This window comes from Carcharhinus amblyrhynchos, chromosome 7, assembly GCF_965287045.1.
Source record: "Carcharhinus amblyrhynchos chromosome 7, sCarAmb.v2.hapA, whole genome shotgun sequence".
Taxonomy (NCBI): domain Eukaryota; kingdom Metazoa; phylum Chordata; class Chondrichthyes; order Carcharhiniformes; family Carcharhinidae; genus Carcharhinus; species Carcharhinus amblyrhynchos.
In genome coordinates, this window is record NC_137330.1 from 53,300,793 (window position 1) to 53,422,688 (window position 121,896).

The window sequence follows — 121,896 nt, forward strand, 5'->3', positions numbered from 1 at the left end:
CCCACTCAGCTCCCTCTGTCTCTGAACTAAGGCAGGAACAAGGATAATAGAGATTAAAAGGTGATAAGTGCTGAACATCCTAACAGAATATGCTTTGATATTTTTGATAAAGTTTTGTAATTAAAAAGGGCAAGACAGTTGAGCCTGGAGCTCCAGTCACGAAGGAGGATCAGGAACAGTTATCCTGATTCACGGCTTATAGCTCCTACCGGAAGGACAAACCACTCCTCGTCTCATGAGGAAACAAAAGGAACTTTCCAGGCTGATGTGAATCAATACCCATTCCTGAAACCAATTCAAAGGGATATATTCAAATTGAATGGGTCATTCACAAACAAAGATACTGATTGTCTCAAACCCTCAGGTGTTAAATCACAACACAGGATGTTGGAATCAACATACACACCACCTTTTTTGTGATAAAGGACTTTGTACTTTTAAAAGTTACATGACGTGTGAGCCATGTTGTCTGCTTTTAAAAAAATGTAGGAGCTTCATGAAAACAATTCCACCAAAGGCATCAAGCTAACTACAAGTAATTTACGTAGCCAAGGTCATTAACAGCAATATCTTGCAGTAGAGAGAGAAAAGGAATCTCTTGGACCCTATCTGAGATCAAGCCCCTGTAAATTTGACTAAGTTGCAAACTGAGGGTCAAGCATTCAAGAGAAGCTTCTTTAACCACAAAGTTGTTGAGATGACTAGGGGAAGCTAGAATGTACATGGAAGATTAAGACATGGAGGCTACGTAGTTGTTGTTATAAGCAGCATTGGAAGGAGGTTGTTGTAGAACTTGAGTACTGGCCATCACCCCTGCACCGACAACAATCCTTCTCGGCCTTTTGGCTAAGATCAAGTGTAGTATCGACATGCTGCACTTGGTTGAAGTCATTAGGTTACATTTCAGCTTCATTTGAAGCAATTTTTTAAAGCGGCATCTCGGCCATTTGGCTAAGATGCAAATAAGATCAAGCCCTGGAGGAGGAGCTACACCTACTCCAGTCAGCTTGGATCATGTAGATCAAGCCCAAGACAGGAGGTGAGAGCCCTGTCTTGTCAGCTTGGATCGGGAATGTCCCAACTTGTTGGGACTCTGAATTGGGTTTAATTTGACTTGATTGGATTGGAATAAAGTTTAAAAAAAATAAAAAACTGGTATAAATCTGTTGAACCAAATAACCTATTCCAATGTTGCAAACTCTATGTATCTTAGCGTGGGCAGAAAATGAGATACCTGCCTAACATGAGGAGAAAAGGAATCTTGCCAGAGTGTAAATGGTCCCAGAATCGCAGTTCAAAAGGGTTCGAGCCATAAAAATTGGCTGTTTTTGCTGGTTCTATAGAAAATTATTTGATCAACTGTTTTGGTAAATAGCAGGCTACGAGAGTTGGGGGCTGGTTTTGTGATCCAGTGCTCTCAGTATGAACCACACTCACTGAATATGTATCTTGGTAAACCGTGAGTTGTGTTCCCTGCATGTGCTGTTTCCCACTGGGAGCAACAGCTTGTGGAAATGCACCTATGATATCAATTACTATGTTTATTTTCACTAACAAATTTTTCTATCTGTGAAAAAGTAACATAATTAAAATCAGTTGGCTGTTTTAACCATTTATTCTGTGATAGTAGAGCACGCAAAGGCATGTGTGCAAAACCCTACTATTACAAACTTGTTACTTTTTTGATTCAATTTCCTGTAAGTATCAAATTTAAGCCAACATTGTTTCTTGGAATGCATCCTCAGTTGTGAGAGAAGAAAGTGTGGACATTTTAAGAGCCACGTCCATAATCTTTCAAGCTCCCTTATATATGGGAAAAGTACCCATATTTGCCCTGCCTTGCCAAAACAACTTTGGGACCCTCTCAACTCAAGCTCAAGCGGGTTGATGGGTTCTTGATAAGAGAGGGGATTAAGGGTTATGGGGAGAGGGCGGGAAAGTGGAACTGAGCCACAACAGATCAGCCATGATCTTATTGAATGGCGGGACAGGCTCGAAGGGCTAGATGGCCTACTCCTGCTCCTATTTCTTATGTTCTTATGTTCTTATATAGAAATCTTTGATTTCATGTATCTGTTCCTTCACAACCTGACTCCCCCTGAAACATCTTCAACTTTACATGTCACTACATTGTTTCCACCCTTCTAACTCTTGCATTCCCTTCTCTGTACTTCTCTTCCATGGTCGACCATTTAAGGCCCAGCCCTTCGTTCTGGAATCCCATTCCTAAAATCCTTTTTCCTTGCTATGACTGATCCCTTTCAAAATCCTCTTTAAAATCTCTTTGCCCTTACCTAGCCATCATCAATGCTTGGTGTCCAGCAGTTGTCTTTTGAGTTTCTTTACATTAAAGGTGCTATAAAAATCAAAGTTATTGTTGCATCATGAATAATTTAACAGGGATAATTTTACAAAAGGACAGGGTATTGGGTAAAGGATATTGAATGGGGGCGGGGTGGGGGGGATGCCCTAAATTTCTGACATATTCACCTTTCAGGTGGGGCTCCAATGTCAGAATCTAAATTTCATTCAGCAGTACTTAGATATCCATTTGAGGGTTCGCAAATGGTTGAACAGCATTACTGCTGTTTTTTTTCTGTCTGCCTGCTTGGTTCATGCTAATTAGGCAAGCTTACTGAATAAATTTGTTTCCTGTCAATGCGCTATAGCAAATGGGAGGGAAGCTAACTCTGATTTAACACACTGCACCAAGTAAATTAATTCCCTGAGGTATTAGCAAAATAATCTCCTTCCATGTAGGAGGAATTTCATTATGAAACATATTAACACAACCTTCTGGAGTCTCGGCAAAAAGCCTCTCAGCAAATACCACCTACGGGTTTTAACAGCATGTGGATCTCAGATTTCATGGGTAACTCTATCCTTTTGGCTCAGGAAGCTGATTGGCAGGCTTTGGGGGGAGGGTTGACAGTTCAATACTGTGCACTTTTCTGCATTGGGTATTCTTTTAAATATCGGGAAGATGGTTTTCAGCCCTAACACAATCTCCAAGCCCTTGTTGTCGATTCCATCTTCAGACAGCATTTCTATCTGAGGCAAATGAAGAATACTGTGTTAGGCTAAACTTCACTGGGGATGCCATTCAGGATTTGTGTTATCAGTCAACTGACTTATACCCAGTTGTCCATACATTATTTTACTATTAATTTATGGGATGTGGGCGTCGCTAGTTAGGCCAGCATTTATTGCCTATCCCTAATTGCACTTGAGAAAGTAATGATGAGCTGTTTTCTTGAATGGCTGCAGTCCTTGTGGTGTAGGTACACTCAAAATGCTGTTAAGGACGGAGGTCGAGGATTTTGATCTAGTGACAGCAAAGGAATGGCAATATATTTCTAATTAGAAGGGCGAACAACTTGGAGAGGGATTTCCAGGTGGTGGTGCTCCCATATGTCTGCTACCTTTGTTCTTCTAGATGGTAGTGATCATGGGTTTAGAAAGTGCTGAGTAAGGAGCCTTGGTGAGTTCCTACAGCTCATCTTGTAGATGATACACACTGCTACTACAGTTCATCTGTGATGGGAGAAGTGAATGTTTCTGGAAGGATTGCCAATCGAGCAGCTGCTTTGTTCTGGATGGTGTCAAGCTTCTTGAGTGTTGTTAGACAAACAGGCAGGATGTTGAGAGCTGAGGACTCAGTGATGGTAAAGCCAGTGAATGCCATAGGGTTACAGTTAGATTTTCTCTTGTTGGAGATGGTCATTGCCTGGCACATGTTGGCTTGAATGCGACTTGCCACATTGCGACTTGACAGCCAAAGCCAGGACATTGGCAAGTCATGTGCATTTGGACATGGGCTGCTTTAGTATCTGAGAAATTGTGAATGGTGCTGAACATTGTGTGGTCGTCAGCAAATCTCTGACCTTGTGATGGAAGGGAGGTCATTGATGAAGCAGCTGAAGATGGTTAGGCCTAGAACATACCATTGTGCTTCCAGTGTTAGTAAAAATAACAATGTCACATAACATTTACACTACAGGTCCTTCTAAACACTAGTAGGAGATTTTGATATTGATTATAGATTTCATATCCTTGGATGTACAAAAATTTACGAAAGGCCTTTGATAAGGAACTAGATGGCAGGCTCATGACAGAAGTTAAGGTACGTGGAGTCAAGAACCAATAGCTGATGGAAAACAAGCTGTTTAAAAATAGAAAGCAAAGAGTAGAGGTAATGAGTAGTTATTCTAATTGGAGGAAGATAAAAAGCAATTTTCCAGGAGAATTGATCTAGGACCTGTGTTATTAATAATACATAAATGTCCCACTATTCACAATTTGTTCTTTCGTAAATTTGCTTACACAACAAAACCAGATTATATGCCAGATTGCCCATTGAGGGCCCAAATGTTCACGTATCTGTGGTTTTAAAAGTAAAAAATGGAAGCCAACTTCAGAAGAAAGGAAAACCACTGAATGAAGATAAAAAAGGTGCTCATGACTTATTACCTGCAGTAGAAAGTGTGCACTGCCGTTGTTTATAGCTGTTCCTTGTTGCTGTGATTTAATTCTTGATCGCAGTGCAATATCTGGGCAATCTTTATAACTGAATAGTACAGTATTTAAAAATAAGTGAGTCAGAACCGAGCAGTAAACGTCCTTGAAAAGTGATGACACTTAACCCAGAAGTGATAATATTAGATAGACTGAAAGATGGTGCAAATGCTACCTTGCTGCCAGAAAGTACAGCATCAATGAATCTGCGACATTAGGCAGTTTGAAGATAAGATAAGCAACACTGTTAGCATTTATGGTAGCTGTGCTGCTAGGTTAACTTTTTTTTTAAGTTGAAGAACTTTATTTCAGGAATTGAACCAACACAGTGAATAAATAAATATATGGTCAAATCTCTCTGATATCAATATTTTCTTTGAAATGAATGAAAGGTAGTTTTAAGGCTTGCTCAGTGATGTGAAATCCCTGGTCTCAGTTTAAAAAAAACATTAACTGCTAGATTCTTTGAGTGCCAGATTCTTTGAGTGGATGAACCCCGGGATCAAGTAGTTTTCCTCAGTAGGAGAGATTCACACTTGGAAGAAATTGAGGCATTACTAAATGTGTAGATAGAGCACCAGCAACAAAGGAGGACCCCAGTTAATGGTCCACTCATGAAAAATAAGGTACTTGAATTGTACCAGCATGTAAAAAGTAGTAGAGGGTAGTGCTAATGATAATAATGACAATGAAGATGACAGGCTAAGGGCCTTGCCTTTGCCTTTCAAGAATTTTCAGCAAGCACAGAATTGCTTGATCGCTTTAAAAAGCATTTTGGTCTGCATAATGTGAAGTTGGTGGGGGAAGCTGCCTCAGCTGACAGGTTAACACTCTATCAACCAATGTGGCTGGTTTTAGGTGTAAACAAATGTTGAGTTATTGGTCAGAAATTAATTAATGTTTTAGACTTAGGAACAAGTAACTCAATTTCAAAATATTGCCTATCTAGAGATAGAGGTAACAGTGAGGAAAAGTGCAACATGAAGAAAGGAGATATAGGGGGAGGGTTTAAATTAAAATGGGAACCAAGACAAGAAATTAGAGGAAGGGGAAACAAAGATAAGAACAAAAGACAAAAAGGGAAACAAAAAAATAAGTGATAGGCAAAGAAATCAAGGGCCAGAATCAAACAGTGAAAAATAATGGAATTGGAGAAGGAATGTTTAAAAAAACAAGCCTTAAAGCTTTGTGCCTTAATGTGTGGAACATTCACAAATAGATGTAAATGGGTATGATGTAGTCAGGATTATGGAGACATGGCTGCAGGGTGTACCATTGAAATTGGCCGGTACGATGTTGTGGGCATCACAGAGACGTAGCTGCAAGGGGATTAAGGCTAGGATCTAAATGTCCAAGGATATGTGTCCTATCAAAAGGACAGGCAGATGGCAAAGAGTTGAATTGTTCGTAAGAAATGAAGTTAAATCAATAGCTTGAAACAATATATGATCAGAAGGCATAGAATCTCTGTGGGTAGAGTTGAGGAATCGCAAAGGTAAAAAGACCCTGATGGGATTTATGTACAGACCTCCTGGCACTGGTCAGGATGTGGGACAGAAAATAAATCAGGAGATAGAAAAGGCATGTAAAAAAGGCAATATTACAATAATCATGGGGGACTTCAATATGCAGATGGACTGAGGAAATCAAGTAGGTAGTGGATTTCAAGAAAAGGAATTTGTGGAATGTCTAAAAGATTTTTTTTAGAGAATCTTGTGACAGCCTACGAGGGAACAAGCAATTCTGGATTGGTGATGTGTAATGAGGCAGATTTGATTAGGAAACTTAAGGTGAAGGAACCCTTAGGAAACAGTGACTACAATATGATAGAATTTACCCTACAGTTTTAGAGGGAGAAGCTGGAATCAGATGTAACAGTATTACAATTAAATAAAGATAACTACAAAGACACGAGGGAGGAGTTGGCCAGAGTTGATTGGAAAGGGATCCTAGCAGAGAAGACAGTGGGACAGCAATGGCAGGAGTTTTTGGAGGTTATTTGGGAGGCACGACAGAAATTCATCCCAAAGAGGAGGAAATATGCTAAGGAGAGGTCAAGGCATCCATGGTTGATGAGGGAAGTCAAGGACAGCATAAAAGCAAAAGAAAAAGCATACAAAGTGGCAAGAATTGATGGGAAGCCAGAGGATTGGGAAGCCTTTAAAAGTGAGCAGAGGACAACTAAAAAATCTATAAGTGGGGAGAAGATGAAATATGAGAAGATGATATGAAAGAAGATAGGAAGAGTTTTTTTTCAATATATAAAAGGTAAGAGAGAGGCAAAAATAGACATTGGACCACTGGAAAATGAGGCTGGAAAAATAATAATAGGAAACAAAGAAATGGCAGAGGAACTGAAGAGTAACTTTGCATCAGAATTCATGGTGGAAGACACCGGTGGGATGCCAGAGCTCCAGGGGAATCAGGGGCACAGGTGCGTGCAGTGGCCATCACTAAGGAGAAGGTTCTGGGGAAACTGAAATGTCTGAAGATGGATAAATCACCTGGATTGGATGGGTTACACCCAGGGTTCAAAAAGAGATAGCTGAGGAAACTGTGGAAGCATTGGTGGTGATCTTTCAGGAATCAATGGAGGCAGGGAAAGTCTCAAAGGATGGAAAGTAGCTAATTTAACATTGCTGTTCAAGAAGGGAGCAACAGTGCCTTCAGTTCCTTCTTCCAAATTGTTAATGTCCCAGCATTGACCCCTGAGGTACACCACTAGTCACCAGTTGTCACCCTGAAAAAGACCCCTTTATTCCCACTCTCTCCCTTCTGCCAGTCAGCCAATCCCCTATCTGTGCCAGGATCTTACCCTTAACGCCATGGGCTTTAACTTATTTAACAGTCTCCTATGCAGCACCCTGTCAAAGGTGTTTTGGAAATCTAAATAAATCATGTCTTCTGGTTCTCTTTACCTAGCTTCCTTGTTACTTCCTCAAAGAACTCTAACAGATTTGTTCGACGCGACCTCCCCTTGACAAAGCTGTGGTGACTCAGTCCTACTTTATCAATCACTTCCAGAAGGCTGTGGAGGCCAGGTCATTGAGTGTCTTTGACAGAGATAGATAGGTTCTTGATGAAGTGGAGGATCAGGGGGTAAAAGCAAATTACAGCAGATGCTGGAATCTGAAACCAAAAGAGAAAACACTGGAAAATCTCAGCAGGTCTGACAGCATCTGTAAGGAGAGAAAAGAAATCAAAAGAAATCAAAGCTTGGACAAATGGTCATCTGGACTCAAAATGTCAGCTCTTTTCTCTTCTTGCAGATGCTGCCAGACCTGTTGAGATTTTCCAGCATTTTCTCTGTTGTTGTTCGTCCATCGTCATCAATGAGGACCTTGACACCATTAGTCATTTTGGGGCTGGTTGCGGTGTGTCTGAAGATGACTGATCAGGCCAATTCGGGCATGGAACGTCCTGGCACATATTGGACAGACTTGTGTAGACACTGTAGTTGTTGCGCTGGTGGCTCTGAACTTGCGCAGCTTGCACTTAAGTTGTGCTTCAGCCATACACCTTGCTTCATAAACTTGACAGCCCTTGTGGATGAGGCAGCGCTAGGTAGGACGGTTTTGTGCCAACATTTCCCAGGTGGTCGTGTCAATGTCAGGCGACTTCAGGGAGGCCTTGAGCGTGTCTTTGTAATGTTTCTTCTGCCCTCCATGCGGGTGTCTTCCAACAAAGAGTTCCCCAAAAAGGAACTGCTTGGGTATGCACTTGTCTGGCGTACGGATGACATGACCTGCCCACCGGGCCTGCGCTCTCATCAGCAGTGCATGGACTGATGGTAGACTTGCTCTAGAGAGAACTTCAGTGTCTGGTACTTTGTTTTGCCATCTGATGAGTAATATTCTGCGAAGACAAGTCATGTGGAAATGATTGAGCTGTCTTACATACCTTTGATACACAGTCCATGTTTCACAGGCATACAGGAGGGTAGTGAGTACCACGGCGCTGTAGACCTTCAGTTTTGTTGCCGGGCTGATTCCTCGACGTTCCCGTACAGTGGGGCGCAGTCTACCGAAAGCAGAACTTGCCTTTGCTACTCTGCAGTTAACTTCTGTATCAATAGTCACTGCTTGGGAGAGGGTGCTGCCAAGATAAGTGAATTGGTCCACTGCCTGTAGTTTCTGCCCTTTGATTGTGATTATGGGTTCTGTGTACAGTGCATGAGGAGCAGGCTGGTGCACGACTTGGGTCTTTTTAATGTTGATGGTGAGTCCAAAGTTATCACAAGCTGTGGAAAATTTATCCATACTGACTTGCATCTCTGGCTCTGTGAGCCAGCATACAGGGCGCAGTCATCGACAAAGAGGAAATCTCTCAGAACAGCCTCCATCACTTTGGTAATAGCTTGAAGTCTCCTCAGGTTGAAGAGCTTCCCATCCACTCTGTACTTGAGGCTGATTCCAGCAACACTGTCCTGGAAGGCATCATTCAGCATGGCAGTAAACATCATGCTGAACAGTGTGGGTGTGAGCACACAGCCATGTTTGACACCATTGGTGACTGGGAATGCCTCAGAGGATTCTCCGCCATCCAGTACTCTGGCCCTCATGCCATCATGGAACTGGCGTACCATCTGATGAATTTGGGGAGGGGCAGCCGAACTTTGACACAATCCTCCACAGGCCTTGTCGGCTTACAGCGTCAAAGGCTTTCGCAAGGTCAACAAAGGTTGTGTAGAGCTTGCGATTCTGCTCCTGACACTTCTCCTGAAATTGATGCACAGCAAAAATCATGTCAATAGTCCCACGACTTTTGCGGAAGCTATACTGTGACTCTGGAAGCAGGCCCAGCTCCAGATAAACGACCCAACGATTTAGCAGGGCTCTTGCGAGGGTTTTTCCTGTGATGGGGGGCAGCGAGATTCCTTGGTGTTGTCACATACTTGCCGATTACCCTTCCTCTTGTAGAGGTGTACGATGGAAGCATCTTTAAGTTCCTGAGGAATGGATCCTTGCTTCCAAAAGGACTGGAACAACTCGGTGAGCTTCTTGATAAGTGCAGGACCAGCAGCTTTATAGATCTCTGTGGGTATGGCATCTGCCCCTGGGGCTTTGCCACTGGATAGCTGGCTGACAGCTTTCGTGACTTCGGCTTCTACTGCTGGGTCACTCATGGCACTGTTGATATCAACCTGGGGAATCCTGTCTATTGCCTCATCATTAATAGATGATGGTCGGTTGAGGACAGCTTCAAAGTGTTCAGCCCATCTCTGCAGGATCTGAGCCTTCTCTGTAATGAGAGTTGTACCATCTGTACTCAGGAGGGGGGAGCTCCCAAGAGATTGAGGTCCATAGAGAGTGTTGAGGGCTTCATAGAAGTGTTTCAAGTCGTTTCTGTCAGCATCCCTGCATTTGATCTGCCTTGGTGCTCAGCCAGGCATCCTGCATTTTATGTAGTTTATTCTGGACTGTCCTGCGAGCACTGGTAAAAGCATTTTTCTTGGCAGCTGAAGATGGGTTGTTCTAACAAGCCCAATGAAGTCGGTGCTTTTCAACAAGTAGAGCCTATATCTCCCCAAGGAACTAATCATGCTGTTTGTGGGTAGAGGGCCTGAGCATCTTCAGCACAGATGTACGGATAGCATCCCTGAAGTGTTCCCAGTCGTCCTCAGCGCTGCCTGCAAGGTGTAGGTCAGCAAGCTTGATTTCTAAGTCTTCAGCCAGTGCTGAAGCTATGCTGGGGTTCTTTAGCTTGGCCGCATTGATTCTTTTCATAATCTTGCTTCCTTGTGGTCGCCTCTTGGGTCTGATGTGAAACCTCACTTTGGAGACAATGAGCCTGTGATCTGTCCAGCAGTCAGCACCTCACACGGCCTTAGTTACTCTGACATCCTGCCCGTCTTTTCTCCTGACAATGACATATTCGATAAGGTACCAATGCTTAGAGCGGGGGTGCATCCAGGAGGTCTTGTTACGGGTAGGCAGATGGAAGGTTGTGTTGGTGATGAGGAGGTCGTGTGTCACACAGGTCTTCATTAAGAGTAGGCCATTACTGTTACACTTGCCCACTCCATGCTTCGCAATGACTCCCTGCCGGATTGCAGAGTCACACCCTACTCTTGCATTGAAATTGCCAAGCAAGATCAGCTTGTCGGTAGTGCTCACTGCTGATAGTAAGGCTTCTAGTTCTTCATAGAACTTGTCTTTCATCTTGTCCGGGTTGTTCATAGTGGGGGCATAGGCACTGATCAGGGTGGCTTGACTTCTGTTCTGTAGCGGAAGCTGTAATGTCGTAAGCCAGTTGATCACACCCTTGGGTAGACTAGCAAGTTTCCAAAGAAGGTGACTCCTGACAGCGAATCCAACTCCAGCATCACGATGCTCATCGCTGTCGCAACCGCTCCAGAAAAAAGTGTATCCACCTCAGTTTCAGTCAACCGACCTACGTTGGCAAGACGAGTTTCACTCAGGGCTGCAATGTCCATGTTGTATCTTGCAAGTTCTCTGGCAGCTGAGGCTGTTCTTCTCTCTGGTCTGTCTGCTGTAGGGTTGTCTAAAAGCGAGCACACGTTCCAAGTGCCAATGGTGAGCAGTGTCACCTTGTGTTTTATTTTGTTTGTTCGACTGCAAGATGGGATCCCCGCCAGCTGCGATAAACCGACCAGGGTGTAGTGAAGCAGGCAATGTTTAGGGCACCTTTTCTACCCCCTTCCTCATTCTACGGAGGTGAGCAGTGTGTTCCTGAAGAGGACTGCTCAGTCGCCCAGGTAGACGCCGAGTTCCACTGGTGCTTTGGTCAGCGGAAAACAACCGTTAGACCTGAGCCGCCTGCGTGCACGTCCGTGACTACAGCTCCCAGTGTATCCACACCTGCTGCTTCATCGCTCACCCATCGCTACAGGACTTCAAGGGTTGAAAAGGACACTGATGATGATGATGATGGTGTCGAAACAAGCACTTGATTTGGGTTAAAGTGAGGGAGAGCTGTGCAGCGTCAGCCTCACTCTCTCTTCCCAATTCCCATCTCGGTCCAGTGGCAAGACAAGAGTCAAGACGGCTGGAGGTGGGACGAGGCGCAGTGGATAACCAGGACATCTTCTGTGTCTTGTCCTGCTCTTCGTGTTCCACGGCGCTTCTTGACCGTTGGACCTTCCATTGGTCTCGTCCACTCAATCCCCCAGACTCTGTCTTCATATGCTGGGATAGACAACTCCCTACCTCACTGAGGGTTGAGACCTGTCGGCTACCCTTACCTGGTTTAGCCAGCTTGTCGAGGCCGTTGCCCAGGGTGTGGCCGCTGTCGCATGCAAACAGCTGCGGGGAGCCACAGGTGAGAGCTGAGTGCCAGGTGGGGACAAAAGATGGACAAACTGCCCTGAAAGGACGTGACATGTTCCCCCACCAAAGGTACTACCCCTCCCTGACATCCCATACACAGCATTTTCTCTAGAGGTTATGGGGAACAGGCAGGAGAATGGGAATGAGAAAAATATCAGCCATGATAGAATAGCAGAGTGGACTCGATGGGCTGAGTGGCCTAATTCTGCTCCTATATCTTATGGTGTTATGTGTGACCAGGGGTGGGAACTGATCATCCAGGGGTATGCCGTATTTAGGAAGGGCAGATAAAAAGGGAAAGGTATTGGAGTTGCATTTCTGGTTAAAGAAGAAATTAAAACAATCGTCAGAAGGATATTAGCTCCGATGATGTGGAATCCATATGGATGATACTGAGAAACATCCACCAAAAAAATTATTGTGTGTTTTTATATAGGCACCTAAAGTGTAGTGATGGCATTAAACAGGAAATTAGAGACACATGCAATAAAGGAGCATCCGTAATTATGGGTGACTTAAATCTTCATATAGATTAGATCAAATTATTAACAATACCATAGAGGAGGAATTCCTGGAGTATGTGCAGGATGATTTTCCATTCAGTCAACACTTGCAGTCCCACCACAAACTCCACTCCCTGGCAAACAACTCCATCCCTCAGCCTGGTAACTTTCTGGGAATGGCCCAGCCTATTACCAACGTTTTGTACATATTTGATCCTGTACTTGGCTATACCATCAATAAAATTACTTAGTTCCACATCCATAACATCACCTTATGTGGCCCTGCCCTCAGACCTACTGCTAAGACTATTGTCCACGCCATTCAAATCTCCTGATTTAACTATTCCAATGCACTCGGGATCAGCAGGCCATATTCCAATGTCAAGGTCATATAAATCTCTGCTCTCTGTATCTTAATTCACACCAAATCCTGTTCACCCATGTGTTTGTTAATTTACATTGTCTTGCAGTTAAGCAACTCATCAATTTTAGAAATGTCATCGCTTGTTCCCTGGCCATATCCCTCCATACCTTTGAATTACCTCTATTCCTACAATCTCACATATCGACAGTCTTCAATTCTGGACTTGTGCTCAACCACAAGTTGAATTGCTCCACCACTGACAGCTGTACCTTCATTGCCAAGATTCTAACCTCTGGAATTTCCTCCCAGAACTTCTGCCTCCAGGTCTCTCTTCCCTCATTAAAGATGTTCCTGAAAATCGATCTCTTTGACCAAGCTTTTTGTCCTCTGCTCTATTATCTTCTTTTGTGATTCTGGGCCCGATTTTATTATTACGTTGCGCCCATTTTCAGGCACGAAAACTTGGTAAAGACAGGCTTGGGGTGAGTAGCACAATCCATGCCCACCTCCATGCCAGTTCTCCCTTTACTCAGGCCTGAAAATGGCTACAATCAGGACTGCATGCATTTAAATTGACTTAATGGGCTACACGCCCAACCTTATCAGCACTTCCCCCTTTACCACCGTGTTCGCCCATCCAGATTCAGTGTGAAACAGACATTGTCCACAAAGTCCAATTAGGGCGCTGTAGTGAGGAGGTAAGTGCTGAGCGTCCGATGGCTCTCTTGACATCAGTGGAGGAGAAGGGGGGCTCCACTGCCACTCTGCCTGAGGTCAGTGGGGAGGAAGCGGGGGGTCCACTGCCACACTGCCTGAGATCAGTGGGGAGGGGGGAGGAAGGGAGGAGGGGCCCATGATTGGTCTGGGTGGCGGAGGGAGTGGAGGGATGAGGGGGATCAGTAATGTTGTTGTGGTGGGGCAATATCTGTAGGGGCCAGGAGGAGGCATGATGTGATGGGGAGCCGCAGTTGAAGGTGCCGATCAGAACTGCAGGATTTTGGGTGCGTTAAGTCTTGCCCACAGGCTTCTGCAGAGCGACTTGGAATTGCTATTATTCTTTCAGGCAGAATGTGTTACGGGGGTGCCTGAGAACAGGCCTAAAAGTTGGATCTGAAACACTCCCAGTTTCAAGTCTGCCTGACACTTTGAATTAACATGGTAAAATAGGGCCCTCTGTGTTAACTGAGTTTGGTCGTGCTCCTGTGAAGCACCTTGGGAAATTTTACTTCACTGAAGGCTGTAAGAAAGTGCAACATTTTGTTGTTTTGTTATATATTATATATAATGTAATTAGCCAGCAATCAAAAAGACCGGCGCAAAAAGGAATATTTACAAGATTATACAACTTCTCTAAATAGGAATGTGCATCAGTAATAAGGATATGGAACTATAATCTTAATTCTACTACTTGCACCCACATCTAGCGAGGCTTTAATTCTAAACTGAAGTCTTGCTGAATTTGCCCAACTTTCCATCAAAAGTGTAGTATTTCTATCATGCAGAATTCCATGGACCAAAACTTACCGTCAGCACATGAAGTTCAACAATGATGAACTTCCAGATTGTGTGCACTCATCGACAGGCACTTACACATAGCACTACACATTGGTTGTACACACTAGTATACAACTGAGTTTTTCAGCATGCAGCTTATAGCCATTTGACAGGTTTCGGCTGCCCAGAAAACACATTTCAACTGCTTAAAGAATAGCTAAAGTTTTGGAATTCCCAAGGGCACTCTATATTAAGCCACCAAGAGTTTTGAAAGAGTATTAGTGGCATACCATAGGCTACAGTGGAACAATAACAACGATGAATATCAGGAAACAAGAGAAGTGTCACCCCAAGAAACAGCACAGGCACATTAGGCACTGATGGAGGATTTCATCATTTGAGGTCAAGGGAAATGCTGGAAGAATTGGCAACAATTTATGGAAGTCATAAATATTTATGCTTCACTTCAGTTGTTTTCTGTTACGTATTACTATCCAGGTATCATTCATTATTTTTCTTGTTAAAAATGAATAATTGACAGGCTGTATGAGTTCATTAGTCGATTGGCCTTGCAGCTTGAAAATAACAGTTTTCTAGGCCATCCACTGCCTACAACAAGCCGCAGGCCTTTCCGTAAATCAAGCTTCGTATGAGTTATGTTTCTGTTCCCTGAACACTGAGAATAGCATACGATAGCTGTGCGATCCTATCCTGTGATATTTATACTGACTAATTGGCTTTTTGGCTCAACATTGAGTGACTGTTGGATTATTGAAGAAAGCTTCATTTGATGATTCTGCAGTGCATTAGTGATAATGAATCCAGTCTTGTGGAAAGTGCTTTAAAAAGAAGAGCAAAATTAATTGTCATTCAGTGTATTCTAATTGTCAAGGGTAAATTTAGTCTATCTGTCAGTTCATTTGGGTGTAATACTGATTTGTTACAGCAATTAATGAAGAGGGATTGAACATATGATGTGTGGTTTCTGTGACACTTCTGCACTTTTGGTGTTGTCTCCCTGAATTTCATATAGATTGCCAATTATTCACTTCTGTGCAGGCCATCAGCTTTTTTGAGGTGATATCCACAAGTCAAAATTGGTTGCCAAAAATGAGAACATTTCAAAAGCATACCTAACACTTTAGTACAAATTGCTAGATCTACACTTCAATGAAACAGAAAAAACTGAATCTTAAGTGACGAATAAACTTTCAAAAACTTTGGAAAATCCAATTTCCAAAGACTTTGGAAAGTCCAATTTCCATTAGGAACTTTTGGGCCAACTCAGCCCAAAGAAGTTCAAAGTACAGATAAAGAAGAGAGATGAGTGACTTATGTTTAACCCATTTCTGCATGGCAGTGGCACATTGTGTCTACATTATGATTCTGTTTAGAATGATGTTACAAGTTTGATGTAAGACCCATATAACAGTACTATTTAGCAGTTGAGGACATATGTATACATTTAATCTTTATTACAAGGCGATTGGAGTACAAGAATAGAGAAGTTTTGTACAGAGTTCTGGTGAGACTGCATCTGGAGTACTGTGTGCAGTTTTGTCTCTCCATTTACGAGTAGACGTACTTGCATTGGAGACAGTATAGTGATGGTTCACCAAATTGGTACCTGGAAAGAGGAGTTTGTCTAATGATGAGAAGCTGAGCAAATTGCATTTATTTTACCTGGAGTTTAGAAGAATAAGAGACAATCTAATTTAAACCTACAAAATTCTGAAGGCGTCTGATAGGGTGGAAGCTAAAAACTTGTTTCTTGGGAGGGGAGTCAAAAACACAGGAACAGTTTCAAGATAACAGGCCAATCATTTAGGACTGAGAAATTATTTCATTCAAAGGGTTGCAAACTTTTGGAATTCTCTGTCCTAGAGGGTTGCGGACGCTCTGCTGTTGAATAAAGTTAAGGCTGGGATGGACAAATATTTGGTCTCTCAGGGAATGAAGGAATACAGGGAGTGAGCAAAAAAATGGAGTTAAAGCCCAAAATTAGCCATGAGCATATTGAAAGACAAAGCAGTCTTGATGGACCACATGATCTACTCCTGCTCCTATTTTTAATATTTTTATGTTCTTACATACGTTCAAGCATGAACACCAGCATGTACAGGTTGGGCCAAATGGCCTGTTTCTTATCAGACCTGTTTCTTATCTGGAATTTAAATCTGGAATTTCTTCATTTATGAAGCTCCTTGAAAACTACTTCCCTGATGATGATTTTGATCAAATACCCTGATATCTATTTCCAAAGGCACTATATAAATGCATATTATTGTAGTTGTTGGTTGCCTGAAATACCTACAGAGGTTTGCAAGTGTAAAGCTAACATGGTTAAGTATGCTTTAAAACCATACTGTACTTCATTACAACTTTCTAACTTGGATTTTAACTGGAGATTTGTTAAATATCCTGTAATGTCTTAAGTCAGGCCACTGATGTTGGATTTGGAGTATGAACTTCCTGGTTAAGGATCCAATTGATGGACCAATCAGGGAGTCTTTGCCTTGTATATAAGTGAGAGTGTCAGTTTGTCTGACACTCCCAGAGATAGACTAATAACTGCTAACACTGTGTGCTGCTGTTAGAGTTGTAAATAAAAGGATTTTAGTGAAGGGACTTCTGCCTCCGAAGACCTATTACACATCCAGAGCATCATGCTCATGTTAATGTTTTAATTGAATGAACATGTTTCTCTGGGCAATCATATCCTTGGTCATAACTTAACACAGAGAAGGGGTGGGCAAATTATTGTAGTTATTCTTATTTATAAATATAGATCTATGGAAATTGATTGTAGAAAGAATGTGACCTTTACACATGAACTTTAAAATTCTTTTTTGTCAAAGAGCAGAATCCTGTGAATGCTGGAAATCTGAAGTTACAAAGAATGCTAGAAACACTTAACAAGTCAGGCAGCATGTATGGAGAGAGATACAGAGTAAATATTTCAGGCTGGTGACCTTTCATCAGAACTGGGAAAAGTTAGAAATGTAACAGGTTTTCAGCAAGGGCTGGATACCTCAAGGACAAAAGGAAGGCCTGTGATAGAGTGGAAGACGGGAGAGGTTGACCGATAAGAGTCGTCCAGGGCCATAGGGAATGGTGATGGGGCAAGAAAAAAGCCAAAGAAACAAAATATGTGCCTAGAGCAGGTGTGTTACTGCCTGGAAGCAAAAATAAGAAAAAAAACCAAAACATATAAAGCAAAAGAACCAAAAGTTTATGGTCTGACATTGTTGAATTCAATGTTGAATCCAGAAGGCTGTAAAAGTGCAACATTGAGATGTGTTCCTCTAGTTTACATTATGATCACCGGAAACAATGCAGCAGCCCAAGGACAGAGATGTCACTGTGAGAACAAAGTGGAAAATTAAAATGACAGGCCACCAGGAGCTCAGGGGCATACTTGTGGACTGAACAGTGGTGTTCCACAAAACAATCATCCATTTGTGTTTGATCTCGCCAATGTTGAGGCAATCACATTGTGAACAGTAAATACTGGCTTAAAATGAAAGAAGCATGCATAAAGTCCTGCTTCACATGAAAAAAGTATTTGGATTTTGAGGAAATGATATAAAAGAGGAGGTGCTATGTTCCCTGCGTTTTTACAGAGAGAGACAAGAGGGACGTAAGCGGAGGCCGTTAAGCAAGCTCCCCAGTGGGCGCCGTCATCACTGCGCAGGTTGTGCAGGTCAGATTTGCAGCATTGTCAGTTCTGGAAATTGGCATGGAACTGATTTAAATATTATAATCCTCATTATAATGTTATTAGCAGGCTCGGGTCTGGAGTCTCCGGGCCCACTAGCCTTCCCACCCTCCGCCAGGAAGGGTTTACAACATTTCCCCTGTAACAGGGAGTTGGTGGCCCGACACCACTGGAGTGAAGGGAGGCCAAGGAGGCCCCCCGGAGGTCGATGGTAAGGGAGTATTGCCCTCTGAGCATTGCCAGCTTGGCAGTGACAGCCTAGCACCTGGCGATATAGAAGGGGCACCTTGGTACTGCCCATTGGACATCAGACAGTGCCAAACTGTGCAGGGCCAGAGGGGTGGGGCCTATTGGGGAAATCAGGGCTGGTGGGAGTGGGGGGGGAACATCAGGAGATATCAGGGAGGCCAGCGACCAGGGGGGTGGTCGGGGGATCAGAGGGGCAAGGTTGCAATGTCATGGGACTGAGCTCAGTCTCTGCTACAATAGATCAGCACATGTGCAGTGGCCCGCTTGGTGCTACAATGCTGACCTCTCCAGTGGGAATCGACTGATTTTCAATGTGAATCTGCCTGAGGCATTCTGCAGTGCTCCGAGTGTGGGAGACTCATTTTGAAAATCCCACTTAAAAAAACAGTTTTTATGCAGATTCGGCATTAGAATGTTTTCAGAGAATTCTGAACAGGGAGACCAAAACTGGACACAATGCTCATGTACAATTATAATAACACTTCTCTACTTTTTCTCCTCCAGTCGTTTTGCAATAATTGCCAACATCCCATTTGCCTTCTGTATTACATGCTGCACCTGCATATCGACTTTCTGCGATTCATGAACATAGATACCCAGATCCCCACTTGGACGCACTTTGAATCTATTTCCATTTAGATAATATTTTGCCTCTTCACTGCCTGCTTTCCCATCTATTTTAGTATCATCCACAAATTTTGCTATGTCCTTGCAAATCATTTATATGAATTGTAAACAGTTGCAGTCTGAGGACTGACCTCTGCAGCACCCCATTAGTTACATTTCGCCAGCCAGAGAAGGACCCATTTATCCTGACTCTCTGCTTTTTGTCGGTTAGTCAATCCTCAATCCAATCCAGTACTCTACCTGTAATTTCCCGCGACCTCACATCCTGGATCAGTCTTTTATGTGGCACCTTGTCAAATGTCTTCTGGAAGTCCAGATATATCACATCCACAGGTTCCCCACTATTCACTTATGTTGGTTATGTCATCAAAGAACTCCAGCAAATTTTTCAAACATGATTTACCTTTCATAAAACCATGCTGACAATGGTGGTTTGAGCTTTGCCTTTCCAAATGTTCATTCATCTCCTCTGTAATGATTGATTCCAGCAATTTCATCACCACAGCTGTCAAGCTAACCAGCTTACAGTTTCCTACTTTTTGCCTCTCTTCCATTTTGAATAAGGGCATCACATTAGCATGTTTCTAATCAACCAGGACCTTACCAGAATCAAAGGAATATTGAAATATTACAACCAATGCATCTTTCTCTGGTGCCATCTCCTTTAATACCGTGGAGTGCAGGCCATCAGGTCCTGAAGACATATCTGCCTTTAATTCCGTTAGTTTATTCAATATCTTCTCCCTGACGGCTATTGCATCACATTCTTCTGATTAACGACAGGTTTTGGAAAATCTTCATTATTCTCTGCCGTGAAGACAGAGGCAAAATATTGGTTTAGTGTCTCCGCCATCTCTGTGTTCCTCATTAATACCTCACCAGTATTGTCCTCTAAAGGGCCAATATTTACTCCAGCTATTCTCTTTTTCATACACTTAAAGAAGTTTTTGGTATCTGTGTTTATGGTTTCTGATTCACCTTAGCTCTTTTGATTCTCTTTTTAGAACCTTTTGCTGAACCTTAAAGTTCTCCCAATCCTCTAGTTTACCACTAGCTTTTGCAGTTTGACCTACCCTGGTTTGTCCCTTTATGTCCTTGTCTACTCATGGAACATTTTTATTCCTTTTACCATTCCTCTTCCTCTTAGGAATATACTTCAAAACTAAAAGGGGTAGATAGGAAGAAAATAGACAGGTGAAAAACCAGGGGTCATAGGCAAGAGATTTAGAGGGGATTTGAGGACTTTCACCCAGAAGATGGTGGGAACCTGGGATTCACTGCCTGAATTCTATGAATATTTCATGATTACACAATTACATTAGATTGGTTTGTGGTAGGGCCGCGAACCCTCACAATATTTAAGATGCATTTATATTAGCATTTGAAATGACAAAGCATATGAGGCTATGGACCAAGTATCTGAAAATGGGATTAGAATAGATAACTTAATGGCTGGCATAAACACAATGGGCTGAAGTGCCTTTTTCTGTGCTGTAAAGCTCTAAGACTCTATAATTCAAAGAATCAGTACATTATCATTTCAACAATAACCTAATTATTCATATTTATAATTCAGCCTCTGTTTATTTTGACAGACATCATTTTTTGAAGAATGGGAGACTGGACATTTCGTGGAAGATTCCTGGGTAAAGTTCAGTCACAGTCTACAGTGATTGGGAAAATCTGACTCACTACATTGTTTGTGTTCAGGATCTTACTGCCTGGGGCCAGAGCAGAGAAGGTTTGGATAGATGAACAGTTTGGCTTAGTTGCAATACGTGCCAACCTGGCTGTGAAAATGTCTACTACGATGAAGCTTTTCCAATCTCTCATATCCGCTTTTGGGTTCTTCAGTTTATTTTTGTCTCAACCCCTTGATATATCTTCGACATGCTTTACAAGTAATCTACACGAATGGCAAAAGAGAAACCAATGAAGCTGAAACCACATTCAGAAAGGTCAAGAAGACAAAATACACTATAACCTGTGGGATAGCAAAGATACGAGGAATCTTATTATTCACCTACTTACAACTAGTTTCGTGTAAGTTGTGTCTGAAGTTGCTTTCATTTTGGGTCAATGGTATCTGTGTGGATTTTCTTTGGGTTTCATTTATGTATGTGACCAATATCCCGGTCCACATAAGGTAGATTGCTTCATTTAATGCCCAACAGAAAAGGCCATCTTCGTTATTTTCATTATTTTGAGTGACAGCTCTAAAAGGTTATTAAGAGATTAGTTGGCTTTGATATGGGACAATGCATACAGGTGTTTGTTTTAATATGGGATTAAATATTTGAGAGGAATTAAATGTTTTAAACAAGGTTTTATAAATAAGAGAGTTTTTTATGTAGTGTTAGTTGTATTAGCTATTTTGAACTTTTTTATTTCATTTCAGAAAGGCTTCTGATATCTGCCTAAGGTGGATACAGGGTGAGTTTGCACGAAAGGTATAAAGCATGTTGGGTGGAGTGCATGGTGTTAGCATGAAGTGGCACTAAGCTATCGTATGAGCTATAAAGTGCCATGAGGTGGATGGGGTCATGCACTGAATAGAGAATATGAGGAGTCATTGGGAGTGGGTTGACATGGAAGGGGCCTGGAGAGTGGTTAGTAGTTCAGGTGGTTTAAGGTATGAGTGCCATGGGCTTAATATTCAACCACACAACTGGGACAAAGCTCCAGAGCACTGAGGTGAGACTTTTAAACAGACCACTTTATTACTGAGTAGCTCCTGTGGCCACCTCCAAACTGTTTCCAACAACAACAGCAGACCTGGCTCCAGCGTACAATTGCCCCCTTGAAAGAAGATTGTGCGATTCCTGCACTTTTTCCTGAGGAGGGTGCAGCCAGCTCATTGTAAACAAAGAGACACTGCTGCCATTGTCTCCAAGCAAAACTCCCTTTGCTCTCCAGCAAAGAGATTACTTAAGTTTGCTGTCAAGCAGAGTGCGGAACAGAATACATGGCCCCTTCATTTACCTTAAATTTAAAGATGCAGTTTCAAATTATAATAATCTTATAAACTTCATAATTATAACAAGTGACTCAAATACCCGGTAAATGTATTGAACTTGAATGCATCATTATAGATAAGCTTTACAGGGACTGAGCTCTGGCCTCACTGTTCCTTACTCCATCCAGAATACCCAGAGCATGCATCTCAAGATGAGCCAACAGCCACATTTCAGTAAAGCCAGCTCTATCTGCTATCACTGGCACCAGCTCACTGTAGAATTCTCTTGCAAACAGGCAGATTTTGGAATCGGGAATGGAGAAAGCGTGTGACTGAAATGCACAAACCAATCTAATGTAATTGTGTAATCATGAAATATCCATAGAATTCTACAGTGCGTAAGGAGGCCATTCAGCCTATTGAGTTTGCACCAACCACAATCCCACCAAAGGCTCTACCCCGCAACCCCATGCATTTACCCTAGTTAGTCCACCGGACACCAAGGAGCAATTTAACATGGCCAATCCACCTAACCCGCACATCTTTGGACGGGGGGAAGGAAACTGGAGCACCTGGAGGAAACCCACACAGACATGAGGAGGACGTGCAAATTCTACACAGACAGTGACCCAAGCCAGGAATCAAACCCGGGTGCTGTGAGGCAGCAGTGCTAACCACTGTACCACCATACCGCCCAATATGTAGCTACCTGGTGTGACAGTGCACTTGGTGTTTATTTCTTGTTACATTTCATAGCTATGGACCAAAGACATTTCAATTGTATAGATGCGTTGTGCTTTTGTAAGGAAGCTTGTGTATTCAGGAAGTACGTGAACTGAAGGCGGAGAGCTAGGCATTCCTCCTATGTGAGGTCACATCACCAGACATAGGCATCCAGTTTCAACTTTGCATTAACTTTGTGAATTTGTAAGTTTAAAATGTAAATTTTTGTTTTTGGAAATGACATAAGAATTTAATATTGGACTATGTTTCTTTGAAGCTGAATTAATGCTAAGTCATTGACTACTTGCCAAAGCAGAAACAGGAGCAATTCCCCAATAAAGATGAAGCATTTAAAGCAAATTTAACAAACTACAAGCCCACAAAAGTCAAGCTGAAAAGGCCAGCAGAATGAAAATTGGGGTACATGGTTTTGTGGGAAATAGTAGCAGAGTTGTGCTGGTCATTGGCAATGTTCCCTCAAGGTTGCGAGGTTACAATTGTAAAGGCACTTCGCAGCCACTCACAAGCTGTCCCCTTTAAGGTTCTGGACATGTGTGACTGCACAAAAAATGTATATGTTCCATGTATTAAAATAAACAGGCTGCACATATCAAGAACATTTAGGGAGCGATTGGTCATTGGTATCTGCAGAAGTAAGATTTTTAAATTTTCCTTGAATCTAGTTAGTTTCCACAATCCAATGAATTCTTGAAATGCAGCATTTAAAGATTTGTGGTTGTTCTATTAAATTATAATCCTGATTATCCTAACAATTTTTCAAATACTTAGTGAAATATAATTAGATATTGAAGAAATTCTAACTGTGACACCAACCAAAAATACCTCCTTTTAACACTTAGATATATAGATCACACCACTAAATAATAAATAATACTTTCAGAAAATAATCATTCTACACCTAATTTTATGCCATGGGTGAGTTGTTTAAATCAGAAGAATAATTTTATTAGGGAAGTATTTTCTTAACTTTGGGAAGTAATTATTGCCATTAAGATGAACCTATTATTTTATTTAAATCACTTGAACATATTAATCACATAATTTATTGTACTATAGAAACATGACATGAGGAAATATTTTATGTTATTTGTCTCACACACACTCATCTATTTTCCAACATGAATCTTATAAATGTATACTGTATATCCTGAAGCTGTGACTATACTACATGTATTTTTAATGTATGTCATGTCGGAGTCAAGCCTTATTTTTTATTTTACTTATGTTTATCAAGATGCTGGAGCTGCATAATTAATGCTACCAGTTATATATTGTACAATTAACACATTTTTAAAAATATTCCCAAACTTTCATATTAACAGCTTTGTTTCTTTTTCATATGTTATTAAGGCTCAAACATTTTAATTAAACTCTTGGCACTTCTCTAAATAGCTGAATAGATATTGGAAAATCAGACAGAGCCTGGGTCCCTCTGAACTCTCCCACTTAACACAGAGAGATATTTTACATTAGGCAAATGGAGAAAGCAAACTTAATCCTGAAGGTCCAGTCCCCCAAAGCAAGATTTACTCTGGGGTCAGAGGAATTCTGAGACTGGTCCATGAATTCTGCCCAGTGCACCCCTGGTGGGCCTCAGGTAGAATCCTTGCCAGTTGAGAAGTGGTGTGAGTCCCAAGAACTGAGGCTCTTGGAATGGGACTTGGACAGAGGAAGTCTCACTTTTATCGTAGACTTTAGTTTAAATGACATCAGTGTTACCTTCACCACAGTGGCCTCCCCAATCCACATGCTACTGCTCCAATTTTTCAGGTTTCTTTAGAAACGTATTCCCCAAATATGCTTTTTGAGGCATGGGTTTCACATTCAGTTATGGCTGATTAATGATTTGGGTATTCGCTGCAGTCTTGGTTAATATTCCCAATTAGTTTTCCACACACAGGGTGATGATATACATCATGAAGTTAATGTCACTACAGGAGGTTCAGTAGAGCAGACTGTAGGCATTCTGGATTCCTGTTTCTTGATGCTGAAAATCTGATACTCTCCTTTAGCTGGTTGCTACCTTTTAAAGGATGAATCAACTCCATAATTCTCTCCCTCACAGTGGCAGTAACACAGGCAGGAGAAGTATTACTCCTTTTAGCCTACTCTGCAAAACTAAAAAGGACCCTGGAAGGTATCGTCACTGTGGTACTGGCAGACTCACAGACGACCAACCCCACTGCCAACCCACCAACAGAAGAATAATTCATCTCAGTTTCCCAGAAGAAATAATTGAAAATGAGAGGGCAGTTTGGACTAAGGGCAGAATTTTCCCATGTCCTCACTGCCATGATTAATGGCAGATATGGTGGGGGGGTCAAATTTGGCAAAAATCAGATCTTCTACTGGTGCCCGCAATGGAAGATCGAAAAATTCACAAGAGCTTGGTGTGAAACTGACCTACATCCCACCAATGGAATGCAAATGAAGACTCAACCAAAATCTTTCCCTTACGTCCAATTACCTGTTACGCTGACAGGACAACACACCGGTCCACAACATGTGTGGACCAATGTGGCATTCAAAAGTTAGGTCATAGCTTTAGGGTGTTGCTCAGAGCACGGACATCCAAGGAGAAGATGATGCTGGAGGCCTGCAGCTATCACACTGTGGAGGAACATATCATGCATAAGGCATGAAGGTGGGAAGTCTCCGCACAGCAGCTTTGGCTTTGCTGGTGTCGGACCTGCTTTAGAACTTCAGGAACTCTGTCATGTGCTGGTAAGGATGCAGTAAAGTTGGGGGGGGGGGGGGGGGGGGGGAGAGGGGTGCGGTGGATGGGGGGTGGGGAGAGGGCAGGGGGAGCTTGGGTGTGGGTGGGAGAGGAAGATCTTGGTGGAGGAGAGGAGCTGGGAGGGAGGATTAAATACATTGTGGTGGTGAAGCTGAGGGGGGAGGGTTAAAGATGTCAAGTGGGGGTGAATCTTGGAGGGAGAATTAGGGTAATGTGAGAGAAGAATGCAAGTGCAAACGTAGGTGTAATGGGAGAGGAGAGAGTAGGCAAGGGAGTTTGGAAGGGGGAAGATATCAGTTGTAGGAAGGAGTAAGGCTGGAGGAAAGAGGAAGGGAAGGAGTTCAGAGATGGAAGGAGTAAGGGCAGGAGGTAGGTGGGAGGAAGGAGTAAGGGGGGACTAGAATGTCCAGGTAAAAAATGTAAGGAAGGGATTTGGACAGTCAGTGACTGCCTCCTGGGGATGAACTGAGGGTGTGGGTGAAAGGATGGAGTAATGAGTGTGAGAGAAAGCGGAGGGAGTTGATAGAGTACATCAGTAACAGTAGAAGGAGTGGTGAGTGTGGTTGGTGGGAACTCGGAGATGGACTCTGGGGGTGCGAAGGAGTAGGTTGGAGAGGCCATGTGGATGGGAGTGGGGAGTTCAGGCAGATAGGGCGTGTCCAATTTCACATGGACAATATTGAAGGAGAAGGATTCAGGCTGAAAAGTAATGAAGGGAGTTTGAAGGTCATGCTAGGGGCAGTAATGGTGATGGGAAAGGACATGGATGATGGGGGAGGGGCAAGGAAGAGGGTGCTGATTAGGAACTTAACTATCAACTGTCGCCCTCTTTCTGAAACAAAAATGACTGGAGCCTCATGTTGGCTGGACACAGGTGCTGCCTGGGAGTGGGTCTTCATAGATGCAAGTCAGCCCAGATGGACAACTGAAAGGGAATCCTACCAAACAGCATTGGAAAAGCTTGAGACCGTCTTTAATATATTTTCCAGCTACTCCCAAATCTGTTCTGCATATTCAGTCGCTGCTTACAATTCTAGCACTTTTTTCCATTCTTCAGGTTGCTATACTTCACTTCTCAATCACTGCACTGCTCTCTTGGGCAGTACTCAATCATCAGCTATCCTTCATATCATCTGGTCCATTCACTGATCAGTGCTTCACTTCATTCACTAAAACACCTCCTCTTCCGAGTTGCATAAGCCAAACCAGGCTCCAGTGCCTCAAGGCCCCAACTCCAATTCCCTCCAATCTTCAGTTTCTTTCTCTCTGCCGCATGTTATACCAACTCTCAGTTGGACTGTCATGGTCCAAACCTAGTATTCGCTTCTGAACCCAGTAATGTTAGATACCCTCTTCATGCATGCTCTGCATTTTAACAAGAATATGACGTAAAATTTAACAACACCAGTAAAAGATCACAGTAAGAAACACACAGAGACTCATGAAAAATACAGAAGAGGTAGGGAACTGAGGGCAGGAAAAAGAGTGGGAAATAGGCTATAATAAAGAAATACGTACAAACAGACACTACGGTTGCAAAAAGTGACAGCTATGCCACAAACAGAAAGAAAGAACTGAAGAAACAGAGAGGGAGAGGTAAAGTATAGGAAGGAAAAGTAAAAGTTATTGGAAGAAAGGGACAAATCTTGCTTTAAGCCCTGCTACAGGAACTCAACTAATGGATTTTTAAAGAATCATAATTTGGCAAAATCCAATGAGAAATAACCTCAAGAATTAGCTTACATAACACTGCAGTTACTCAAGTGAAGACTAAGCCTTTTCAAAAAATGTGAGTTATCAGTATCACCAAAATTACCCCTTCATGTTCTGGACAAATTATCTCTTTTTGAGTTTCTTTTTTTAGTTAAACCTTTTAAAATCTTACAGCAAGTTTTTCACATTGTGTTAATAACAGTTGTCATGGGCACTCATGTAGTTCTACTGAATCTGTAATGATGCATTGTTCAAAATGTAGTGAAGTTTTACAAATTATATACCTGTACTCTACAAGCAAAAATGTAGTCAGCAGCAACTATTATAAAGGAAGAAAAAAATATAGTGAAGCCAATGAATTTCTTTTATTGTCACTTCCCACTCTTTGCCATTTCTGACATTGTCACTTCCTACATATTGCCAATTACTTTTCTCTCACTACCCACACAGGTAGTTCTTTACCTCTTCCCCCTTACTGCACATGAAAGTATAGAATAAAATTAAGCCCTAAAAGCTTTCATATGTACATAAGCAATGATAAAGCTCTAAATGCCATGATTCTCTGGGGAAAGTGAATAAAAGGAATCAGCAATTCCAAGAAAAGAATATTAAGCATTTTCACAGTTTATCATCTCTATTCACTTAAAATTGATCTTCTTTCCAACTGTTTTAAAAAAAACTTACTTCTCTCTTAAAGCTGATTAATTGTGCAGAGGTATAATTTCATCATTTCTAATGTGTGACCCAATTTTTAACTGGATAATGAAGCCGGCTGGACATCAGTCAAGTCAGACCATTAACTTGTTCAACATCAACACATACAAGATCCCAATATAGGTTCTGAATAGTACCCAAAAACAGTATCTTGGCAGATTCAGCATTTACGTTGTTGCTCCTTTAGTTAAAATTAGGTAACACAACACAGATCAAAAATGATGACTGTTGACATGTTTCAATCGCACATACAGTGAACTTTTATGCATCATTTTTTGCCACATTATCCTCTATTCTTTTACAAGGATAATCTACTTTCCCCTGACAGTAAGAATATCTGAAAGGATTGCAGGCTAATTGCTAGATTCGGGATTTGATGGCCACTGCCAGAGATTCAGAGAGAATATACAAACAACTATGGCTGAACTTGGGTTTTGAACTCCATTTTCCTTCCTGTTCCTTGTAACCCTTGATTCCTTGGGAGACCATAAATCTGTCTATCCCAGCCTTAAATGTATTCATCAATGGGGAATCCACAACCCTCTGAGGCATAGAATTCCATTGGTTCACAACCCTTTGAGAGAAGTAATTTCCCTTCATCTCAGTCCTAAGTGATCAGCCTCTTATCTTAAGACTGTGCCACTGTATTTTAGACTCCTCAACCAGCAGAAACAAGCGCCTGCTGAATCAAGCCCCTTCAGAATCTTGTAGCTTTATTGCTTAAATGGTACTTTCTGATATAACGCCAATCATGAGGAATGTCTCCACCTACTTTCATAGAGTTACTTTTGTTTCAAATGTATTTATTTTCCAACTGATCACCCCCTCTTCCCTCGAAAACACTACCAGATACAGTTCTATAGCATCAGCTGCAATGCTTTGTCCAGATTACCATCCTCTATGTGTGGGCCTGGACAGTGAGTACTGGCAGACCATTGGAAGGCATCAAAGTCCAGTCCAGTTGTATCTTTACTCAGTGAGGTGGATTTTATATGCCCCTGTGGGTGTGTTCTCAGCACAAGAGCATATAAAATATGGAGGGTGCCCAGCCCAGCACCTTCCCACCCACCCTCAAGATCCCTCATTATATGGTAGCTGAGAAGGCACTGAAATCAGCAGCCTATTCACCACGTTTAAAAAAAAAATTCAGCATCGGTTAAGCTTGTTGACAAGCCAATTGATGCCAATTATATGCTGCTCAGGCCATAACCCAGTTAGCATGAGCAGGTCGTATTTTAAAAAGTGTTTTTAAAAGGGTGAGAAGGTAGGTACTATCTTCACCAGGGGCGGGGGGTGCCCTTTGCACACCACCCTTCCTTCCTATCTACCTGCTTTCCAAATCCCACCACACAACACCTCAGTTCCTTCCAAACTTGGCCAAACCCACCCTTAACCCAGTCTTACTTCATTTTGGGATCCTCTGCTTCTTCTTCTTAGGAGCATTCACTGTTGAGCTCTCAGCAATGCCTGGAGAGCTGGAGCTGCAGGTGAAGCCATTTGATGGCACAGTGCCTCACAGTCCCAGGGATCCAGGTTCCATTCCAGGCTTGAGTGACTGTCTGTGTGGAGCTTGCACACTCTTCCCATGTCTGCCTGGTTTTCCTCCAGGTGCTCCGGTTTCCTCCCACAACCCAAAAGGTGTGCACGTTAGGTGGATTAGCCATGCTAAATTGTGCCTTAGTGTCCCAAGATGTATAGGTTATGGGGGTTAGCGGAGTAAAAATGGCGGGCTACGGGGATAGGGCAGTGGAGTGAACCCATTTTAAATGTTCTGTCAGAGAGAGTCAGTGAAGAGTCAATGGGCCAATTGGCCTCCTACACTGTAGGGGATTTTATGATTCTATGACTGGCTGACAGCTCCCAAGAGCAAGAATTCTTCATCAATGAGGGCTGAAAGTCCCATTGTGAGCCAATTGAGCATCCCTCCTCCCACCTCCACTCATTAAAATGCAGCCTAATAACATGCATATTTTCACTTGCTGGCAGGGCTGACTAGATTATCAGGAATAATAACACTTAATGATTTCTTTTTCATCCAAGCTCAGTGGCATTGATGTCAATTGTAGAATCTCAAGTATTGTGGTTGTGATAGCGAACTCAGCAAAAATAGAATTTTCTGGCCTGTATGAGTAGGTATTGATATTTATAGTACTCGCAGAATCAATTGGACAACAGACAGAATCTGTTGGGAGAAAAAATACTATAGCAATTACATTCCAGGGTCTCCTCTAGAAAAGCAGCTATTACACTACCACAGTAATTTGAATGTTTATTGGACATAAGAGATATCAGGGAATGCCTTTAAGCAGTGAACCAAACTTCTGTTTTAGCAAAAACTTGATGGCAATTGAGTTTAAAAAAGATAGCTAGTGATCAACAAATAAGGTCACCTTACTGACATTGAAACTAGGAAGCGTTCACGTTTGAAAGATTGTTATCATTATAATGCATGTGTTTGTCCTTTTTACACAGCATTTGAATTATCTGAAAGTGCTTTCAGAAGAGCCAAGAAGGGGGGAAACAATGTAAATGTAATGCGAGTACATAATAAACCCTGACTGATAAAAGGTTATTCAGTCTGTCAGTGCTTTCCTACCAATTCATAAGCAATATTCATTTCTTTGGATTCTCCAAAACCTATTTAAATTTGTACAATCATGTTTCAGAAAAATAAAAATTGAAAGAAAAACTTGCTGTTACACAACTTATTCCATTACTTAAGGATGTCACAAATTGGTTTACAAAAAATGAATTATTTTTGAAGTGTATTCATGGTTGTCATGTGGAAAATGCAGCAGCCAATTTGCCAGAAGCATCCCTGTCATTATCTGTGAATGCTTTCCAATGTACTGCTATTCTTATCGAGGTACACATGATGGCAAGGATGTATTCAGCACTGGAGCTCCTGATGCATGTTAAAAGCACATGTCTGAAAAAATGAAAGTACTTAAGCCATGACTGTCCATCCATTACTTTTACTGATCAGACAGTCATGGTCATGGACTGTGGAATTTCCAAATAATATGCCATACGAACACTAAAGCTGAAAATCTCAAGTCAAATTCTGATTGTGGCCCCACCAACGATCTACGAGTGACTTATAGGAAGTAATTTTCTGAGTATATACTGGCAGTGGGAAACCTCTTCTGTGTCATGAGTGTATCATGCCTGCCACTTTCTTTTTGTGCTGGTAGCAGAGTGCAATTAGAAAATTGCTACCCAATGCAAATGTCCTCAAATGCATTTGTTAGATGATTAGCCTGGTTAAAAGTAACTTCTCATTCACTGGATGCTCTTTACTATGGTAGTTGAATCCCATGCCATCAAGTGTTAGGAGATTAAAGGAACATTGGAACCCAATTACTAATTACATGCAAGCACCATAAGTGATACAATTGAGTTTGAAAATCATATAGTGTCAGTAGAACAGTATTCATGCTGTATAATAGTTTTTAGAAGTCAGTGGTTCTCTGGTTCCTCATTCAAATGCCTAACCTTCTTTTGTAAGGCAGGCTAGCAAGTATTATAGTGACAGCTGTTGTAAAACAACTTGAGTGTCTTGATTTCCAAAACTACATTTTCATTACTAGTCACTGAATAGTGATTAGGCGTTGGAATGTTGCCTGATTCCTCACTACTTCACATACGCCGAGTCTAATTATATCGCTCTGTTATCCTTCGATTGATAAAATACTGAAGTTGACCAAGAGAATGGTGTGTGCCATTGCTGTTAGCTTGAAAATGTACCAACTGATTTCTGTATCCACCTGCCTTTGACACCTTCAACCTAAAATTCACTTTTTTCCACTATACCCTCTATGCCAGAGAAATGCTTATGCTGTGGTAATATAGGAAAATGTGTTAGTGCAGATACCACAATCTCTTCTGCTGCTTGCAACAGTGATTGTTATGCACCGTAGAACTGAATTGTGTGGCGTGTGTTTGAACTCCAGATGGTACAGGTTCACAGGTGGGAAAGTATTAAATTAGGATTGTATCACACTACAACACAACCATATGCACAGCAAAGATTATTTATGCTTACTGGCAGTAAGTTACTACATCAAATAATGGACAACAGATGCAGTCTATATGAATGTTAGCAACAGATTACAATGTTGATGTAAGTATTTTTCCTGTCATATGCTATTAAAATGCTGAAAATGTCTTCATTTGAGTGGGCTGAAACCACTGAATAAGTAAAAAGGCTGAACAACAGCATTTTTAAATGATCTAAAACAGCAGCTTCAAAGATGGCCACACATTTGTATAGTTGTGCCCACCAACGACAATGTGGCAAATGGAATTCAACCCTGACAATTATGAGGTGATTAAAGAATGGGAGGATACTGCGAGTAGAGAAAATGAGAGGCCTTGGAGTGAATCTCCGCAGACCCCAGATCATAGCAGTAGAAGTTGATAAGCTGGTGAAGATGGCACATGGAATCCTTTCATTTATTAGCCGAGGCCTAGCATATAAGAGTTGGAATTATATAAAATATGAGTTAGCCCATAACGTTGAGTACTGTGTGCAGTTCCAGTCACCTCATTACAGAAAGGATGTAACTGCATTACAGAGATTTATGAGGATATGTCAGGACTGGAAAATTGCAGCTTTCAGGAGAGATTGGATAAGCTGGGATTGTTCTCCTTGGAACAGGCTTGATTGAGATGTACAAAATTGTGAGGAGCCTGTAGAATGGATACTAAAGGCCTATTTACTTTAGCAGGAAGGTCAATGACTTGGAGGGAGGTCATAGATTTAATGTGATTGGTTGAAAGATTAGAGGGGAAATGAGAAAAACAGAGAGTTGTAGGGTCTGGAACTCACTCCTGAAAGGGTTATAGAAGCAGGAACCCTCAATTCATTTAAGAGGTGTCTGGATATGCACCAGAAGTCCTGTAAATTGCAGGGCTACAGACCAAATGCTGGAAAATGGAATTAGGCTGGGTGACTCACTTTTCAACTGCCACCGGCATGATGAGCTAAGTGGCTCCTTCCTGCGCCATAAATGTTCTGTAATTCTATGAATAATTCTTCTGAATTATTCACAAAACATCCAAACATCACCTGTGCATTCAGCTAGGTATGGAACAAGAAAGTAGAGCGAATCCCTTTGGGTAATAGACCCTGGCTAAGGAAGGAACTCCTCCAGCCAGAATATAACCATTTCTAAGCAATGCACTTGGAATCACATTATCATGACCATGTGTGGATAACTGGTCAGTTTGTAAGAGGAGATCATGTGATGAACAAGCTAACCAACTTTGTGTTTCATGAAACTGCTTCTTTTGAGAACAGTCGGAGTGAGGTCAGAAAGTGAGACAAGAAAGACCCTGAATAGGTACTTTCTCTTTCTCTCTCTCTCTCACTCTCTCTCCTCGCTCCCACTTTAGTGTTAAGAGCACAGCTGATGTTAAATGCTAGGGTGTTCCAAACCCCAGGAGGGCAACTTGGAAAGCCTGCTGTCAACTGTATTTTGTAATATGGCATAATGTGAGGAAAGATGTGAAGAACAGTGAAGGATGTCCCAGATATTTTTGTGATGGTTTTAAATAAAATAAATGTTTATTAAATAGTAAAACATACACAGGAAAGTTAACTAAAAATACGCTTAACTACATTAATGTCCATAAATTTACCCAGTTCCAAATATCTTCATTTTCCTAATCACAGAGCTAAATCTCCCCAAACAACATCCCATAGTTATTAAAACTATAAGCAAAATCCAACAATAGTTACCATACCAGGCATTAGTATCTTCTGGGGCTGCTTCTGACTTAGGATAGAGACAACTGGCTTCTCAAATGGGCTTTCTCCAGGCACAGCTTGTTGGAAGTTAACACGCTTTGCTGCTGTGGGCTGCAGTCTCAAAATAGCTTTCTTGAATAGGGTGAACTTGCCTCTGAATTACTGTTTTTCCTTTTGATTGTTCGTTATCTGAACTAATCTTCTCAGAAGTCACTCATAATTACTTCTATTATATGAGGTCACCTTTTAGGATGTAAATGTGAAATTCACCCCAATCTTCTCTTTTGAAATTTTACCATTTTTACTTCAACTTTTGACATTCTGGGTGGAAGTTTCCTGTCCCACCCACCATGGGAATTGTAGCAGGCAGGGGTGGATTATGTAAAGATCTGTTGAACTCGGCCGGGAATTTCCGGTCTTGGGGCAAGCGTGGCCGGAAAATCCCGTCCTCTATCTCCCATTGCCAACAACTTGTCTACTTGTTTTTAACGTTGCTAGATGAATCAGAATATCAAAACATTGGTTCCATCATCTCAGTCAATCTGTTTTCTCTACAATTTCCATTTTAAAACAATTTATTCTTTAAACATACACACATGGACTGTTTTTTTTAGGTTGGGTGTTAAATGCAAAACTACCTGTCTGTGTATGCCTTTTGCAGTCTCAGCATTTAAATAGTCTCTCAATTGGCAAGCAAATTCTTTAAAAAAACTTTATCCAATCAATCAAGGAGTGGTAGGAAAGGGGGACAATCCTACCACTTTACATCTGACTGTAACAGTACAAGTTAAATCTTTTGAAGAACATAGGCATTTGTTTGTTTTCGAGATGCCAGTCATTCACCACAGAATCTTCCCTGGGGCTTTATTCATTTTTGGGATGTGGGTATTGCTGGCTCGGCCAGCATTTATTGACTATCCCTAACGGCCCTTATTCACTGAATGAAGATTTGGTTCCAAATCTGGGGCTGCTGATCATTACTACCATGATCAAAAAATGAATATTTTGTTCAATAATCAAACTTTTCTTTTTGTTCATCATTTTGTGGGCTGTATAATATTACTGCAGTGTTTAACATATAAGGCTCATAACTCTCATTACTTTCCATTACAGGTTTTTAAAAAATGTTTTACTCCATCCTTAAAGTTACAAATCCAACACTCAGAGTGGACTGGGCAGACGTGAATCTATTCCTTGCTCACTCCAAAAACCAAATCCAAATTCCAATTGAGTCCAATTGATGGGACCAACAACACAGACATGTAAGATCCAAACTGACGAGGTAAGGCATTGCACTCTATCCTGTGCTTGATTGGTCTTCGCCATTAAGGTTTTTCAATTGTGATAATTACTACAATGTGATAATTGAATAGTTTAGGTTATTGGTTGAGATATGTTAAAGGGGTAAAATAGAATATTGTCAATAACTCAATTGTTATTTACTGTGATTTTGGTCAAATCACCTATCATAGTTGGTTATGTTCACTTCCATTATGCCAAGGAAATGGGAGCTATTTATGTGCAACAGAACCCGATATCAGTCACAATTGGTCTGCACTCATCTTGCCAACTGTATCAGCTCCAGTGGTCCAGTCAAGGGTCAAAACAGTTAGAAATTCCACATGTAGAAAATGATAACATTTAAGCATCAATGTCATTTTGCCACATTTATTGTCCCCGTATAATCAAAGACTATTATTTCCATGCAGAAAACAAATATCATGGGTTTGGACTGACTTTATTGCAGTTCTGAATAAATTTAGAAACTCAAAAGTAAAATACCACTACTGGAAATTTGAACTGAAAACAGCATATACTGCAAATATTCAACAAATCAGGCAACAGCTGTAGAAAAAGAAAAAGAAGTTCATGTTTCAGGTCAACGATCTATCATCAAAACCAGAAAAAATTAGGAACTGAGACAGGTTTTAAGTACAGTGACTAGGCAGAAAGTTTGCTTCCTCTGTCACTCTTACTCCAATAAAGTGTTCACTGCTCCTTTAGTGACAAGAATGCCAATGCCCTTTTATGTTGCTGTTGATATTTAAGATCTGCCCCAGTATCACAGAATTGTTACAGCACAAAAGCAGATCATTTGGCCCATCATGTCTGCACCAGCTCTCCAAACAAGCATTATGGCTTAGTGCCAATCCTCTGCCTTTTCCCCGTACCTCTAAATATTGTTTGAATTCAAATAATCATCTACTGTCCTTCTGAATTGACCCTCCGTCCACCACGCTTCCAGGCAGTGCATTCAAGATCCGCACTACTCATTGTGTGAAAAAGTACTTTCTCACATCGCATTTGCTTCTTTTACAAATTACTTTAAATCTGTGCCCTCTCGTTTTTTATCTTTTTACGAGGATGAACAGTTTCTCCCTATCTACTCTGACCAGCCCCCCACCTCATGATTTTGAACATCAATCAAATCTCCTCTCAGACTTCTTCCCCACAAGAAGAACAGTTCCAATCTCTTCAATCGATCCTCGTAACTGAAGGAAAAGATTCATTACGATTGGGAAAGTGAGTTAGGGATTGCCAACACTGCTTTGACATATTGCTGGAGATCTGGTCATGTGACATTTGATCACATAACATTGAAATTCAAATTGTCTAAGGCCCAATCAACTTCAGTTGCTTCATCATCTTCCCTTCAATATAAGGTCAGAAATAGGGATGCTAGTTATTTCATCATGTTCTGCAACATTCACAACTCCTTATACTAAAACAGTTGCTGCCCATATGCAACAAAACCTGGACAACATGCTGGGCTTTAGCTAATAAGTGGCAATAACATTTGTGCCATACAATTACCAGGCAAGGACCATCTCCAAAAAGAGAGTGTCTAACCATCTTCCCTTGACATTCAATGGCATTACAATTGCTGAATCCCCCACCATCATTATGCTGGGGTTACCATTGACCAGAAACATAACTGGTTTAGCCAAATAAATTCTTTAGTTACAAGAACAAATCAGAGGTTAGGAATTCTGTGATGAGCAACTCATCTCCTAACACTCCAAAGCCTGTCCACCATCTACAAGGCACAATCAGGAGTGTGATGGAATATTCTTCACTTGCCTGGATGACTGTGCTCCAACAACACTCAGGAAGCTCAACATCATTTAGCACAAATTATTAGTCCACTTGATTAGCACTCCATCCATCTTCTTAAAATTCAGTCCCTGCACCATCTGCTCTCAGTGGTAGCAGTCTAAACAATATACAAAATGCACTGCTGCACCTCACCAAGGTCCTCCTGACAGCCCAAACTGGGACCTCTACCACTGAGAAACATAAGGTCAGCAGATATTTGGGAACATCACAACCTGCAAGTTTCCCTCCAGTCACCCACCATTCTGACTTGCTATTCCTTCACTCATTAGGAGAAAATTCTGAAACTCCTTCCCTAACAGTACTGTGAGTACTCCAGTGGACTGTAGCACTCATCTGATACTTAATCACATTTCATCATATTTGTGCATTGCTTGCAAATGCTATTTCATTTACCTAGTTGACTCTCAGCAACACCAAGCTTCAGTTAAATGTGACTTTTTGTTTCATAGGGAGATCAATAGCTGAATTAAAAATCAAAGCAAGAGCACAACAAACAACAGAAAGATTTAAGGATATGTCTTACTTAAATGAAAAAATACTTGGCATGATACGACAGTATCAACTGCAATTAGAAATACCAAATAAATTCAACTGATTCAGCACAACAATATTGACATAAGTCACATCTACTTAAGCTTTCATACAATTGTTACAATCAAGTGAAGGGAGGTAGACTGACTCCCCTCTTTTGGCACTCCTCATTTGACTGCAACTGGGTTTTTAAAAAATATAACCAATTCATTGTGTGTTTAATTGTTTAGATGCTGTGACTGTAAAGTACACAAACAGGCAGACTTCATAATAAGCTTCTAATACAAAAGGACAATAGTATTTACTATTTGCTTCTATTTATTGTATTTATTTGGGTTTCTTTGCGTCTCTCTCCCTCTCTCGTCTGTCTTCCACAACAGGACAACATTTTGATTCAATATGTGCTTTTAATTTGTTGTCTACAGCCTTGTCCAGAATTTTCAGCTAAACCAGTTTCCATTTTCAATTTGCTATTACATATTTTTTGAAAATTAATTAAAATCCTTTTATTCCTAGTAATCGAATATTTGCTGCAACTGGAAGAAAAACATTTCAAAAGATGCTGAGAAATAATTACTCTCCAAATTGTTTAGATGTTTTCAATAAATTAAATCAATGTTCTATCCTTCTTTAGATTTAAAAATAGTCAATGTTTATCGAACACTCAGAAATGTTTGAAAATACAGAAATGTCGAAAATCAGAGTTTTCCTGGAGTCATGTATATAGACACTCCATTGAAAGAGAAATATTGTGACTAACATTGTAATATCCTTCACATCCCAAGCACTTTTGAGAGTCAATGATACCATGATTGCATGTCCTATCCTCTGAAAATTGGGCATGTAGACATCAGATTCACAATGTGCCTGCGGTGCTCAATACCCCCAGTGTCAGCAGTGAGTACACACATTTCTGAAGGTAAAGTGTACAAGATTTACATTGAGATTTTTAAAAAATACTTTTATGGGATGTGGGTATTGTTGGCAAGACCAGTATTTGTTGTCCACCCCTAATTATTCTTGAACTGCCTGGCTTGCCACATCATTTCAGGAACAGTTAAGGGTCAACTACATTGCTGTGGATCTGGAGTCATATGTATGGCTGACCAGATAAGAATGGCAGATTACCTTCCCTAAAGGGCAACCAGATGAGGTTTTACAACAATTTACAGTGGTATCAGTCACCATTATTAAGATTAGCTTTCAACTTTCAGACTTTATTGACTGAATTTAAATTCCACTTGCAATCATAATGGATAAATGCAAAGTCCATCAGGGCAACTCTATTGACATTACCACTAGCCCACTGTATCCTCAAAGTTCATTAACTCAAGTTGTATTTTTTAAGTGCAATGTCAGTCCATAACATGTTTGGGGCACATCAATAGTGCTGTAGCTACACACTGTTCCTTTGGAACAGGCATTAAAAGTGAATGTTTAAAAAAAATCTTCAAATTAAAAATAATATGAGGACATCTTAACTGTTGTCTGTCAATACTGCTCTCCTTAGCAGTGAAGAAAGATCCACAACTCAAATTACAATCCCATGTCCGGCTGCACGTCTAGTGTAACTTCTCACTTTTACATTCTAAACCTATAGCTAGGACCATTCATAAATCATAAGAACGACATTCTGGAAATATTCAGAAAGTTTGGCAATATCTTTGGGGGGAAACAAAATTGACAACCTTTCATCAGGACTGGACTTTATTGTCAGTGTTTGGAAGCTCCCTTCTCAGAATTATTTCCTGGAGGAGGGTTCCCATGCAGTCATTATTTGATTTGATTTATTATTGTCTCATGTATTCAGATACAGTGAGACGTATTATTTCTTGTGAGCTGTTAGAGATAAAACATACCATAAAAGTTTTAAAGTTTATTTATTAGTGTCACAAGTCAGCTTACATTAGCGCTACAATGAAATTACTGTGAAAATCATAGAGTACACAGCGGAGAAGGAACGGAGAGGGTGTAGAATATAGTATTGCAGTTACAGATAGGGTGTAGAGAAACATTAACTTAATATATGGGAGGCCCATATATCAGTTATGCATTTGATTGAGTATGTGCTGACTTTGACAAGCTTGAGACAACCTGACACAAGCTCCAAAGGTCAACACAATCTGTCAATCGGAGGGGAGGGGAGAGAGGCAGCGTGCTTGCGTCACCTGGTGCACGCCTTACGCAGGGCGAGCGTGTTGGTGATGGCGGGTAACGTGGAGCAGATAGTGATGGTGGGAGAGGAGGAGGATCGGAGCATCTCCAGGTCAGACAGGTATGGGCAAAAACCATGACAGGAGGAGGGATGTAGAGTGTGTTTCCCCCTTGTACAGCTATGGCGACTCTGGGAGCCCCGGCGGTTTCATAGTGCCCTGCAGCCCCCGGCCCAGGGAAGAGGCGGAGGCGGTTGGTGAGGAGCAGCGGGCCCGGCTCGGGGCGAACGGTTACCAGGGTGGCCGGTTCGTGCCTGCTCCAGGGACAGGGTGGGAGCGCGCGCTGTTGCCTCCCTCCCTTTTGTCACAGCGGGAGCTGTAGGGGAATGGCAGTGAAGCTGAACTCCACTGGTATTGCTGCAGTTTACTGCTGGGTACCCAGTTCACTGTGCCTGAACTGAACTGAACGGTGTGGGTTTGTTGTCCCAAATGCACCTGGTTGCACCATAGACACAGTTAACACGCGGGAAGTCAATGGAGAGTGAAGGGTGAACACGTGGACTCTGAAATCACACAGATTCTGCTATTTAAGTGATTGCATTTAAAGAAGCTAGTCGGATATTTGGTTTGCATCGAAAGTATTCGTTTCATTTTGGCCCTTTTTCCCTCTGAAAATGCAATTGAACCACGTTCCCGGAAGTGACTGCAGCACGTCAGGGACGTTTTACTTGATTGTTAATTTCAATATTCGCTTGTATTTTTAAATTCACATACCAGCGTGAAATTAATGAAATCAAAGAAATACTTTTTTTATTCCTATCAAACGCACTATCTAAAGCGTCCTGACAATTCTTGAATCCCCCTTAAGCTTGTCTAAAATCTGCAAAGTGCTCATTGGGTTGGATTAAAACAACAGTTTACATTTACACAGTACCTTTTAAAATAAATAAAATTGCCAAAATGCTTTGCGGAGGCTTTAGAAAATAATATGATAGTCTGCTACATAAGGAAACATTAAATCAGATGATCACAGCTTACTAAAGAGAGTTTTAAAAAGTGTCCCAAAAAAAGTAAGCTAGATGGCGAAATGTGAGGAGGAGATTCTCTATCTTTGGGCCTAGGCATTTAAAGGCATACCACCAATAGTGGAATGACTAAAATTGGGATGCACCAGCGGCTGGAATTAGAGGAATGCAGATACTTTGGAGAGCTGCAGAAGATTACAGAGATGGGGGGGGGACAGGCCAGGGAAGGATGAGAGTTGTAAAATTGAGGTGTTGCTTAACCAGTTGTTGCAGGTCAGTGAGTATGGCTGATGATGAATGGGATTTGGTGCAAGTTAAGACTTGGGCAACAGATCTTTGGATGCCACTTCAGGTTTACATTGGGTAGAATATTGGAGACTGGCTAGGAGTGCATTAAAATAGTCAAGTTTGGAGGTAACAAAGACATTGTAAACATTTCTGCAACAGAAAATGTGAGGCAGGGTAGAGTTAGGAAATGTTATGAAAGTGGGAATAGGTTGACTTAGTGACAGCGTTAATGTGTTTGAAAGCTCAACTAGATCAAATATGATTCACAGCTTGCAAGCAATATGATTCTGCCTTAGAAGTTGCCAGAAGAAGAATGGAATTGATGGCAAGAGGGTGGAGTTTATGGTAGGGATCAAAGACAGTAGCTTCCAATTTCCCAATATTAATTTGGAGGAAATTTGTGATCACCCAATAAAGGTGTGCTGAGTGTCATCAGCATGTGTGGGGAAACAAATGTGTTTTCAGATGAATAAAAATAGAAAATGCTGAAAATATGCAAAAGATCAGGCAGCATCCATAGAGAGAGAAACAGATTGAAAATTTCAGGTCAAAAACCCTTCACCAGAACTGGTTTTTGACCTGCAACATTAACTGTTTGTTTCTCTTTTCACAACACCTGATGGGAGAGAATCATATTGAAATGTGGAGCAGTCTTTAGGAGTAGGCCATTCAAACCCTAATTACTGTGTTAACAGCATCAGCTAACATGCTAGGGTCTCAACATTTTACAATTTATATAAATGATTTGGATGAGGGGACCAAAGGTGTTATTGCTACATTTGCTGATGATGCAAAGAAAGTTAGGAAAGTAAGTTGTGAAGAAGATGGAAGTCTGAGATTATGAAATAAAAATGAAAATTAAAACATTCCAGTGAAAACTTTTGTCATTCTGAATTTATTACATTGTCATGAAATGGTATAAGAATATCTTCCATAAATAAACAATGAAAAAAAAGTCAATGAATTATGGAAGAGTCTAGTTGAGAGATTAATGATGTCTGAGGAAATCTTATGGATTATTTCCCCTAGGATTAGATACAAGTGAATGAACGATCTGTCTGCTATTTCTGCAGATCATTTGAATAATATCTTTAAAAAGTAATGGGTTCTTTATTTTCTTGAAGGCATTCTAGAATATTAAGTTGGAGGGTGAGGGGAAACCTGACACAGCTCAGGCCAAGTCTGTCCTCGGTAACCTCCAATTCACCCTTGACCAGCTATCATTGCCCATCAGGCTTCCACTCCACAGGCGCACGGTGGAACTGGCCCCCGCCTGCCGAGCCTTATCTTTCCATCCATTGTTCTCAACACTCCGACAATTACGCTTAACCTACCACTTTTGACATCGGCCTGCCCTACATACCACAGCTTTCTTTCTTTGTCCCGTGAGACTTTATCTCCCTCCTTGCTTCCCACTGCAAACCATGCCTTGTTTTCCTTTCACTGCCATCTTCCTCCCTCCCTCAGTCAGCAATGCCTCATTTCCCTTTTTGCCCTTTGACTGCAATCACCTAATGCAATCGTCAGTGGCTCCTCTCCAGTTATTGACATAGCTCCCCATGGAAGAAAGAGCCGCTCCTACTCAACCTAAATCAAACAGGAAGATTATCTCCCATGCTGTATGTCATTAAGGATTGTGAACCCAAAGACATGTGTTTCTTGTTTGGTAATTGGAAAGGTATAGTTGAAGTTGGTATTAAATTAGCATGCATGACATGCAAATCTAGTAAAGCAAGGTTCCTGATATTTGCCATGGGAAGATCAATCCATTGCCAACTTAATTCTGTAGTTCCATCTTGCCATTTGAAGGTTGACCTTTTGTTTCCTGCTCAGTGAACTGTCACCTCCTGCCTGTCAGGAGTTTCACAAGATTCTGCCCAAGTCAAAACTCTGATAATTGTAAGCCTGAAAAGACATCATGCAAGCACTGCCTACAGAACAGAGCAGAGCAAAGCAGCATAGCATATTTGTTTCTACGCAAGCATCAATACAGCCAAGAATATCCAGGATGCAGTTATGAGGAGGAGGAACTAGTGTTATTACCAAAAGCAGAGCAAGAACTTTTATTCCTGTGGAAATTTGTCACCTTGTAAACGCACCACACGTAGGCTAAGGCTCCCCAGTTTCATGTCTCATTGCAGCCTTCGTCCAAACATGGCCAAAAGAACTGAATTCCAGAGATGAGGTGAGTGCCTTTAACATCAAGGACAGCATTTGATTTAGTATGGCATCAAGGAGCCCTAGCAAAATGGAAATCAGAGAAAACTCTCCACTGGGTGAAATGATGCGTATCACAATGGAAGATTGGTTGACCTTTAAGTGCCACAATCAGCTTAGCCCTGGGGCACAGCTGCAGGAATTCCTCACGGCAGTGTGCTAGACCCAGTCATCTTCAGTTACCACTTCTACTGTCTTTCCTCCAACAGAATGTCAGAAGTGGGGATGTTTGCTGATGACTTCGGTATTTAGTACAAACTACAATTCCTCAGATACTGAAACATTCTGTGCCCACATGCATCAAGTCCCAGTCAACATTCAGATTTGGGCTGATAAATGGCAAGTAACATTCACAATTAATGACCACCTCCCCTTGACATTTAACGGCATTATCATTATTATATCCTGGGTCTTACTGTTGACCAAAAGCTAAACTGGACCAATGATGTAAATTCAGCGGCAGCAAGAGTAGATTAGAGGCTGGGAATTCTGCAGCAAATGAATTACTTCTTGACTCAGAGCAAAATCCACCATGTAAAAGATGAAAATCAGGTGTATGACAGAATACTCTCCTTATTTGGAAAAGTGCGGTTCCAACAACACTCGGGAAGCTTGACACCACATCCATCACCTTAAATATTCACTGCCTCCTCCAGTGACTGCAGCATATATCATCTTCAACACTCACTGATGCAACTTGCCTAAGCTTTTTCAACAGCAACATCCAGACCCATGAGGTCTGAGTAGAACAAGGTGCAAGAGAACACCACCTGCAAGTTCCCCTCAAAGTTACGTGAGTTTATCATTTGAACCTCATTTTTTTTTTCACTAAATTCAAGGCACTTTTTAATGATGTTATGTGAACCAGACACTCCTAATGGAACAAAGACAAAACGCTGAAAATCTCAGGTCTGATCACATCTGTAGAAAGAATAGAGCTTCGAATCTGGATGACCCTTCATCAGAGTTCCTAACGGAATGCTCTTTTACCCAATTTATGTTTGCAAGGTTTGTGAAGCTTTCAACCAAAAATCATTTCCATTAACTGCTGCTGTCCTATCCTGGAATTACTTCTCTAAATGCCTCAGTTTCCACCACTGATTTCCTGAAAACTACCATTTCAATCTAAATCCTTTTTCATCCACACCATCCAGCCATTTGATATTTTATCCTTCCCTGTTAAGTGCCTTGGGAAATGTTCATCCTGGAGTTCAGTTACTAGTGGTAACATTTGATAATTTAGAATGCTATGAAAATGCAAGTCCTTTTTCCTTTCCTTGTCACTGCACAAAAGCCCCTTACTTTGTAGTTTGGGATGGTGCGGCATGGTTGCTTCAAGAAACCACATGGCATGTCAGCTATGACTTTCACCAACTTCTACAGATGCACCATAGAAGGCATTCTTTCTGGTTGTATCACAATTTGTTATGGCTCCTGCTCAGCCCAAGACTGCAAGGAACTACAAAAGGTTGTGAATGTAGCCCAATCCTTCACACAAACCAGCCTACCATCCATGGACTCTGTCTACACTTCCCTCTGCCTTGCCAAAGCAGCCAGCACCCTGGACATTCTCTCTTCCACCTTCTTCCTTCAGGGAAAAGATACAAAAGTCTGAGATCACGTACCAACCAACTTGAGAACAGCTGCTGCTGTCATACTTTTGAATGGACTTACCTTGCATTAAGTTGATCTTTCTCTATACCATAGCTATGACTGTAACATTACATTCTGCACTCTCTCGTTTCCTTCTCTATGAATGGTATGTTTTGTCTGTATAGCGCGCAAGAAACAGTACTTTTCACTATGTTAATGCATGTGACAATAATAAATTAAATCAAATTATTATATCATTCACTCCAAAATCAGTATCATTCCAAACTAAGTTATGGAGCTTAGGTATGCAGATGACACGTGTGTGCACACTCACTTAGAAACTGAGCTCCAGGTCTTTGTCAACTTCTTCTCTGAAGAATATGAGAAAATGGACCTTTCACTTAACATCCAGAAAACTAAGGCCCTCTTCCACTCATCTTCCACCACATGCCTCCTCTCATTGATTTCAAGAGCAACAGGTGTGATTTTGGAAAATAATTTAGGAGCCCCCCTGTCAACGAAGGCAGACGTAGATAACCCAATTCTCATCACCTGCGGTGTTATTTCAACCTTCAGTTGACTGGGGAAGAGCATTTGAGGACTGAATCTCATACCCAAGTCTAAGGTCATGGTTTACCAGGCAGCAGTGATCGCCAAATTCTCAAATGCTTTTGGAGCCTAAGACAAACCTAGTGCTTAAAAGCACTAGAGTTGTGGGCAACATGGTGGCACAGTGGTTAGCACTGCTGCCTCACAGCACTAGGGACCTGGGTGACCCGGCTTGGGTCACTGTCTATGCAGGGTCTGCACGTTCACCCTGTGTCTGCATGGGTTTCCTCTGGGTGCTCCCGTTTCCTCCCACAGTCTAAAAGACTGCGCTGATTAGCTGCATTGGCCATGTTAAATTCTCCCTCGGTGCACCCGAACAGGTGCCAGAGTGTGGTGACTAGGGGATTTTCAGAGTAACTTTATTGCAGTGTTAATATAAGCCTACTTGTGGCACTAATACATAAACTATGTATCACCAGTAAAACCTTTGCTAAGTCCTCCAACTGCCTTGGGTAATTACCCTGGACTGGGAACCATCTGATATTGCAATTTAAATCTGAGTTTTCAGGTGGTTCTGGCTGTTTTATAGTAATAGTTACCTAGAAAAAGTTAGAATTAAAACCAATTCTAACATCTGAGTATCAAATTCGGATTCCCTACCCAATTACCTTACAAACTTATGTTCTCCCTGGCTTCTCAAAATAACTTGCTTTCTTTTCAGTAGCTTGTGCATTTTTTAAAGGGTGTGGCTTCCTTATTTCTGACTCAGTTGTCCTTGATGCAAGCCCTTAGGAACCCACTGCACCTTTCCCACCCACCCCAAGTCAGAAAATTGTGCAGGAAAGGAGTGATTTTGTTTTAATGTCAGTAGCATGGAGCAGAGTGGCAATTGAACTCTGCCACTCCACAGAAGTTATGACCTGTGTTTGTTTGCCTGACACCTGATTCCTGAAGCAATTGCTTTATTCTGAATTCAGTCATGGCAGGAGAATCCAGGGAGGACATCAGAAATTCCTTGGGGATATCCTCAAAGCAAACTTGAAGAGGTCAAACATCCCCACCAACTCACATGAGTTGCTGGCTCGTGACTGACCAAAGTGAAGAACGGTTCATTTGGGATTAAACAAAACACAGCAAGAGACTTCACCAAAGGCACAGAGGCAAATTCAAGGCATTGGAGAAAAGAGTACATAAATCTCCAAATACCTCATCTACCCAACCTTTAAAGCACCAGCTACTCTGCACCTGGTAGAGTTTACAGATTTGCACGTTGATTCATTAGTCATCTTGAAACCCATCAAACCAGAGTGGAAGCAAATCACCCTTGATCCCGAGGAACTGTCTAAGTGAGAAGAATATAAATTATATGAGGTTTTCTTTTTTTCTATCTGCACAACCACCCTATATTTTCAGTGAAAATTTCACGCCAGTGCGTACTCTTTTGGACAGATCTTATGAGCCAATTGTTGGAAGGCTGCTGAAAACATTTATTCATTTTGAATTGAGGAGCATGGTGATGTAAGAAAGCACCAACACAGCACGACCTTCTTGGCTTCTGCATTGTTTATTTATTAGTGTCACGGGTAGGCTTACATTAACATTGCAATGAAGTTACTGTGAAAGTCCCCTTGTCTGAACGCAAAGCAGTGCAGTTTTATCTTCGCAGTTCTCATATTTTCTTTTAAAGACCCTTTTAAGTTTAATATCATTCTTGCGAAAAAATAAGCCATAGCCAAAGAATTGTAGGGCTCTGAGAAAGCTATCAATGCAGTTCCATTCCCTTGTTTTTTTCCTCTATTGTGTTCAATTCTTAGTTTTCAGACACCAACTTGTTTTAATTATGTTTGTGTTCTTTAAAAACAGTTGGATTTTGCTCCTCTTACTGTTTCTAATGGGATGTTCCATGTAGTCACAACTTTGTGTGTGTATGAAAATATTTGCTTGCATCTCCCTTCATTCTTTTGGTGCTCTGAAATTTCTGCATTTTATTTACTGACTCATCTGCTAGCATATGTATATTTTTCTCATTTGCCTTATCAAAACTTCACCTAAATAGATGTGTTTTAAATTATACCTCCCTGTAATTATCTCTGAAGAAACAGAGCACCAGTTTTTCTAAAATGCAAGCAAAATACCGCAGATGTTGTGGCGTGATAGCACAGTGGTTAGCACTGCTGCCTCACAGTGCTAGGGACCCAGGTTCAGTTCCTGGTTTGGTTCACTGTCTATGTGGAGTTTGCACATTCTCCCCATGTCTGCATGGGTTTCCTCCACATGCTCTGGCTTCCTCCCATGTTCCAAAGATGTGCAGGTTAGGTGGATTGGCCACGCTAAATTGCCGCTTAGTATCAGGGGGACTAGCTAGATAAACACATGAGTATAGGGCCTGGGTGGGATTGCGGTCGGTGCAGATTCAATCAGCCAAATGGCCTCCTTCTGCACTGTATGATTCTGTGAAAACAAAGTGCTGGAATCGCACAGCAGGTCTATTGGAATCTGCGGAGAAAGGATTAGAGTTCATGTTTCTTGATGTGGATCATTGAGCTGAAACATTAACTCTAGTTTCCCTGTCAGTGGTTGCTGTCGGGCCTGAATGTCTCTAGTATTTTCTATTTTTTAATCTCACTCTTTCTCACTTTTTATTTCTGGTATCATCTTGATGAATCTATTAATCACCCTCTCTGTGACTTGATGTCATTCCTGAAATAGGGCACTCCAAACTAGACACTATTCTCTGGCTTGTAGTCTCTTTAACTGTCCTTTGAATATTGAATCCAGTAGCCTAATTTTGTTTTCCAAGTTACAGACTTGGCAGCAGAGAGAGCCTAGCTAATGATTTATGTAGATTTTATAAAAATATAAGAAACAGGAGTGGGATTAGGCTCTTTGGTTCTTTGAGCCTGTTACTCCATTCAGCAAGATCCTGGCTGATCTTGTATCTCAACTGCAACTTGCTGTACTATCCCCATTTCCCTTGATTCCCTTAGTACCCATCTGACTTGAACTGAATAATCGTAGCCTTCTGGGTTGGAGAATTCCACATAACATGGACCATTAATTCAAATTTCCACATTTGTTGGCTGCTGCAACAGGAAATCTATGTTCAGATGTTCAGGATATCAGTGCTTCAGTGAGATTTTTGTCAGGTGCAGCTGCTTATTCTGCTGGTGAGATGAATTTGTAATGCTGAGAAGAACTGGCAGGGAATTCTGCTTTTCGATACAACTACTTCACTTGAACCCAGAAGGTAAAATCTTCACTCTGGGGTGCCATGTTAAACTGCACATGATATCTCAAATTCCAATAGCTTGGAAATTATAAATGGTATGTGCATTGAACTTGCACTGTGATCTGAAAAAGGTGCCTTCAAAATCTAAACCAGGGTTGAACAAGGCTGCATGAAAGCCCCCGTACTATTTACAATCTACCTGACAGTGACAATTCATTTCATCAAAGATCAATTACTCTCTGATGTCAGTGTTAATGACCGCCAAGATAAAAAATCCTTTAACCTCCGTTGGCTCCCTGACAAAATTGAACCATAGATATATCAGATCTATGATCTATTTTTGGATACTAAGGGAATCAAAGAAAATGGGGAAAGTACAGGAAAACACAGTTGAGCTACATCAGCCCTGGTCTTGTTGAATAGAGTAGCGTGCTGTAAGGAACAATATTCCTATTTTAATGAAACGTAGAGAAACCACGAATGAGGCTTTCTGTGCTGCAAGATCTGTGATTTGGAAAACTTAAAATGATGATGTTTTGACTCTGCTGCTGGGTTGCAGGTGACTGCACAGCTATTTCCCATTCTGTGACAGATTCCCAAACACGTTCAATTCCTTCAGTCTGCATGAAAGAAACTTGCCTGTCCTTGCCAAATATTGCCAAAACAAAACGCATATATAGTCACTCACATCTGGTCAGCTAAATATTCCACGTGACAAAAACGTGACCTTGATCGATGTCATCCTTGAATCGACAGATACCTGGTGATGATGTGAACTTCCAAAGTGCCAGGATCCTCTCCAATACTGTTTGTGTGAAATTATTTTTGTAGTTTTAACTCGATTGTCAAGTAACATCTCCCTTTGCTTACCTGCCCCCTCCATTTGCCTTACCTTAAATTAAGCTTGGTAGAATGCTCTCTACATTTTGGGGAACATTACTAAAGTAGCATCATTCATTTACGTGTTGTGCAACGAAACGTGTGTAGTTATAAGTTGCTGTACTGTGGCTGTGAGAGGAATTTTCCGGGGTGTCCCTCTGTCTTGTCTTATACTCTTGCTAATGCATGCATCAGGAGAAAAGATGGTCAAGAAACACCGGCTCCCCTTTCTGCATAACCGTATGTGTGTGAGATTGATATACTCTTCTGAACACGTCGATTGCCTGCCCAGCTTGTCACGAAAAACTGGAGGGTCCAATTACACGATTATATATTATTATCACAGCCAGTAACGTTCCACTTGTCTGCAAGATTAGGAGCTCATTGGTTAACCCTTCTGCCTAGCAACCTTACCTATACATGTGTGACAGATTCAAGGTTCCCCTCGCCATTTGCAGGCTGTGGAAACTGAAAGGGAGTCATTCTGCCTAACTAGCTATACTTTATCATTATAGTGCCCATAGAGAGGCCAAGATTCATTTTAATTAGTAATTAAATCTTTCTATTCACACCGCTATCTTCATACCTTCCAGCTACAAGGTCTTTCAAAGCCTTAAACTGATTAGGTTCTGTACTTTATTGTTTGAGCAAATGTGGCCGGTCTGGTTCTGCTTTTTCGCATTACGCTTTTAGGGCAGGCCGCCCTTGGCCAAAGCTTACAAAAATTCAAAACTATATTTAAGTTACATTATTTGTTTACTATTATTGATTAAATTTTTTTTTGTTTACTTTATTCCAATCCAGTCAAGTCAAATTAAAGCCAATTCAAAGTCCCAACAAGTTGGGACATTCCCAATCCAAGCTGACAAGACAGGGCTCTCACCTCCTGTCTTGGGCTTGATCTACATGATCCAAGCTGATTGGAGTAGGTGTAGCTCCTACTCCAAGGCTTGACCTTATTTGCATCTTAACCAAAAGGCCACGATGCCGCTTGAAAAAATTGCTTCAAATGAAGATGAAATGTAACCCAATGACTTCAACCAAGTGCAACATGTCAACACTACACTTGATCTTAGTCAAAAGGCCGACATTGAACAGTTACTAAAAGCAACACTCAGTGCCAGCTTCGACTACAAGAACATAAGAACATAAGAAATAGGAGCAGGAGTAGGCCATCTAGCCCTTCGAGCCTGCCCCGCCATTCAATAAGATCATGGCTGATCTGTCGCTGCTCAGTTCCACTTTCCCGCCCTCTCCCCATAACCCTTAATCCTCTCTCTTATCAAAAACCCATCAACCCGCGTCTTAAAAATATTTAGCGAGGCAGCCTCCACCACTTCAACGGGCAGAGAATTCCAGAGATTCACCACCCTTTGAGTGAAGAAGTTCCTCCTCAACTCCGTTCTAAACTGCCCCCCTTTTATCTTGAGGCTGTGCTCCCTAGTCCTACTGTCTTTTTTGAGTGGGAAGAGTCTTTCCACTTCTATCCTATCCATCCCATTCATCATCTTATATGTCTCAATGAGATCTCCCCTCATTCTTCTAAACTCTAACGAGTACAAGCCCAGTTTATTCAGCCTCTCCTCATAGCTCAACCCCCTCAACTCCGGTATCAGCCTAGTAAACCTCCTCTGCACTCCCTCCAAGGCCAAAATACCTTTGCGCATGTGCGGCGCCCAAAACTGCACACAGTACTCCAGCTGCGGCCTCACCAATGCCCTATACAGCTGCAGCAAGACCTCCCTACTTTTATATTCAATCCCCCTCGCTATGAAGGCCAGCATCCCATTCGCCTTCCTGACCACCTGCTGCACCTGCAAGCTGGGTTTTTGCAACTCATGCACAAGGACCCCGAGGTCCCTCTGCACCGTCGCCTGCTGCAGTTTTTCGCCTCGTAAGTAATAGTCCTTCCTACCATTCTTCCTACCAAAGTGGACCACCTCACACTTGCCAACATTAAATTCCATTTGCCATTTCCTGGCCCATTCGCCCAGCCTATCTAGATCCTTCTGCAGACTCTCCACACCCTCCGCACAATTTGCCGTTCCCCCAATCTTGGTGTCATCAGCAAATTTCGACACCCTACACTCGGTTCCCTCCTCCAGATCATGTGGGAGGAACATGGTGAATCGTTATTCTACATATAAGGCACCTTGTAATCTTTACCTTAACCTGGTCTACTTATAGTAAATTTTATTATGTTACCCTCCTTCAGTGATGTAGATTTTATGAGAATACATGAATGAATAGTTTGCATTAACAGTTCTAATTTTCAGAAATGATTGGTCCTGAATGAAAGAGTATGTTACAACTGGTGTATAAAATAGTACACTAGAGTTCAGAATAATTACATTTCCAATTTTAATTACGTATTATAGGATTTTTAAACAAATTTTAATGATGGAAGAGTATTTGAAGGTTTGACAGTTTTCTGTATCAAAGTGCATTTGCCTACATGGGTGTTGAAGTTTACTGTCAATAATCACCCTTGCTTGGGAGTTAAGGCTGTTGCATTTTGAATATCTTGCAAGTATTACATAATGTTTGTGTAATTTAAGAGTGAGAATTATTAATGTTAGGATGTAAACTAAAAGCAGTGTGTTCATTCTGGTGAAATGAAACTGTTTACCAAGAGGCTGCTGCAACACAATATTCATTTATATTATTTATATTCATTTAGATTGGTATTGTGGCAAAAAAATCACTATTTAGCAAAAAACAGTACGCAAAATTATTGCTTTTAGAGGCACAAATGTTGTTTTGGGTGTTTAGCTAGATGATAAATACTACAAGTTCGAGTCTGAATTTGGAAAAGAATTGCATATGTAACTACGAAACAGTATATGTCTAATATTATATGTGTTCTATCCTAGTGGCAGTGGTGAAGATTCCTTGGATAGTTTGTTCTCCCGGCTACCATTAACTCCATCTCTTTCTCCACGGAAAAGAACAACAAGCCAAAGTAAATCTGAGCCACCACTTCTGAGGACTAGCAAACGCACCATCTACACTGCAGGGCGACCTCCTTGGTATAATGAATCGGGAACTCCATTTAAAGAAGCCTTTGTCATTGGTAGGTGATACTCGGGATTTACACAATACCAAAAAATATAGTAAAACAGTGTTTTAAACCTGGTGGGAGTAATGCTTAATGCTGTGGAATATAAAACTACAGTAGGGGACAAATTAAAAAGCAGAATCTCAAAGTTAATGATCTGTGTTATTATCTGAGCCACAAGCAAATTGACTTATCTTAAATAAGATTAGTGAGATGAATGCATGGCTCAAAGGGGAAGCAATGGCCTAGCGATTATGGGGAGGTGGTGGCCTAATGGTATTATTGCTAGACTATTAATCTAGAAACTCAGCTAATGTTCTGGGGACCGGGGTTCAAATCCTGCCACAGTATATGGTGGAATTTGAATTCAGTAAAAAAAAATCTGGAATTAAGAACTTACTGATGACCATTGTCAATTGTCAGAAAAAACCCATCTGGTTCACTAATGCCCTTTAGGGAGGGAAGTCTGGCCTACATGTGACTCCAGAACCATATCGAAACAACAACTTAACAGCAGAGTAGCAATTTTGGTAAAGCAAACCAGAGTCTGGCAGGAAGGGACAAAGTGTACAAACTTGAATGCTCCAGCAGATAGGCGTGCAGTAGTAGTAAAAAGGCAGAGTTAAAGGCTCTGAATCTAAACACAACGCAGCATTCATAACAAAACGCATGAATTGTTAACACAGCTGTTGATAGCCTTATGGAAATATGGTTGCAGGGTGACCAAGGCTTGGACCTAAATATTCAAGCATTTTTAGCATTACTCAAAGATAGGAAGCTAGGAAATCATAGTGAGGTAACTGTTGATAGTATAGTAGTTAGAGACGACCTTGGTTTGAAAGAGTAAGGTGTAGAATCAGTTTGGGTAGAGGTAATAAATTGGAAAGATAAGAGGTCACTTGTGGGAGTAGTTTATAGGGTGTTAACAGTAGTTGTCCTGTAGGGTAGAATATGCAGGAAGAAATAAAATGGGACATGGACGAAAGGTACCACAATCATGGGTGACTTTAATCTACACAGAGATTGGGTGAAACAGATTGGCAAAGAAAGCCTGGAACATGAGTTCATGGTTTCTTCAAGCAGTATGTTCCAGAGCCAACCAGGGAGCAGGCCATTCTGGACCTGATAGTGAGACAGGATTAATAATTAGTAGTAAAGGAGTCTCTAGGCAACAGTTATCATAAGATGATAGAATTTCATGTTTAGTTTCAAGGAGAGAAGTGTGAGTCTAAGAAAAGTGTTTTTAAATCTGAATAAAGGTATAATAAAGGTTATGAAAGCACATCTGGCTAAAGTAAATCGGGAAACTAGTTTAAAAAGGAGCACAGTAGAGTGTGGCAAACTTTTAAGAAGGTATTCGATAACTTGCAACAAAGATTTATCCCAGTGAGAAAGAAAAACTCAGAGGGATGCATCATCCAAGACTGAGAAAGCACGTTAAGGATAATATCAAATTGAAAGAAACACTACAAATTTGCAAAGGTTAGTGATAGGTCAGAATTTTAAGAACCAGAAAGCTTAAAAAAAGGAGAAACATCAATATGAGAGAAAGATGAGTAGTAATAAAAGCAGTTTCTACAAGTATTTAAATAGGAAAAGAGTAAAGATAGTGTTGATCCCTTTCGCGTGTACCTGGGGAATTGATATTAGAAAACAAGGAGAGGTATTGAACAGGTATTTTGTGTCAGTCTTCACAGTAGAAGAGTTCCCAAAGATACAGAAATCAAGAGGTGAATGAGAGAGAACAATTTAAAATAATCACCATCACAAGAGTAAAGCTGCTGGGGGAACAGACCTAATGACTGAAAGATTCCCAGGAGCAGATGGCCAGCATCTGAGATTCTTAAAAGTAGCTGCAGAGATTGTACTTGTATTGTGTGTAATCTCCTAAAATTCCTTTGATTCTCAAAGGGTTCCAGTAGTTTGGAAAATAGTTAATGTAACACTTAGGTTAAGTGGACTGGCCACAATAAATTATCCCTTAGTGTCCAAAGGTGTGTAATAACCATGGCAGATGTACAGGGTTACAGGGATAGAGCGTGGGCTTGGGCCTGGGTAGATCAATGCAGACTCAATGGACCAGATGACAACCTTCTGTATTGTAGGGATGCTATGGTCCTAGTCAAAAAAGAGACAGAAAGCAGGAAAGTACAGGCCAGTTAGCTTAACATCTCTCAGAGAAAATTGCTAGAATCCATTAATAAAGAGGTTACCTAGAAAATCATATTTTGATCAAGCAGTGTTAATATGGGTTTGTGAAAGGAATATCAGGTTTAACTAATTTATTTGTTTTTTTTTGAGTAACAAGCAAAGTTGTTTAAAGGGGAACTTGTAGATATGGTGTACTTGGATTTCCAGAGGTATTTGATAAGATGTTACATCAAAGCTTACCACACGTTATTGCATAATGTAGGGGTAACATATCAGCATGAATAAAGGATTAGTTAGTTAACAGAAAGCAGAGAGTAGGAATAAATGATTTTTTTGGATTGGGAAGATGTAACTAGTGGCATGTCAGGGAGATTGGTGCTGGTGCCTCAATTATTTACAGATACATCAATGATTTGGATGAAGGGACTGAATGTATGGTACCTAAATTTGCCAATAGCACCAAGAAAGGTAGGAAAGTAAGTTGTCAAAAGGAATCTGCAAAGGGATATAGGCAGGCTAAGTGAGTGGGCAGACATTTCACGGATGGCATAAAATGTGAACTTGTCCACTTCGGCAGGAAGACTGGAAAAGTAGTATACTGGAGAAACCCAGTCATATGGAGAAGAATCTGGATGTCCTGGTACATGAATCACAAACAGTATGCGAATACAGCAGGTAATAGGAAGATAAATGAAATGTTGACATTTTATTGCAAGGGAATGGAATATCAAAGTAAGGAAGATTTTATTGCAGCTTTACAGGACATTGCTGAGAGCACATCTGGAATTCTGTACACAGTTTTGGTTGTCTTAGTTGAAAAAAATATAATTGCATTAGAAGTAATACAGAGATGGTGCAGTACACTCATCTCATTTCTGTGAGATGAAGGGCTTATCTCATGAGGAAAAGTTGAAGAGGTTAGGCCCATACCCAGTGTGGTCTTGAAAAATGAGAAGTGACCTTAAGATCCTGTGGGGATTTGACGGGATAGTTACTAAGAGGGTATTTTCACTTGTGGGAGAGACTCAAGTTGGAGGACACATAAGAATAGGAGGTCAGTAGAAACTTTTTTCTCAGGGGTTGTTAATATGTGAAGTTCTCTTCTCCAAAAAGCAGTGGAGGCTGGCTCATTTGCAGATGGCAAAGTGGAGTTGAGATCAAAACCAGATCATCTGTGATCTTAATGAATGGTGGAGCAGGCTTGAGTGGCTGACTCTTGCTCTAAGACCTGTATTTCCATAAGTAGGTATCTCAAGCATATTCTGCATTCATTTAGACTATGGCCCAACAGCTTGTACCCATCTTGGTTCCATTCCTCAAACTATCTTTATCTAGCCAAAATCTGTCAGTCTTGGGTTTCAAATTTTCAGTTGACTGCGGTCCCAACAGCTTTATGAGGGGTAGACTTCCAGAGGGTGAAGGAATGCTTCTTGACATCACCCTGAATTACTTTGCTCTAATTTTAATGTTTATGCTCCTTTGTTCATAGAATCATAGAGACCCTACAATTCAGAATGAGGCCGTTCGGCCCATCGAGTCTGCACCGACCACAATTCCACCCTGACCCTACCCCCATATCCCTACATATTTACACGCTAATCCCTCTAACCTACACATCTCAGGACACTAAGCGCAATTTTAGCATGGCCAATCAACCTAACCCGCACATCTTTAGACTGTGGGAGGAAACCGGAGCAGCCAGAGGAAACCCACACAGACATGAGGAGAATGTGTAAACTCCACATAGACAGTGACCCAAGCTGAGAATCGAACGCAGGTCCCTGGAGCTGTGAAGCCGCAGTGCTAACCACTGTGCTACCATGTTCTGGACTTCCCCACGAGAGGAAATAATTTTGCACTGTAATTTATGAACTCATTTAATCATCTTAAACACTTGACTCTTCTATAGTCAGGTACTACAATCTGGTCTTTGCAACTTGACCTCATGTTGGAATTCTTTTAGTCCCAGCATCATTCAGTTGAGTCATTGCCGTACCTGCTTCAAGGCCAGTGTGTCTTCCTCGAGAATCAAGTACACTTCTCCAACCTAACTACTGTGAATAATATCCATCTCTTTTATCTCCATATCCTTGAGATGAAGGTTGACATCCCATTAGTCTTTTAAATTTATTTTTGACCTGCCCATGCGCTTTTAGTGATTTTTGTATGTGAAGCACTAAATCTTCCTGCTGTTCCACAGCTCTCAACTTCTGACTGTTTAGTAAATACTCTAATGTTTCGTTTTGAATTCCAAGTGGGTAACCGCATGCCTTCTTACATTAAATATCATCTGCACAGTAAAAAGGTTACTTTGCAAATTGAATCAATGCTGTTATTGTATCTAAACTATTAGCACAAGTTTTGCTCCTGAGATGATAGACCATAAGACATACGAGCAAAATTAGGCCACTCAGCCCATTGAGCCTGCTCCGCCATTCAATCATGACTGATTTTTCTTTTCTTCTCCCCATTCTCATGTCTTTTTCCCATAACCTCTAATCCCCTATTAATCAAGACCCTATCTATCTGTCTTAAAGACGTTCAATGACCTGGCCTCAATAGCCTTCTGCGGCAAAGAGTTACACAGATTCACCGCTCTCTGGCTGAAGAAATTCTTTCTCATCTCTGCTTTAAAGGACCATCCCTTTTAGCCTGAGGTTGTGCCTTCTGGTTCTAGTTTTTCCGACTACTGGAAACATCCTCTCCACACCCACTCTATCTAGGCCTCGCAGTATCCTGTAAGTTTCAATAAGATCCCTCCTCATCCATCTAAACTACCAGTAAGTACGGACCCGGAGTCCTCAACCATTCCTCATATGACAAGCTCTTCATGCCAAAGATCATTCTTGTGAACCTCCTTTGGACCTTTTCCGAGGCCAGCAAATCCTTCCTTGGATATGGGGCCCAAAATTGCTCACAGTACTCCAAATGGAGTCTGACCAGAGCTTTATACAGCCTCAGAAGTACTTTGCGGCTCTTGTATTTTTAACCATCTCGACATGAATGCTAACATTGCATTTGCCTTCCTAAGTGCTGACTGAACCTGCACGTTAACCTTAAGAGAATCTTGAACAAGAACGCCCAAATCCCTTTTTGTTTTGATTTCCTAAGCATTTTCCCATTTAGTCTATGCCTCCATTCCTCCTTCCAAAATGCATAACCTCACACTTTTTCACATTGTATGCCCTCTGCCACTTCTTTGTCCACTCTCCTAACCTGTCCAAGTCTTTCTGCAGCCCCCACTTCCTCAATACTACCTGTCCCTCTACATATCTTTGTATCATCTGCAAACTTAGCAACAGTGCCTTCAAATCCTTCTTCCAAATTGTTAATATTTATTGTGAAAAGTTGTGGTCTCAGCACCGACCCCTTGAGGCACACCGCTTGTCACCAGCTGCCATCCTGAGAAAGACCCCTTTTTACCCACCTGCCAGTCAGCCAATTCTCTATCCATGCCAGGATCTTGCTGTTAACTTATTTAACAGTCTTCTATGTAGCACCTTGTCAAAAGCCTTTTGGAAATCTAAACAAATCATGTACGTTGGTTCTCCTTTATCTAACTTCCTTGTTATCTCCTCAAAGAACTCTTAACAGATTTGTCAGACGTGACCTCCCCTTGACGAAGCTGTGCTAACTTGGTCTTATTTTATCATGCACTTCCAAGTACTCTGCGACCTCATTAATAATGGACTCTAAAGTCTTGCCAATGACTGAAGTTGGGCTAATTGGCCTATAATTTCCTGTCTGCTGCCTCCCTCTCTTCTTAAATAGCAGTGTTACATTAGCTACTTTCCAGTCCCCCGGGACTCCACTTGCCTCCAGTGATTCCTGAAAGATCACCACCAATGCCTCCACAATTTCCTCAGCCTTTTCTTTTAGAACCCTAGGGTGTAGTCTAGATGGTTTTTGCACCTTCAGACCTTTCAGTTTTCCCAGAATTTTCTCCTTAGTGATGGCCACTGCACTCACCTGTGCCCCTGATTCTCCTGGAGCTCTGGCATCCCACCGTGAAGACTGGTGCAAAGTAACTGTACAGTTCCTCTGCCATTTCTCTGTTTCCTATTGTTACTTCTCCAGCCCATTTTCCAGTGGTCCAGTGATTCAACTGACTGATGCTGGGACCAATTTGCTTCCCTGTCTTACCTTTTATATATTGAAAAAGATCACTTTCTATCTTGTATATCATCAGCTAGCTTACTCTCATATTTCATCTTCTCCCCCCTTATTGCTTTTTTTATAGGATAAGTGTTTCAGTTGCACTGATCATTTTGAATGCTATTAATTAGGTTCTGTGCCTTCCTCTTGAATTTGTTTTACAATGTTGCAGCAGTCATGAGTTTTAAGCATATGCCTGAGTGGCATTAGTGCCAGACTCCAAACACTGTTCATAAAATATTTAGTGAGTTGGCCATAATTTAGATTGGGGAAATGAGAGAGAGAAATTTATCCATTCATTTTAATAAAACAAACTTGGCTCATTGTAACAAGCACAGGCACCTTTGAAGGAAACTTCATAACTTACGTTATAATTCAGATTGCACTCCAGTCATGCATTTGACTCCTCATTTCTGCCTTGTTGATGTTCCCTCTCCATACTTATTAACCTTATGTACTTAAAGCTAACTTTCCTTTCCAGGTTTGTGTGGAGGAAGTTCTTCTGGCAAAACCACAGTGGCTAACAAGATCATTGAGGCTTTGGATGTTCCCTGGGTGGTTTTACTATCTATGGATTCCTTCTATAAGGTAACATAGTTTGGCTTCCAGTGGTTGGTATTGAATGTGCTCTTTAAATTATAATGCAGGATGCTACAGTATTAGTGTGAAATTCTTCCCTCTGCTATTTTGGCTATGTTAATGCCTTCAGAAAAATGACAATGTGACACAAATTTTGTTACAATAATGAGTTAATTACTGTCATTAATGGATGTAGCATTTCACATCATGATGTGGATATGCTGGCATTGGACTGGGGTAAACACAGTAAAAAGTCTGACAACACCAGGTTTAAGTCCAACTGATTTATTTAGTGTACACTCCTATTTAGTGTACTTATTGAGTGTACTATCAAATAAATCGGTTGGACTTGAACCTGGTGTTGTCAGACTTTTTACTGCGTTTCACATCACCAGAAAGCCACTTTTACATGCCTGTGTCTGAAATGATTTTGTTTTGCTAATCCAGCCACACTGCTGGGTTAATGAAATCCTGCTGTGGAGATGACTTTTCAAAGTGGGCTGTGCCTGTCCAGGTCATTGACTGTATCCAAATTTACTGGGCTGGTCATTTCCAAGGATTGCTTGCAACTCCAGCAGGGCCTAGAGCCTAAGAATATGGAAGGAAAATCAACTGCTCATGCAAATTGGTGTGGCCTGTAATAAAAGCCATGACTATAATAAATGACCTTCTAGCCACCTTCTAAAACCTTTAATGATTCTCATAAAGGGAGAAAAGGGGACTTGTGTGCAGAATCTTTGCATGTAACACTCTAATCTTACAATTGGTAAGAGTGGGGTAAGAATAGGAGGAGGCAAATTGGCCCATTGTGTCTACAATGGCTCTCCAGTGCTTTCCAGACTTGGACCTCTTACTGTGAATTTTTTTTTTCCTCACATTGAGTTTGCTGCTTTTGCAAACCACTTTAAATCTGCTCCCCCTCATCCTCAATCTTTTTTTAGTTTCTTCCAATCTACTCCATCCAATCCCCTCACCTCTATCAAATCTCCTCTTGCCTTCTTTCCAGTGTAAAGTTTTGTGTTTTGAGATATAAAACTTTTTTAATTAAAAATTTCCCTTCAGGTCTGAATTCTTAATTTCTAGCACTAGGATCCTCAGTTGTGCTTGACCCACAATGAGGTTTGAGTAACTAGTAATTATAAATTAAATAGAATTTATCAAGCAAGATTTCACATGTACAAGAAGCAATAAGACGTCATAGAAGTTTCTTGCCTCTCAGGATCACAGGAGTTCTTGGTGTTGCCAGCGCAACCAATGTCTTTCTTTTAGAAGTGATGTTGAACTGTGTCCAGAATAGTCATGTCCCAGAAGCCATGGTATCACTGTGCCAACAAAGACTACAATTTCTCAACTTGTATCTCTCAGTCTCTCATTCCTCCTTTTTTTTGGGAATAGTCCAAATTCACCTCCTCTATTGGCCATAGTATGTAAATAAGCTTGTGTCACCTCAGCCATGTAACTAGAGCCATATGGACTAAAGACAAGTGTTTATCCCTTTTCCCTAGGCCCTCAAGTTTTGTATTGTGAACAATTAAAACACCATATAGCTGTTTCAACTCGAGATTCAAGGAACTTAGTCATAAACAATAAAATAACTTTGTTTCTCTGTTTTAAAATCCAAATTAGTTACAGATTCTAAAAGTTAGTAAAATTATCAAAATCTTACATCAACCTCTCCATTCTATCTTCATAGCTGAAGTTTCTGATCCTTGGAACCATTCTTGTAAATCTCTTTTGCACTCAGTCCAATGCATTCTCATCCTTCCTACAGTGTGGTGCCCAGAACTGAGCTGCAGTCTAACTGTTGTCTTATATAAGGTCAACATAGCCTCCTTGCTTTTATACTGTATGCTCCTATCAATAAAGCCTAAGATACTGAATGCCTTACGAACTGCTCTCCACACGTCACACCTTCAATGATTCCTGAACATGTACAACAAGATCCCTCTGCTCTCGCATCCCCTTAAGAATTGTATCCATTGTTTTATATTGTCTTTCCATATATTAAGATCCTAGGTCAGGACCCCAAGTTACATTAGAAAGGCAGACCAGACCCCAACAATTTTTCCTTTTTGCCATAAATGTGAGGATATTTCTGGATATTTCTTTCCAGGAATTATTCCATTGACAAAGTAATGAAACAAACTTTATTTAATAACCCAGTTTACATATAACTCTAACAAATGAATTAGTTTAAACATGAACAGTTGAACAATATTTAAAAATTAAAGGAAACAACTATACTTTCTAGTTTATGACTGTTTCAGTTCCAAATAAACCACATGTAGATTAAACCTATTTTTAAATAACTACAGTTAGCAAACCCAAGCTTTAACATTTGTGAGCAGTCTTAGAGCCTTCAGAGAGAATGAGAATCCAAGAAGTCTGCAACTGCACCCAGGCTTCAACTGCTTTCTGCGAAAGCTTTTTTCTCTTTGCACGCTGACCACTTCATCGCATGACCTGGTCAATCACACTAATCAGAAATCCTAGAGGAACTTAAGTAAACAAAAGTCCATTAGCTCTACTTAAAATAAGTACTTGCAGGGTTGAAATGAGTAATTATCCTGCTGTCCCAAACTCTAAGCTGCATTCCTGCCAGACATACCAACTGACTGTAGCATAAAACTGAATTTTTAAACCTTTCCGTTAGCATCAGAGGGATTAGCAGGGTAAATACGTGGGATTACGGGGATAGGGTCTAGGTGGGACTGTTGTCAGTGAGTCTTGATGGGCCGAATGGTCTTGTGCACTGCAGGGATTCTATATCAATTACACGACTATCATCGCACACATGTTCTTGCTACCAGAATATATCACCTCACACTTCTCTGCTTTGAACTTCATCTGCTACCTTAATGCTCACTCCACCAACTTGTCTATGTCCTTTTGAAGTTCTATACTTGCATAGAAGTTCTATGCAAATCTTCCTCCAACCTGAAAAATATCCATTGACCATTACTCTATTTCCTTATTACTTGGCCAGTTTTTTTTATCTATGTTGCCCTTGTCCCTTTTATTCCATGCAATGTAACTTTTCTATGATAAATTAAGCCGTGTTTATCTGTGAGCTGCACGTGAGATGTTAAAAGAGCTGAATGCAGCTGTGAGCTGCAGGGTGGCCACCCCTGGAATAAATGTTCCTCATGCAAATGAAAGGAAAACTATGTTGAAAATATCATATACGTAGTTTTTTTGTGAAAGCTATAGAAACTTCTGAAATGACCTTGGAAAATATGGGCTAGATTTTGGGAAGATGTTTTATTTCAGGAATAGGTGTTGTTATAATTTATGCAATATTTGTCCCATGCTGATATTAGAGAAATAACTTTTTTGGAGGGGAGTCTGATTGGGGGAGTGAGGAGAATGTAGATTGGTGACCATGGCAGACTTGCAGTACTCACTAGAAATTCTCTATTTTATTGAGTCCCTAATGACCAAGATCTATTGAGAATTTCTAGTTGGAGCTGTTCTAATTGCAATTTGATGCTACCTCATTTGGTTTTTATTACACAGTTATAGGACGCTTTTACCATAGTTCAAATGCATAGGTACCTTGCAAACCTGTTCTATTTTAGTTGATCTCAGTGTGGACTGTTCCCACATCCATCCCTCTTTCCAAAAATCATAAGTTAAGATTGTTGTATGAGGGGTGATTGGGTTGTCTGGACCTGTATTTATTGAAATTTAGAAGAATGGAAGGGATCTAATTAAAATGTACACAGTTCTGACACCGCTGGACATACAATGCGGGAATGTTTTTTCTTCTGGCTGGGAGGTCTAGAACATGGGGCCACAGTCTCAGGGTACAGGGTAGCCTATTTAGGACTGAGGTGTGGAGGATGGTGAACCTATGGAATTCTGTACCACAGAAAGCCATGGTGGTCAAGTCACTAAATATATTTATCAAGGAAATAGCTATATTTCTAGGCTGTAAGTGTATCAAGGGAGTGCAGGAGTATGGTCATGATCAGTCACAATATTGAATGGTGGAGCAGGCTCGAAGGGCTGAGTAACTTACACCTACTTTCTGTTTCCTGAACCCTTTTATGGCATTGACTTTACCTAGTACTTTTTTGTTTTTGTGCAAATTATTTATCTGAATTCTCTGTTTGCTTATAATTTTTAAATTGTCCTTATTTTTAACCTGTGGTCAAAGTAAACAAACAATTTGGCTACTTCAGATATATCCTCCTCATTTTTAAAGCTTCAATTAGACCACATTGGTGGTTCTTCTGTGTTGAGCCCATCTTCTAAACCATTCTTTAATTTAGATTCTTGAAATCAGCTGGCATCTTAGAGGTCCTAATATTTCTGGTATTGTCATCAATCCTTTTTTTTATTCATTCGTGGGACATGGGCGTCGTAGGCTGGTCACCCAAGTTGCCTTTGAAAAGGTGGTGGTGTGCTGCCGCCTTGAATCGCTGCAGTCCATGTTCTGTGGGATGGTTCACGATGCTGTTAGGGAGGGAATTCCGTGATTTTTGACCCAGCGACTGTGAAGGAGTAGCAATATATTTCCAAGTCAGGATGGTGAGTGGCTTGGAGGGAAACTTGCAGGTGGTGGTGTTCCCATTTATCTGCTGCCCTTGTCCTTCTGGATGGAAGCGGTTGTGGGTTTGGAAAGTGCTTTCCAAGAATTTTGGTGAATTGCTGCAGCGCATCTTGTAGGTAGTGTGCACTGCTGCTATTGAATGTTGTTGGTGGGATTGAATATTTGTAAATGTTGTGCCGATCAAGCGGGCTGCTTTGTCCTGGATGGTGTCAAGCTTCTTGAGTGTTGTTGGAGCTGCACTCATCCAGACAAGTGGAAAGTATTCCATCACACTGCTGACTTGTGCCTTTTAGACGGTGGATAGGCTTTGGGGAGTCAGGTGGTATTCCTAGCCTCTGACCTGCTCTTGTAGCCACTGTGTTTATATGGTGAGTCTAGTTGAGTTTCTGGTCAATGGTAACCCCAAGGATGTTAACAGTGGGGGATTCAGTGATGGTTACACCATTGAATGTCAAGGGGTGGTGGTTAAAGTGTCTCTTACTGGTGATAGTCATTGCCTGGCATTTGTGTGGCATGAATGTTACTTGCCACTTGTCAGCCCAAGCCTGGATATTGTCCAGATCTGGTTGTATTTGAATATGGAATGCTTCAGTATCTGAGGAGTTGCGAATGATGCTGAACACTGTGCAATCATTGTTGAACATCCCCACTTCTGACCTTATGATAGAGGGAAGGACACTGATGAAGCAGCTGAAAATTGTTGGGCCTAAGACACCACCCTGACAAATTCCTGCAGAGAAGTCCTGGAGCTGAGATGACTGACCTTCCACAACCACAACCATAACCATCTTCTTGTGTATCAAGTATGACTCCAACCAGTGGAGAGTTTGCACCCTAATGCCCATTGATTTCAGTTTCGCTAGCCCTCCTTGATGCCACACTTGGTCGAATGCGGCCTTGATGTCAAAGGCTGTCACTTTCACCTCACCTCCGGAATTCAGCTCTTTTCTCCATGAACCAAGGCTGTAATGAGGTCAGGAGCTGAATGATCCTGGTGAAACCCAATCTTGGTGTGACTGAACAGGTTATTGCTGAGCAGGTGCTGCTTGATGGCACTGTTGATGACCCCTTCTGTTGTCACTTTACTGATGATCGAGAGTAGACTGAGCGGTAATTAGCCGGGTTGGATTTGTCCTGCTTTTTGTGTATAGGACATACCTGGGCAATTTTCCACATTGTTGGATAGATGCCAGTGTTTAACTGTACTGGAAGAGCTGGGCTAGGGGAGCAGTAAGTTCTGAGGCGTAAGTCTTCAGTTTTATTGTGGGAATTTATCAGGGCTCATTACCTTTGCAGTATCCGGTGCCTCCAACTGTTTCTTGATATCACATGGAGTGAATTGAATTGGCTGAGGTGCTGGGGACTACTGGAGGAGGCTGAGATGGATCATCCACTCAGCGCTTCTGGTTGAAGATTGCTGTGAATATTTCAGCCTTTTGCACTGATATGCTGGGCTCCTCCATTGAAGATGGGGATATTTGTGGAGCCTCCTCCAGTGAGTTGTTTAATTGTCCATCACCATTCTCAATTGGATGTGGAAGGACTGCAGAGCTTAGCTCTGATCCATTGGTTGTGGGATCACTTGCTGTTTTTGCCATTTGTCATGCAAGTAGTCCTGTTTGGTAGCTTCACCATGTTGACACCTCATTTTTAAGTATGGCTGATACTACCGCTGGCATGCCATCCTGTACTTTCCATTGAATCAGGATTGATCCCCTGGCATGATGGTAATAGTTGAAAGGGGGATATGCCAGGCCATGAGGTTGCAGATCACTGTTGACGGCCCACAGTGCCTCATGGATGCCCAGTCTTGAGTGCTAGATCGGTTTGAAGTCTGTCCCATTGAGCACGGTGATAGTGCCTTACAACATGATGCAGGTCATTCTCAATGTGAAGGTGGGACTTTGTCTCCATAAGGACTGTGCGGTGCTGACTTTTACCGATACTGTCATGGACAGGTGCATCTGCAGCCAGCAGATTGCTAAGGATAAAGTCAAGTATGTTATTTCCTCTTGTTGGTTCCTTCACCATCTGTTGCAGATCCAGTCCAGCAGTTATATCCTTTAGAACGCAACCAGCTCAATGAGTAGCGCTGCCGAGCCACTCTTGGTGGTGGACGTTGAAATCCCCCAACCAGAGTACATTTTATGCCGTTGTCACGCTGAGTGCTTTGTCCAAGTGTTGTTCAACATGGAGGAATACCGATTCATCAGCCGAAGGAGGACAGTATGTGGTAACCACTAAGAGGGTTTCTTGTCTATATTTAACCTGAAGCCATGAGATCTCATGGGACCCGGAGTCGATATTAAAGACTCCCAGGGCAACTCCCTCCCGACCTTATATCACGGTGCCACGTTTGCTGGGTCTGTCCTACTGGTAGGACAGGACATATCCAGGAATGGTAATGGTGGTATCTGGGGTATTATCTGTAAGATATGCTTCCATGAGAATGACTGTCTGGCTGTTGCTTAACTAGTCTGTGAGACAGCTGTCCCAATTTTGGCACTGGCCCCCAGACATTTGTAAGGAGAACTTTGCAGTGTCAACAGGACAGTTTGTTTTGCCGTTGTCTTTTCCAGTGCCTAGGTCGATGCCAGTGGTCCGTCCGGTTTTATTTCTTTGAGACTTTGAGCGACTTTTACAACTGAGTGGCTTGCTAGGCCATTTCAGAGGACGGTTGAGAGTCAAACACATTGCTGTGGTACTGTAGTCACATGTAGGCCAGACCAGCTAAGAACAGTAAATTTCCTTCCCTAAAGGACATTAGTGAGCCAGATGGGTTTTTCTGATCATCGATAATGGTTTCATGGTCATCAGTAGACTCTTAATTATAGATTTTTTTTTATTGAATTCAAATTCCACCATCTGCCATGGTGGGATTTGAACCGAGGTCCCCAGAACATTAGCTGAGTTTCTGGATTAATGGTTGAGTAATAATACCACTAGGCCATTGTCTCTCCACTTTTACTCCAGATAGGAGCCCAGTCAGTGTCTCAAGAGTAATACTATTACTCTTTAGGTTTGTTTTCTGTGTTTTTTTTGGCTAATGAAGCCTAGAATCTAGAATCTCCTTCGCTCTTTCTACAGCAGCTGTTCATAGGGTAGTGGTTTCCATGTTATTTTCCTGCAACACCTTTTCCAGACAGGTATTTGGTTTGACTCCTTTGATTTCATATTAGTTTGGCACATCTCCAGTGGTGTCATTTTCTGGTGCAGTTTTCTGATCTGTTTATATCTGGTTGTGTTCCTTATTACTTTCTGTGCCTACTCTTTTATAATTTGTGAGCTCAGTGATCTTGTTTCAATCCCTTTTCAATTGTATTAATTGCAATTAACAGAGATCCCAGTTATTTTGGATTACTTCCCAGTTTGAAAAGTTATTTGCTGTGTTCCTTGTTTTTATAATTTTTGTATGTGACATTCCAACCATTCTTTTCCTCATCCACAGCTCTGCACCATAGCCATTATTTCAGCATAAAATCTTGCAAACCTAAGTATATAATATCTATTGTGTTTCCCCTCACTCATCATGGACATGGTGACTTTGAGAAGCTTTAAATTACAGTAAATTCTCAGTCACCCCAGTTTTACGTTGTTTATTCTTTAAGACCCAGTTTTTCAACACTTTTTGTTTATATGTTGCATGTCTGCATTCTTGCCCTACCATGCCCTGTGCTGCATTATGGACCAGTCACCACACGTTCAGATGGTGGAGCTGCTGTTGCTAGTGGCTGAGGCTGTGGGAAGAGAGCGATGCTGGCGATCTAGGAGCAGAAGTGCAGGTCAGGGAGCCTGACCTAGAGGCTTCGTTGGGATGGGCAACTGATGACTTGGAGTTGGCCAGAGACTTGGCTGGGGACAAGGATGAGAGTGAGAGGGTGGATTGGGGAAAAAGTGAACAAAATGTTGAACCAACTGACTCAAGAACAGCTTCTTTCTTGCTGCCATCAGACTATTGAATGGGCTTACCTTGCATTAAATTGATCTTTCTCTGCACCCTAGCTATGACTGTAATATTACATTATTCTTTCTATTATTTCTTTCGATATGAATGGTATGCTTTGTATAGTGCGCAAGAAAACCATACTTTCCACTGTATACTAATTCATGTGACAAATTAAAAAGGATTGCTGAGAGTGAGATGCAGAAGATATGCTACTCGAGGATTGTTTGGGTGAATTTGTATAGTATTTACTATTCATATTCAGTAATTTATTCTACATAGCAAGTTATTCTGGCTGTGAATGCACAGTGCTGCACATGCACGGTACAGAATTTCAACTTGCGCGTTGGCTTTTCCTAATTCCAACTTTAACATTGGATCCGATGGGACCCAAGTTATTTCCCTTAAATCTGCGATTTTCAAGAATCATAGAATCCTTAGTGTGGAAGGTGGTCATTCGGCCCATCAAGCCTTCACCAACTTTCCGACAGAGTATCTCACCCCACCCTCTCCCCACTCAATCCCTGTAACCCAGCGCATTTATCGTGACTAATCCATCTAACCTAACACATCTTGGGACTGTGGAAGGAAACCGGAGCTCCGGGAACAAACCCACGCAGACTTGGGGAGAGAGTGCAAACTCCATATTCACCCAAGGCTAGAATGGAATCTAGGTCCCTGGCACTGTGAAGCAACAGTGCTAACAACTGTGCCACCAAACAGCACAATTTTTAACTAAGAACTTGTATTTATGACCTCTCCTCCTGATTCATACCAAATTGTCAAGCTGAGAATAAATCCTGAGCCCTGATTATATTACTGACCATAATTATGACTGTTATTTATTTTTTGTCACCAGGTCTTAAACAAGGAAGAACAAGAATTAGCTGCCAAAAGTGAATATAACTTTGACCACCCTGATGCCTTTGATTTTGACCTAATTATACACACATTGAGGAAGTTGAAGAAAGGGAAAAGTGTGAAAGTTCCAGTCTATGACTTCACAACACACAGTCGAAGAAAGGATTGGGTATGCAAGAGAGTTTTAATTCCTTATTTATTTTACAATATATTTCAGTTTGCTATTACAACATATGTAGCTACTTATACAGCATTTCAGCTTATAAAACATCTTTATTGTAAGGGAGCAAATATCTTTAGAAACAATTTCTTCGTTGATTCACTATTGTATGCAGTTGCCGGAAGACTCTGAGTAAATGTACGTGGCACTGAGCTATAAAAACTCGCTAACGGTTGGATAATGTGAAAAGGAAAAACTATTTCATATTTCTGATTGACTTTTGGGAGAACTGCTGAAAAGAGTGGATGTAAGCATCACCAAGGGTTAGGCAACAACTTGCTTTTTTATTGTCCCATTAGTAAAAAGAAAGGATTTTTCAGAGCAGGAAAATAAAAATCATGGAAGCAGTGGAGTCTTCTTTTTTAGTGGGAAGAGATTAGGTGGAATGACACATTTTGTCCAGAAATATATGTTACAAGAATTTTATTTTTCAAAGGTGGAGAGTTTAAGGAGGGAAATCCAGGAATTAGGGCTGAGAGAGATGATGACTATGTTTCTTGTGAGTGGGCCAGGCAAAGGGTGGAGTGCATAAAGCCAGAATCTGAGCTCCAAAGGGTAAGAAAGTAAAATGCAAGTCTAGAAGCAATTGCAAAGGTTCTTTGGCATGAAAACATTGAAGATCCTTCGAGAATATTAAATTCAGTGCACCAGAGAAAACAGATCTATTGTAAATGTATGGACCTTGAAGTCGCGAAAGATGTGGAAGATTAAGTTGTGGAGAACAGTTGCTGGGAAGCTGAGAATATGTTGGGAACACATTGAAGAAGGTGAACCCAGAGGTGATAAAATAACAGATAAGGAATTCAGCAGCTGTGAACTGATGGAGAGGGTCAATGCCAATGGTGACATGAAACTGAAATTAGGGAGATCTGGTCATAAACTGGAGGGTTTGAGATTCTGGTCTGAGTAAACAAGTCAACTAGTTTCCACAGTCTGGTGCAACAGGGAACTGATAACAAGAGAACAAAATTTATGAGCTATAATGATAGCTTTTGTCTTGATGCATTGTTGGACACCTGTCAGATTGATCAAGGGATGCATAAGAAAGGTGGACCTAGAATCATTAGCTTGCAAGCTTACATTGTTCAAATTCAGACAAAGAGTGACCTTGAGAAGGATAAGCTTGAATTGTTCCATTGTAGGGATGAATTTCAATCTTGTTCTGATTTTGCAGTAACATGCCCCAACTTGGGGAGTAAAGCATATTTGAAATGTTTCATTTTTTCCATGTTCAAACTCAGAAGATCAATATTAGTATCTTCAATTTTATTAGACCAAGACCCCGTGATTTGTTTGTTACAAGCATTTAACTCAACTATAACATAAATCATAGTATGGAAATAAAATAGTAGGTAGTGGCAGTAGACAAAGCAGCACTAACTTTCTGATTTACAAGGTTTTCTGGTTTCCAAGTTTAAGGGTATACTGGGGTTTCTTGCTGCTTGATCAGGTATATCCTATCATGCGTTAGATACTATTGAGAGAGGAAATTTCAAGAAATATAATTACATTTACAGTAAATGAAAGGAAAAATTCTATGTAATCTATTGCACATCACTGATGCACAATAGCTTAACCATTACACTGTAACCAAGATCAGAGTGATGAACACACTATTTCAAGAAGAAATTGTTACAGATGTGCCATTAAATCCAGGAACATTATAGTGTTAATTGCTCACAATGTCCCAAAGAAACTGGGTAAAAAGTCTGACAACACCAGGTGTAAGTCCACCCGATTTATTTGTCCAACGCCAGCATATCCACACCAAAGAAACTGAACAGTGTAATGTCTTCCCCAAATGCAGCCATGCTTTCTCCCTCGTCATGTATGAACGCATGCTTTCCCATCCCTAACACAATCACGTATTTTGAATCTATCAATGATGCTGGAGAATTCGCTAAATGGTGTCTCTTTCAATTTGAAAAATATTTGGAAGTAAGTGGCTGTTTATGTTTCAAATGATTACCCACAGGCAGCTGCTTCTTGATTGACTTTTAGACAGCCCTGTACAGGCAAGCAAGCATGCATGTCATTTCATACCTGGTAACAGAAAGACAATGTATTTGTGTAGACTTGTAATTAATGGCAGACAAATGATTATATGCACAAATATCTACCAGTATTTTCAGCTTCTGGATATTCCACTTTACATATAAATTAGTTTTTTTCTCACTGAAAATATATGCATCTGAATTTGATGCTGCACAGCCAAAGCACGAATCTTGTGGGTGTAGGATTGGGACTTCTGACAGGGAAGTGTTGCTGCTTTGAATTTTGCCATTAATGAGCGTTGTAACAGGTGCTTGTGAGGGTGGTAGTTGGCACTCTAATATAACACATATCCTTGTGGTGATTTTTTTTCCCTGTTCAGTGTGATTGATCTAAATTACAAGACGTAACTGTGACATTATCAAATGCACTCAAATCAAACCTTTGATATGATTTAAATTCAGAAACCTCAGTTGAATTTTCATTTACAGTGACCTAGTAATTCAAATGCTGTTTTCATTACACAAATATTCTTGATTTGTACAAATGTTTTGGCAATTGCATTCTGAACTTCTGTTAAGCAAAGGATATCACCATCTGTGCCAGTGTAACTTTGCAGTCGGCCAGTATCCTTATCCTTGTGGTTTTGCTTTGAACGATTTATTCCCATTTTGTCAAAACCTGCTGAGAGATATGGGGTGTTGACAAGAGAATTGAAATTGCTCAAAGTCCTTTAAATTTGATTTTTTTGGGGGGAAATTATTGTTGAAACTTGACTTAAACCTCTAGTTATTGTGTTACAACCCGCATAGCAAGACAGTGAAGAATAGAACTGGAATCTAAACTTCATTTATTTATAAGCTTTTATTTAAAGAGTCTTGCACCACATACGCCTCTAATCTAAGAACCATAGTGCCTATATGTCTGGTGCTTCCCCATTGGAAGACTTCCCAAACGCAATTAAACAGCAAATTAATATATACTTAACATACTAGTCAGAATTTTTGTAAGAATCGTAAGAACTAGCAACAGGAGTAGGCAATTTAGCCCCTCAAGCCTGCTCCACCATTTAATATGATTATGGCTGATCTCATCTTGGCCCCAACTCCACTTCGCTGCCTGCTCACCATAGCCCGTCAAACCACTATTAATTAAAAATCCGTCCAAATCTTTCTTAAATTTATTCAATATCTCAGCATCCGCCATGTTCCATGGGGGAGTGAATTCCACAGACTGGCGACCTTATGAGAGAAATAATATCTCCCCATCTTTGTTTTAAATCTGCTACCCCTTATTCTAAAACTATGACTCTTGTTCTAGATTGCTCTACAAGAAGAAACATCCTCTCCATGCCTATTTTGTTACTCTCCTTTATCATCTAGTACCCCTCAATTAGATGTCCTCTTATTCTTCAAAACTGAAGGGAGTATAGGCCTAAGCTGCCAATCTCACTTTGTAAGGCAAATCCTGCATCTCTGGAATCAATCTACTGTAGTATACTAAATGCCCCTTCAGGTAAGGAGACCAAGCTGTACACAATATTCTAAATATAGTCTCCATAATGCTTTTTACAGTAGCAGCAACATCTCACTTTTATACACTTTTGTACTCTGAGAATCTTTATGTGGTCCTGAAACTTGATAGCATGTGTTCATAGCAGACAAAGTATGTTAAAAATATTTTTAATGATTCAGGAAGTTGAAGGTAAGGAATCAGCCAATAATGACGCAAGTTGTTAAACACTATTACCATTTGCTGGAAAATAGTTGATTAGCTGTAATTGTTTATTTAGCATTTATTACATTAACTGTTATAGTACGTAGAATTATTGAATTCCTACAGTGCAGAAGTAGGCCATTCACTGCATCGAGGCCCTATCCCCGTAACCCCAAGTATTTATCTTGCTAGTCCTCTGGCACTAAGGGGTAATTTTAAATGACCAATTAACTTAACCTAACCTACACATCTTTGGAGTGTGGGAGGAAACCGGAACACCCAGAGGAAACCCACGCAGATACAGGGAGAATGTGCAAACTCCATACAAAGTAAGAACATAACATAGGAAATAAGAAATAGGAGCAGGAGTAGGCCACCTAGCCCTTTGAGCCTGTCCCGCCATTCAGTAAGATCATGGCTGATCTGAAGTGGATCAGTTCCACTTTCCTGCTTTCTCCCCGTAACCCTTAATTCCCCTGTCTATCAGAAACCTATCTACTTGTGACTTAAATATATTTAACGAGGTAGCCTCCACCACTTCAACGGGCAGAGAATTCCAGAGATTCACCACTCTTTAAGTGAAGAAGTTCCTCCTCAACTCCAATCTAAACGCAGCCTCCCCCCCGCCCCCAATCTTGAGGCTGTGTCCTCTAGTCCTTCTGTCCTTTCTAAGCGGGAAGAATCTCTCTACCTCTACCCTACCCATTCCCTTCATTATCTTATATGTCTCTATAAGATCCCCCCTCACCCTTCTAAACTCCAACGAGCACAGACCCAGTCTATTTAGTCTCTCTTCATAGGCCAACCCCCTCATCTCCGGTATCTGCCTAGTGAACCTCCTCTGCACTCCCTCCAAGGCCAATATATCCTTCCGCAAGTGCGGCGACCAAAACTGCACACAGTACTCCAGCTGCGGCCTCACCAGTACCCTGTACAGTTGTAGCAAGACCTCCCTACTTTTATATTCTATCCCCCTTGCTATAAAGGCCAACATTCCATTTGCCTTCTTGATCCCCTGCTGCACCTGCAGACTGGGTTTTTGCGACTTGTGCACAAGGACCCCCAGGTCCCTCTGCACTGTAGCATGCTGCAGCTTTTCGCCTTTTAAATAATAATCCTTTCTACTATTATTTCTGCCAAAGTGGATAACCTCACACTTGCTAACATTATACTCCACCTGCCAGGTCCTCGCCCACTTGCTCAGCCTATCCAGATCTCTCTGCAGACTTTCCACTCCCTCCGTGCAATTCGCTTTTTCACTCATCTTCGTGTCATCAGCAAATTTCGTCACCCTACACTCAGCCCCCTCCTCCAGATCATCTATATAAATGGTAAACAGTTGAGCCCGTGGCACCGATCCCTGCAGCACTCCACTAGTCACTAACTGCCAACCAGAATAGCACCCATTGATACCAACTCTCTGCTTCCTATTAGACAGCCAATCCTCTATCCATGCTAACACCTTACCCCCAACTCCGTGCACCCTAACCTTCTGTAGCAACCTTTTATGAGGCACCTTATCAAAAGCCTTTTGGAAATCTAAAAACACCACATCCACCGGTTCCCCTCTGTCTACCACACTAGTCACATCCTCATAGAAATCCAATAAATTTGTCAAACACGACTTCCCCTTAATGAATCCGTGCTGCGTCTGTTTGATCAAACCATTCTTTCCTAGGTGCTTCGCTATTTCTTCTTTGATGACGGATTCAACTGAAGTAAACTGAGGCCAGAATCAAACCAGGGTACCTGGCATTGTGAGGCTAATCACTGTGCCATTGTGCTGCCCTGTGCATAATAAACCTTTATGCAGATTGTAGTTCTTCTTTATGTGAGCAAAAGGTAAATTAATGGAATATTTGTAAAATGGACTGATTATTTTCTAATATAATTCTTTATCCACATTTGGCTATTATGTTGCCATTTTTAGATTTCAAATGGCCTGGTTGATCAAAATGATTTTAATGATTGATTCCATTTCAACAATTTTTTCAAGCATTGAAATTTTATTGTCCGCACAGTGTTCGCATTAATATCAGGTCTGAAGTCCATAGTTCTCTTTTTGTGTCTGTTTTTTAATAAAGTTTGTACATTATATATAATAGAAAATATTTAGTATTATACTTGAAAGTTAAATTGTTAAATTTCCATTTGTGGATTCTGGAATATTGGACCAAATTAGGATAAATTCTTAAAATTTCTTATTCTTAAGAGGAAATATGTTTGAAAGAGAATAGCTTGTCCAATTTTAAGGACTAACTTCTTTGACCATAGTATTTAGCTGGGAAAAAACATCAAAGATTAAAGTCACAATATTTGTAAGTGGTCCACCAGTCGGAGGTTGGAAATTCTGCCATTAATATTTGAGTAACCAGTTTCAATTTCATACGCTAAAAAGTGATTACTTTCAGGTGGAGTGAAATAAGTGCCCATAATCCAATATACACACACAACGTATATTCTTTGGCCAACAAATTAAGCAGAAATTCTTACCTCTCATTTACATTAGATTGGATTCAATGTCAGAAGTAGAAAGGTGGTGTTCTAACCACTGCCCCATACCATGGCAGCCAGTGAACATAGAACAGTACAGCACAGGCCCTTCGGCCCTCGATGTTGTGCCGAGCTATGTTTGAACTCAAGATCAAGCTGTCCCACTCCCTATTATACTGGTGTGCTCAATGTGCCTATCCAATAACCACTTGAAAGTTCCTATAGTGTCCGACTCCACTATCACAGCAGGCAATGCGTTCCACACCCCAACCACTGAGTAAAAAATCTACCTCGGACATCCCTCCTATACCTCCACCATGAACCTTAAAGTTACGCCCCCTAATAACAGCTACATCCACCTGAGGAAATAGTCTCTGTACGTCCATTCTATCTATCCCCTCATCATCTTATAAACCTCTATTAAGTCGCCTCTTGACCACCTCCGCTCTAAAGAGAAAAGCCCCAGCTCCCTCAACCTTTCCTCATAAGACCTACCCTCCAAACCAGGCAGCATCCTGGTAAATCTCCTCTGTACTCTCTCCAGTGTTTCCACATCCTTCTTATAGTGAGGTGACCAGAACTGCGCGGAGTATTCCAAATGTGGTTTCACCAAGGTCCAGTATAGTTGCAGCATAACCCCACAGCTCTTAAATTCAAACCCCCTGTGCTTGGACATTCATTTACATTAGATTCCATTCAGTTTCAGAGGCGGTAAGGGGATGTTTTAATCACTTCCCCACGCCATCATGGCAGCCACTGCTTGACAGCCATTTGTTAAAATAAACTATCTGCTTTAATTTGTGGTAGTCCGCAACATAGCCTACAATGCAATATGTTAGTTCGCTATGTCTATAATCTATAATGCAATGTGTGCTGTTCACTAACTTTTGTTTGTTTTATAGAAAACAGTGTATGGAGCAAATGTTGTGATCTTTGAAGGAATTCTTGCATTTGCCAACAAGGAACTCCTAAAGGTACACAGCTTTTTTTTGTTACAATAAACAAAAACTGCATCATAATCCATTAAAGGCTACTGTATCTAATACTAAGTGGTAGTGTGTTGAAATGAATAATACTAATAGGTTTCTGGAACTTAATGCGCTGAATTTCTTAAGTTGAAATGTAACACCATTGAATTCAAAATTGAAGACCTAATAATTCATAGAATGAGAATGATGTAAATTCTGTATTCTTATCATATGCACAGTTTTCTACATAAAATATCTTTCTGCTGAACTGCTTATCATTCCATTTAAACAGTGAAGTCCTCATTCCTTTTATTTGGAAGTTTAAGGTGTATACAAAAATTCAATGTGGTCGTTGTATCATATCATATAGTCTTCTAAATTCAGTACAAGAGCTGAATTTTCATTTTGTATTTTGCAGTCTATATTCTTTGTCATGGAATTAAAATGATGTACTACTTTCATGCACTAATGGTGGCATATGATCTAATACACTCCAAAACCATTATGAGTTGTTCTTTCTCTTCACCCGTGAATTTATCTTTTGATGGCAATGGATCGATGTAAATAAGACATTGGAACAGAAGTAGGCTAGGCTATTCAACCCATGTTGTCTGCTGTGTCATTCAACAAGGTCATGGCTGATTTGATATATACTCAACTTCATCTTCCCAACTTATCCCTATAAACCTCGATTCCCTTACTGATTAAAAATCTGTCCATCTCCACCTTGAACATACTTAACAACCCAGCCTCCACAGTTCTCTGTGGTAAAGATTTCCACATATTCACTACCCTTTGAGTGAATAAATTCCTCCTCCTCTCTGTTTTACATTAGCAACCCTTAGTCTGAGATTATACCCTCTGGTTCTAGACTCTTCCACAAGAGGAAGTGTTTTCTCAGCACTTCCCTTGTCAAGCCCCCTGAGAATGCTGTATCTTAATAATGTCACCTCTCTTTCTTATGAACTCCAGTGTCTACAGGCCCAACCTGCATAATCACTCCTCATAAAATTCCTCCATACTGGGGAATCAACCTACTGAACCTTCTCTGGACAGTTCCAATGTCAGTATATCTTTCCTTTGATAAGGGGACCAAAACTGTTCAATATTGCAGATATGGTCTAACTAGTGCCTTGGATAGTTTAGCAAGACTTCCCTATTTTTATACTCCACTCCCTTTGAAATTAAGGCCAACATTGCATTTGCCATCCATATTACCTGCTGAACTGCATGCTAGCTTATGCATGAGGACTTCTAAATCTCTGTGGTCCAGTTTTCTGCAGTCTTTCTCAATTTAAATAACGCTCAGCTCCTTTATCCTTCCTACAAATGTGCATGACTTCCCATTTTTCTATATTGTATTCCATCTGCCAATTCTTTGCCTGCTCACCTAACCTGTCTATATCCCTCTGCAGACTGTCATTCTCAATACTTCCCACCAATTTTTGTATCATCTGCAAACTTAGCAATAGGATGTTCATTTCTCTTATTCAAGTCATTAATATATATTGTTAAGAATTGTGGACTCAGCATGAATCCCTGTGGCACTCCACTAGTTACAGGTTGCCACTTTGTAAATGCGCCTCTTATTCCAACTCTGTGTTCTGTAGCCAATCCTCTATTCATGTTAATATACTACTCCAACACCATGGGCTCTTATTAAGAAGCCTTTTGTGTGATGCCTTATCAAACATTTTTTGGGAATCCAAGTATATTACACCTACTGATTTCCCCTTTATCTAACTTGCTTGCTACCACTTCAAAAGAATACAAAGAAATTTGTCAGGCCTGATTTCCCCTTCACAAAGCCATGCTGACTCTGCTTGATTATATTATGTATTTCTAAATGCTCTACTGTTTCATCCTTTATAATGGATTCTTAATATTTTCTCATTGACAGAAGTTAAACTAACTGGCCTATAGTTACATGTTTTGTCTCCCTCCTTTTTTGAATAAAGGTGTTACGTTCACAGTTTTCCAATCCTCTGGCACTTTTCCAGATCTAAGGATTGTTGGATGTTCACTGTCAGGGCATTCATTATCTCTGCAACTACTTCCTTTAATAACCTGGGATACAATCCATCAGGTCCAGGGGATTTATCAACTCTTAGCCCCATTACTTTCCCTAGCATTTTTTCTTGAGTGGTTGTTATTGTATTTGTACCCTCTCCCTTGATTATTTAACATTTTTGGAACGTTATTAGTGTTTTCCACTGTGAAGACTGATGCAAAGTATTTCTTTAACTTGTCTGTTATTTTCCCTAAGGGAATATTTTCTAAGGGGCCTATGTTCACTTTGGCCTTGCTGTTCCTTTTTATATATTTAAAGAGGCTCTTGTCCATTTTTATATTACTTGCTAGTTTACCCTCAGTTTATCTTTTCCCTATTCAACAGTTACTATTAGGTAACAATAAAGAACATTTAACTATTTTCAAATCAAATGCAATGTTGTTAATGATAAGTGAAATAATAGTCAATCTAAAATTACAGAAACATGATTGTTACTCGAAGTTTATATACCAATATGCCAGGTCCGCAAACAGAACTGTTTTAACTCAATCCAGCAGTCATCAAGATTCACCACCTCCTTACAACATACAACATTCCCCAGTCAGTGTGCAAATGAGGAATTTACTACTGTAGCAAATTTGAAGTCAGCTACCAAGGTTGCAGCAAACTTCTATCTAAAGTCAGAAGCTAACTTACAACTTAATTATAATTCTGATATAACTAGTTACTATGATTAAATTCAACTTACTTATCCGCATTAAGCAACTTCACACATCTGATAAAAATATATCTAGCCATCCTAAAAGCATTCTTTCTTGGGTTTCGGGTAATTGAGAGCATTTGCCCAACTGAAGCCAAGAGAAAGAATTGTGAACTGTGGCAAAAAGATAAAGCACAACCAATTCGCTTAACTGCTGTTTTTCTTATTGCATCCACAATAACTTGCTTCTAATTTTACCAGAAAGCGTAATTAAAGTGTACCTTACTACAGGAAGGGTAAACTCAGTATAAGTGTCATCTTTGACCGAAGGATAGTTCAACAACCCAAAAGGATTCCAGACTGTTTTTTCTTATAAACACAAAAAGCTTAAAACAATGATTACTGTATTAGGCATGATTAAATTATCCCTAGTCAGGAAAGTCTGGGTTAACCTGCTTACAGGCTCAAAGGTCACTTCAGATGAGTTTTTCCAGAAATTAAATTAACTATTGTGAATTAAATCATTTGAAAATTCCATATATTTTGAGCAAAACAGTAGCACAGTGGTTAGCACTGCTGCCTCTCAGCGCCAGGGACCAGGGTTCGTTTCCAGCCTCGGATGACTATGCAAACTCCACACAGACATTTCCCCTGTGTCTGTATGGGTTGGTTTCCTCTGGGTGCTGAGATTTCTTCCACACTCCAAAGATGTGCAGGTTAGGATGATTGGCCATGCTAAATTTGCCCCTTAGTTTCAGGGGGATTATGGGGATAGAGCTTGGGTAGGATTATGCAGGCCCAATAGGCCGAATGACCACTTTTTGCACTGTAGGGATTCTATGTATGATTAACATGAGTGTTAAAATGAGTATTACAATCAATAGAATAATTATGTGGTTATATCACTTTACTTCAGATTTTAATAACAAGTCCAGCCTTAGCTGCTTGTACAAAACTAAATGATAAATCAAATCTCATGGCACAGATAACAAGAGGGAAATTTATATAGCAAGCTTAGCATTACCTCTTAAATCCATGAATGATTTTTTTTCATTATAGGTTGGAATAATATTTATTCCTACACTGAGATTGAAATTTTTAATAATTACTGCCCATCAAAAGCCATTGTTGCTAGGACAAATAGCATATTGGATATTTTTCCTCTGATGGACTTAGATGACTATTTGCTCATTGCATGTGTTATTAAAGTTAAAATTGGTTCATTGCATCCACAACATGATTTTGATAGGAATAAGAACTGCGTATGTGAGTGTCAAGTGACCTGGTTTAAAGACTCACTGATATGAATAGAAAGCCGTAGGTAAATGTACATTTCTTACTTGTGCAGTGCAAGATAACTTAAAAAGAAAATCACAAAGAGATTTTGTTGATTAATGCACGATACAAGATGTGGTGGTGGGGGGAAGTTGAAGGGGATGTACTATTTATGTCATAATATGCAAAGATGGTTTATCTAATTTGATTTTTCCTTGTTATAAGAAGACAATTCAAAAATGATGCAGTTTTTTTCCTATTAATGAAACTGCAAAAATTAATAATGTGCTATGTAATAATAATTAACATTGATATGTGTCATCTCTTTTCCTGGGTAGGAAGAGGGGAAAAAAACACAAGTTTCTGGTTACTACTATCCAATGATCCTTGCTGAAATTGTTACAAAATTATCTTTATGGACAAGGAAGATGAAAAAAGCAGCATTTGTGCAAACTTGCTAATTTTCATGAATAATTCAAAACCTACGTGGATCATTTGCGGGGTATAATAATTAATGGTAATAATGCATCAAACATATTTTGTTAGAACAGATGTCCTCCTGTATCATTTTATGATTCTGGTTTGTTTTCTATTCGCTAGTTAACCCATTGACCCTCCTTTGCATCTATTATAGAGGTGAAGTATTTTTGTATTGTTGGGTTTCAGTAGAAACAATATTGTGGCAATGTAAGTTAAAACATGGTAGACTTTTCGCTACTTCAAAATGATGGAATTTCTTTTGAATTATAAGTTTTGCCTTTGTCTTCAGCTCTTGGATATGAAAGTTTTTGTGGATACTGACTCTGACATTAGACTTGTCCGACGCTTAAAACGGGACATATCCGAAAGGGGTCGGGACATAGTTGGCGTCATCAAACAGTACAACAAATTTGTCAAGCCTGCGTTTGAGCAGTACATAGAGCCAACTGTACAGCTGTCAGACATTGTAGTTCCTCGAGGTAAGAATCATCTATACAGTTAACTGGGATTTCTTCCACATAGCCTTTGAAAAGTGTGCTAAATATCTTGAAACTATTTTCATTCTTTCTGAAGTCTGGAAGACCTCTTATCTCTGAGGTTATTTTATCTCTAAATTACCTCAGCAATCCTTATTGCAAGCCACACTTAAATTGTACTCACTGCATCTGGGTCAGTGTATTCAGAGGGTATACTCTTAACAATTTAATTGATGTTGCAAAGTCATCATGTTACTTGTGCTTGAAAACCAGGCTGTTCTGTTGCCAGTATGATGGGACCGTATAATCGGCCTTCACTTATGGTATCATCTATCTGAAATGTCATGGTCCTATTTTTTTTTCCATGTAGTCAGCATTTTGATTCCTTTTGACTTTTCAAGATAAACTATTCTTTTGTATGTATGGAAGATGCGAGTGGTTCTAGATTGAGCCATGTGCACAAATCTTCCTAGAATCTTGACATTATACTTGATCTGTCTTTTGGAAGATTGGGTTAATGGATAGTGGTTATGCTGCCACGTATTTGCTCACCAAATTTTTTTAACTTCAGTTTCAAAAAAATGTTCATGTATCTGTTGTCACTCGATTGGTTGCATGTTGTAACTTAAAAATAAGAACAGTCAGCCGATCTAACTGAATTATTGTCCTGGATTTTGCAATGCAATTATGGCAAAATTGTAAATGTTCACCACTGTTATTCTGTGAAGCTGATGTAAGCTCTGGTTTCAGTATACATGTCATTAAACATGAATTTAGTAGTTGCTATTAGTGTTTCACCACTTCATCAAAGGATATACGATTGAAGTCCTCACAATGGAAATCAAATTGTCATCACTGAATTCACGAGTTTTCATATTTTACAGTCTATTTTTGTTGTAAAATCCCTTGAAAGCATTGAATCATGGTGAATGACGTATACATGAGTTTTTAATGGTATACTAAGTCGTAATTATTGATAAATAATCTCTCTGGCCATGAAAAATTAATTCTATATTTGCGGAATGTCAAATTTCTCCATTCCATGCTAAAAAATTCCATAGAATTTTAAAAAGAAACATTTTTTAAAATTTACAATATTTCAAATTCTACGTGAAGCCGATGTGAACCTCCCAATCTTTATTTTGCTTTCAGTTAAATTATCAAAAAGTAATTGTGAAACCTTGTTTGCTGTCTGTGAGATTTCTTCAGTGCTTTAATGCAATTGATTGCTTAGCCTGCTTAATAACATCACTGTTACTAGATGCTCCAAGTTGCTGTTGATTGGCGCCAGAATGAAATTACTGCCATTTCACACACCTTGCTGGTTCTTTATGTATATCTTCTGTTAAGATCAGCAGCAAGCATCATCGCTTTATTGCTGATCATGTGGGCCCATGTGTTTGTCAGATTTCAAGTTTACATTCTGTCTATTTCATCAGGTGGAGAAAACTTTGTTGCTCTTGACCTGATTGTCCAGCATGTCCACAGTCAACTTGAAAAGGTAGGTATGGCTCGTGACTATTTTAAATTGTTAATCTTTTCTGTCTGTATTTTTCCTTTACTTAATATGCATATATTTAATAAAACACTGTTTTCTTGCATGCCTAATCTTTTATTTTGAAAATTGCAGTAACACTTTTCATTATTACTTGTTCACAATTAAATTGTTACATCGACTAAGATATTTGCCATGAATTATGCTCTTCTCTCACTAATGTACAAATCTAGCCCAACACCACAAAAAAAGCCTGGAATTAAAAGTCTAATATCTGTGAAGCCATTGTTGATTTGTCATAACAACCCATCTGGTTCATTTAATGTTTATCAGGGAAGGAAGTCTGCTGTCTTACCCGATCTGGCCTACATGTGATCCAGATTCACAGCAATGTGGTTGACTCTTAAATGCTTTCTGAAATGGCCTAGAAGGTTCAAAGGCAAATGGTGATGGATAATAAATACTGGCCTAGCCAGTGATGCTCACATCCCATGAAAGAATTAAAATGGCTAATATAGCAGATTATTTGCATGCAGTTTTCTAATCTGAATTCTTAAGGAGGTCTAATTCATATTGTGAATTAGTAATTGCCTTGCTAATTAATCAAAAAATACAATAATAGATTTTTTGCTGTTGTGCTTCTGATATGAAGATTCAAAGGCTGGAAATTAGCCAGAATGAGGCTGGAACAAATTGAATTCTCAAATAAAGCAAAGCTTTGAGAACTGATGAACAGTATTGTCATAATATCTGTTGCTAGAACAGTTATAAATGTCTTCATTCAGCATCCTAATCACATTGCCAAAGTGGATGGCAGGAGACCAGATTCCCTTGGATTAAAATCACATAAAGACAACCTCCTTTAAACTGTTTCTGAAATTACCATGCAAAATTTAACATCAAGGACACAAAACAGATGTAGTTTTTCTGACATTTTCAATACATCTCACCGAGCTCTCCTTTCCACTAAGTGATGATGGTTGTAGTTCTCATCTTGACCAGCCTTGATCAACGATTGCTATGCTGCTTCCCTCTCTTCTGTTTTTCTCCCCAGGCTCTCAGCAGGCTTGTTTTGAGATGTGCCTCCTATTTTCTCTATCCAGCTCCTGGCCACATAGCAATTGACATCATTAATGCGCTCCCCCACCACCGCTGCCGCTGCCACCACCACCATCCCACCAGTCTCCAACACTGGCATTATTCTCCTCCGTAGAACATTGACCCCTCATTGTCTGCCGCTCTTTAAGCTTTTGTTTTAAGATTTTCAAACATACCATTATCATCAGGTTCCATGCCCACCTTTCCTGATACTAAACAAAGCAGCCACAGACCATATTAGAATATGCATTCTGGTTTTAAAAAAAAATTATTTGCATCATGTATGTTCAGTATGCTACCACTCAAACCAATACCAAGTAATATATAATGGAATATTTTAGGAAGAATATCCTTCCTCATAACATCAATCAAAAAGAAAGTGAAGACGAGCTTTATTCATGGCAAAATGCACACAGATTGCTTTTTTGTACTTGAACAGTTGCAGCTTGATATTGAATGATCCCGTAAATGAGAATGACTTTCATTTTTATTTCTTTCCTCCCATGTGTGGTAATGAAATACTTGATAAATCCTGAACGAATTTACTGTAATCACCACAGCGTGAAATCACTGTAAGGTATGACAAGAAGAGTGATGTTTTGAGCCTGAAAAAAGGGAGAAGGAACATGATGAAGCCATAGGCACCACTGATGGCCTTTCAAAAAAGACTAAAATTTCACCTGACTGGAGTTTCTGTGCCTCAGTCTGTCATTGTTTCAAATGCCTCCTCCTCCCTTTTTAATAACATGCCAAGATATTTAAATGCAAGAGCCAATTACAGATACTGGTTATTTCAATGGTATGTTTTCAGCCGCAAATACCTGTTTTCTATGTTCAAAATTAATTGCCTATGCTAAGTGTCAAAAGAAATGCTGTATTCTGCCCAAACTAACTAAAAATGATCATTAAATCTGTTTTGCTTTGAAATAAATCAAATTTATTTAATGTAACTGAACATTTTCTAAATGTATATATCTGAATATTGTAAATTAGGTTTGAATGTTGTATTTATGTCATAAATTTATACTTCCTTGATGCAGAAATATCATTCTTTTCCACCAGCATAGGTTATAAATAATCATGTTATAAACAACCTAATTTGCATTTGTGCTCCAGTAAAATATACATAATTTATAAGTAGCACCTACAAAATTGCAAAATACCATCAAAATAACTAGCACTTGGGTTGTGTCCAAAATAAATGTCATATCGTTCTTCTCTTTAGAATACTCGAAATGGGCAATTAATGCAGCCTTACATGTATTGCCCACACCCAGCAGCAAATTTAAAAAAAAACTTGTGATTGTGAAGTAATACCATTTTTTTAATATAACTCCTGCATTTAATGAGGAACTGTATGAAACACTGACTAGCACCTACTATAAAATTGGTGTGTTTTCATGAAACCGAATACATAGAGAAAATTATATCCTGAAGGATTTTATGATTGATTTTCCTGAATCTGAAATTTGGGGGATGGGAAAGAGAGATGATGTTACTTCTGATTTCTTTACAAAATTTAATAGGCTATATCAGGAAATTGGTCTCTTTCTCTTTCCAGAAATGTCTCATTTTAAAAATGAATTTTGGACAGCTCCCTAATGCTTTATCACTTCATATGTGCTTTTCTTTGTGCTAGCACCTAATATAGATGTCTTCTCTTTCTGTCCATGACTATTTCATCAATTGTCTCGCATTGAATAATTCTGAACTGAACAGAGGAAACTTCGCTGGGATATGTGAGGACAACTTGTGTACTTTGAGTTTTGTTTTCAATCCTGAAATGTTAATTTGCAGTTAATTTTATTTTTCTTGTTGTTTGGCTTCTTTGCCTCTTAAGTTGTTTCTTGTCTTGGCGTTCCTCACAAGTAGTTTTAATAAGTTGGAAAGTTTTGAACATTAAAGAACAGAGTGAACTTTAAAGAACAGAGTGAACATAGCAGTTTGGTATCCAGATATGTGTGGGCTGAATTTTGAAGGTATTCTGTATTAGCTTGTCTTGTCTTGTGTTTAAATTATGTGTTTAAATAGAATTGGTGTTCATTGTGTTTTCTTAATTTTGAAAAACGTGGTGTAACTAATTATATTTATTTGAGGGCTCTTATGAATACTTATGAATTCTTGAATACTGAAATGAATCTTAAGTATTTAAGTATATCGTAAAGCTGTTCTTTGGTGTTTAGTTGTTAAGGAGAAATTACCCTGGTTTATCATTTGCAGATTTCATTAAGTTCCTTTGTTTATACTAGTTTAAATATGTATTAATTAATAAGAAATTATGGTCAGTTTGCACATGATGGTTAAAAATCATTCAAGGGAAACTTTAGACATTAGTACTTGGGAACATTAAAGAGAGAGAGAGTCGCACCCATTTCATATCAAAAGACAGCCAGCCAGCATGGATAAGTTCAACTTAATGACATCAGTGGACATGTGTAGTCACTTGTGTGAACAGATAATGTTCAGAGGAGTAACATGTAATTAAGGATAAATCCTTGATAGACCATATGAAAGTTGTGAAGTTATTTCAGGAGATTTGCTTGCTGTATTGGAATACAGAGAAGGGGAACTATGTAAATGCAATCCCCCATACTGGAGAGGAGTTGGCTAATTGTAGAGCAGTTGAGGGAAACTAGGAGGGCTATCATGTCAGTCACAGTAACTTTGAACAAGAGTCGACTAATTGAGTGAGTTTAGATGAAAACTGCAGGGAGCTAAAATCCAAGAGCTTTGGCAGTGAGAGAGAGGAATAAACAGGGAACCAGCAGTTAGAGATCATGGGCCATGGGTGAGCTTTTTGGGAGTGGAATGATAAAAGACACTGAAAACTAATTTGGGAAATGAAGGGGTTTGAGAAATCTTTGGGGGTGCAGGGTACAAGGATACCAATCACAGGTGAGGAAGCTATCGACCTCCCTAATGCGTTGGTTTAGTAGTTACGTTTGTTGATTGAAATTCTTTCCTGTAGCTTTTTGTTCCTCTGGCTTACTGTTAATAGGAACCACCTTTTTGAGGTGTGTCAAAAGGTGGTTCTTATGCTTGATGGATTTTTTAAAAAAGTGCTTTGGAATTCAAAAAATTAAACCTATTGAGGCCATCTTTTGCTGCATTCCTCCCTTTAAAGAAAATTGTGCATTTCAAATACAGGATTCCATTTAAAGATGCTTTTCTTGCACTTGAGACATAGAATAATTGGTGTATGAAGTAGTTATTTGCATGTATTTCTTTCACAAATCATTTTAGAGAACAATTCCATCTCAGATTGTCCTCCAATGTAGAAACAAATCAGAATAAAAATGCGCACATCACTCTAACCTCATGACACGGGGGCAGGCAAATCCATTTACAATTTTTTTTAGTGCAATACTTTCTGCAGAATGCAGTTACCTCTAACTGATTAACTCACCCACCTTACATAGCAAAGCGACAATTGATGTTTGTTTATAAATTATTTGCAAAAGCTGAAGCAGGTTGGAAACCATGCACTAAGAACGAAAATTCCACAAGTACAAGTGCATTTTGTTATCATGTATACTCCGATTGTCTGCCTGTTAAACATCTACATAGCAACAGGTTCCATTTACGAAACATCTTCAGCATAGAAAAATATCAAAAGGCATTTCAGATGTATTAGGGTAAAAATTGATCACCCAGCCAAAGATGATGGGAATGACCAAATGCTTGATCAAAGATGTAGGTTTTAAAGGGGATCTTAAAGATGGCGAGAACATGGATGAGATTTCGTGAGGTAATTTAAAATATGGAATCTATGGGGCTGAAATCTTGCTGCCAATGATGGGGGAAAAAGAGAGGATTATTTTACATTTGAGGTGTTGGGGCCGAAAGTCATAGAATCCCTACAGTGCAGAAGAAGGCCATTCGGCTCTTCGACAGAACATCTAACCCAGGCCCCCACTCACCCTATCCTTATAACCCCACATATTTACCCCACTAATCCCCCTAATCTACACATGTTGGCACACAAAAATGGACAGTGATAATGGTGAGGGATTATGGTTGGTAATCCTGGGCAGGAGTCTCCTGGGCACTGTTGATAGCAGCCTGAGAGAATGTTGTCCTTTTAAACCTACCACGGCAGCAGCCCTGCTAAACCCTTCCTCTCCTGACTTCATGGTCACTCTGGCTTCTCTATACACATGCGCACATTGGTTTCTAGGGTGAATTTTGAGAGAGAGAGAGAGAGAGAAAGATGTGGGGCTAGAGTGAACAGAGACTAGAGATCAAGGGATTGTGGAACGAGTGTCCATTGGGAGAGTGTGGGGAGTTGGTAAGACTGGGGAAGAGAAGTTTTAGGCATCCTGTAAATTGGGAAGCAGCATGCAAGGCACTGAGGGGAATAGCCATTAAATGGGTGGGGGAAACCTGTGGACCTTACTGTGCATATTGCATTTGGAACTATGCAAAATTTATTGAAAAGAAAATTGTGTTATCAAATCTGAAAATAAAGATTTTAGGAAGTGATGCTTTGTCAGATTCTTCATCTTCACATAATAAAATCTCATTTATCCAATTTGTAAACATGTTAGGAATATCTAGCATTAGAAAAAAATTACTTCTTTGTTAAATGTGTACGCATATCTGCAGTCAGACGTAAAAGTGGCTACAGTCGGCATACAAAGCATAGCAATCACTACTGGGTATAGGTGTGTAGTGCCCTCTGCTGACAGCTAAAATTATGCCCTTTTTTGACATGAGAAAGCTGCAAGGTTGAGACAATTTTGCATGTATGTATATAAATACACACGTAGTTGCTACATTTTCAGTGTTAGTTTTTATTTTCTCTATTATGTCCTTTTCTAAAGGCATTGACTCCTTGCTAAAATGCGATTCCACATGTTATCATTTTTTTATCAGTCTCAACAGCGAGCGTTTAGAGGTGATTGGATAGTGGGAGTGCTGTGCCAGAGCCTAATACTGTCACTTGATATCTGCTTACAGACCTTACAGAAGACGTGACTAGAAAATAGATCCGGCAGGGCGGTATTATAACTGGGACCGCCATTGACTATTGTATTAATCAAGTTTATAGAATTTAACTTCTGATATGAAATTTAATTAATGTAAGATATTATTTGAATGCAAAGGCTTGATGCAAGTTTTTACTGACTATTTCATGGAAATAGCCTAACTGGGATGATCCTTTCAAAGATAAAAAGACTGAGTGCCAGCGGTTTTGCTGTTTGGCAAACTAGTTTTAAATAGTTTGTGACGAATGAATGGTCTTGCAGTATTCTCTAACAGTACTGCTAAGAAGATTTGATTCTACATTTATTAGAAGCGTTGCTTAAGGTAAAGATTTTTCATAGTGCTAACTTTTTTTTATTTCTACAGAGCAGCCCTGGCCTCTGCCCACCAAGGACAACCACTGCCGGATAAGCTAAGTGTCCTTGAAAGCACTCCACAGGTTAGAGGACTACACACAATTATCAGGTAACTTAAGACGTGCTTTAACATTTTTAAGAAATGTATATTTTATAAGAGCAGAGTACCTTAACAAGAGGGGAAGAATACTGCTGACATATCATTCATTCTGTTGACGGAGGAATAGTTTGATGAGGCACTACTGCTGTTGTTGAGTCCAAGGCCCAGTTACCAATTGGTTGAAGGATCCAAACCATCAAGGAGTTGGCCACTGTAGGTCCTGTCACTTTGCTGAAAGGAGGTCAAAAGAGAAAATACTGGAGGATCTCAGCAGGTCTGGCAGCATCTGTAAGGAAAGAAAAGAGCTGAAGTTTTGAGTCCAGATGACCCTTTGTCAAAGCTAAAAGGGCATAGAATATCTCCCATTTTCTATGCCTTTTAGCTTTGTCAAAGGGTCATCTGGACTTGGAAACGTCAGCTCTTTTCTCTCCTTACAGATGCTGCCAGACCTGCTGATATTCTCCAGTACTTTCTCTTTTGGTTTCAGATTCAAGCATCCGCAGTAATTTGTTTTTATCCACTTGCTAAAAGGAGGTGCCTGTCAAGTTTATGAAAAAGTATAGCTGATATTTTGGCTGTTGGTTGCTAGAAAATGGAATCTTTGAGGTCAGGTATGCGATTTCATCCTCATATATCCAGGTCTTAATGTTTTACTGAGATTAGATTGAATCATAGAATCCCTGCAGTGCAGGAGGAGACAACTTGGGTCATCAAATCAGCACCAACTCTCCAACAGAGCAGCTTACCCAGGCCCACATGCCTGCCTTAATCCCGTGCATTTGCCATGACTGATGCATCTAACCTACACATCTTGGGACACTAGGTGGCAATTTAGCATGGCCAACCCATCTAACATGCACATCTTTGGACTGTGGAAGTGAACCGGAGCAGCCGGAGGAAACCCACGCAACCACGGGGAGAATGTGCAGGGCAGAATCGAACCTGGGTCCATGGTGCTGTAAGGCAGCAGTGTGAACCACTGTGCCACTGGGTTGAAAAGAAACAAATAACTTTATCTGAAGCTCTGTGCATTTTTTTTCAGTGGGTCATGGTGAGTGTTCACACTTTGGTTAGGGTGATGGCAGTAGTGAGTTGTGTTGCTTGTCATGTCAGTGGTGAGGAGATCTTTGTTTCTGCTGTTCATGAATCAGCCTCATCAGTTTTTTTGTAACATCAGGATAAAGGACTTCAAGATAACATGCCCAGTAGAAACAACTCAACCTTCTGTTGTAGGTTTGGTTATCCATTACATAAACTAGTTGGGTCAAAGCCATTCCAAGATATTGTGAATGATGGATCAGTCAAACTGCTCATGAAAGCAAACTTGAGAAGTAGGCATATAAACAGATGGTGGGTGTGGGGCTGTGTCAGGATTCTTCCCACTAGAGTGCACGTAGTCTTGAAAATCAATACCTTAATAGGTATAGTGAGATATTAGTTGGACAAGCAATGAAGTCTTATTACTGTTATCTGTTCATATTCTAGCAGTGCCCCTATATACACTTAAAAATTTATAAGCAGAAGTTCTGCCAATTTATACTCGAGCTGTGTGAATTTAGATAGGTGGGATACAAAGCAATGGTATATGTGTGTAAACAAATTCTACCAAACTCAGATAGCCACCTAATCGAAAATAAATCTGTGCAAATTATAAAACAGTAATTTAACCATGTTTGGACCACTTAAAGAAAGAAAGGACCTAAATTTACATGTTACCCGTTGTATTCTCAGTGTGTCTAAAGTAATTCACAATCAATAAGTGATTTTAAAATTTGGTCACTGTTATAATGAAGGGCAACATGACAGCCAATTTGCACACGTCAACTCTCTGATGTGGGCATTGAACCAGTGATCTTTTGACTCAGGTGATAGTGATACTGCAGAGCTAAAGCTTTTTGAAGTTTACAGTTTAGCCTTCAATTAATTTCTCTGTCCCATCATTCCGTTGTTCTTTATATAACTAAATTTGATTTAGTTTTGCTTTAATTGGATGAGTAACTTAATGTCTGCAGTTTTCAATTATTATTTTCAAAATTGTCCTGTAATCTGTAGTTAATTTTTGTTTAAAATTCACATGATGCAGTTGGTGTTTCAGAAATGTTATTGCATATATAATTTTTTGATTCTTTTTCATTGGCTGATGAACAGAAATAAAGATACAAGTCGAGATGAGTTTATCTTCTATTCAAAGAGATTGATGAGATTGCTGATTGAACATGCCCTTTCTTTCTTGCCACTCAAGGTAAGATTGTCAGCTGTACTTGTCTTGAAATCATGAACATCAGGCCTGCTGGGTAAGAAACATATTGCATTTGGCTTGATACTTAATCTGATTAGTTTCGTAATCATTTATCATTCTTGGTAAAACTAAAACCTTGGTCTGTTTTCATTAAAACAAATGATATTATGGGGTGATTGAAATTATGAAGAGCTGGAGCAGAGTACTGAAAACATTTTGTGTGAAATTTTACCAAAAAAAGTCTAGAAATTTATAAAATTCTAACAGGGTTAGACAGGGTGGATTCAGAAAAAGTGTTCCTTATGGTGAGGAAGTCCTGAACTTAGGATCACAGTCTGAGGATAAAGGATAAACCTTTTAGGACTGAGGTGAGGAAAAATTTCTTCACCCAGAGAGTGGTGAATCTATGGAATTCACTACCACCGAAAGTAGTTGAGGCTAAAATGTGTGATTTTGAGAAAAAGTTAGATATAGCTCTTGGTACTAAAGGAATCAAGGGATAAGAGGGGGGAAGATGGATCAGGATATTGAATTTGATGATCAGCCATGATCAAAATGAATGATCATTCATTTTGATCATTCAAAAATGATCAAAGGGCCGAATGGCCTCCTGCTTCTAGTTTCTATGCAAGTGTTATAACGGTGAAAGTAATGGAATGATCTGCACTGGTTTCTCAGGTGTGTGACACACCACAATCCTCCCACACTTGATGGCTTTTTGATTTGGGAAATTTGGGAGTTCCACACTAATACTGGGGAAGGGTCTAAACATGCCGGCGAGCCTGGCTTCAGAGCTCTCGGCTGCTGTTTTGCAAGGGCGCCCTGATCTCTAGTGCACTGGGAAACTCCCTCCTTCTCTGCACAGACTGGGGACCCCGCTTTCATGTTGGCAGTGGCATGTCTCTCTCCCCCTTTCCCTGACATGGGTCACTGGCATCAGGGCCGTCCCAATGGGTCCCCCTGCCTGATCTCTGACATTCCCCCTATCAGGATCCCCAACATAACCCACCTCTGCATGACCCTTCCCCTGTCATAGCCCCCACCCAGGCCCTACATTCCTGGCATTGTTGGTGCTTGTGGCTGCTTGTTGGCCACTGTTGTACTGCCCGGTGACCACTGTTTGATGGGCACCGCCTGGTCAAGCCCCAGACCATCCAAGGGCTTCATTAGCCTTCAGGCCTCCCCAGTGTGACCACTGCACCAAGTGTCTGCTTGTGGAGACCAGTAATGATTCTCACCATTATTGTGTCGCGCCCAATAGCCGGTGAATTCCGTGCGCTGGGACTTGAATGGTTTATACTTATTTAAACACTGCTTTAAATATGCTAATCTGACTCTCTCTTTCTGGGAGCGATCTGGTTTGTGCCATTAGGCAGGGTTCAGGAGAATCACAACCGATTTTTAGGCTCTCACACTATTCACCGAGATCAGCGTGATCTGCGCCAAGTGCAGTGGAGTTGGTGAATTGCCTCCTGTGTTTCTAGTTGTTGAGAGGTCTACCATAAGAGGACATAAGATTTAACATAAAGGATTATAAAGAGCAAGAAAAACATTTTTACACGGGCTTCTGAGGCTGGAAGTGCAGTGCCAATGTTAGTGATTTTTGCAAAGACCATCTCAACATTTAAGAATGCATTAAATTGCTAGTTGAAGGCAAACAAAGGAAGCTATTTGATGAACAGAGTAAGCATATGGAATTAGTACTACTGCTGAAGTGCAAGATAAACATCAACATGGACTCATTGAGAGGAATGTTCTGTATCATTACATCCTCTATGTATTTCTTTGTAAAATATCAAAAGGAATGAAACTTTGGGACAGAATGAGGCTCACAACACGAGCTGTGTCACAGTCTGGCTCAAGTCCAGATTTTTGTATTGGTTTTTGCTATCAGAAAATAATTGAAGGAAAAGTGCTTTGTTACTGATTATCAATTTTTCTTTGAATGTTTGTAGCCTGTTACAGTGGAAACACCTCAGGGAGAACTGTATGAAGGGAAGAGATTTGGTGGAAAAAGGGTGAGCATCTCACTGTTTTCTACGAGTTTTTAAAAATGTTACTGTTTATTGTGAGTTTGTGTTGTTCACCTCAGACAAAACCTTCACGAGTATTGTGCCTTGTTTTCATTAGTTATTTAGAGGAAGAAAACTTTTGTTCTAGAGAGAATGAGGAGGTAAAAAGTGATGATCAGGATTTATGGAAAAAAGGTGAGCTCTTTAGGAAAGAGGGGAATATCACACTGATCTGATTACAAAGATTATTAAGAAAAGCAACAAAACTAAATCCTGAAAATTATTCATTATAGGAAAGGGCACAAAAACCAGGCTGTGGGTTTTTAAATTAAAATTTAGAATTTTAGAAGCAAGTTAGAAGGATTTACTTTAACCAGAGTTATAATTGTGGAATAAGTTATGAGAGAATACCATCGAAATGGTTCATATAACTGGCCCACAGGTATATTCCTGGTGAGAGAAATCAAGGGATATGGTTAGGAACCAGATTTATTTAGTTAATCTTCGTAAATCGGGCAAGCTTGTTTATCAACAATGCCTTTCATTTATATAGTGTCTTTATGACCTCCAGATGACCAAAAGTACTTTGTAGCCAATTAAGTAACCCTTAGAAATATAGTCACTGTTGTCATTATGAAGCCACTAACTCCTGTACATGTGCGGCATGCCAATGATCTAATTCTGTTGTGCTCAGCTTGCCAGTACACCAAGATTGTTTGGCTGATTAAGAGCCATTAAATACTTTATATGAAGCACTCCTTATTTCATGATTGGACTTTCAAACCTGTTCTTAAATTACACTTCAATGATGTGCCTAATTTAACAATAAAAACAAAAGTAACCCTTTTTTTCTGACCACTGTATTGCTCTGCTGCTAACTGAAATATGAAAAATTGCAAATACAAGAAATCTAAAAGCCCAAATATTGAAAACTCGTAGTAAGTCTCTTGTATCTGAAAAGGGAGGACCAAGTTCCAGATATAGAGTCTTTGTCAGGGCAGCAATTGAATAGAAACTTTCTGGCCCCGTGCCCTATGGAATGTTGTGTTAGGTGAAAGTAGCATCGCTCACGTGTAGCATGCATGGACTGTGGTATGTAAATTACAGCCAGTATTTTTTGGTTTGTGTATATTTACATCTGACAGCACGCGCGCACACACATGCATACACACACACCACCCCCACCCCAATTCAGACTCAATATGCTGGCATTAAAAGATATTTAAAACAGCATTATAAGTTATCTATACGAACCATGATGCAATGGACATATTTGTCCAGTGCATTTAATATTGACACCAGCTTCAAAATAAAGGTTTAAGATTTTTGTCTTTCTTAAAAAGATATTGGTGAAGTAATTATTCATAAAGATAATTCATTAAAGTTCTAAACATCTTCAAAAAGGGGATGGATTTGACTGTTGCTGAAACAGGGGAGAAACAGAGCTGTGATTATTTGAGTGGCACCATTTTTGGTCCTGACTGCTGCTGAGACCATTGCTCACTGTGACATAAGGATGCAACAGAATTGACTGTGCCTTTCTGGATTCGACTGTAACATTGGCAGCAAACACAGCCTTATGAAACATGACAGGGAATTTTTACATAGTGTGGCCTCAAATACCAAATGTGACGATAACCAGGTAATCTATTTTAGGTGTTGTTGAGGGATAAATGTTGGCCAGGACACCAGGAGAACTCCCTGTACTCTTTGAAGTAATGACATGGCAATCTTTTACAGGGAAAGACAGGGCCTTGTTTGACCATCTCAGCTGAAAGACTGCACCTCAGACTATGCAATGCTTTACGATACGAATGGAAAAAGATGAGAGCTGTCCTAAGGGAAGGGTGCTAAATTGGGGGAAGGCTAGATGCAGCCGGATTAGGCAGGAGCTTAGGGATACAGACTGGGATAGGCGGTTGGAAGGCAAGACCACGTTAGGCATGTGGGAGTCTTTCAAGGGAAAACTGCAATGGGTGCAGGAAAGGCATGTGCCGGTTAGGAGAAAGGATGGGAAAGGTAGGATTAGAGAGCCGTGGATTACTAGAGATATAGAAGATCTGGTTAGGAAGAAACGAGAGGCGTATGTCAGGTCTAAGCAGCTAGTAATGGAGAGAGCGTTGGAGGAATACAGAGAGAGTAGGAGGGATCTCAAAAGGGGAGTCAGGAGAGCAAAGAGGGGGCATGAGATGGCTTTGGCAGGTAGGGTCAAGGAGAATCCAAAGGCGTTTTACTCCTATCTTAAGAGCAAAAGGGTGGCTTGGGGTAAAATCGGTCCTCTCAGGGACAGACGTGGGGAATTGTGCTTAGAGGCAGAGGGAATGGGGGATGAATGAACACTTTGCGTTGGTATTCACGAAGGAGAGGGGCTTGATGTCTGGTACAGTCATCGAGGGAGCGGTAGACCAATTGAAAGATCTATTGATTACGAGGGAAGTAGTGTTAGGGCTTTTAGGTAGCATTAAAACCGATAAATCTCCGGGGCCCGATGGCATTTATCCTAGACTGCTTAGGGAGGCGAGAGATGAAATTGCTGGGCCTCTGATGCGAATCTTTGTCTCTTCTTTGGACACAGGTGAGGTCCCAGAGGACTGGAGGATAGCGAACGTGGTACCGTTGTTTAAAAAGGGTAGGAGGGATGGCCCGGGTAACTATAGGCTGGTGAATTTAATGTCAGTGGTAGGCAAGTTGATGGAGAGGATTCTTAGGGATAGGATGTATGAGCACTTAGAGCGTTGCGATCTGATTAAGGATACGCAGCATGGCTTTGTAAAGGGGAAGTCTTGCCTTATGAGTCTGGTAGAATTCTTTGAGGAGGTGACAAAAACAGTCGACGAAGGACGAGCCGTTGATGTCGTCTATATGGATTTCAGTAAGGCGTTTGACAAAGTCCCTCATGGTAGGTTGGTAGAGAAGATTAAAGCTCATGGGATACATGGCCAGGTATCTGGATGGGTAGAGAACTGGCTTGCAAAGAGGCGTCAGAGAGTAGTAGTGGAGGGGCCCTTTTCTAGCTGGAGGTCTGTCACTAGTGGTGTGCCGCAGGGCTCAGTACTGGGACCTCTTCTCTTTGTAGTGTATATAAATGACTTGGAAGAGGGAGTAGGTGGTGTGATCAGCACATTTGCTGATGACACCAAGATGGCTGGATTGACAGGCAGTGAGGAGCAGTGTCTGGCAATACAACGGGATATTGATAGGCTGGTAGATTGGGCAGATACATGGCAAATGGAGTTTCATCCGGATAAATGTGAGGTGATGCATTTTGGCCGGAATAATGTAGGGGGGAGTTATATGATAAAGGGTAAGCCCATAAGGAGTATAGAATCGCAGTGAGACCTGGGGGTGCAAGTGCACAAGTCTTTGAAGGTGGCAGTACAAGTGGAGAGTGTGGTGAAGAAAGCCTGTGGTATGTTAGCCTTTATAGGAAGGGGTATAGAATATAAGAGCTGGAGTCTAATGTTGCAGTTGTACAGAACGTTGGTTAGGCCACATTTAGAGTACTGCGTCCAGTTCTGGTCGCCTTACTACCGGAAGGACATGGAGACTCTGGAGAGAGTGCAGAGGAGGTTTACCAGGATGTTGCCTGGTATGGAAGGACTGGCGTATGAGGAAAGATTGAAGAAATTGGGGCTCTTTTCCCTTGAAAGACGGCGACTGAGGGGGGATCTAATAGAGGTATATAAGATTATGAAGGGTATAGATAGAGTAAACAGAGGTAAGCTATTTCGTATGGTAGAGACACATAGGACAAGGGGTCATGGACTTAAGGTGAGGGGGGAGAGGTATAACACAGATATTAGAGGGAGGTTTTTCACACAGAGGGTAGTGGGGGTATGGAATGCTCTGCCAGGTAAGGTGGTGGAGGCAAACACGCTAGAGTCATTTAAGAGTAACTTAGGCACGTGAGTGGGTTGGAGATGGGTGGATATAGGAGATTGTTTTAAATAAGGGTGATTAGCATTGGGGCGTCCCTGGTAAGGTAAATGGATATGGTACAATAATAATGTTTTTTTTTCCCTTTTCATTCACAGGTTTTAAGTCGGTCCGCCTTGTGTCCAACGAAGGGCATACACACGATGGGTCGTACTTGGGCTGCTCTTGGTTGTTCGAGATTGGCCTAGTGCTTCATGTCGTTAGTGTGTGCCTAAACTGGACCAGATACTGGGCAAGACGACAGTTCAGTGACTATCACTGATTGCTGTGCAGACACATGGATTTGGGCCGGTGTCTGTGGGAGTTTGTGCATTCTCCCCGTGCTTGCGTGGGTTTTCTCCGGGTGCTCCGGTTTCCTCCCACACCCCAGAGATGTGCTGTTAGGCTGATTGGCAGGAATAAATTGTCCCTAAATCAGTTTCCCTCAGTCGGGATGGCCATAAAACATTAGACAAGGGTCGTGGGTGGAGAGGGGGACTGGTGGTGTTGAGATGGCGGTGCGGGCTCGTTGGGCCGAAAGGCCTGTTTCCTGGGCTGTTTTTGTTCTTTGTTCTGTTTTACCCTGGGCAATGAAAATCATGATGTGGATATGTCGGCGTTGGACTGGGGTAAACGCAGTAAAAAGTCTGACAACACCAGGTTTCAGTCCAGGTTTCGAGTTAGCCTGACGAAGGGGCTAACTCGAAAGCTAGTGAATTCACTATCAAATAAATCGGTTGGACCGAAACCTGGTGTTGTCAGACTTTTTACCATGAAAATCATGGCAGTTGTAAAATTGAGAAGGTTCATTTTTTAAAACCTCAAAAGCAGTTTAGAAAACTGACAATGATGGCAATTATAGAATATATATAGAAATATTGTGTGTGTTTAAGCGTTATCTCTAAACATTTTGCTTAGCTCTGTCAGCTTTCATTTTACAAAATTAGATGACTTCTTTAAAGGCAATTTTAAAGTTTAGAAATTTGAAATAATTGTTAGAAATAAAATAGTTTAAATGTGATTGTTGCATGCCTTTGCTGTACGTAAGTAACTATTGCATCCCTGTTAGCTGATTGACTTGTTGATGGCCTAGTGGATAAAGGTTAAGTCACAAGCCACAGACTTAAAAGCTCCCTAGTTTGAATTACTCATGAATGGCGAGTTAGCTGATCATTATGCAAGAAAATCACCCTCATATATTTCGGCTAGAGAGAGAAACATGGTAAAAGTTCCTTTTACTGAGCACTTGTCCAGTGGCTTTGTAAAGTGATGTGTGTGAATACTGGATTAAAATATGATTAGATTGTGAACTGTTCGTACCCATGAGGAAGTATCCTAGCAAAACTCTGCCTTTTTAGATGAAATTAATAGAAAAATAAGATAAATTGCTAATTTTGTGCAGCAATTTTACCTGTAAGTTCCATATTGCAATTAAATGAATTATTCCCCATTCTTTAGATAACAGGAGTCTCCATTCTTCGTGCTGGTGAAACGATGGAGCAGGCACTAACAGCAGTGTGCAAGGATATTAGACTAGGAAAAATTCTTATTCAGACTAACCATGACACCGGGGAGCCTGAGGTACGTAATATACTGTTAATTAAGTAATGCTGGGGAATCTAGTTTAATTAAGCTTGTGACAATTGTCTCGTGGATTAGTTTATAATCTGTTTTATCTGAAATATTAGCCTAGTTAATTGCTTAAAGTCAGTCACATGGTAAACAATGTTTTCTTAATTGATCACCAGTCTGTAATGGAGCTACCAGTAAGTCAATGGTTTTGAGAAATAATTAATGTTGAATGTGTTTATATAAGTTGATTGCTTAGTGCTTTTGTAAAATTGGCAGCACCCCTGATGGTTCTACCAAATCATTAAGCCTATAATTGTAAATCTTTTCCAGTTAGTTTTTGCATTCCTAGACGTTATAGAAGTTGAGTACTCTTGGAAAGTAGTCCAATAGCATTAAGTTCTGGTGCATTTAATACAATTGGCCTGAATTTTCGTGGGGAAGAGAAATAGAAGATGCTTCACCATAGAAGGTTAAACAGCTTATTTTGCTTCACTTTCCTTCCTGCCTTAAGTTTCTTTCTTTCATGCGTTAGTTCATGCCAGGGTATAGTTCCAATAACTTTCTAGTGCTTTGTCCAAATGGTTCCTGTGTGAGCCACCATATTGAGTGTTTGCGGCACAGAGTCAGTGGTTATTGCTCAGGAATCTATTGACATGGCGGTGTACCTGAGACATTTGTGGAAGTTTGAACGCCCATGGTCAGCCAGCGCAGAGGAATACTGAAAGGAGAGAGTGAAATCCTGGATGTGGATCCTTTGTGAAGGCATTTGAGAAAAGCATTGTTTGGAAGAATATTCCAAGGTGTTTCTTCAAGAGTGGAGTTTGGAAACATTCGCGTTTGCCCACTTTATATTCCATTTGCCAGATTTTTGCATGCTCAATCTATTTTTTTTTTGTAGCCTCCTTATGTCCTCATAATTTACTTTCCTACCTATATTTGTGTCATCAATAAATGTATTAACCATACCTTTGGTACCTTCATCCAGGTCATTTCAACAAATTGCAAAATGTTGAGGTTCCAGCACTGAACCCTGTGGTACATTACTCAGTACATCCTGCCAATCTGAAAAAGCCCCATTAATGCCTTCTCTCTGTTTCCTGTTATCCTCACCAACTTCTCATAATTGATTTCTGCATTACCGAGCTACTTATAACATGGTTATAGATTAGTACTCCCCACCTATAGATCATCTCATTCAATAATCTCCCTTATCTTTTTGCAAGAATGCTGCTAATTCTAAGTTATTAGCATATAAATGCATACAACTGACCAATTATGCATGGATTTAAACAATTCTCAAGCTCTCCCTTCTCCTGTATCCACCTTCCCCTTAATTGTCCTATTTTTAAAAATCCCTTTTTTCTTAAATTTTATTCAGTTTGGCCACTATTTGTGTGTTTAATTCTATCCTGATTGTTTTTAAAGCATTTTCTTCTATGGAGTATGTGTTGGTTGCTTGATGATTTTAAATGTCCCATTCTACTGACAATATGAACCATTTAATTTCATGTTGTTTGTCAAGTAGTTGTGCAAGTCTGTAACCCATTCTTCAGTGTAAAATTGCCATGCATTTCCACATGTTAATTGCTTCACGTAGCAAATCACATCTGCACTCCCACCTGCCACACATTCTTGACTTTCAAATTGATCTTGCCCAAAAATGAAAAGGAATCTGCCTTGTGACCTTTGTTTCTCTTCCCCTGACATGGTTCCTATGTTTTTGGTGGTGCCTGACTCTCAAATTCAGTTCTCTTAGACTCATAAGGACACAGATATCTTCAAGCTATCAATTTGCTTGATATATCATTGTGTTCCTTTTACTAGAAAGTACATCAGTGCCAGATTGAGATGTTCCATTGAATTACACCCAAGGTGAGACACTGCATCTTCTGTTACATGGCATGCCCTTTCCTGTTTCTGTATCCCACCCTCTCACTCAAATTTGTACATTCTGTTACTTATTATACATTCTAATTCCACCCTAAATCATTCATATTGAATGACAGAGCAGACTCAAGGGGCTGAATTGCCTGCTGCTAGTTCTTCTGTTGTTATGTTGTGGGCTCTGGAAAACCTTTACTATCAAATACAACATGTTCAGATTTTTAAACTTAAATCCGACAAATTCATTTGATTCCATGATTAGCAAATTTTGCATGTTGGTTCTTTATTTTAGATTATATTTTGTTAACCTGGCATGTTGTGCCTGTCATTTTATAATTTCAAAGTTATCCCAAATTCAAATAATTTTGTTGGGTTGATAGGTTTTCTTGGTGTTCGATTTATTCCTCTCCAGAGTAAACTTACTTTCACAATACTCAGAAAACACCTAGATTGTCGCTCCATCAATCGCCTTTCTGAAAGTCAAAATGTGGCCATCACTCCCAAACATCAGCTGAATTTCCCTTCTGAGTACTTGGACTGGCAGCTCATACCAATTTATTTTATCAGTTCCAATTTTGGAAACCATCGTGCTCATGGCCAGTGGTTCCAAATAGTATATCTTTATCAGAGACAGAAGTGCTTGCAAATGTTATGTGGAAATTAACAGCAAACTGGAGCCAAGCAATTGTCAAAAAGTCTGAATGAGTTAATACTAATACTTTGAAAGGCTCAGAATCAGGTGAATTTATAATAGGCAGCAGAGATAGCAGACCAGCTGAACAAATACTTTGGATCTGTCTTCACTAAGGAGGACACAAATAACCTTTCAGAAATACTAGGGGACAGAGGATCTAGCATGAAGAAGGAACTGAACAAAATCCTTATTAGTCAGGAAATTTTATTGGAGAAATTGCTGGGATTAAAACCTGATAAATTCCCAGGGCCTGATGCTTTGCATCCCAGAGTACTTAAGGAAGTAGCATTAGAAATGGTGGACCATTGGTGATCATTTTCCAGCATTCTGTAGACTCTGGAAGAGTTCCAGTGGATGGGAGGGTGGCTAATGTAACTTCACTTTTTGAAAAAGGAGGGAGAGAGAAAACATGGAATTACAGACTGGTTAGCCTGACATCGATGGTGGGGCAAATGCTGAAGTCAATTATTAAGGATGTATGTAATAACTGAGCATTTGGAAAGTGGTGACAGGATCAGTCCAAGTCAGTATGGATTCGCTAAAGGAAAATCATACATGACAAATCTGGAGCTTTTTGAGGACTTGACCAATAGAGTGGATATTGGGATTCTGGATTTTCAAAAGGCATCTGACAAGGTTCCATGTGAGATTAGTGAGCAAAATTAAAGTTCATGGTTTTGGGGGTAATGTGTTGATGTGGATAGAAAACTGGTTGGCAAGCAGGAAGGAAGCAGAGAGTAGGAATAAACTAGTCCTTTTCAGAATGACAGGCAGTGACTAGTGGGGTACCGCAGGGCTCACTGCTGAAATCCCAGCTGTTCACGATGTACATTAATGATTTGGCAAAGGAATTGAATGCAACGTCTCCAAATTTGCAGATGATACTAAGCTGAGCGGCAGTGTGTGCTGTGAGGAGGATGCTAAGAGGCTACAGGGTGACTGGGCCAGGCTGACTGAGTGGGCAAATACTTGGCAAACGCAGTATAATGTGGATAAATATGAGGTCATCCACTTGGTGGCAAAAACAGGAAGGAAGATTAATATTAGCATGGTGGCAGTTTGGAAAAAGTGGAAGTGCAGCGTGACCTGGGTGTCATGGTGGAACAGTCGCTGAAGGTTGGCATGCAGGTACAGCAGGCAGTTAGGAAAGCTAATGGCATGTTGGCCATAGCAAGAGGATTTGAGTATAGGATTAGGGATGTCTTGCTGCAGTTAAAAGGGGGCCTTGGTGAAACCACACCTTGAGTATTCTGTGCAGTTTTGGTCTCATGGTTTGAGGAAGGACGTTCTTGCTTTTGACGGAGTCCAGCGAAGTTTCACCAGACTGATTCCCGCATTGGCAGGACTGACATATGAAGAGAGACTGATCAATTGGGTTTGTACTCACTGGAATTTAGCAGAATGCGAGAGGATCTCATAGAAATATATAAAATCCTGATGGGACTGGATAGGCTAGATGCAAGAAGAATGTTCCTGACATTGGAGAAGTCTAGAATATGGGGGTCACAGTGTAAGAATAAGGGGTAAGCTATTCAGGACTGAGATGAGAAAGAGCTTCGTCACTCAGAGTTGTGAACCTGTGGAATTCACTACCACAGGAAGCTGTTGGGGCCAGTTTATTAGATATGTTCAAGAGGGAGCTGGATGGTGGCCCTTGTGGCTAAAGGGATCAAGGGGTATGGAGAGAAAGCAGGAGTGGGATATTGAAAGTGCATGATCAGCCATGATCATACTGACTGGTGGTCTAGGCTTGAAGGGCCGAATGGCCTACTCCACCTATTTTCTATGTCCATATCGTGACTATGCTATGACAGTTGATGTCTTTAAATTTCTTGTGGTGGCACCAGTTAAAATAGTTTTCGCATTTGGTACTTAATTAGTAAGGCATGTCTTTAAACTGCAAAAGGATTCATGTGATCCTAGAAATCTTTCTTTTAAACACAAGAAGCAAAAATCTATTGTAGCTCAGCCCAAGGACTCAATGGGTTAATATCTCAGTTGATTTACAAACTTAAAATTTGATGATGTCCAAAAGTCTATATTCAGCAATACAAAAGCTGTGGTGACTTTTTTGAAAAGCAGCCATCAGCAGGAAGGGTTAGTTTTTCTGCTTGTTTTCAAGGAATGAAACCTGCATGTAATTGCGCCACTTTGGGTAACTTTTTAAAACTTACCCAATCAAAGAACAAAACTTTAATTGAAACTTTTTTCGTAAGTTCTTTTTTTAAACTTCCTTTTGCCCACATTCCTTTAAAACAGTTTTGAAGTTTGCTACTTACCACAACACCTTTAACCTGCAAAGGGATTGTAGTTTTTAAAAACACTATTCAAATTAAGGTAAAATATTTTGAACGGTTCAAATTGGATTTCTGTCAAACATTTTCAAGGCTGGAGCTCATCTCTGACAAGACCGTCCCTTTTCCACAGTTGCAAAAATTAATTTTCAAAAAGAATGACACGCAAACCAACTTTAATTTGAAACTTAATTATATAAGGGAAATGAACAGGCTCCCATTTATACTTACACACAGCATTAAAATATTGGAACTCATAAACCGTTACAGGATTCAATATCGTAGCCCAAGGAGCTCTGCATCAACAAGTTCACAATGTAAAACATAACCCAAATTCTGCCCAAAACTTACACCTGTAGAGATAGAACGAGTACAAACTTGTACCACCAACATTAAAGGCCAGATAACAAAGGGATAATAATGACTTTTAGCTCTGCAGATAAAAGCACAGATATGAACCAATTTTCATGTGCATTTGCACACATATTATGAAAACAAGCTCTAGTTGCCATTACCTTGAAATAGAGGTAACACTTGGGGCAGAATTTTCCCATCCTGTCCACCATGGGAATCGCGCTGGGCAAGGTGAACCATGCATAGGTCCATTGTCCTCGGACGGGAATTTCTGGCTTTGTAGAGTGTGTGACTGGAAAATCCCACACTTAATCTTTCCTTCCAGCAGTTGTAATTATGGTGGGCTTTAAACTTTTTTCTCTTTCCTTATTACCATTTGTCGTGCACAATCTTAAATTTTTCTCAGCACAGAAGATGACGTTTTTATTTTCTCCTTTTGAACTGTCCCCTCAACAGCTTGTTTTGGTATTCTGATCCTGTTTGTTAAGTAATCCTCCTCTTTTTCTCTGTTTCAGCTGGTTTCTAGCTTCCTGAGTTTCAATCATGCACTAGTGTTCAGGTTAGAGATGCGTTGTTACTTGGCTACACATTTGTTGCACAGTTCCAAATCTCAAACCCATTGGCTCTCTCCAGTTAATCTGAGTGTAAAAATGAACACAATAAGCAAGATTATCTCACCATATCACTTTTTTAAACTTTTTCCTGCTTATCCTATCTTGAATAAGCTGCATTTCCTGCTTAAAGACCTGTTTGATCTTTTGGATAACATAACTTTATTTATTGCAGTGTAAGTGCCTTTGACCACTGTTTGTCTGCCAAAGTCACTACACTCCCCAAAGATTTTCTTTCCTGAGAAGAGTGCTGGCTAAACTTGCAATCTGGAGTCTCTGAGTTTCTCCTTAAAGATGTTCACAACAGCCAGTCCCATCTAGGGTGCCATTGTTGGCATCAGCCTGGCTGAAAAACCCACTAATCTTTATGGGAGTGGATTGGCAAGAAGTTCAATCATGGGACTACTTTAGTGAGATAAAGTCTGAGCAAGTTTAAGTTTTCAGATAAACTGTAGTAATAAACTTAGGCAGTGAGTTACAATCTAACACAAGCTTTATACTTGCTGCACTGTGACTCGATGAGGAGTGCGTAATGACTTATCTTCTTGTAGCCTTTGGTCTTGGGGCTCTACTTACCTATTTCTCTTTCCTTCTCCATTGTCGCTTGTCTTGATTGTTCTTTTCTTGTACTGTAGATCTCTCCACCGTGTGAATCTGATACAGAGATCTTTTTCTTTATCCTGGCTTTTATCCATTGAAACCTTCCCCCTCTTCAGTCATCATCACCAAAATAGTGGTCAAGCTTTTCATAATTACGTATGCCCTTCACAAGGCATTTACATTCTGTGTTGCTTTATCTCGGAGAGAGACATCTACATTCCATTTGTGCACGAGCAGTTTCTCACAGACTTCAAGATGTAAACATTTTGGTGCAGTAAACTGGAAAGCTTGACACAAACTCCCAGAATCCGTCTACCTTGGCATCTTTTCTACACTGTGCCATACTTTTAAGTTTTCCCACTTCATTATACTACCAGTGCTTAATCAAGTTAATTTCTCATAATTAAGTTAGATTTTAACAATTAGTATGCTGAAAAATGGTCATGCTGTCAAAGCATTTTGTCTTGCACTCATCAGGACGGATTCAAGCATACCAAAATTCAAAGGAAGTTATAATTTGTACTGTTAGCTTCCTGGTGCATGGCAAGGCGTTGATCCATCAGAGGTGATTTGCCAACCAATCAGCATTCCTATCTCATGCAATAAGTTGATGCTCCCTTTGAATTTTGGCATTCTAACGTCTGCTCTGATGAGTGCAAGATGAAAAGGTTAGACAGTCTCTCCTTTCAGCAACACTCAAGTAATGTAATGACAAGTAACAATTAGTATTCTGGTTAGTTGTCTAATAATCTTACATCTGCTATGCAACTAAATTAACCTGCAATTTTCAAAATAATAAAAATGGAAATTGACTTTTTTGGTGGGTTGGATTGATTAAATTATCTATCTTTTGCATAGCTACATTACCTTCGATTACCTAAGGATATCAGTGAGGATTATGTCATTCTAATGGACAGTACAGTGTCAACAGGAGCTGCTGCAATGATGGCAGTTCGAGTCCTCCTGGTGAGTAATCAGTTCTTTAAAAAGGGGCCTTTTACTCAGCTGAATCTTTACATGTTTGAATTACAGTTTCTGGTTGGTAAGTAGTCTGCCTGTGAGAGAGATCTTGTTGTAAGGGAGCAGCGTGCAACAACATGCTTTAAAGCATTGATGGGCAACCTGCGGCCCATCAGGATTCTGAGTGCAGTCCATAAGACATTTTGTTAACTTTTGCCTACACGCAGGGTCACCACATTTCACTGGTTTTCATCTGGTGTTTTTCCTACCAGAGTGACTAAAATAATATGCTGGTAAAGCAAGGGTGCATAAACTGAGGAATGTACAGATTGCACACATCATTGACTGTGGGATTATGTGCTTCCTCTGTGCCCAATCAAAGTGTACGTATATTTTTAAACCATTTAAGGTTGATGACAGTTTTATTAATATGAATTATTAAACATCTTCAATAACTCATTACAAAATATTTGTGTTTTAAATACATTCAGTTTTATTCATGGGGTCATGATTAGGGAAACATGCCTGATTTCAATCTCGTGGCCCACTGAGACAAAAGAAATATTGAATGCATGAGATAAGTACAAACTCTTGTCAGATGCTGATAGTTTATTGAGCTAAACTGTCTAATTGAGAACGAACAAGTTACTTTAACTTGAAAGTGTTATAGTTCAGGTCAGAAACTCCAAAGTGTTCTATGGAGCCTGCCTGGATCATAAGTTTTGCATCTTGAATTTGGCTAGGTATGATTCAAGTGATCCACCAGGGAGCTTTTATCAAACAAAGTTTATTTAAGAATATAGTTAACATGCATAGTAAGAAAATTAGCAAGAAATATTATCAATTACAGACAAGAAACAATCCTGATAATATATAACCCTTAACAAAGGTATCTACAGTGTTCCAATCAACTCAATCCCATAGATGATAAACCCTTTTCATAGGTTTAACATAGCTCACATTATATTGGAAATTGAGTCCCTTGGTTGGAGAATTGAAAACTCTAATCTTGGTACACTCAGAGCAGCTTGAAATCAGAACAGCTTATCAGAACATCAGGGACTTTAGGTAAATTACTAATAGCAGATTTTTTCCTTCAGGAAATCAGACCCTTGCTTTATGGTCACCAGCAGAATTTCTAAATAAAGTAGAGAGAGAAACTTTCAGTTTGCTATTCCTTTATAAACCCAACTGCAGCTCAGTGCTGAAAATGAAGTTAAACTCACTGGGAAAAAAAGCCTGTCCAAAAACACATGACCATCCTCCTAAAAATGCAGGATTGTAAAACTAATCCCAGAGTAAACACAGCTAAGGCTGTGAGCTGAGAAACATTGACTGTGAGAGCTGCAGAGATCATGATTTTAAAAAAATACCAAGAGTACACTAACATCACAATAGGGAAATAAATTCTTGATTTTGGATTGTAAAATTTAATGTGTAGACATGTAACACTATACAGTCTCTCCCAGCAAGAAATATAGTTGATATCAAAATATTGCTGATGCTGCAATCTGAAACAAAAACAGAAAATACTGTAAAGTCTCAGCAGGTCTGCAGCATCTGTGGACAAAGAATAGAGCCAAAGTTTTGAGTCTAGATGACACTTCATCGGAGATTTTTCAGCATTTCCCCCCAACTCCTCAGCCCAGATGCAGAGTGGCCATGGGCCCTGCCTCTATTATGCCCTGCCCCTTTGGCACTGCCCTGTGCTGGTGGGGCAAAAGCTGCACAGTGGGATGGGAGAATTGCTGCTGTTGTGCCTGATTGTCATGCTAGATCATTATCACTTCATGAACAATGTAAATACTATCTTGCCTGATCTCTGTTTAGTATCCTATTCTAAGCAAAGGATTCAGAACTAAATCATCAGAATTTGATATCTGGTAAATCTGATATATTGGATAAAATCTTGTGTTTTGTAATGAAGCATTGATATTTTTGGGTCTAGTTCCATTAGGAGTAAAGTAGTTCAATGAAAATCTTGTACGGTTCATTTATTTGAGTTATATTACTACTTCTATGATCCCCATTAATTTAATTGCATGATACCCATTACTTTGAGCAGTATCTATGGCAATTTTCTGAAATCGTTTTAGTTTAAATGCTGGCAAAATGGGATCAGGTGGGAATTCAGGTGTTTCTAATGTGTCGATTTGGACTAGATGAGCCGAAGGGCCTTTTCTGCACTCTGATTCTAAATATGTACTAATACATTTGTCAAAATATGTTATTTCCAGTTTGACACCAAACTTAATGTTGAGGATCATGAAAATTACACCGCTTCTTAAAATTTGTCTGATTTATTTTAGGATCACGATGTGCAAGAAGATAAAATATTCCTGCTCTCATTGCTGATGGCTGAAATGGGAGTGCATTCGGTGGCTTATGCTTTTCCTAAGGTTAACATCATTACCACCGCTGTAGACAAGAAAGTAAATGATGAATTTCACATTATTCCTGGAATAGGTATGGTTATATATGAATTAAAATGTAACCAGACAGCCTTTTTATTCCCCTACCCTTCATATCCATTAACTGTTTGACTCACAGTAAATTACAAGTCTCTGGGTAACTCGATGTAGTGTTACACGGTAGTAAACGTGCCTCTTTTTTTTGTAGGTATGAGGGGAGCAGAAAGGTTGGTTATTAGTATGGAGGTTATTAAAAAAATACCATTTCAACAGAATCATATAGTGAATTGTCAATATGCAGCCCAAGGCAATTTAGAGTTAATTTTTTAATGCAGAATGTGGGTGTTGCTGGCTAGGCCAGCATTTATTGCCCACCACTTAATGTCCTGGAGGAGGTGGTGATGAGCTATGTTCTTGAACTGCTGTAATCCATGTGGTGTAGGGAGGGAGTTCCAGAATTTTTGACCCAATGACAGTAAAGGAACAGCAATATATTTCCAAATCATGATTCTCTGTGGCTTGGAGGGGAACTTCCAGGTGGTGGTATTCCCATATATCTGTTGTTCTTGTCCTTCTGGATGGTAGAGGTTGTGGGATTGAAAAATGCTGCCTAACAATTAGTATTCTACTGGACGTTTGATGTGAACCTGTCTATTGAGGTAGTATGGGCTGAGATTAGAAACAGGAAAGGAGAGGTCACCCTGCTGAGAGTATTTTACAGGCCTCCAAAAAGTTCCAGAGATGTAGAGGAAAGGATTGCAAAGATGATCCTGGATAGGAGCGAAAGTAACAGGGTAGTTGTTATGGGGGACTTTAACTTTACAAATATCGATTGGAAAAGCTATAGTTCAAGCACGTTAGAGGGGTCAGTTTTTGTCCAATGTGTGCCGGAAGGTTTCCTGACACAGTAGGCCAACAAGAGGTGAGGCTACATTGGATTTGGTACTGGGTAATGAACCAGACCAGGTGTTAGACTTGGAGGTAGGTGAGCACTTTGGTGATAGTGACCACAGTTCGGTTACGTTTACCTTACTGATGGAAAGGGATAGGTATATACCGAAGGGCAGAAGTTATAGCTGGGGGAAAGGTAATTTAGGATACATAGGTTGGAATAGGAAATTGCAGGGGCTGGGAACAACTGAAATGTGGAGCTTATTCAAGGAGCAGCTACTGCGAGTCCTTGATAAGTATGTACCTGTCAGGCAGGGAGGAAGTGGTTGAGCGAGGGAAACGTGGTGTACTAAGGAAGTTGAATCTCTGGTGAAGAGGAAGAAGGAGGCTTATGTAAAGATGAGACATGAAGGCTCAGTTAGGGCACTGGAGAGTTACAAATTAGCCAGGAAGGAGTTAAAGAGAGAGTTAAGAAGAGCTAGAAGAGGACATGAGAAGACTTTGGCGGATAGGATCAAGGAGAACCTTAAAGCTTTCTATAGGTATGTCAAGAATAAAAGATTGGTTAGGGCAAGATTACGGCCAGTCAGAGACAGTAGTGGGAAGTTGTGCTTGGAGCCTGAAGAGATAGGAGAGGCACTAAATGAATATTTTTTGTCAGTATTCACGCAGGAAAAAGTCAATGTAGTTGAGGAGAATACTGAGAATACAGGCTTTTAGACTAGACAGGATTGAGGTACATAAGGAGGAGGTGTTAGCAATTCTTGAGAGTATAAATCCCCTGGGCCGGATGGGATTTACCCTAGGATTCTGTGGGAGGCTAGGGAGGAGATTGCAGAGCCTTTGGCTTTGATCCTCATGTCGTCATTGGCTTCAGGTATAGTGCTGGAAGAATGGAGGATAGCAAATGTTGTCCCCTTGTTCAAGAAGGGGAGTAGAGACCATCCCGGGAATTACAGACCAGTGAGCCTTACTTCTGTTGTGGGCAAAGTTTTGGAAAGAATTATAAGGGATAGGATTTATAATCATCTAGAGAGAAATAAATTGATTAGGGATAGTCAACACGGTTTTGTGAAGGGTAGGTCGTGCCTCACAAACCTTATCGAGTTTTTTGAAAAGGTGACCAAAGAGGTGGATAAGGGTAAGGCAGTTGACGTGGTGTATATGGATTTTAGCAAAGTATTTGATAAGGTTCCTCATGGTAGGCTACTGCAGAAAATGCAGATGCATGGGATTGAGGGTGATTTAGCAGTTTGGATCAGGAATTGGCTAGCTGATAGAAGACAGGGTGGTAGTTGACGGGAAATATTCGACCTGGAGTTCAGTTACAAGTGGTGTACCTCAGGGATCTGTTTGGGGGCCACTGCTGTTTGTCATTTTTATAAATGACCTAGATGAGGGTGTAGAAGGATGGGTTAGTAAATTTGCTGATGACACCAAAGTCGGAGGCATTGTAGACAGTGAGGATGGATGTTACAGTTTGTAGAGGGACGTAGGTAGGCTGCAGAGCTGGGCTGAGAGGTGGCAAAAGGAGTTTAATGCGGAAAAGTGTGAGGTGATTCACTTTGGTAAGAGTAACAGGAGTACTGAATATAGGGCTAATGGAAGGACTCTTGGTAGTGTCGACGAGCGGAGAGATCTTGGTGTACATGTGCATAGATCCCTGAAAGCTGGCACCCAGGTTGATAAGGTTGTTAAGAAGGCGTATGGTGTGTTAGCTTTTATTGGTAGAGGGATTGAATTTCGGAGCCATGAGGTCATGTTGCAACTGTACAAAACTCTGGTGTGGCCGCACTTGAAGTATTGTGTAGAGTTCTGGTCGCCGCATTATGAGAAAGATGTGGAGGCATTGGAAAGGGTGCAGAGGAGGTTTACCAGGATGTTGCCTGGTATGGTGGGAAGGTCTTATGAGGAAAGGCTGAGGGACTTGAGGTTATTTTCGTTAGAAAGAGGAAGGTTAAGAGGTGACCTAATTGAGGCATACAAGATGATCAGAGGGTTAGATAGGTAGACAGTGAGAGCCTTTTTCCTCGGATGGTGATGGCTAACATGAGGGGGCATAGCTTTAAATTGAGGGGTGGTAATTATAGGACGGATGTCAGAAGTAGCTTCTTTACTCAGAAGGTAGTAAGGGCATGGAATGCCCTGCCTGCAGCAGTTGTGGACTCGCCAACTTTAAGGGCATTCAAATGGTCATTGGATAGGCATATGGATAACATTGGAATAGTTTAGGTTAGAGGGTTATTAGATTGGTTCCACTGGTCGGCGCAACATCAAGGGCCAAAGGGCCTGTACTGCGCTGTAATGTTCTATGTTCTGTAAGGAGGGTTAGTGAGTTTCAGCAGCGCACCTTGTGTGTTGGTGGTTGAGGGAGTGACTGTTTGTGGAAGGGGCACCAATCAAGCACATTGCTTTGTCCTGGATAGTGTCTGGAGAGTTTTCCCCTCGATTCCCATTGACTCCAGTTTGCTAGTGTTCCTTAATGCCACACTCCATCAAATGTGATCTTGATGTCAAGGGCAACCACTCTCGTCTCACCTCTGGAGTTCAGCTTTTTGTCTTATGTTTAAATGAAGGCTGTAATGAAATTACGAACTGAGTGGCTCTGGTGGAAGCAAACTGAGCATCACAGGAGGTTATTGCTAAGCAAGTCTCGCTTTGTGGTACTTATGATGACCCCTTCCATCATTTTACTGATGATTGAGAGTAGACTGATGGGGTAGTAATTGACTGGGTTGGAATTGTCCTGTTTTTTGCGTACAAGACCTATCTGAATTTTCCACATTGCTGAGTAGATGGCAGTGTTGTATCTGCAGTAGAACAGCTTAGCTAGATTTGTAGAATTGGCACACAAGTGGCAGGTGAAATTCAGTGCAGAGAAATGTGAATTGATTTATTTAGTGGGAAGAACACACAGACAATATCAAGTAAAAGGCACAATTCTAAAGGCAGTCCAGTGGCAGAGAGTCCTGGGTGAGCATGTTGCATAGTCATTTAGGTAGCAGGACAAGTTGAGAGAGCAGTTAATGAAGCATGCGTTACCCTAGGCTTTATGAACTCTGGTTCAGCCTTAGCTAGTGTATTTTGCCTCATCCTGGGTGCCCTACTTTAGGAAGGATGTGGAGGAACTGGTGAGAATGCAGAAAAGATTCATGAGAGTGGTTGCTGGGATGTGGAATTTCAGTTGTGCAGATTGGAGAAGTTTGGACTGTTTTCCTCAGAGCAGAGAAGATTGAAAGAAGACTTGATGAAAGTATTCAAAATCATGAGGTGGCTGTACAGTGTAGAGAAAACTTTCCCCCTTGGTGGAAAGATTGAGAACAAGAGGGCACCAATTTAAGATCATGGAAATACTTTTTCATGCGGAGAATGGTTGGGATTTGGAAGCAAAATGTAGGAACCTACAGTCCAATTGTTTAGTTTAGTTTAGTTGTTGGGAAATTGTTAGAATCCATGGTAAAAGAAGTAATAGCAGGACATTTGGAAAATCAAAAAGCAACCCATCAGAGTCAGCATGGTTTAATGAAGAGTAAATCATGTTTGACTAATTTGCTTGAGTTCTTCAAAGTAGTAACAAGCAAGGTGGATAATGGTGATCCTGTAGAAGGTGCCACATAAAAGGCTAATACACAAGGTTAGTTCACATAGGATTAATGTTGATTTATTGGCTTGGATAGAAGATTGGCAAACCAACAGAAAGCAGAGTGATGGGATAAATGGGTCTTTCTCGGGTTGGCAAGATTTAACTAATTGGGTGCCACAGGGTTCAGTCCTTGGGGCCCCAACTATTTATAATCCATATTAATGACTTGTTGCAGGAATAGTAGTTACCATAGCCAAATTTGCAGATGACCTTAAAATAGGTGGGATAATAAGTTGCAATAATGAAATAAATTTACATATGGATAGGTTAAGTGAAGATCAAAATTTGGCAGATAGATTTAACATGGATAAATGTGAGTTTTATTTATTTTGGTAGGAAAAATATAAAGGCAAATTATCTGAATGGAGAGAAACTTTGCAGTGCTTCGGAGTACAGAGATCTGGATGTTCTTGTGCGTAAATTACAGAAAACTAGAATGTAGGTACTGCAGGTAATAAGGAAGGCAAATGAAATCATGGCATTTATTACTAAAGGAGCAGAATGTGAAAATAGTGAAGTGTTGCTGCTACTGTACAAAGCATCAGTGAATATTCTGTACAGTTTGGTCCTCTCACTTGAGAAGCGATGTAGTTGCATTGGAGGCAGTTCAGAGGAAGTTCACTAAATTTATTCAGAGATTGGGTAGATTAGGCCCATACTCTGTGGAGTTTAGAAGAATGACAAGAAGATCTAATTGAGATGCACAAGATGATGATGTGGATTGTCAGTCGACATGGAGAGAATGCTTTCTCATGTAGGGCAATCTAGAACAAGAGTAACAGTTTTAAGATAAGAGGTAGCAGATTTTAAACAGAGATGAGAAATTACTTCACTCAAAGGGCCATGGGTTTGTGGAATTCAGTACCCCAGAGGATGGTGAATGCTGGGACATTGAGTAAATTTAAGGAAAAGATGGACACTTTTTAATTAGGATTTGAAGAGTTATGGTGAACAGGTAGGTAAACGGAGTTGAGACTAAGATGAGATCAGCCATGATCGTATTAAATGGAGGAGCAGGTGTTAGGGGGCTGAATTGCCTACTCCTCCTTGTTCTTATGATTTTTTATGAACTGTTCTGTAATTCTGAGCTGGAGCTAATATTGTGAATGTGGACTATCAAATGGTTTCTATCAACTTGTTAGAAAAACAAAAGTCCGTTGAAATTAGATAAGCAGTGATGATACTGATATGAGATTGGCTAAGCAACAGAAAGTGGGTAGTAGTTGTTTGTGGGACTTGAATGTAGTATACAGTGATGCTCCCAGAGGCTGGTACTTCAGATATTTATTAATTTTTGATATTTATTAAAGACCTGCAGCTGGGCTTACAGAGCATAATTTCAGGTTTACAAATAGAAGTTGGAAATGTAATATAATATGAGGAGAATAGTAAAACTCTGGTGAAAAGCTGATGCATAGCAGATAAAATTTAATAGGTTTATTTTGTAGCACAAGCATTTGGAACACTGCCCCCTACATCACTCACCTGATGAAGGGACAGTGCTCTGAAAGCTCGTGCTACCAAATAAACCTGCAGGTCTTCTTACTGTGTTTAGCCCAGTCCATTGCCAGCATCTCCACATCATAGATAAAATTTAATGCAGAGAAGTGTGAAATGATAAATTTTGGTTGGATGAGTAAGGGGACAGAAGCACTAAAGGATACAGTTTTAAAAGGGGGTGGGGATATGTAGATATTTTAAGTTTACAGAGCAAGCTAAGAAGGCTGTTTAAAAACAAATGAGACCTTTGGCTTTATTTAAAGCAGGGAAATTATGTTGAGTGTTACAAAACACTGGTTAGAACTTATCTGGAGTATTGTTTTCAGTTTGGAGAACCACGCTTTAGATTGGATGTCAAACCCTTACAAAGAGCTGAAGAAGAGATTTACCAGATGATATCCAGAATGAGGGAGCTCAGTTATATGGAGAGACTGGGGAAGCTGTTCTCCTTTAAGAGGAGGAGTGGGGAGTATTCAAAATCTTGAATGACTGGGGAATTTTAGCAGTTCATAATTTGCAATAACATAAATTGATACTCAATGTTGCCAATTTAGAAGACTCGAGCAAATCTTTATTAAAGCCCTTTAATAAAATTCTCCTGGTACGTAACTAATCAGCATACTGATATGAATGCCTGCAGTGTATTTATTAATCTTAGAACTCTTGTCAGGCAGATGAGAATTATTTTGGGATTTGGAGTCTGACAATACATTTAGTGTTTTATTATTTACTATCTATTTTTGCAACATTTTGTACATTAGACTTTTAGCTTCAGTGGTGGTTAAATAAGAGTTCAAAATAAAAGCAAGGGACTGAAGTCCTTATTATCTGCCTCCCTAATGCAATTATTTGCAAGCTGGTCAAATGGCTATTATTGCTATGGATCAGATTTATCTTGTGCACCAAGGTAGATTTAAAACAGCACAGATTAAAATGTATGTTCTGACATTAAACATTAGCAATAAAAATAAGAAACATTTGATGGTAAAATTGTTTCTTCGAGCTCTATATTTGCACTTTCTAATTTAATTAGATAGGAAATTAGCATTTATTGTAATTTGATGAGTTCTATTTTGGGATCTTTCATTACTGGTTATTTATTGTCCAGTCATTACATCCTTTCTGTTATTGAGATTCACTGGACTGTAACTATAATACTTAGAGTAAGTGTTTGGTGTCCTGCAGCGAAGTAACACTTGAATTGGTAAGGCCGCACAAAAACATAATGTAATACTGAGTTTTATGATGTAGTATAGAAAACAAAAGTTGAGATGGAACGATGAATTGAAATGAAATTTAGGTAAGAACGTAAGTGTACAGTTTTGCGGGCTATTGGGAGGATGTTGAAGCAAGAATGAGAGTACAGTGCACAGTAATTAGGATGCTGCCTAACATAAGATTGCACATTCTCCATAAAAGGATAACCTGACGGTCATCACTTTTAGCACTTTTGGTTTAATGATAGTCATGGGGGGGTGTCAGAATTGGACAGAAAAAAAAGCCTAATTTGAAAGGACATTGAGGAAACGGAGAGGATTTGGTGAAGATTTGTTAGGATGCTATAGTGGTATAAGGAAATTATATTAAGAAGAAAGACTTAGGTAATGTATGTTCCTTTCATTGGAACAGAGAACCTTCACAGGTGATTGATGGAGGTATTTAAAATTGAGGAACTTGGACAAAGTGCCTGGAAACATTGTATTTCTAGCTGTTGAAGAATCTAGAACAAGGGAGCATAGATATAAGATTAAATGCGAGAGGTTTAAGGAAGAATTTTTTTATGGTGGCTTTTTAAAGTTGTGGAATGTACTGACAGTAGGTGATTGAAACAGAGAGCATCTCAACATTTAAAAATTGCTTAAATAGCTGTTTGAAGGAAAGGGGAAATAAAGAGGGATAAGAACAGAACAGGATATATAGGATTAGATGTTCCTACTTATATGAAGGATGTAAACTAAACTGTCTAACCTACTTTAAATGATTTGGAGGAAAATGTAATTGGTTTGATTAGTAAGTTTGTGGACGATGCAAAGGTTGATGGATTTGCGAATAGTGATGAGGACATCAGAGGATACAGCAGGACATAGATCAGTTGGAGACTTGGGTGGAGAGGTGGAAGATGGAGTTTAATCCAGACAAATTTGAGGTAATGCATTTTAGAAGGTCTAATACAGATAAGAAATATACAGGAAATGGCAAAACCCTTAAGAATATTGATAAGCAGAGGGATCTAGATGTACAGGTACATAGGTCACTGAAAGTGGCAACGCAGGTGGGGAAGGTGGTCAAGAAGGCATACGGCATGCTTTCCTTCATCAATGGGGCATCGAGTTTAAAAATTGGCAAGTCATGTTGCAGCTTTGTAGAACCTTAATTAAGCTGCACTTGGAATATGGTGTTCAATTCTGGTCGCCGCTCTACAAGAAGGATGTGGAGGCTTTGGAGAGGGTACAGAAAAGATTTACCAGAATGTTACCTGGTGTGGAGGGCATTAGCTATGAGGGGAGATTGGAGAAACTTAGTTCATTGTCACTGGAACAAAGGAGGTTGAGGGGTGACCTGATAGAGATCTACAAAATTATGAAGGACATGGATGGAGTGATCATCAGAAGCTTTTTCCCAGGGTAGAAGAGTGAATTAGTAGAGGGCATAGGTTTAAGATGCGAGGGGCAAAGTTTAAAGGAGATGTATGAGGCAGATTTTTTACCCAAAGGTGCTGGGTGCCTGGAACTCACTGCCATGGGAGGTAGTGGAAGTGCATACGATAGCGACTTTAAAGGGGCATCTTCACAAATACATGAATAGGATGGAAATGTAGGGATATGGAAGGGTTGGGGGTTTTAGTTAAGTCGGGCAACATGGTTGGTGCAGGCTTGGCGGGCCGAAGGGCCTGTTCCTATGCTGTAGTTTTTTTTGTTCTTTGTTTTTTTGCTCTTTGTTTTTTGTTTTTTTTGTTCTTTGTTCTTTAGTTCTTTGTTCTTTAATAACTGTTGGTAACTATATATTATGTACATCTTCCCTTTTGTCTAACCTAGTTCCGCTGTTATCTGTCTGATCATAGCCGCTAAACCACTGACCACCCAACTTACCCCTGGTTCCCATGTTAGCTGACTGTTAACAGTTTGGTTCGTTTCTTCAAATCTGCCATGAGCCTTTGACTCTGTCACTGCAAACTACTGCCCTCTCTCCAACATCCCCTTGCTCTTCAAATTCCTTAAGCATACTGTTGCCTGCAAAATATGTGCAGATCTTTCGTATTTGAATCCCAACAATCAAGTTTCTGCCCTTGCCACAGTATTAAAACAGTTATAATAAAGCTACAAATGACATCCTATTGGAGTGTGACAAGGTCGGACAATGCCATCATTGTCTTTTTTAATCTGCCTGCAGCCTTTGACACAGTTGATCACACCATCTTCATCCCAATGTCTCTTCTTCTTCACCCACACCTGGGTGCGATGGAACTTGCCTGGTATCATCATTCTTATCTATCTGATTGTAACCAGAAAATTGTCAAAAATGGCTTCTATTCCCATTTCCCAAGGCTCTAGCTGTGGCCCCTCCTATTTCTCATCTACAGGCTGCCCTCAACACATCATCTGAAAACACATCAATTTTTATATACACAGACCACACCTATCTTTAGTTCACCTCTTGAGTCATACTCAGTTTTGTGTCTCAATGAATTGCCTTAGGACTTAGGGGTGCTACGTAAATACAAGTTATTGTTACTGGATTTCTACCAATGGTTGCTACTCTTGCACCATTATTTTGGTGGCCCCAAAGATTCATCCTTGGTCACCTCCACTCATCTACTTTCTTCCTCTCAACAACAACCATTTGGGGGCATAACATAAGTGGAGGAAGCAGGAGTAGGCTGTTCAGCCCTTTGAGACTCCTTTACCATTCAAGAAGATTGTGGCTGATCTACTTCAACTCAACTTTCCAGTACTATTCCCACGTCTCTTTCTACCCAAGTATCAATCACCATCTGTCTTGAATATACTCTGAATGAACACCACAACTCTCTGGGTTAGAGAATTCCAGAAATTGACAAACCTTTGAAAATATTTCCACCTCAGTTCAAAATGGCCAACCACTTAGTCATAGACTGTGATCCTTCTGTGTTATAATTTTGCAGCCAGAGTAACCACTTGTCAAGTTCCTTTGAAGTTTATATGTTTCAATTAGGTCACACCTCATTCTTCCAAACTCCAGGGATATAGGCTGGGTCTACTCCATTTCTTGTTATAGAACAATCCCCAGCCTGTGTTCCACCTGCATTTCCTACCAGTGGCTGTTATGGCTTCAACCTAGACTCCATGAATTGCTTGTCTAAAACCCTCTGACTTTCCAACTTCTCCTTTCAAGGCCCTCATTAGAAACCGCATCTTTGATCCAGCTTTAGGTCAGACCCCTTAATATCTGTTCCTAAAGCTTTTAGTCTCCTCCCTGCTCTGAATTTCCACATTAAGGAGACTATATGTGCAATCATATACATTAATATTTTACCATTCTCTTAATTGAAAATATTAAAATGCAAGTAAAAATAGAAAGTATTATCTGTATAGTTCTTGAACTAACTAAATTGTGTAATAAAAGAATTTATTAAAAATGTACTGCAATTGGAATATTGGTCATTATTGGCTTATAATAAAAATTGATTTAATAAATGTTATTAACATGCAGGTAACTTTGGAGATCGATACTTTGGCACCGATGCACCATCTGATTGGTATGAGAGTGATGAGGGCATGGACTACTGAGTGCTGTTCTGAATAACTGAGAGACCCAAGATAAATTTGCATGGAAGCAAAAACATTGCATCTGCTGTATGGGAACATATTTTGACTGTATTTAAGAGCAAGCTGAACATTCTTTTTCTGACATCAAATTGTCAATTAAGCTTTATTTTGAATATTTTCAACTTTGTCGTGAATTTAGGCAATATTATAAAATGGGACTTTTTATGTTCGATCAAAATTCACATTTGGAATGCCCACTTTTGCGAAATATATCTGATTTTCACAAGTTTACCTTCAATTATATTTAAGTCTTTAGGTACAGAGGCTTCACTTGGAATCTCCTTCAAAGAGGCAGTCCTCATAATGGTGGAACATTATCCCTCTACCCCAAGATGTTGACTATTCCTAATGCGACCTTTTACTGGTCTAGCTCCATTATGAAAATAATATAAGAAGAGAGTTCCCTACCTTTTTGTAAGAAAAGAGATTGGAACTAATCATTTAATTCATATTTTTTGGATTAATTACACAAATCATATACATCAGTTAGCCTCTGTAACAAAGAAAGCACTTTAGCAGCTGACCTTCCTGCTTAATTTAACCATTTTCAATTTTACATATTAAAAGGTCAGCTATTGTGAATGGGAACTATTTATTAAGACTATGGTAGTTTTAAAAATATACAATTCCCACAGCGCTTGTAATCAAAGGATAAACCATATATCATCAGGTGTAATTGGTTTCCCTCTTCATGATTACATTAAGACACAAATCAATTTTGAAATTGTCAACAAATGGAAACATACAAATACTGGAAGACTCACTAAGGAGCTTGATTCTTCAAAACTATACGCTGCATTGTTAAACTATTAAGGAAATAACTTGCATTTATATTTTGATATTCACATCCTTGGGACATGCCAAAGTTCATTACAGCTAGTAAAGTACTTTTAATGTGCAGCCACTGTCATTCTGTAACTAACTTGCATACTTAACATATTAGTTAAATTTTGCAGAATCAGACTTCTAATCACTTTTAACAATCTAATTTTGATTAAAGAAAATTTAGTTCTCGTATTCGTTGGAAATAGATATAAATCTGTTAAGACTCAGCTGCACTTGAAAATAAATGGGGCCTGAAGTGTTGTGCACTATAATTTATTATTGCTTAACTGGATGTTCATGTGAACTAATACAACTTATACACCTGAATTTAGTCAATTTTATGGAGAGTATTTGATATTAACTGTTTAACAGTTAAAATTTAAAATATTATTGAAGTATTGGAATGCTGTTGTTTAAATTAAGTATGGATGTTATGATCCAAAAGGTAGCAATAGCTTTAGTTTTGAGTGGCAGATGGAGGAAGAGATCATTTCTTAAAATTACTAACTGAAAATTCCCAATAACTGTTATGTCTTGAGTTTTTTAAACATGGAAATGTTCAAATATCACAAGTCGTGCAATGCACATGATATGCATAAACATGCAACCTATGCTGTTTTAACTGTACATTCCTTGATATGATAAAGTTTATATTGCAATTGTGCAACGTATTGAATGAATAATGGATGTTACTCATTTTCATTCCCATTGGGAGACCTTCACAACACAGATGGATGATCATAACATTATATTAAGGCTTGCACTGACTCTTGTAACCAAAAGAAAGCCCGTACAACATTATACTTTTAAGATGCTGGGAACAATTCTGGTTCTACAACAGAAAGACTAAATGACCAGATTATGACAGATTACTTGCTGATTTTGACATAAAGCATTTTTAAATTAACATGATGCAGCAAATTTTGCCTGAGGTTCTTGGAACTGATGCATTCGTGGAACTGTGTGCCTTTTAAATACATTAATATATTACTTTTTGGTAAAGCATGATTATATTTTCTGAATGTAACAAAATTACTTTCTGGGCAAATGATGGGCTGAATTCTCCAACCTTGCCCCCTGCTGGCATTCTCCAGTCCGCTATAACAAATAGAGATTTGGCTGAGCACCAAATTCTCTGTTCTTACTAGCAGTGGGGTGTGAACAGCCGGAGAATTCTGGCCTCCATTATTTTGTTGTTTTGTGCATTGTGTCCTTGCAGTTTTTCCCACTGAATCATATTACAAAGAACTCCTAGCATATTTTTTAAAAAACAGTCATCCCATCAAGTTTTTTTTTCTTTTCATCCCTTGCATTTGTTCTCACTAAGTTAAGACATGTTTTTGTGATTGTTGGTCACGTTTATACTGCAATACAGAGAAAAGCAACCCACAATGACACCTGATAACCACTTTATATGTAGCATTTATGGCTAGGGTTACCAACTGTGATTAAATGCATTCTGAAAGTTTCATCATGTGACTTGCCTCCACACTCCAGCCATTAGTCAGCCAACACATCCATCCTTGTGACATGTAGCTTTTCTGTGACAATTTGGAAAGCAAGAAGACTCATTACCCAATTGGATGATGTTTGACTGTCACCAAACAATCTATTACCCCATTTTAAACATTCTTGTATCAGGTAAAGAGAAACATTCAAAGAAAAAAGACAAAAAATGCAATCTTATTTAGTGTTCCGATGAGTTTTCTCCCAAGATTGCACACATTTCTTGAGTCTTCAGGTTAACCTGAAAGGTTGGCAGCCCTACTGGTGGCAGAACCTGGCTCACATGGATTGGTCTACTCAGCCATTAGTGGATGTGCACTATATAAAGCTATCCCATCCGCAGTAAAGTATTTTGCTGTATGCTATGCAGATGGTAGACTGTCACCGATAATACTGCAATACAAAGGAATGTTTCCAGTGCTGTATCTGTTTTTGACCTGGAACTGTTTTCTATGTGATACAAGATCCAGTGCAATAATTTATTCTAAGTTTTATGGCAAAACATTTAAAATATCTGAGGCAAAAAAGCCTTTGCTCTGACCAATTATTGTAGAAA

At 40.2% G+C, this 121,896-nt stretch overlaps 1 protein-coding gene, 1 non-coding gene and 1 pseudogene across 3 annotated transcripts; all 3 read left to right on the forward strand.

The window, feature by feature from the left end:
• The first annotated feature begins 826 nt into the window (after positions 1-826).
• On the forward strand, positions 827-1,018 carry LOC145345776 (U2 spliceosomal RNA). Its single transcript, XR_013887162.1, has one exon. It is a non-coding gene; the product is annotated as a U2 spliceosomal RNA (small nuclear RNA).
• Positions 1,019-20,371: 19,353 nt separating this feature from the next.
• On the forward strand, positions 20,372-20,998 carry LOC145345588 (gap junction alpha-4 protein-like; annotated as a pseudogene).
• Positions 20,999-39,219: 18,221 nt separating this feature from the next.
• On the forward strand, positions 39,220-120,505 carry LOC145344943 (uridine-cytidine kinase-like 1). Of its 2 annotated transcripts, none has more exons than XM_080192315.1 (15): positions 39,220-39,298; positions 51,830-52,029; positions 58,802-58,908; positions 68,257-68,427; positions 75,582-75,653; positions 80,403-80,592; positions 82,029-82,090; positions 83,743-83,759; positions 88,535-88,633; positions 90,773-90,866; positions 92,819-92,881; positions 98,249-98,371; positions 105,658-105,765; positions 108,069-108,225; positions 118,894-120,505. In XM_080192315.1, the coding sequence occupies exons 1-15, from the start codon at positions 39,228-39,230 to the stop codon at positions 118,968-118,970; spliced, it is 1,611 nt and encodes a 536-aa protein (XP_080048441.1). In that variant the 5' UTR covers positions 39,220-39,227; the 3' UTR covers positions 118,971-120,505. The 2 variants fall into 2 exon arrangements, with proteins under 2 accessions (XP_080048441.1, XP_080048440.1); XM_080192314.1 differs by lacking the exon at positions 83,743-83,759 and adding an exon at positions 84,902-84,921.
• The last annotated feature ends 1,391 nt before the right edge of the window (positions 120,506-121,896 follow it).

Coding starts and splice junctions, on each gene's coding strand:
- LOC145344943 (XM_080192314.1), top strand. CDS start 39,228: ATGGCGGGTAACGTGGAGCAGATAGTGATGGTGGGAGAGGAGGAGGAT. Junction 58,909..68,256: donor CTATGGATTCCTTCTATAAG/GTAACATAGTTT, acceptor TTTTGTCACCAG/GTCTTAAACAAGGAAGAACA. Junction 75,654..80,402: donor CCAACAAGGAACTCCTAAAG/GTACACAGCTTT, acceptor CTTTGTCTTCAG/CTCTTGGATATGAAAGTTTT.